The 128,397-nt window shown below is 38.4% G+C and overlaps 2 protein-coding genes across 4 annotated transcripts; both read left to right on the plus strand.

Annotated features, from left to right (window-relative positions):
- The first annotated feature begins 767 nt into the window (after positions 1 to 767).
- zgc:162879 (ras and EF-hand domain-containing protein) lies at positions 768 to 82,074 on the plus strand. 3 transcript variants are annotated; one of them, XM_034305494.2, is made up of 18 exons: positions 1,240 to 1,364; positions 4,602 to 4,665; positions 23,096 to 23,248; positions 56,158 to 56,248; positions 56,796 to 56,891; positions 68,711 to 68,788; positions 69,579 to 69,694; positions 73,142 to 73,210; positions 73,345 to 73,426; positions 75,895 to 75,965; positions 76,048 to 76,258; positions 76,337 to 76,438; positions 76,562 to 76,706; positions 76,876 to 76,957; positions 79,861 to 79,975; positions 80,075 to 80,188; positions 80,264 to 80,340; positions 80,522 to 82,074. In XM_034305494.2, exons 1-18 carry the CDS (start codon positions 1,316 to 1,318, stop codon positions 80,622 to 80,624), a joined length of 1,818 nt encoding a protein of 605 aa, XP_034161385.2. In that variant the 5' UTR covers positions 1,240 to 1,315; the 3' UTR covers positions 80,625 to 82,074. The 3 variants fall into 3 exon arrangements, with proteins under 3 accessions (XP_026769993.3, XP_026769992.3, XP_034161385.2); XM_026914191.3 differs by lacking the exon at positions 4,602 to 4,665 and having other exon boundaries at positions 774 to 1,364; XM_026914192.3 differs by lacking the exons at positions 4,602 to 4,665; positions 23,096 to 23,248 and having other exon boundaries at positions 768 to 1,364.
- A 38,754-nt stretch (positions 82,075 to 120,828) lies between these two features.
- Positions 120,829 to 125,358, plus strand: psmd8 (proteasome 26S subunit, non-ATPase 8). The gene is made up of 7 exons (XM_026913320.3): positions 120,829 to 120,992; positions 121,397 to 121,469; positions 121,555 to 121,657; positions 122,423 to 122,588; positions 124,184 to 124,284; positions 124,571 to 124,682; positions 124,933 to 125,358. The coding sequence occupies exons 1-7, from the start codon at positions 120,882 to 120,884 to the stop codon at positions 125,068 to 125,070; spliced, it is 804 nt and encodes a 267-aa protein (XP_026769121.1). The 5' UTR covers positions 120,829 to 120,881; the 3' UTR covers positions 125,071 to 125,358.
- Positions 125,359 to 128,397: the final 3,039 nt, after the last annotated feature.

Raw genomic sequence — 128,397 nt, forward strand, 5'->3', positions numbered from 1 at the left:
TAAATAAATATATAAAAATTAAATATATATGTCTATTAGCTATTATTTTGAAATGACCTCTTATGAAGAGGTCTACATGTATGTAAACTTTTGGCCTCAGCTGTGTACATAAATTAATTTGCTGTGAGGTACAATGCTGTTTTCAAGGCACAGAACATGAATTATTGAAATTTTTATGTAGCAGCCTTTTTACTTTGGTCACTGCCAGTATCAGTAATCCAAATTCAAGTATTGCCTAGTTCTGCAGTGTTATTCTATAAACTGAAAAGTGGAAGCAGCAACCGGAAACTTTGGTTTCGCCTACAAAAGTTCACCTATCACCTACATTTAATGACATAAGTAGTAAGCAACTGTTTAACCCCGCATTCTGTTCTTATTACACACTTACTTTAGGCTACAGAAACAGACATCAGCAAAGAGGTATGTCAGTGATAGCTCAAGATTAGCACAATTTTCTGCCTTGATAAGTGCACTTAAAACGACAGTTTTTTGATCCCTAAAAGGGGGACCCTTCAGGATTCTCACTGTGCATGGCATAGTCGTGATCACTTTAAAATTGGCTAAAACAGCCAAAATGATACTATACGGTAGGGAGAGGTACGAGAATTTTAGCATTAACAGCGTTTCTCGGCCGAAACAGTGCCCAAAGTGCATAATGGGTATTTTGTACCCTCTGGGTTGCATCACTGGGACGCAGAACTTGCAGAGCATTGTGGGATTTCAGGGGCCAGCTGAATGTTCTCTTTCATATTCCCTATATACTGTCCAGGGTGAAATTTCGATCAAAACACTTACATGTTATGTGGTCATTTAAAAGCAACATGCCTGCTGGAGGCGAAGCCTTTTTCCACGCCCTCATTCATCGTTAGCCAATCGCTTTTTAGAGCCCAATGATGCGTGGCCGTAATAATTGGTCAGTCCTTGTCGGAAAGGTTTAAATGTTTTATTCATCTTTGCATTGCTGTCATTGAAAAGAAAAGAAACGAGCATTGTTACCGCTCTTACTGAGGGGCTTTCGATATCCGGCATGTCAGATTTTTAAGAGTTAAATACATGGATACCTCAGATCTTCACAAGTTGTTTTCCGCCTGTGATGGAAACAAATCGGGAAGAATCGAGTACGAGGATTTCACTAAAGTTTGCCGAGAGCTCATTGTTCCGGGTGGTGAGATAAGGTCTTTGTTCAAAAAGTTTGACGTGGACGGAGACGGGTGTATTAATTACAACGATTTTTGTTCGCGCTTCCATGAAGCGTCCGGAAGTATGAATCTGGCCTCGTTGGACCACAGTGGAGAGAGGCGGGCGAGTGCTTGGGATGAGTTTGAAAATACTTTGGACGGAGATGTGGCCTGCTATTTGGGCAGGTACGTCTACCTGAATTTGGACTACATTAGCAAGGGTCCAAGAATACTGACCTACTCTAAAATCGCACAAATATTATCTGCCTTCTTAAAATGTTGGTCGTAGTGCGCCTCGAGTTTCAAACTTTTTATTTTGTTATCTTTATCAACAATGTCAATATATTCAAATCAGTTTATTTTGTTAGGACAGTACATTAAACACCCTTCAGTGCGCACTCTTTTACAAAAGCGACAGTGATTGAAGTACACCGGGATTAGGACTCGAATAATCACACGCTCTTAAAGGTAACACAGTTCGAGTCATTTCTGAAACCCAGCGCCTGGTCACTACATAACCAAACGGTTAATCTGACCACACAGTTTAGTTATGTGTAGGTCCTGACTTGCCGGGTTGCTAAAGTACTTCAAATTGGTTCATCATAACTCTGTCATAGATCGTTTCTGTTGTTCAGCCTTTTCAATATTATTTGACTCGCATAGGTGACTTGAATACATTGTAATTAGAACTTCATCATTAGGGGAAAAAAAAAATACTTTAAGCTTACTTTTACTTTTCTGGAATGTATTAGTCATTTGCCATTAATGCGTTTTAAAGAGCTTGGGCAACTATTAAAAGTTTGATACAAGGGCTGTGTTAAATAATCCAGTTAATTTGAACAACAAAACCAAAAACATTCATTTACATTTTTGTTTCTTAAAAATATATTTGAAAATATATTTAATGAATACTATTTAATTTGTATTATGTGACACTTGACTTAAATTCTACTTACTTTTTTTATGCATGTATATTTTACTACAATATACATTAAAATGCAATTTAAATAATTAAAACATATTTCAAGAAATATATTATTATCTAAAAAAATTAGATAAACCAATGAAAATGACAAAATACCTATATAGAAAATACCAAACTGCTAAGCAAAGAACAGCACAGTTTCTGTCCATAGAGTCTTGTTGTCTGGATGTATTCTCAGGCATGAAAATGTTTCGCCACTGACTTCTTCCACCATGTGTGACTCTCAGCTGTGGCATCATGAGACGTGACACTGGGGTCCACTGAGATACAGTCAGCAGCCTAGCCGGGCTTTCTTACCAAAAGGCTTTCTTAGGGGTCAATCCAAGCATGAAGAAGTTGCTTTATCACCTGCAGGAAAAATAGATTTATCAAGGTTCAAAAGGAGTACAAAAGGAAGTATAATGTTACATTCACACCATTTTCCTTTCTTGCTGACTTCATCTGTCAGGAAGCATTGTGCTTGAAATGACCTCAGTAGTGGCACACTTAGCAGAACCCAGACAAAGACAGAGCCATTGGTTAAAAGGCAAATGCAGAGAGGATTTGGTATATCCACCCACAAGACAGGTGTTACAGCAACAGCTGGGTTTTTTCATACAAGAAGTTCCACTAATGAGTCTATTGAAGACCAATGGCTCTGTTGTCTGGGTTGTGCTAAGTGTGCCACTACTGAGGTCATTTCAAGCACAATGCTTCCTGACAGATGAAGACTTTAAAAGACCGCTCATCAGAGCATTGTGGGGAGAATGGTAAAAGTCCTCCCACTGACATCGCAGCACAATGTACAGAGATTTGTGGAGAAAGTCAAAGTTCCAAATCATGCTCAAAGATAGGCCTGATAAGAGTGTTTCCTGAGGGTAATACAGAGAGTATGGTGAAGATACATGTAGTGCTCAATGAGCAGAGTAATAGCTCTTTAGCTGGGTCTGAGTTTGTTGATCTGTTCAGAGTAAAAGGGACAGAGCATCCACTCTTCAAACCTGTGCTGGGGTGGCAGAAACTTCAGGAAGAAGAGCCACTGGATTCCAGGCTGTATCTATGGATGGAAATCATGTCACTCCCAACACTTACTGAGTGTAATTACATGCCTGAAGACCGTTCTGAGATCCCTTCTCCTACCATTGCACACCAATTCCCACATCTAAAATCTATAGCTTATATAATACCAGAGACTGATCTAAATGCTCAATTCTGCTGCTCTTGGGGAGAGAGAGGTTCACCAAGTAAGGAAACAGCATAATGGCCTGAACAATGCAACAAACGCCCAAAAACTAGACTTTGGCTGGGTGATGGTTGCAAATATCTGCTTAGGGTCAGCACACAAACCTAGCGCTATTAATGAATTTCACACAAACATACTACTCAATGGATGTCCAAGTTTAAATGATCCATTTCCTAATCAGATACAGGTGAAAGAGAGGCTAGGCAGCAAGGATCATGCCATTTCTTCATAAGTTTGTCTGGTATTTACCTATATTCGGTGTCTACCACCCCAGTAAGCCAGGACAAATTAGAGTTTGTTTTGACTCTAGTGCCCAGTAAAACACCCTATCTTTGAATCAAGTGCTTCTCTTTCGACCTGACCTAAACAAATCCTTGCTGGATGTTTTGCTGCACTTCAGAAAAGAGGCAGTGGCATTTACTTCTGATATTGAGCAGATGTTCCATAGCTTTGTGGTAAGGGAGGATCACAGCAACTTTCTCCGCTTCTCTCCAAAGGTGTCACTGCGTATAGGATGAAAGTCCATGTATTTGGAAATAGTCCTTCAACCACATCTGTCGAGGTGCAACTTACTTGCAGCAGGGCCAGAATATAGCCTTTATTTTATTTATGCCTGCCTGGGTATCGCTGTATTATAGTACTATATTATTTGTGGCATAAGAATAAACACATACAGTAAGCGATTGGATAGAAATACACTTTATTTTTTAAGACTGACATGAAATGTGCTCTTTTGGCTCCAGCTGATTTTTGTGTGCGCTTTTGGCTTCAGCTGTTTTGCTGCATGTCTACAGCTCTCCATGCACAGAGTCTTCTTGTGCTGGTGCCTAAAACAATAAAGGGAAAAAGAAGATTAATTTTTTAGAGACCCTCTGATTACCAGCTAACACCAATAGGATGACCATCGCCAGTGGAGTACTCAGATTGTCTGAGGGGCATGGGCAAAAATATTAACAACGAGGGGGCTCACCAGCCAAGACGCATGTGTTGAAGGAGTTCACAGCCTCAGTTAAGATTAACATTGCTTTAGCAAGTGACTTAATTTTACAGTAACAAAATCAGATAGGGAATGATTAACTACTTAACCATTTATTAAACTATTTAACTATTTACAACACAATTCTTTTTCAAAGTCTTTTCAAATGCAGAAGGCAGTAGCAAATTCTTTGTTTGGCCATGTGTTTATAAATGTCAGTGACCTGATTATGGTCTATAGGGAAGTTCCTCTCAATGGAAAAAAGCAGTGGATCAGAGAGCCTGACTTCCCATCTGTTTCAGAGGTGAGTCTTTATTATTTTCAGTTTAGAAAATGAACACTACTGATGCAGTTGTCACTGTCAATGTGGCATATGTGTTGTGGGGCTTTGTCAGGGCAGGGAAAACTGTGTCCACTACATTGACTTTGAAGCACATCAGCATAGCTTGATCATTGCTGGTGGATGAAGAATAGGAAAGAATGGAGTGCTTGAATGGAACTTGAATGGAACTGTTTCTTCCTCAGTGTCATAAATTTGGAAACCTGTCTAACAGATCAAGCTGCTCTGTCATTTACCATGTCTGTCCAATTGCATGAGATGGTGAGGCAGTGAAGTCCAGATAGAATTGACCCAGTTGGACTGTCCTCTTTTCCCTTAATTTTTTGCTCTAGTTCTTGACAAAGCATGTCTAGAAAGTTAAAGAACACCTTTCCTCAATAGTGCTCCTCTAAGGTCTGGACTTCATGGTCCTCTGTAACAGAGTGGGAGCTGTACTTGTATCATTGAGGTACCTGTCTGCATCTGCTTGTCCAGGTATTTCATCTGGGACCTCAACACCAGCTAATCTGCTTTCACCTTAGCTTTTGTAAGAGGACCTTGAACTCCTCAATCTTTCTCAGTGCTTTTAGCATTTCCTAAAACCCTTCCACAATAGTTTAAAACAATGAGAGGTGGAGGTTCTTTTGCTGGAGTGTGGCAGAGGCAATGGCAGTCTTGGCTCTGATGATGATGGGTGTAGTATTCTCCATATAAGACAATAATATGAATTTAAAATCTATACTTTGTAAAAGCATCTGGGAATCATCTGCTGCAGGGTCTGGTGGATCTCTCTCGGCCATTTCCTGAAGCAGCTCTTATGGCATCATCTCTGAAAGCCCACCATGTGTTGGACAGTCTCTTCAGCTCAAGGACCTCCTGTGGAGGGTACATTGACAGTTGCATTTTCACAAATGCTGCATTGTGCTTTGGAGAGGAGGCTATGAAAATATACAGCCTCTCAACTAAATTAAAAATGAGTACTTGATTTGGCACTCTTCATTAATACCAAATTCAAACATGGCAATGCACATATAAAGCATTGTCATTGTGGCTCAGAATTTGAGACTTCAGACCCCGGTAGCTGCCACTCATATTTTTTCTCGTATGCAGCTTCATCATAGCCTTGGCCCCTGATGTTTTCCACTTTTAATCCATTCTCCTCAAGGCCATTACAACAGTCTCTAACTCTTTACCTTGTAAAAAGCACTCCTTAATTTCTATCTTATCGATGTAACAAACAACAAAGGATACTTGTTCTACATGAGAAACATCTCCATTCTCCTAGATGAGACTACAGAATATTTTGGACTCCTCCATCTCTTCACGAATGACTGAAATAAGTGGCACGTGCCTTAATTAAGTCATTTTGTGTTTTATTGGAAAACGGAGACCTCTGTGCTTTTCTTTCTGTTGGGACCTGATTTGGTTAATTTTATCAAGGTGCATTTTTATGGTAGTCATTTATAGCAAGAAGTGCAACAATTCAAGGAAGATTCCTTTGTTTAATGATGTGGTACTCTCATCATGACCCTTGAATGCAGCATCTTGCTTTGAAAGATATAATGTTGTATCAATTAGTTTGGTCATTATTTCTCTGTTTTTATGTCATTCTTCTTCTTTTTTGGCCTTGCTTGTCATGTCTGCTTTTGCTAAATTTGCCATGTTGCTCCATCTCACCCTGCCTATCATGTGTGCTTCTGTTTCTTTGTGTTCCTTAATTTTCTCTGTGCGCCTTTTCCAGTTCTTAACTCCAACTATTCAATAAACTGTATTTCTTTGATACTTGTCCTCCTTCAAAAACAGTCTGCAACTAAAACAAAATATTTGCCACAGAATACTCTAGCCAGGGGTGTCCTTTGTACCAGTCCCTGTGGAAAGAATGACCTTCTGTCTTGGGATACCTCAGAACTGGTTGATAAGGACCGATAGAGCAACTGAACTCCATACATCTGCGTGTTTCATATTGTGCTTTGGAACATGGGCAGGATATTTTAATGCTGACAAAAGTGCTGTCTTTTGGAGTTTCAATTTCACTTCCAAATCTATCCACTTCATACTGTTCCTTTTCGTCATCTATCTCCCTTCTATCTTCATCAGTATCACTCCCAAAAATCTTCACCTTCATCATCTCACTTACTGGGACCTTCACCTTCATCATTTCTCTCCCTGGTATCCTCTGGCACTCTGATATCCCCATCCTCTCTATCTTTATCTAAGATGGAACAAATAGTGAAAACTGTTTCACAAAAGAGTAAATTAGTTTGAACTGTGACTCTTGAACTGTGAAACTCATTAAGTGTATGTACAATGCATGTATATGGTAGTATTGTTCTTTATGGGTCATTCTGTGCCAAATCAGCTAGAGCATTCCAGGTCATCCTCTCATATTTTCTTATTTTTTTTAACAAGATGCATAATCTTTTGGTCAGATTCCTTCTAGTTTTTCTGATATATGGTTTTAATGATGGGGTGTCTCCAACAAGTTCTTAACATGGCAAAAACTGTTCTAATTTTTTAGAACTATATCTCTGCACACCTTGCATATAGCCCACATAAATCTGTTACCAATGCTGCATAAATACATTTGCCAAAGCTCAGTTTGAAGGCATATTTTGTCTTTTATAGAGAGCCAAATTTGGTAATTTTGTCCCTTTGGACATTTTGAAATATGTCCATATTTCAGAGGGTTCTAAAGACAAATAGCATGAAGATATCATCATCATATTGTCAATTTGATTTGTTTGGGGTAACAACTTACTGTAAATGCAAAAGTAATGTCTCTCAAACCAAATGACTTTGAGCTTTTGCTGACTGAAAACCAGACTCTGCAAAATATGCCAAAAAAGGGCCTATATTTAAAACAGGATTTCACCATGTGAGCAACTACGCAGACACCTGATTTTTTTTTTTTTTCTCCTGACACTGATTTGTGTATAGACAGTCTTCAGTTATTTTTTCTGGTGTAACTCAAATGGCTTCATGGTGAAATATCATGCTTTAATTTAGCTCATTACTTCTTTTGGTGATAACAATCACAATGGAAAAACGCAACATTTAACAAGTAATTCTTATTTACATGAAAACTGTACCAGAAAAATGTGGCAAGAAAAAATCTAGTTTTGTAGACAACCAGTTCATAAATAAACAATGCTTATTGCAAAGCATATTGCAAAAGTTCAGTAACCTTTTTGTAATCTTCGTCTGCCAGTCCACTGTAGTGGGTCATCTGTTGGGCTTCTACAGTACAGATGATGTAAGGGAATCCAGCACTGGTCTTCTCCTTTCTCTGATGGCTAGGAAAATTAATGATCTTTTCCTTGTTTCATTAAGTTAACAAATACATCCAAATTTCTTTGTACTATATTTCCAAAATACCACTGGGCATCATATATACAGGTGATGTATCTTCCAGATTGGTATACCTTTAATTCATCAGATTCACCCTGCTTATCCTTGTCTCGAAGTAGTTGTTGCAAGTCTGGCCAACAGATACTCTTCTTATTTCCATGGCCGTTTTGGAAAATGGTGTAAATGAATCACGAGAATGTGTATGCAATAGTAGTTTTTGTGCTTCTTGTGGCATTTAAAAGGGTCACAGTAGTACCACAGAAAATTTGTATACCAAGAGGTGTACACTTTCTTGTGTCATCAATTATATCATCAAGCTGTATCTCTGCTCTCCAGTTCAAGAGTTTTTGTTCTTTTTCTGTGAAATCACTAACTCGTAATAATCCACATTTGTCGTATAATAATCCACAAGTCAAGTTTGTGGAATACCTCGTTTAATTGTCTCCAGTGCTACACTGTGTCAAGCTACGACTTGAAGCAACATCCAGATCTATATAGAAGATAAATGAGCCACAGTAAGTTAAAGCATTCATTCCTTTCCCATGGGCAGACCAAATATGCCTTCAAACATAGTTGTGGCAAATGTTTAACACGGTATGGGTAACAGGTATCACACGTCTCAAAGCTGAGCAAGATGCATGAGTGCAAGTGAGTGCAGAGAGAGAGTTCTCTAAAACAGTGTTTCTCAACTAGTGGGTTGAGATCCAAAAATGGGGTGCAGGCCCTTTATTATTGGGTTATAGACTGCTGGGAAGGGCAAAAAAAAAAAAAAAAAACTTGCTAAATGCAAATGATAACCCACACCATTGCAGAGGATCTTATTTTACCTGCTTTGTTTTGTCGTCACGACCAAAGCGCTCCTAAACGAATCTGTCATAAATCAGTTGAGAAAAAAAAAATCCAGATCTCCAATGACACCATCTGGGGGAGAATACAAGATGTGTCTGAGGACATAAAGCAGCAGACAGTAACATGCATTAAGGCAGATGACTATTATGCACTCCAACTAGACGAATCCACAGATGTATCCGATTGTTCCATCCTGATTTTGAGACACGTATCAAAATGAAATCACACCCTTAGGTTTCCCATTGAGTTGCACAGGCTATTATTTCAGCTCTGTTCTTGTTAAATCTCATGTTTATGCATTTAACAGTTGTGCATTTTTCATATTGAATGTACAGTTTGTAATTCAGTATTTAGGTCAGTGTTTGTTAAGCTAGGTAAATTACAATTACTCAGGTTATGGTTATTCATTTATATAGTGGCTTGTTTTCATATTAATGTCATCTGAATAATTTTGCACTTGAATAAGCATATGCACTGCAGTAAATAAACTGATATTTCCCATTGTAAATACAGTAGGTACAACATTAACAGCTCAATGTAAGTTGATTTATTTCCTGCTATCTGAGGTAGTAAATGATTATTATCCAACTTTATTAGGGCTATGCAATGGATAGCATTGCTGTGACTTGCTGTCCCACGTAAAATTTGGGTCCTGAAGCAAAACCAGTTGAAAACCACTGCTCTAAAATGAGAATAGAATTTGCCATGTTCAGAGCTAGTCGAGGATGTCCCATCTTTAAAACCATATATCACAAAAAACAGAAAGAATTACAGCAAAAGATTTTGCTTATGTTCATAACTCGTGTGTAGGTACGAAATCTGAAATGGTGACCTGGGAAGATTTTCAGTTTTTGGGTGATTTGGCATGGAATGACCCTTACTTAAAATTTCATTTTTAAAATATAATCCTGACATATAACTCAGTAATCTGATTATCTGACATCAGTAATCTGATTACATCTTATTTGTAGCTGTATTGGAATACCATTACTTTTTCTGTTTACTGATTACGCATAACCATTACATGTGTTCTGTTAGTCCCCTAGCCTGCGTATGGCATGGCCATTGGAAGACTTTCTGCAACCATATCTTGATCTTTCCCTTCTCTTGGAACTCTGGGTCCATCTTTTTCCCTTTTGCTTGAACTCTGGATCCACCTTTTTAATGAGGAACTACCTGTTGCTGCATTTTGCAGATCCTATTTGAATGATTCTCAATTTTCTTTCCCTCCTTGGCATTCTGTAATCACAGGGTAGGCTAATGTCAATCCCCCTCTGAAGTTAATTGAAAGTGCAACAAATATTTGTGCAATTTCAGGTAGAATTACCTTTATCTAAAGAGATTAGTTACTTTAGGTAGGGATAAACATTTAAAGAACCACCCATAAAACTCACTATATGGCCCAACCATTGAATCTGATACAAAATGTGTCCAACTCTGTAAATATTATATGGAATTTAAAAAAATTCAGTGACATGGCCCAGGAAATTTGTGAGTAGACCCCAAGAATTACTGCATTGCATAACTGTTAACTAAAATAAAAACACAAAGCCATTGAAAAATGAATGAATCGATGAATCTTGAATGAATGAATCTGAATAAATAATTCTTATTTATAGCATTGCCACTGCAGGCAATGCTACTTGCAACTGCGAAAGCACAGACTAAAGTTTTGCACAAACTGGCCATATACTTTATCATATTCTAATCCACTTGTTGCAGGGAACCTTCTGTCAGGCCTAACCTGAAAGGTACAGTTAAATGAGTGGAAGGGTCTGGACCCAATTCAGGCCCTTGTCTATTGTGATTTTAGTCAATTTTTTTGTTTAGTTGTGTGACTGAGTCTTTCTCTCTGCTTTCCAGAGCCTGAGTTCAGCTTCTATAGCAGACTCCTGAAAGAGACAGAGATCATTTGTATTAGAAAGTGAAACAGTATTTTATAGTTTTATATATATTTATATAGTGTGTTGTGTTAATAATGGCATCTAGTAGATTGTTGATGAGATTTTGGTGGGTAATTGGTTTGCCAGCTGGTGTGAGGAAACCCCTATGCTTCCACAGTATACCCACGTCATGAGTGTATTTAAAGGCATAATTACTGTCATTGAAAATTGTAGCAGATTTATCACAAGCAAGGTAGATGACCTGGTTAAAGTGAACAGCTCAGCTGCCCGTGGGGAGGGGAAACCAGCAAGTCTGTATTCCTCAACCACAGAGTGCTAGGTGTCAATCGCATATGTAGTGGCAACCCGTCATCTATATGGAGGCTAGAGCCATCCACAAATAATATCATATCTGTATTAATGTCTGGCTGATTGCGTAAGTTAGGTCTAGGTTTTGTCCAGTGTCCAGAACTGTCAAACAGTCATGAGGAGCTCCATCCTCAGAATTAGGATTTGTAGCAATGTAGAAGGATTTGATGTTACACTGGTGTATCGTAACATTTGAGTGAAAAGAGAATGTTCTGGAATGTGAGCAGTCTGGCATTTGAAAAGTGCATAGTGTGTGCCAAAGTAATTATTTATGAACATTATGTACATAAACATGCAGTTCATGAATTGCACCTAGATCAGATGAACTGAGCATGGCCTCGGCTGTGGCGGGAAGGAATGCAAGGGAGGATGGCTGTACAAAACTGGCTCTAAATGCTTAGAGTAATAGGTTTCTGTCTCTCCCTGTGTAATTGTGTTAAAATGCCAGACGAAAAACCATTAGACTCTTGCATGTATAACCTGAATGGTTTGGAGTAGTCAGGATTAAAGAGGTAAGGAGGAGATGCAATTGCAGTGTTTAACTGGTGAAATGCTTTGTCTACTGCACGGCATCATGCATGTTGAGTTTTTCACCATGTGCCAGATCGGGAAATGGATAAGAGATTTCAGTGTAGTCAATTAACCATGCTCTATGATACCCCATAACACCAAGAAGACTGATGACCCGTTTCTTTTTTTTCAGGCCTGGGCATTAAAAATTGATGTGCTCTAGGTCCATATGGTGGCAAGCAGCCCAGATACTTTATTGAGTTTTGCACCAACTACACCTTATCTTTAGCACACTTATGCCCATTTTCTGCTCGAAAATGTAGCCAAGTCTGTGACAGCCTCACATACTTATTTAGAAGGGCTGGTCAGCATTAGATCATCTACATAACAAAGTATGCCTCTAAATGCCTCTAAGTTGCGCAACAGTTGAGTTGAGAATTTCAGGAGAGTCAATAAAACCGTGCAGCATCACCATCCAAGTGTACTGTTTCCAGTTGAAAGTGAAAGCAAACGAACACTGGCTGTCAGGCTCAACAGGAATTGAGAAAAAGGCATTTGCCAGGTCAGTTACAGAAAACCACTGAGAATTTTGTGGGATGTTAGACAGTATTGTTGGATTCTGTACAATTGGAGTGGCAGGGTTGATGGCTGCATTCTCCAACCTGAGATCTTGAAAAAGAGATCTTGATGGTATTTACTGTTCTTCTTAATCGCTAGGAGTGGCGAATTCACTGGTGAATATTGATATGGAATAATGGAACCTTTTTCTAGCAATGAATCAATAAGTCAGGTCCATAAGTATTTGGACAGTGACACAACTTTTGTAATTTTGTCTGTGTACACCACCAAAAATGGATTTGAAATGAAGCAATCAAGATGTGGTTGAAGTGTAGATTTTCACCTTTAATTCAAGGGGTTTAACAAAAATATTGCATTAACTGCTTAGGAATTACAGACATTATTTTTTTTTTTTTTTTTAACATAATCCCTGCATTTTCACAGGCTCAAAAGTAATTGGACAGTTGAATGAAGCAGTTTCTTGGCCAGATGTGGCCTGTTTCCTCATTATTTCATGACACGTTAAGGAGAAAAAAGGGCCGAAATTGAGTCCAAGTGTTGAATTTGCATCTGGTAGCTGTTCATGGGAACTCTCAATATGCAGTCCAAAGACATGTTGATGCAAGTGATGGAGGCCATCATTAGGCTGAGAAAATAAAACAGACCTTTCAGAGAGGTACATGGCAGAAACTTCAGGATTGGCCAGATCAACAATTTGGTACATTCTTAAAAAGAAGGAATGCAGTGGCGAGCTCAGCAACACCAAAAGGCCTGGAAGACCACAGAAGACAACTAAAGTGGATGATTGCAGAATTCTTTCCTTGGTGAAGAAAAACCACTTCACAACATCTAGGTAAGACAAGAGCACTCTGGAGGAGGTAGGTGTACCATTGTCAAAGTCTACAATCAAGAGACACCTTCATGAATGTAAATACAGAGGGTTTACCTCAGGATGCAAACCACTGGTAACACTCAAGAACAGAAAGGCCAGATGAGGCTTTGCTAGAAAACACCTAAAAAAGCCTGCCCAGCTCTGGAACAAGATTCTTTGGACAGAAACCAAGATTAACTTTTACCAGAATGATGGGAAGAGAAGAGTATGGAGAAGGAAAGGAAGGGCTCATGATCCAAAGCATAGCACATCATCAGTCGAACATGTATGGGCATGGGCATGTATGGCTGCCAGTGGAAATGGGTCACTGATGTTTATTAATGGTGTAACTGCTGATCGAAGTAGCAGGATGAATTCTGCAGTGTATAGTGCTATACTTTCTGCTCAGATTCAGTCAAATGCTGCAAAACTGATAGGATGACGCTTCAAAATACAGATGGATAATGACCTGAAATATACAGTCAACCCAAGAGCTTCTGGCCCAGTCAATCACCTAAACTCAACCCAATTGAGCATGCTTTTCACTTACTGAAGAGCAAGCAGCAACTGAAGGTGGCTGCAGTAGGGGCCTGGCAAAGCATCTCAAGGGAGGGAACTCGGCATTTGTGATGTCCACAGGTTCCAGACTTCGGGCAGTCATTGACTGCAAAGGATTTGCATCCAAGTATTAAAAATAATCCATATATTTATAATTGTTAGTTTGTACAATTACTTTTTTGTGCCTGTGAAAATGGAGGGACAATGTAAAAAAAATTCCTGTAATTCCTAGGGTTAGTGCAATATTTATGCAATATAAATAAATGGTTAATGCAATATTTTTATTAAACCCCTTGAATTAAAGCTGAAAATCTACACTTCAATCACTTCTTGGTTGCTTCATTTCAAATCCATTGTGGTGGTGTACAGAGGCAAAATTATCAAAATTGTGTCGCTGTCCAAATACTTATGGATCTGACTGTATTTCAAACCTATCCTTCACCAACAAATGGTCAGGGATTTTTTTTTTTTTTTTTTTTAGACAAACTCAGGAGATTGTCAGGACCAGAGGAAATGGCTTTCGACTCTAGTTGTGTGTTGTGACCAGAGCGTATGACGGGGTGCAGGATATCGAAAGCTTATGCACCCTTAGAGAAGTTGAATACATGGTAGAGCCCTGTTCTCTCCAATCTTTACATTTTACCACTTCCTGCATCCATTTACAGTGCCTTGCAAAAGTATTCACCCCCTTTGCCTTTTTTTTCCCTATTTTGTTGCATTACAACCTGGAAGTTAAAGGATTTTCATTTGGCTTTTATGTAGTGGGATCTACACAAAATACTCCAAGTTGATGAAGTGAAATGAAATAAAAAAACTCATTTCAAAAAAATTGTAAAAATAAAAAACTGAAAATTGGTGTGTGCATTTGCATTCACCCCTTTTGCTATGAAGCTCCTAAATAAGTTCTGGTGCTACCAGTTAACTCAAGAAGTCACATAATTAGTTAAATGAAGTCCACCTCTCTGCAGTCTAAGTGTCACTTCATCTCAGCTTACATATATACCTGCTCTGAGAAGCCCCAGAGTCTGCTACACCACTGAGCAAAAGGCAGCATCAAGCAAGCAGCACGATGAAGACCAAGGAGCTCTCCAAACAGGTCAGTCGAGGCATGGACTCCACAAGACCTCTGAAGGTGTGCTGTGGTATCTGGTACCAAAACCTTAGCAGCAGATCCTTTAAGTCCTGTAAGTTGCGAGGTGGAGCCTCCATGGATCGGACTTGTTTGTCCAGGACATCCCCCAGCTGCTCAATTGGATTGAGATCTGGGGAATTTGGAGGCCAAGCCCTTGAACTCTTCGTCATGTTCCTCAAACCATTCCTGAACAATGTTTTTCAGTTTGGCAGGACGCACTATCCTGCTGAAAGAGGCCAGTGTGATTAGGGAATAGGAAATGAAGGGGTGTGCTTGGTCTGCAACAATGTTTAGATTCAAGATTCAATTCAAAGATTCAAGATTCAAAGAACTTTATTAATCCCAGGGGGAAACTGCTTATGTAAGTGGCGTGTGTCAAAGTAACATTCACATCACACTGCCTCTGCCGGCTTTCCTTCTTCCCGTAGTGCATCCCGGTGCCGTCTCTTCCCCAGGTAAGCGATGCACGCACCTGGCCATTGTTGGAAACTTTTTCAGCAAAGACCAGGAGACTTGGATTCTCTTCAGCAGGATTCTTTATTGAGAACGCGCTGGTCGGTCGCTGCAGTCATCAAGTCTGACTAAGGCAGTGATGCATTGTAGATTATATACATTTGGGGGCAATGCCTAGAGATGGAGGCAAAGCACTATGGTGGCGACCCTAAACAAAGCATGCAAATGAAGTAGACAGTTCTGGCCACCCGCCCCATTTCACTAGTCTTAATCCAATCAGCATAACTATCCTACTCAGACAGTTCATTATCGTAGAAACAAAGAGAAAATCCACACCTATGGGGGTACATTCAGGTATTGAGGAACACGAACAATGGTCCCCAGTTCAAAGGATATGAAAGAAGCACCACGAATTATCAATTACAAAAAGGTGATAGTTACAGTATCCTGGTTCATTTGACTTATAAAGAAAGGAACAAGACTGGCAGAAACTATACTGGCAGAGAAAGAATAGCTCTTAAAATTTGTATTCCCACACCATCCTCATGATGTAAAGGAAAACATGATTCATCAGACCAGGCCACCTTCTTCCATTGCTCCATGGTCCAGTTCTGATGCTCATGTGCCCATTGTAGGCGCTTTCACTGGTGGACAGAGGTCAGCATGGGCACTCTGACTGGTCTGCAGCTATGTAGCTCCATACGCAGCAAGCTGTGATGCACTGTGTGTTCTGACACCTTTCTATCATAACCAGCATTAACTTTTTCAGCAATTTGTGCTGCAGTAGCTCTTCTGTGGGATCGGACCAGAAGGACTAGCCTTCGCTCCCCAAGTGCATGAGCCTTGGGCGCCCATGACCCTGTCTCCAGTTCACCGGTTGTCCTTCCTTGGATCACTTTTGGTGGGTACTAACCACTGCATATTGGGAAGACCCCACAAGACCTGTCATTTTGAAGATGCTCTGACCAGCTGATCAGTCATGTAGCCATCACAATCTGGACCGGTCAGTAGTTTTAATGTTATGGCTGATTGGTGTATGTAGATGATTGAGTAGTGAGTTTGTTTCATGTATATAGAAATCTATACCACTATAATGGTCTAGTGACCTTATTTTCTTCTGTCGAAATCAGGCTTCAGAAGACTTCCACAACTCAAAATTTTGGAGAAGTATAAATCAGGGTCGGGTTACAAAAAAATATCCAAAACTTTGAATATCCCACGAAGCACCATTAAATCCACCATAGCAAAGTGGAAGGAATATGGCACCACAGTAAACTTGCCAAGAGAGGACCACCCACCAAAACTCACAGAACGAGCAAGGAGGGCATTAATTCAAGAAGCATCCAAAAGACCAACAATAACCCTGAAGGAGCTGGAGAGCTTCACAGCAAAGACTGGAGTGTCTGTCCATAGAACCACTATTAGCCGTACACTCCACAGAGCTGGGCTTTATGGAAGAGTGGCCAGAAGAAAGCACTTGCTTAAAGAAAAAAACAAGAAAGAACGTCTTGAGTTTGCCAAAAGACACGTGGGAGACTCCCCAAACGTCTGGAAGAAAATAATGTGGTCAGGTGAGCCTAAAATTGAACTTTTTGGCCATAAAATAAAATGCTGTGTCTGGCACAAACCCAACACCTCTCATCACACATTTAAATGTGTTGGGATGGCCCAGTTAAAGCCCAGATCTCAATCCAATAGAGAATCTGTGGTCTGACTTAAAGACTGCTGTACACCAGTGGAACCCATCCAACTTAAAGGAGTTGGAGCAGTTTCGCCTGGAAGAATGAGCAAAAATCCCAGTGGCTAGATGTGCTAAGCTCATACAGACATACCCAAAGAGACTTGCAGCTGTAATTGCTGCAAAAGGTGGCTCTACAAAGTATTAACTTTTGAGGGGGGTGAATAGTTATGCACACCCAAGTTTTCTGTTTTTTGGTCTTATTTTTTGTTTGCTTCACAATAAAAAATATTTTGCATCTTGCATCTGCATTTTGCAGAAATTGTAAGTATGTTGTGTAAATCAAATGTAAATCATTTGAAAAATCAATCCATTTAAATTCCAGGTTGTAATGCAACAAAATAGGAAAAAGGCAAAGGGGGTGAATACTTTTGCAAGGCACTGTACCTATGTCTCCCCATTTGCCTGTTTTAACGATGGAGATATGGGGGATACTGTGTGGAACTTTAAATACTGCCTTCTGTGCCGGTGTCAAATGTACTGCAGCTGCTCGGAAAGTATCACCATAATAAATATCTATAATGATCAAAGTTTCTCTATGTAGGCCCCGGAACCACGTGGTCTCAAAAATATGGTCTGGGCCTGTTTGGGAGTAAAGGATGGCAGAATGCAGAAAATCCTGTTGCTGTTCCACCATGAGGTTTGATGTGTTGTAAGGTCTGAGATGCTTTTCTGCACACCACAGTTAGAAAGAGGGCTTATTTGAGTTACTATAGACTTCTTATCAACTCAGACCAGTCTGGTCTTTTTGATCTCACTCATCAAGATATTTTATCCTGCACTCTCACACAGGATCTCTTTTGTTTTTTTGTTTTTTTTCACCTTTCTATGTAAACTCTAGAGACTGCTGTGTGTGACAATCCCAGGAGATGAGCAGTTTCTGAACTACTCAAACAAGACCATCTGGTAACAACAACCATGCCATGGTTAAAGAGAAAGATTTCCCCCCTCTTCATGTTTGACATGAACATTAACTGAAACTCTCAACTTGTGTCTGCCTCATTTTATGCAATGTGCTTTTGCCACATTATTGGCTGATTGGATAACTGCATAAATGATCAGGTGTGCAGGTGTTCCTATTAAAGTGGACGGTGAGTGTAGAGTTTGATAAACAGATGAGTCAGTAATATCCTAGGAATCGTATTTGGGTGTAATGTTTAAATAAATCATGCCAATTGACTCATTGGACGCAGAAAATCCGTCTGTGGAACATGAGATTTTTAAGTCAAACGTCCCTAGGAAATCTTGGGCCAATAAGTTTACGGGACATTGTTTGGATACCAGAAAACAATGTTGTAGAGTTTTAGATCCTGGTTTGGTTGGTAGAGGTATGCTATAGAGCTCAGTGATGGGTAAGACTAAGGCCCTCCACTCTTAAAATTGTGTCATGACTCAGTCTGACATCTGGAAGCGCACCAGCTTTTAGGACTGAGTATGTGTTGCCTGTGTCAACCAAAAAGGGAATTGTGGTACATGTACCTATGATATGGTTCCATTTTAAACCAAACAGTCTGATGAAAATCTTCATCTCCTCTGCATTTGTTAACCTGGATATGTTGTCCATAGCCTTCATGTCACAGATGCATTTTTCCACATCAGATTTGGTGGGCATGTCTTTTGATCACAGCCTCCATTTCTGACATTTCCAGTGGGCCATTCACATGTACAGTGTCACAGTGAAACACTTTAGGGTTGTCCCCCTCACTTGTTGTCCAGCCATGGGATTTGGAAATTGTATCATGGGCAACTGAAATGTATCTGGGCTCATGGGATGGTTCTGTGGCTCTTAGAATGCATGATCATGTGGTGGCCAGACGGTAATGGCGGCAGAGCAGATTACTCTTGTTCCATTATTTCCTCAATTTTCTGTTCCAGGTCGGGCATCCTCATGAGAAAAATCTGCCCGTTGCCTGGTGTACTTTCGCTTTCACCTCTCCCATGGCATGGACCTCAGGGAGCATGGGATAAAGCAGTGAAGCAGTGGTGAGCTGGCTGGAGGGAGCAGGAGGGGTGCCCCTGTAGGGAAGCGGTGTGGACTGAGCAACCTAAGGACATATCAGAGTAGAAGAGACATCCTCAGTGAGAGAGGCTCCCTTTGTGAATAGAAAAAAAATTCACCTTTCAGCACGATAACAACCCAAAGCACAAATCCAAGTCAACAAAGGAACGGCATCAGAACATCAACGTTTTGGAATGGCGCAGTTGGAACCCAGTTTTTTCCTATTGAAAACCTGTGGAATGATGAAGAGGGGTGTGCACAGGAGACCCCTTACAATTTGAGAGACCTGGAGCATTTTTGCAAGGAAGACTGGAATAAAATTCTGTGTGTTATCAAGGCAGTTGCACCCAAGACCTGAGCAGGGAGGAAGTGGTGCCCAGAAGTGGTAAACAGCAAAGGCTTACCTCAGGTTTGCCAACATTTATCAAGCTGGGCCTCATTTATCAAGCTAGATATGAACAGATTTATTTGTAAATCATAAATAGGTGCATTTACCCAACAAATTTGGTATTCATGCAAATTTGAAAATGTAATTTCACAAAAAAATTCATTTGATCCTATTTGTGCCCCTGAGTGTGTAGAAATTTAAGCATAAGACTAACTAATATAAACCTTGATTTATCATATGTGTACCCAACCCTTTCAGCAGGCATGTTTGTATGTTTGAATTGTATAAATGCTAGCAGAAGACAGAAGTCTTAAGACAACAAGAGTTTTTGATAATTACCATCAATTTTTTTTACCAAAAATAAATAACAATAAAAAATATATAATAATAAATAAGAAAAATACATGTAGTAAAACCATATAATTTGTATTGATTATGTACAATACAGATACATTGAATATATGTTTGACGAAGTGGAACTTCTGAGATTGTGACACTGTCAGGGTGGTCCCCGAAGCAACTGACGTGGCCTGGGTTTCTGTTCTTTTAAAAAAAAAAAAAAAAACTCCAATCAAAAAGACATTGTCTAACTATGCAATTGTAACAGGGGTTCTACTGGAAGTAAAAAGGGACCAGGCCACTTAAATGAAATGAAAAATGTACACACAGATGCCACTTCCTTCTGACTGAGGTCTGCCTATTAGAAAGTTTATGACCCAGTCAGAGAGGGTGGGCATCAGTCTCAGAGTGAGGAGGTTTTGTATGAAGTTTGGACCAAATGACTGTATTGAATGCCGAGCTGTAATCAATAAATAGCATTCTCAATAGCTGTCCTTGCTATGTGAGAGCGCTGTGTGGATTGCAGTGTCGATGGCATCTTCTGTGGACCGGTTTTGGCAATAAGCAAACTGGAGATAGTGTTGTGTGTCTGGTATGTTCCTATGAGTATGGGTCATGACTAGCCTTTCAACACATTTCTTCACAAGTGGAGTCATTGCAACTGGTTGATAGACAGGTCCCTGTGCTCATCATTGGGAGGGGCACAGTGGTGGTTGTCTTGAGGCAGATGGGTACTTAAGTTTGTGCTAGAGATGGGTTGACTATGTCCGGAAAGACATCGGCCAGCTCTGATGAGCTGGTTCTGAGTATGCACAAAGGGATGTTGTCTGGGCCAGCTGCTTTCCGTGGGTTTGTTCTTCTCTGAATCTTGCTCACATTTGCCAATGAGATCGTGAATGGAGGGTTCTGTGTGCTCCCAGTTTTCATAACCCTCTTCTGTGGCTCAGTTTTGAGAGCCTCAAATTGGGCATAGGAATTCATTCTTCTAGTCATCTGTGTTGCCTGAGACAAGTGGATGGAGTGTGTTTGTAACTGAATAGCCGACTCTGGTGTGCTGCCTGATAGCCAGGTTTCCATGAAAATAGAGGAGTACAGCAGTCTCTGATTTTGTGCTATGATGTGATCCTGGTCTGGAACTCATTCAGCTTTTTTTTTTTTTCAGTAAACATTGGCTAGCAGTTTTTATTACACTGGAGCATCTTTTCTGTTGGCTGAGTTTGACTTGCCTGTCAGCATTTTTTTAATTGCTTGTAAGATCTTCTGCTGAGTCATGCTTTGTTTACTTCAGGTTCCTTCCTACTGCTGAACTTCACTTGACAGACTCGCCCTTTTGGCCCAGAAATAGTGGTTGCTCCAAGGTCTCAGTCTTGTGTCTTTCAAACACTTGAGCCAGTCTTGGTTGATCTTTCTTTAGACCAGCTGGAGATGCAGTTCTGGAGTGATTCTTGCTTGAGCTACTTCCATTTCCCATAGTCGAAATCCTGCCATGGTCTGTTACCGGAGTATAAATCCCTGAGTCATCTTGCACCCCCACTCTTGCTGATTCTGGGGGTATTTTCCTCCAATTTTAGCAGTTGCAGCTGCAGTTACAGTTTAAGTAATCCTGACAGTTGGGGATGCTGCAGCACTCTCAGCACTCCTACTTCTTGCATCCTTGTGACTATCCATAAGAAAATGAATAAATTAATAAATAAGTACAGTGTGGAGGAATGTGGAAGTGTTATTACACCGTTAACGCAGGGAGGATGAGTTGTACACTTTGACAGTGTTGGTTTCTTACCTATCAATTTGTATATGAAAAAGCCATATCAGCACATGCCTCTTTAGAACTGATGAAGCCCCTTGGATAAGTGGTAAAATGGCTTTAAGAATAACAAGTCACAATGTTTTGAATTCCCATGCATACAGCTTCAAATTGAACTGGTTGATGGGAAGCTTTTATAGATTTAGAAAGTTGATAGACTTCTGCATTTATAGCACAGCTATAGTACAGCATAGTACAAGGGCGCAACAGGAGCACTTTGGCAGTCATCAGATTTGAACTCAAAACCTTCTGGTTGCTAGCAAAGAATCTTAACCAGTAAGTCACAGTCTTCAATGGAATACTTGGGAGAGAAACAGATAGTCAGGAGCTCTAACCACTGAGGAACCTACCATTCATAGGTTAAATTTTAACTTGATTTTAATTCAGAAATCCTATGCTTTGCATGTACATTATCCATGCATTGCAACTTGTCTCCTTTTACTACCTTAATCAACTGTGTTCTTATTCTGTTTTCACTTTCCTCTTATTTATATGTCTATGGTTTTCTTATCCATAAATAAATTGATAAATTGGGAACTTGCTTCAGTTACATTGTGTTTATAAATGCATAAAGTTATCATCATTGATTTACTGTGACTGGGCTAGCCAGATGCATCTTACTGGGTAATCTCTCTGGTGTCAATAAGGTATGGAGAGACATTTAGTCCAAAATGTGTATGTTTTTCATCTAGGGATAAAAATACACAAGTAAAAAGTACAGGCAGTTCCAGAATTATTGTCAACCTTCTTAAAGATGTTGCCTGTGTATCCAAGCAAGGTTTCCATGGCCATTGGAGAGAAATCTCTATTTTTGTCTCATTGGACAAGAGACCATGGTTCCAGCAGCATCTAGCAGGCTTTTTAAATAGTTTGTTGGCATGGAGTCGGTGTGTAATTGTAGATGTGGAAAACTGGTAACCCCAAAGTGGTACCATCTTCTGCAAATCTCTTACTATTCTCTCTGGAGAAATGCCCCTCTAACCATCATCCTCACTGTGCATGAGGGGATAATACACTAGCATCCTCTTTCAAGCACATTCATTACAGCTTTTGTTGTTTGCCCTAAAAGCATATCTGCATATTTTTTAGGTGTGTAACTGTTTTTCATTGTTGGCACACTTTTGTTTTGTTTCATTTGCATAATCTCTAATGTCCCCTGTGATGATGAATGACTAAGGGAATTTGATGCCTATATTACTTCGTATTTATACCCTAGCAAAAGTAGTCCTAATGACTGCGTAAGATTCCTTAAACACTCGATTAAAATATACATAGGAACACGATTCACTACAATTTTGTTCATAAGAATTTCTAAGGGGCCAGTAACTGTCACATGTGGTTTGGTTAAATATTTTTGTTAAAACTTTTTATTTTTTATCTTCTTAGAATACTTAGTTTACTTCATTTAACTTCTAGATTTCTCTCAGTTTTCAGTGTAATTAACTAATTAATCACAAAGTCATAACTTTTTTTTTTAACCCCAGGGTGCCAGTAGTTCTCGGAGACTGTAAATATGGTAGTGCATATATACTGTGACAATGTTACAATTTCAGTTTTAGGCCTGGAAAGGTCTGCATTAAGTGACTGGTTTATTTTTATTTCTCTTGTCTTGCTAGCTTATGGGATCCCTTGAGTGAGTTGTACCAGCAGATTCATGCCACTTGTGACAAGCTTCTGCTGCAGCAGTATGAAGATCTGATCAAAGCTGTAGTGGTGGAGAGCAAAGAACATCGGTTGGAGACTGACCAATTAGAGTCCAGTCTGAGACGGTGAGAGAGGCAACTGGGCAAAAGTGGCCATGTGGTGCTTTTGTTGTGAAACTTCTAAGATTGACTAGGGCCTCTATGACCTTTATGACCTGTAATCCATTGGTAAATCTGTGAGGATTGTTAAAATTTTCTTTAAAAAGCTCAACCAGTGGTTGGAGCAGTGTAATTTGTCATTCTGTTCGACAAAAAAAGTGGGCTCACAAGAAATTTCCAAATAATTTCAGTAGCGTAATGCATATACACAGAACATCCATATTCTGGGACTGAACAAAAAATGAAGACAATGAAAAAGGTTTTAATATCACCTACCTATTAAAGAGTAGGGCCAGACTGCATTTTTGGTCCTTACTGGTATGCTATCATACAAGTTATGACATATGAGACAAGAAATATAAGCCTCTCATTCAGGGGATGTAAAAAGAAATCTACTTGAAGTTCTGCACTGCCAAAAAATGTTCAATGATGTTTAAAAGAGACTAAAACATTCTGCCATACAGTCAGCTCTTAATGTTCATTGTCATATGTATAGCAATTAATAAAGTAATGTTGCATCTATCAGGCTCACGAGTTTGGCTAGGCTTATAATTTTTTAACATGAGCCCTGTTTGTATGGGATTAGATTTTCTGGGTGATTTCTGTAGTAAAATATGATGATATGGGATGTTTCAAGCATGGTGATATGTTCACATGCACACATCTACATCAATGTCATAAGACTTGTCACTAGGTTCCATTTATTTTGAGACCTTTAAAAAAAAATCATATACTTGTGTGTGTGTGTGTGTGTGTGTGTGTGTGTGTGTGTGTGTGGTGTGTGTGTGTGTGTCTGGGACAATAGGATGGAGGTATGTTATTTCAGTCGTTTTACTTCATGGCCTTCAAACAAGAAGAGTGTGCACAGTTACACACACAGACACACACAGACAAACTGGCTTACCAAGCTTCAGAGAACAATTCAGATACAATTCATGTTATATAAAAAAGAACCAAAGACTGATAACGTATTAAGGATAGAGTTGATTAATAAACAAAATAACATGGTTCATTTATTTAATTATAGAAAAAGACAAACATATTAATGTTGAATATGCAAATGTAAATTATTCAAATTTATGTATTGGCTGTGTAGTGGCATCATACCAGATGCAAATATCAAAGTTTGTATAAGGGATCATTTATTTAATAATCAGCCTATAGGGTTGCACTTTCATTTACTTAAACTTTTTTTTTTTTTTTTTTTCTCCCCCTCTAATAAGCTCCCAGTAATGACGGTACATAAACAAATTTATATTTATGACCCAAACTAATCATTTTTGTAATTGTGAGGAACAGTGGTCTAGTTAATTCCCAACTAGACATATGATATACAAAACCAAAGAGATGTTTATGTAGATGGCAGGGAAATGATCAGACCATTGTTGGGCATAAAAAGGAGATATAAACCAAAATTGCCAGGCCAGACCGGTTTTTATCTAAGGAATGCATGCAGAATAGATGCGCGCGCGTGTGTGTGTATAGAATATATAAAATAGATATTCTTACTGTATACACACACACAGAAGGTTGCAAGGTTGTCCTTGCATGGGCCACTTTTAGTAGGTACTAATCACTGCATACTGGGAACACCCCACAAGACCTGCCATTTTGGAGATGCTCAGACTGTCATCTAGCCATCACAATTTGGCCCTTGTCAAAGGTGCTGAGATCTTTGTGCTTGCCCATTTTTCCTGCTTCCATCACATCAACTTCGAGAACTGGCTGTTCACTTGCTGCCTAGAATATCCCACCCCTTGACAAGTGCCATTGTAATGAGATAATCAATGTTATTCGCTTCATCTGTCACTGGTTTTAATGTTATGGCTGATTGGTGGGTGTGTGTGTGTAGAATATATAAAATAGATATTCTTACTGTAAAATTGAACTGAGACAATGAGTGGGATGAAGCTCAGTCATATCACATGTCAGCAAGGGAAGTTACATTACAGTAAGTAAGTAAACGGTAATTAAAAAATATCTGTATACTCACAAATTATTTATATATAATGATATAGCATACAGTCATGGGGAGAAAAATAAGTACACCCTCCATCAATTCTATGGTTTATTTATCAGGCCCTAAATAACAATTGGGTGGTCCTCATCAACTTCTATAAATAAACAAATAACCTCAGGTCACAAAAAAAAAAAAAAAAACATGAGAGATTTCAATATGTAGTAATTTTTTCCCAAAAAGTATACTAACATTCAGAAACCAGGTGGGGGAAAAAATAGCTACACCATGTAATTCAGTAACGTGTAGAACCACCTTTAACAGCAGTAACTTGAAGTAAATATTTTCTGTGGGAGTTGATTGGTCTCTCGCATCATTTTGGAGGAATTTTGACTTATTCTTTTTTTCAACATTGCTTCAGTTCATTTCTGTTTGAGGGCATTCATTTACACAAAGCTCTCTTCAGATCCCACCACAGCATCTCAGTGGGGTTGACATCTGGATTGTCCTGTTGCATGACCCAATTTTGATCTAGCTTAAGCTGCTGGACAGATGGCCTCACAGGTGTCTCAAGTATGTTCTGGTATAAAATGGACTTTTGTTGTCTCAATAACTGCAAGTTTCCTGTGTCTGCAAAACAAGCCCAAATTATCACCACTCCACCACCATGCTTGACAGTTGTCATACACTGATCAGCCATAGCATTAAACCACCTGCCTAATATTGTGTAGGTCCCCCTTGTGCCACCAAAACAGCTCTGGCCTGTCAAGGCATGGTCTCTACAAGACCTCTGATGGTGCACTTTGGTGTCTGGCACCAAGATGTTAGCAGCAAATCCTTTACGTCCTGTAGGTTGCAAGGTGGGGCCTCCATGGATTGGACTTGTTTGTCCAGCACATCCCACAGATGCTCGCTCAGATTGAGGTCTGGGGAATTTGGAGGCCAAGTCAACACCTTGAACTCTTGTTCCTCAAGTTCCTCAAACCATTTTTGCATGATTTCCCTGTTGGCAGCACAAGGGGGGGCCTACACAATATTAGGCATGTGGTTTTAATGGTATGGCTGATCAATGTACATCTTTTGATCTCAAACTCAAATGTCTTCTGTGTATACCAAAAACAAAAGAATTGGCCTTGTCATTCCACTACTTATGGAGGGTAGCGTATTTGATGAATAAAGTATGAGTTTTATCATAGAAATAGAAATGAGTTTTCAGGTTAAATATTTGTGAGGCCAATATTCAATTAAAGATCTGACACCATTATTTGATTCAGTTAAGTACAGACAGATCCATAAGTATTTGGACAGTGACACAATTTTGTAATAGAGCTTCAGCTTTAATTCAAGCGGTTTACCATAAATATTGCATTAAGCTCTTGGGTTGCTTTCAAAGTATATTTTGGGTCATTATCCATATGTACTGTGAAGCAATGTCCTATCAGTTTTGCAGCATTTGACTGAATCTGAACAGAAAGTGTATGTGTACACTAGTACATAGTGTGTATACTATACACTTAAGAATTCATCCTGCTACTTCTATCAGCAGTCACATCATTAAGCACCAGGGAACCAGTTCCCCTGGCAGACATACATGCCCATGCCATTACACTGCCTCCACATGTTTGACAGATGATGTGGTATGCTTTGCATCATGAGCCCTCCCTTTCCTTCTCCATACTCTTCTCTTCCCATCATTCTGGTACATTCTTAATCTTGCATCAGAACTGGTCAGGCTTTTTTTTTTTTTTTTAGAAGCAAAGTCTAATCTGGCCTTTCTGTTCTCGAGTGTTACTAGTGGTTTGCATCTTGAGGTAAACCATCTGTATTTACTTTCGTGAAGGAGTCTCTTGATTGTAGACTTTGACAATGATACACCTACCTCCTCCAGAGTGTTCTTGGCTAGATGTTGAAAAGGGGTTTTTCTTCAACAAGGAAAGAATTCTGCTATCATCCACTTTAGTTGATTTCCGTGGCCTTCCAGGCCTTTTGGTGTTTCTGAGCTCACTAATGCATTCCTTCTTTTTAAGAATGTACCAAATTGTTGATTTGGCCACTCCTGAAGTTTCTGCTCTCTCTCAGATGGGTCTGTTTTTTTGTCCCCGTCCCCGTTCCCGTCCCCCCAAGCCTGATGATGGCCTACTTCACTTGCATGGAGACCTCTTTGGACCGCATATTGAGAGTTCCCATGAACGGCTACCAAATACAAATTCAATGCTTGGAATCAACTCCAGATCTTTTATCTCCCTAATTTGTCATGAAATAACGAGGAAATGGGCCACACTTGGCCATGAAACGGCATCAGTCAATTGTCCAATTACTTTTGAGCCTATATGGAGGGACTCTCTTTTAAAAAAAAAAAAATAGCTGTAATTCCTAAACGTTTAATGCAATATTTCTGTTAAACCCCTTGAATTAAAGCTGAAAGACTACATTTCAATCACATCTTCATTGCTTATGGACCTGACTGTATCTGAATCCAATAATTACTTAGCTTAACAACCTTTTAGTTTAGGTGTTAAAAGCATAAAATCTCAGAGTTAAAGTTGCATTTAATCTAAAACAGCTTCATACTAAGCTTTCACTATAAAGTGACATTTCTGTGGAAGAGGCTTTTATATAGCTTATTTATTGAACAATTATTTCCTTAGCTCAGAGGTTTCTATTGGGATGCAAGCCTAGGTCTTTCGGATTTACATGTCAGTCTTTTTTTTTTTTTTTTTTTTCTTTTCTCACCCATTGCAAAATGTAAATCTATATACTATTATTTGATAAACATGTATGATACTGTTGATGTCATTTACATTGTTCACTGTGAAATATGGCTTAAATTGATACCAAACATGCCCTGAGGAATATTGTAAACATAGATTAAATGACCAGATTTAGTTCACATGGTATCTCGGACACGCATTCCTGGTCATTTTAATCTGACCAGTCCAGCATCATTTTACTGTCACAGTTTATAAAAATTTACTACAAATGTGAATTTTTTTTTTTTAGTGATTCCAGCCTTTTGAATGGTAGTGTGTATATACCATTTTTCTATGCATGGCTCAGAGTGTAAGTAACACTGTAGCCATTCCCAAAGCTGTTGAGTCTGACATGCCCAATTGTAAAACTTAAGGTTTGGAAAAGCTAAGCCACCTCTTTCCACTGGAAGATTTTTAATTTTTGACCTGGTTTTATTCATATAAACTCTTGAAATCAGATAAACTATTGAAATAGAATGCTGTTTCTGAATCTCCACTGCAGGGTATTCTGGCAAGGACATTCTTTTAATGAGACAAGTTGTCACCATCCATAAGAGAGGGAGATCATGCCATCATTCCAAGGAAAAACATTTAGAGATTTAATATGAGCTGAATTTCCCAGAGGCATTGCCTATCTTTTGGCGTAGTTTACTTTATAGCCAAAAATTGTACTGAATGAGTTTGTGATAGACAGGACAACAGGGACTGAAACCTTGCCTTTGTAAGAAATAGAAGGATCAGCATACAAAGCAATTTTGTGTATGTTTTTGTCTTAAGACACTCAATCTATGCTTCCTAATACTTTTTGCAAGAGGCTCTAATATAAGTGCGAATGGAAGAGGCAAGTGAAGACACCCCTGTCAGTTTCCACATTCAAGTGGGAATTTCTTCCTACTTACAGGCCTGTATGATCCACATTCATCTGAATGTTTGATTTTCTTTTTAAATAGAGACGTATGTTAAATTTCAAGTCATTTGAAGTTGTCCCTCTGCAATAAGACCACATAGTTTTTGTAACATTCAATCCATCTGGCCCTGGTGCCTTCCTGCTTCTTGAAGTATTTATTATTAAGCTTAATATCACAAGCTCAGGAGACCACCCTTAGTTAAAAAGTTTTCCCCCGTCTGGTAAAAAGTTTGGCACTCTGATTGGGGAGGGTCTAAGGAATATTCTGACGAAATTTGGGCCAAGTGTTGCCAACACTCTAGCACCACCATCAGGTCAAATTTGGGCCTAATTTGGAAGTACATTTATGGTCATAACGTTTGAACAATGTGTCCAAAATTTAAAAGCATCCCTGCATTCCCTGGCTCGAAATGAGTTCAATACACTCTATGACCTCAACACATTATCTTCAGAGTAAGCAAAAGCATTTTGAATGGTCCAAACAGTTTGCCCGTAATTGGCCAATGAATCTGATGGCGAAGCCGCAAAACAGGAAGTGAGGCTGTATCTTAGCAATGACTTCGTGCACTGACACAAAACTGGTAGGCATCTTCAGGACCATGACCTGAGGCTATGCAACAAATTTTGTGATAGTGCCACCTACTGGTCAAAAGTTACAATAACTTGCCAAAAATGCTTACATATAACTGCCATTTTTGCTTCTCCTCCTCCAAATTTTGTCCAATCTTCACCACACTTGGCTCACATCATCTTGACAATTGTATGAACAAATATTATCAAAGGAATTTTGATATTCAAACCCATTCTCCTGTAACGTGCTGGCAAATGCAAAAAAATAGGATGTGAAGGTGTATCTCAGCAATGCATCTATATATCATCATGAAACTTGGCAAATATCTTCAGGACCATGCCCTGAATGTACCCAAGAAGTTTTCTGACTGTGCCACCTTGTGGTCAGGAACTGTAACAACTTTCTTTTTTTTTCTTACATCATTTGAAGAATTTGTGTTCATTTTTCACAGTTCATCACTGTTCATCACAGTTCATTTTTCCTATAATTCCCTGGAGTATGCAGAAGTGAACACACTCCAACATCTGAAATTCAAGTGTACTTCTTGACACCTGTCTAAACAATGCTACAGCAATGCCACCTTGTTGCCCATTTGTTCATGTTAACCTTTCCTCCTACAGTCAGAGAATTCCACCACTGTCCATGGTCAACGCATACACATCATGAACGAAACTGCAAATCACATTCAGACATGCTACTGTTGTTGCCTAAGACCTAGAGAAGTGCACTAACCTTGAAAGCTGGAGTCACTGAGAAAATATTTGACTGGTGGGAATCCCTTTGCCTAAAGTTATGGCTCTACTTTCCTGTGATTGCTAAGGCAACAACCGTAGCATGTCTGTGAATGTGTGGCTCACTGCGTCTGGGTGGTTGGCCCCTGAAAATGCTGCTTGCAGCTATAATTATTTTTGTTTTGTTTTTTTAGGGGTCCAAGCACCGAAGGTGCTTTTGGTCCATATCTCATGAACCGTAAATCCTACAAAGAAAGTTTTTTTTTCTGATTCCTTGGGTTCTCCTAAACAAGAAAGCTTCAAGAGTCAAGTAGCTCCAACCACTTAGATTTTATTTGCTAATTTGCATAATATGCAAAAAGCCACTTGTGAACTAGTTTGCATTGTGTTGTTTGTGTATGCTTCTCTTACTATATTACCTCCCCAACAGAGATTTTACAGTGATGGTATTCTTAGTCTGTGACCTAGAGAAGTGCACTAACCTTGAATGCTGGAGTCACTGAGAGAATATTCGACTGGTGGGAATTCAAGAAGATACAGAGGGTCCTTGGCCCCATCAGTTCATCGTGGATGCCTGATCTACCCAACTTGATCTACCCAACAAACTGCTCATAGATAAACCACATCATACCCTAGCACCAAGAACCCAAAAGTGGAGAGAAGCTGAGAGCATTTGTTATACAGATCCACTGTGGACGACCTGCACATTAGGCTCTGGGGCATGCCTAACGTGCGATTTGTTGCACTTTACTCTGCAAATTTCAGGATCTTTTCAAGGCAAATCTTACATTTTTGAAGATCTTGATTTGGCACTAGCCTTCGCATGGTGATCAGGCCTTGAGGCAGACAACATTCCAGGCACTATCGAAGTGTAGTGGTACCTGCTTCTTTACAGAGAAGTCACAAAGTAGTATTACAACCAGAAAAAGATGAATGCGACCAATAGTGTACGTAGCCCTGGGAACTACATGCTATGCTGTCTGGCTGGTTATTGGATTGCTACACGATTTTTCTTTCTTTTCTGTGATGGTCATGTTTTACTCCCATTTAATTGACACATTTCTCTTTCTCTTCACATAAGGCACTGTAAGTATGAGCCTAATGGTGTTAATGGGTAGTGAAAGGGGTGTCAATCATTACCCTTATGTTTTGTCAGTGATTGTGGTCTGATAGTTGCTGCATACACTCCATTTGGGGGAGTACATTGGGGTGGGAGGTGTGGTGGAATTAGACCTTCAATGGAGTCTTCCTCAAATAGACATTACCCAGAATCCAGTGGCTCAAGTGAGATATTTATTATTAAGCTGAATATCACCAGCTTGGGAGACCACCCTTAGTTAAAAAGTATTCCCCTAAAGTGTGGCTCAGGTTACAAGAGTTTTTATAACCTCAGACTTACACATTCATTTGCATGGAGAACAAAGACCTCAGCTTCTCACTGGTAATAAAACATAGCCACATATGGAATGGAAAGCTACTGCTAGAGCAAGGAGTTCTTCAAAGACAAAAACAAGATATGATTAGCAAGAAATGGCCTTGTAACTCATATCTTCATGGCACCTGCCGTGTGTTTGAGGAACCTCTGTGCTTACTGCCTAAGAGTCAAGTACATTGTCAGTGTCAAGTCACATGAAGGAAAAACAAGTTTAAACATAGTCAGAATGCATTCATAACTCTCATAATTGTTCATAAAAGCAAGATTAAACTGCTGATTTCCTTGGATTTTCAAACACAGTAGTCTCTAGAAACGCCTGTGGAAACGCCTTGTTGATAAGAGAGGTCTGAGGAGAATGGCCAGATTGGTTAGAGCTGCCAGGAAGAATATAGTAGCTTTACAACCATGGTGAGCAGAAAAACAAAACATCAAACCTTGAGGTGGATGGGCTAGAACAACAGAAGACCACATTGGTGTCCACTCTTGTCAGCCAAGAACAGGAACATTCCAGCAGTAGATGAAGATTCGGATGTGAAATTAGATAGCCCTCTTGCCTCGAATGAAATTGACCTTGCAATTAAGTCCATGCAGAGTGGGAAATATCTAGATCTGAATTTTATAAAAAAAAAATTCTCTTCCAAATTATTCCCTTTGTTGGTATCAGTGTTCAATGACAGTTTAAATACTCTTGTTTTCCCACGGACACTCACCCAAGCATCAGTGTCTCTTGTCCTGACAATAAGTTAAAGATCTACTGAACTGTAAATCCTATCGGCCAATAAGTCTCCTCAATGTAGATGTAAAAATTTAGGTAACTGTCTAGCTATCTGGAAAATGTTCTACCATCCTTAATAGCCTGTGATCAGACTGGATTTATTAGAAATATCACTTTAATTTTAACTTCGTGCCATAATATAATTTACATAACTCTCTCTAGGTCAGTCTCAGAAGTAGTAATTTCACTCACTACAGAAAAAGCCTACAATAATGGAGAATGGGATTACTTATTTTCTATCTCCCCAGGCATCTGTCCAGACAAACAATACATATTCACCTTATTTTCCACTTGGACGAGGAAGTCGCCAAGGGTGTCTGTTCTCAGCCCAAATCTTTGCACGTGGAATAGAACCACTTGCCTTATCTATTTGAAATAATCAAGATATTAAAGGTATATGTAGGGCCCTATATGAACATATGTCTGTATGCAGATGACATTCTTTTATACATTTCTTTCCCCCTTAATTCCATACCCCACATCCTGAACACTAAATCAGTTTGGTAAGATCTCTGGATATAAATTGAATCTTGATAAGATAGTGATGAGTGAACTTCTCGTACTTGATAAACTCGATAATAAGCTTTTTTGAATGCCATTTAAAATCACTTACAATAAATTCACTTGCCTCAGAATCACAGTTACTTTGTCATACTCTGTCAACTCTTCCATGCAATTTTAGCTCACTCTTTCAGAACATTTGCCAAGATCTTAATAGGTGTCTCTCCATGCCACTGTAACTGACTGGGAGAATCAATTCCATAAAAATGAACATCCTCTTCCAGTGTATCACTCATTCTATTCCCCAGGCATTTTTTAACCAGATAGATAAAATTGTCATCTTTCATTTGTAACAAGAAGCCCCCATGAATTCATAAAGCCCTATTACAGAGACCAAAAATCCACAGAGTTATGACTGACCAATTTCCAATCGTACTACAGGGCTGCCAACATTAGAGCTCTGTTGTATTGGCTAAGGGTTACTTCAGTCACAGATATCCCATCCTGGATAGATATTGAATCTAAAAGCTGTGATCCCTCATCTGTCTGCTCTGCTTTGTTCTCCCTGACCACTAAACATACTATCCTACTGTCAGAACCCAGCTGTCAAAGGCAGCCTGAAAATTTGGTGGCAGTACAGAAAATATTTTAGCTTGACCTGTATGACTATATCAGCACCAATAATTTCCAACCATTTGTTCCCAGCTGTCCAAGGAGATTACTCTTTTCAAGGATGGGGAAATTTGGGCATTACAAGTTTAAAAACACTTTAGAAAGATGATGTCTTTGTGTTATTTGAACAAGTTAAATGTGATTTTCAGTTAAGATCATCTGTTTTTTCTAGGTACCATCAAATAAGGCACTTTTTGTATGAAGTCAGTTTACTCAATTTTCAGCCCTACTACCACACTCCTTAGATACTATTTTGGATATCAATCCTATGGACCTGGTGGTGATTTCAAATCTGTATTCCACAATATCTCAAATTAGTGCCCCAGTGTCTCTAAAATTAAAAGTAGGAGTATGATTGGGAGTATGATTTGAATATGAAAGTATCAGATGAGATGTGGGATGATGCACTCTTCTTCAATCAGTGCTAGAGTCTGCATAGTCTGCTTCAATATAAAGTGGAACACTGCACTGATTTATCAAAATCTAAGCTTGCCATTTTTTCCCCTGATATTTGTCCTATCTCTGACTGTTGTAATCAAGCACCTGCCACCTCTTTCATATGTTTTGGCTATGCCCTTCTATGTGCACATATCAGACCTCTTTTTTTTTTTTTTTTTTTTTTTTTTTTTTTTTTTTTAAAAGCTTTCTCTGATTCTACTGGTGTTCATTTAAAACCTACTCTACTCATTGGTTTGTATGGTGTCACCACAGAACATCTGTCATTGTCCAGAGGCAAAAAATAGCTTATGCCTCTCTCTCATAGCAAGGTGTTTAATTTTGCTTATTGGAAAAGCAGTCTTTTTCCCCTTTTTGGCCACTGGATATGAGACATTATGCCATATCTCACTCTAGAGAAAATCAAGTATGCAATACAAGGATCAGTTGAAAAGTTCTATTCCCACTGGAATCCCTTTCTGTCATATGTAGATAATCTTTCTTTTATTCCCATTTCATAATGCAGTCTAATAAAATACCAACAGAAAGTAGTGCAGACCCCATCCCTTTTTTGTTTCTATTTCCCCCCTAACCTTTGTGCTAACAATAAGTCTTTGTCTCTCTCTGTTTATATTCCTGTTGTAATATATGCAACTGTTACTAAACCTATGAAAAGGCAATAAAATATATGTCAAAATGTAAAATGTACTACAACAACTTTGATTGGCCAAACCATTTGGCCGTTACAGGGTAATTAAATTTTAGACACTTGCATGTATGTAATAAAGGAGCCATATCTTCTGAATGCAAAGTCAAATTTCTACAAACTTTACAATACATTGTCAGTAGGACACTCTCTGGCTACCCCTCAATTTTGTAACAATCACCCATAGGGGATGCTGTAACTAAAAAATGCATATACAGCATTTCCTCAACTGTGTCATACAGGAAGATGAAATATGCTCTGCTTTTTCATGGTCAAAATTGAAAACTCTCTTTGGATTGCAAAGTTGTTCCTTTAAATTTTAAAGTTATTGCTTTAAACAAAGATCTGTGGCAGAGTTACTAACTCTAACAGCTATCTAAATGCTGAAAAGAAGTCAATTCATGACGATGTTTTGTGGAGCCATGACAAAAAAATTAAACTTAAGTAATCTTAAGTTCTTGGATTGACTATTCTACAGAGGTCAAATAATCCTAGATCACCAGCTGTCCTTACTGACAAATTTTTGTCAGAAGAAAATCAACCTTGACATCCGTAATGCAATTGAAATAACCACCAAAACTCCCAGGGGTGTAGAGAATGAAGAAACTGCATAAAACAGCTTAGAGTAAAACTCAGGTTCAAAAATGTTAGGGGTATATACACTGCCTACAAGTGTATATAATAAGTATGCATTCCCCAAATAGAAAACCTGATATGAGAAAAATTGCCCTGCATTCTATTTAACCACCTCTTCCAAAGTGAATGCCAAGTTTGTGTATTAATATAGCTCTGTCTCTGCTTTTGGACTTAAAAGATGGGAAAAGGACATGGCTCACCAATCCTCTCCACAGTTTCATACACTATATTACCAAAAGTATTCGGTCACCCATCCAAATGATCAGAATCAGGTGTCCTAATCACTTGGCCTGGCCACAGGTGTATAAAATCAAGCACTTAGGCATGCAGACTGTTTTTACAAACATTTGTGAAAGAATGGGCCGCTCTCAGGAGCTCAGTGAATTCCAGCGTGGAACTGTCATAGGATGCCACCTGTGCAACAAATCCAGTCGTGAAATTTCCTCGCTCCTAAATATTCCACAGTCAACTGTCAGCTTTATCATAACAAAATGGAAGAGTTTGGGAACAACAGCAACTCAGCCACGAAGTGGTAGGCCACGTAAACTGAGGGAGAGGGGTCAGCGGATGCTGAAGCGCATAGTGCAAAGAGGTCGTCGACTTTCTTCACAGTCAATTGCTACAGAGCTCCAAACTTCATGTGACCTTCAGATTAGCCCAAGTACAGTACGCAGAGAGCTTCATGGATAGGGTTTCCATGGCGGAGCAGCTGCATCCAAGCCACACATCACCAAGTGCAATGCAAAGCGTCGGATGCAGTGGTGTAAAGCACGCCGCCACTGGACTCTAGAGCAGTGGAGACGCGTTCTCTGGAGTGATGAATCACGCTTTTCCATCTGGCAATCTGATGGACGAGTCTGGGTTTGGAGGTTGCCAGGAGAACGGTACATTTCGGACTGCATTGTGCCGAGTGTGAAATTTGGTGGAGGAGGAATTATGGTGTGGGGTTGTTTTTCAGGAGTTGGGCTTGGCCCCTTAGTTCCAGTGAAAGGAACTTTGAATGCTTCAGGATACCAAAACATTTTGGACAATTCCATGCTCCCAACCTTGTGGGAACAGTTTGGAGCGGGCCCCTTCCTCTTCCAACATGACTGTGCACCAGTGCACAAAGCAAGGTCCATAAAGACATGGATGACAGAGTCTGGTGTGGATGAACTTGACTGGCCTGCACAGAGTCCTGACCTGAACCCGATAGAACACCTTTGGGATGAATTAGAGCGGAGACTGAGAGCCAGGCCTTCTCGACCAACATCAGTGTGTGACCTCACCAATGCGCTTTTGGAAGAATGGTCAAAAATTCCTAGAAACACACTCCTCAACCTTGTGGACAGCCTTCCCAGAAGAGTTGAAGCTGTAATAGCTGCAAAAGGTGGACCGACATCATATTGAACCCTATGGGTTAGGAATGGGATGGCACTTAAGTTCATATGTGAGTCAAGGCAGGTGACCGAATACTTTTGGTAATATAGTGTACCAAGCAGACTTTCAGTCTTTCACTTACGCATCAGCATGAGATTTAAGAGCACATTTTAACACTATCCTACCTGAGACAGGGTCGCTGGATAGTGCATAGCAAGGGAATATTCCTCTTAAATAGCCGTTCACAGACCTTGTTGAAGCTGAGCCCTTTCTCCATGACAGCCACAGGGAAGTCATGTTGAATAAACACCATTTGACTCTCATATATTAGTTGTCATTTACCCTTCAATGCATTAAGAATTTTTCCATATGTTTGTGCGGCTTGATTAGGACAGGTTGTAGGATTTTAGCCTTCAGCACCCCAAACTCCTATGTGCCTGGTCTTAATGTAGCCCTTTTTTGTATCCAATCCTGCCACTTTCTGGAGTCAGGTTTTGAAAAACCTGACTGGTTGCCTACCTTCATCTCCTCACCCATAAACCACCCCAGAGTCATCTGACCAATAACATATGCAAGGTTCAAATCGGTTGAATACGGTTTTATTTATATAGCCCATTTAACAATAGACATAGCCACAAAGCATCTTTACAGAAATCTGGATGTACACTATATTGCCCGACCTTACTAATGCTCTTTTGGTTGAATGGACTCAAATTTCTACACCCACATTCCAAGATCTAGTGTAAAGCCTTCCCAGAAGTGTGGAGGCAGTTAGCAAAGGGGGGACCAGCTCAATATTAATGCCCATGGTTTTGGAATAGCATGTTCAAAAAGCACACATGGGTATGATGGTTAAATGTCCACATAAGTTTGGCCATACAGTGTAGCTTTAGATCCCTGATGAGCCAGCCAGAGACAATAGTGGCAAGGAAAAACCCCTGGAGTAAGAGGAACCAGACTTAAAACAGATCACATGTTCTTCTGGATTATAAATAATTCAAATATACATTCGTAGAAGAATAAAGGCAAAAGGTATTAAATTTGTGTTGCATGTGTTGACTGTATTGTGAATAGGGGTAAGCACAGGACAGTTGTTCTTATTGCAGCAGCAATCCTTTCAATGAGTCAAAGGATAATCCAGTTGAGATTACCTACTTGGTTGAGCGTTGTGCTGTTTTTGGGAAGTGCAAATCTTTAGGCTGTCCACGTGGGACCATCCACAGCAGCAGGCAGTGAGTCACAATTGCAGAAAGCTCCAAGCAGAAGTAGAGCATCAGCATTAATCTGGCAGATCCAGAAGGTAAGAGGAACCGCTGTAGAAGTTTGTCAGGATCTGGCACTGGCATCACACAGGCATCAGGAGTGTAAAGCACAAGATAGAGAGAATAGATTAAGTATTCTCTTATCCTACAGTGGTTTAAAAGGGTGTACGTTGTGATCAGAATGCAGGCAAGGTCTCTTAAGGTAGTTATTACCGCACAACCAAAAGGTAACATAGGCAAGAGGGCATACTGGGACATCAGCATCTGGCCACTCCATCAAAAAACCTCAGTGACAGAGGTGGAATAACAGCATGAAAACATCTCAGTTTGTCAAAACACTATGACTATGAACCCCTCAGATCACATTTACCTAAGAGAAAATCTGTTTGACAAAATGCCTGAAAAAAAAATTGATTTTTAACTTAGACTATACAGTTGAGACCATATCTGTTTTCTGGACTTTAATGGAAAGGCTATGTCATTACATTGTGGATAAAATATGGGTGGTATGGTCAAACCTTCTGGTACTAGTATGTACCCTGTTATTAACTAGTTTTTCTGCATCAATCAGGCATGAGTCTTGTACAGCTGTACAGATAGAGCTATGTTGAGTAGAGCTCCAATCCCAGCTGAAGAAAATCAACCCCATCGCGTGATGCAGCCACTACTATGCTTCACTGTTCTACCTTGGGTTTATCAGACTGTAACAATTTGCCACATGGTTTGGGGTGATTTTAGTTGGGCTTGGATTAGTTTTTTGTGAGAAGGGGCTTCCATCTAGTTACCCTGCCTAATAACCCAGACGCGAAGCATACGAGAGTGAACTTATCTGGCTCATGGGGATGAAAATGAGTGAGACTGTTGGATTGTGTACTGCTCTGTGGGTGTGCAAGTTAGTCATGGCAATGCCACTGTTAACAGCACTGCCAGGAGGTAACCAATGTTGCCAACATTTTTCAGAGGAAAGGTGCTAAAGGAAAGTTGCTAGAAGTCACCAGATGTTGTCATAGACTAATTTGCATATTCATTTATTCATCATTTGCATATCAAATTAGAAATTTGGGTGTATAAAGAAGGAAGATTTTCTGAAGACACTTAGAAAAGGAAGATAATAAAATAGAATAGAATAGGGCAGTGGTTCTAAACTTTTTACAGTAGCTTACCCCCCCTAAGACACTAAACATCCTTTTGCGTACCCCCTCTAGCTCCATAAACCTGTGGACCTGGACTCTCTCACACACACTGCAATTACACAAAATATATTGAAAGCATGCAGATTTTAACACATTTAGCTTTGTAAAACAGCCCCAAATATCAAACAAGTTATTTGCACTCAATTGATGTTATACATTTTTAATAAATCTCACCGATTAATGAGAAGGGTGTGCTTGATGCAACTTGCATAACTCTGCAATGTTGGGTTGTATCAGAGAGACTTTTAGTCTTGCGTCATTTTTCACACACAGTCTGTCTGTATTTATTTTTCATGCTTGTGAGTACTAAGAAGGCAGTCTCACAAAGGTATATTGTCGCAAAGGCAGTAATGTTTTTACAGCACGATTCGCCAGTGCAGGATGCTCTGCATGCAATGCTATCCAGAAATCTGTCAGTGACTTTTGATTGATGGCATTTTTCAAAGATCAACTTGCAGAGAATGTACAACAAACTCAACTGATTGCATATCTCAGGAAAGTATCTGCGCGATTGTGTGGCCAGCTCATTGAGGTGCTCCTTTATGTCACATTTCATACTGTCAGCAAGGTTAAGCTCCTGCAATGACACAGAGCTTCTGTGTATTTCTTGTTAACTCAGAGAGTCAAATTTTAATTAAGGCCTCAATTTTGTCCTGCACATGGAATATAGTTGTGGAAAGGCCTTGTAATCCAGGGATCAGCTCATTCTTTTTTTTATTTTTCTTTTCCTTTTTTTTTTGCCTGTGACCATTGAGACATTATTTTACTTCATTCATATTTGTAGATATGTTGTACTTCGTATTTAAGGGATAGTATGGGTGAGTGGTGGATATAGGAAGTAACAGACAGGACAGTAGATGCGACATGGACATGGTACTTATCAGGGTGGTGGGTGGAGGGGAGCTATGAGGGGATGTGCAAAGAGTAGTAGATGGAATGTTTGTAAAGTTAATTAATGTATAACACCTACTTTGGCTTCTATGAATGTTGCATGTACGTGTGTGTGGTTTAGTTGAGTGTGTTTGTTAGCATTATCCTTGAGATGTGTGGTATGGCTTTGTTTATGTGGTTTGTCTGTAGGGACTGTATTGTTAGCAATTTGAAGTGATTCCCTGGTGTGTGTAGGTGATGAGTGGTGTCCAAACAGAGTTTAATTTGCTAGTTTTACTTTTGATTGAGGCAGATTTTTTTCCCCATTGTTATGTAGTCGATTACTAGGTTCTTCCAATGTGTGATAATTTATTCTTTAATTTCCAGTTTGTTAGCATGGTTTTCTTAGAGATGGTTAGTGCTGTAAGAAGAACTGCTGTTTTCCTTTGTGATGTTGATCCCAGATGTATCTCTGAGTAAGCAGAGTGAAGGGGAGCATGATTTGGTGTGGTTTAGAAAACAAGATATTTCCTTAGTGAGTTGTTGCCAGAAGTGCTTAACTGGTGTGAAGTCCTATATACCGTGTATGTAATCGTCTGCTGATCATTCATAAAGGATGTTCTATCAATTTGACTATGAAATTTTCTTGTTCTTTCATTAATTTTGGTATTTGGATATTATTTAGAAAGTTATAGATGTCTTCTGTGTCCAGATCTTCAAGCGAAGAGTATAGGTCTGAAATGATCTAAGATCAACTCCAACTGTCAAAACTCACACAGACCTGTGTGCGCAAGGTGTGAAGCCCCTCTTCTCTCTGTCAGTGTACCTGTAACAAAGACTCTCACTTCATCTATCTCTCTATCAATGCCACACACTCTCTCCACCCATCTCTTTATCAATCTACCAGTAGCACACACGTTCTCGCTCTCTCCATATTTCTTTCTATTGATCTAGCTGTATCACTCTCTCATTCCTTCTGTCATTTTACTAATAACACACACTCTCCATCTATCTACTTGTCATTCTCTCACTCCATCTGACTTTTTACTTGTATCACTCTATTTGCCATCTATCTTTCTACCAGTAACTGTCTTTCTGTCTTTCTTTTTGCCACCCTTTCTTTCTTTCTGTCTTTTGACTTCTTTTAGGAATGTTCAATGTTCTATGTTCAAGCTTATGAAACAGTTTCAAACTTTCAGACTGGCTTTGTGAAGCCAACATCAAATTTTGTTGTGATGAACTTTACCTATCTAGTTCCTTAATCTTTTGTTCTAATTTACTTTTATTTTCAATGTTTTTCTTTTTCTTATATGATGCATAGGATATTATTTTTCCTCTGAGAATGGCTTTCCCTGTTTCCCATAGTAGTGTTGGTGGGGCTTCTGGAGAATCATTTATTTCTATGAAGGATGCCCCTTCTCTTTTTGATGAAGCTATCAAATTCCAGTTCTCTGAGTAGTAATATGTTAAAGTGCCATCTATAAACAGTCTTCTGAAGGTGATTCCTATTGCAGATTAAGAGATACAGGAGCATGATCACTGATTGTAATAGAGTGAATTTGTGTGATTGATATATATGGCATCATTGAGTTACTAGTTAGAAAGAAATCAATGCAAGAGTGTGTACAGAGAGCTGGTGAGTAATATGTGTATTCCTTGGTGTTCGGGTGTTGTAGTTGCCAACAAATGCGAAATCTAAAGTCAGACATGTATTGCCTTATTGTTTCTGTGGTCTGCCAATTCCATGTTTTATATCTAATGGTTTTATATAATTCTGGGTTGATGACTTTGTTAAAATCGCTGCCGATTATGATTGGGGAGTCCGGGAAATTTGCGAGACACGTAAAGAAGGTACAGAAGATCAAGGAGTTGTGTTTTTGGTCCATATATATTTACTGTAGTTATCGGGCTGTAGTTGATAGAGATGTTTATTATGATGTATCTGCCTTTGAGGTCAGTGATAATAGTGTTATGTGTGAATGTGACTTTTCTATTTATTAAAATTGCTACACCTCTGTTTGCTATTGTAGTGGGCAGAGAGAATGTGGCTGCATTGTGGGGTGTGTAGTTTGAGATGTGTTTCTTGGATTGAGCATGTCAGTGTTTAGTGTAGTAAGATGCTGTAGTACTTTATTATTATTATTATTATTATTATTATTTTTTTTTTATTTATTTATTTATTTATTTATTTATTTAGTCTGAGAACCGATGCCACTGATGTTCCAAGTCACAAATTTGATTGATGTCATGTTTTTGGGAGATCTTTTCTTGGGTTCAGCTCATTCAAATGAGGAAAAAAACATCATCAGATAAACCAGTCGTGTGAGCCACCCATCGTGCAAGCGCTGACCTATTCTAAAGGATGGTAGATTAAAAAAACTTTGTTTGTCCCACAGTTCAAAAAGTCGTGTCAGTACTTTTCCCCTGGATAACCATTGCACGTCCATATGGAGTAACAATGTAATGTGGTCACTGCCCATTTCATTCAACAAACAAGAATTCAGGGGCCAAAACTTTCTTCAGATGGTCAGGTATTAGCAAGCTCCTCTCTGGATGCTGCAATGTACCCAACTTGCACTAGGGGTGACTGCCTGCACACACGTTACCACTCTGCTATGCTTCCCTATTATGGCTTTTGCTCCATCTGTCCATATGCCCACATATTTTGTCCACAAATTTCCATGTGATGTAACAAACTGTCCAAGATTGTAAAAATTTCTTCCCCGGTTGTCCTGGCTTACAGTGGTTTGAAGTGTAGACTTTCAGCTTTGACTCAAGGAGTTTAACAAAAATATTGCGTTAACTGTTCAGGAATTACAGTCTTTTTTTTTTTTTTTTTTTTTTTTTTTTTTTCAAATATAGTCCCTCAATTTTCATAGGCTCAAAAGTAATTGGACAACTGACTATATTTGAAACTGATAATCAGTTTCATGTCCAGGTGTGGCCTGTTTCCTCATTATTTCATGACAAATTAAGGAGATAAAACATCTGGAATTGATTTCACATGTTGAATTTGCATTTGGTAGCTGTTCACAGGAACTCTCAATATGTCCAAAGAGGTGTCGGTGCAAGTGAAGGTGGCCATCATTAGGCTGAATAAACAAAACAGACCCATCAGAGAGAGAGTAGAAACTTTAGGAGTGGCCAAATCAACAATTTGGTACATTCTTAAAAAGAGGGAATGCACTGGTGAGCTCAGTGACACCAAAAGGCCTGGAAGGCCATGGAAGACAACTAAAGTGGATGATTACAGATTTCTTTCCTTGTTGAAGAAAAGCCATTCACAACATCTAGCCAAGTCAAGAGCACTCTGGAGGAGGTAGGCATATCATTGTCAAAGTCTACAATCAAGAGATTCATTCATGAATGTAAATAGAGGTGGTTTACCGCAAGACACAAACAACTAGTGACACTCAAGAAAAGAATGGCCAGATTAGACTTTGCTAGGAATCATCTAAAAAGCATGTCCAGTTCTGGAACAAGATTCTTTGGACAGATGAAACCAAGATTAACTTGTACCAGAATGATGGGAAGAGAAGAATATGGAGAAGGAAAGGAAAGGCTCATGATCCAAAGCATACCACATCATTTCTCTAACATGGCGGAGGAAGTGTTTTGGCATGGGCATGTATGGCTGCCAGTGGAACTGGGTAACTGATGTTTACAGCTGATAGAAGTAGCAGGATGAATTCTGAAGTGTATTGATCTATACTTACTGCTCAGATTCAGTCAAATGCTGCAAAAACATTGATAGTAATTCACTAAATTGTGCAAAAATAGTAACAGCACCATCTATAACTAATCGTTTAATCAGTGTTTTTTTTATATGCTGTTTTTTTAAATGCCCTTCATTTAAAAGAACCATTGTTTTTGAATGTTTTGCTGTTTCTTTTTACTATTTTGCACATCTACATTATCCAAAGTCCATTCTAATAAATAAAAAAAAAAGTTATAAATATATTGTGTAATTTTTCAATCGCGATATATAAGAACAAAAAAAAAATCATAATCGAGAATCGTTGATAAAGCTGAGAAAAAATTAAGATTTTTTTTTTTTTTTTTTTTTTTTGCAATATCGCCCAGCCATATATCCAAGTAGTAAAAAAATCCTTAGATTTATAATTGTCAGTTTGTCTAGTTATTTTTGAGCCTGTGAAAATGGTGGGACTTTGTTAAAAAAAAATAATAATAATGATTCCTAAAAGGTTAATGCAATATTTTTGTTAAACCCCTTGAATTAAAGCTGAAAGTCTACACTTCATTCACATCTTGATTGCTTCATTTCAAATCCATTGTGGTGGTGTACAGAGGCAAAATTAAGAAAATTGTCACTGTCCAAATACTTATGGACCTGACTGTATACTAGAAATTGAGCTAAACCTGCTACATCAGTGGATTCATATATTTGCACAGCCTAAAATTCACTGGCTTGTATATGAATCAGTAGTTGTTTTAGAATGTCTTTTGCCATGTCAGAGATGTGACATGAATAACTTTATTTATTTATTTATTTTTTTTTTTGGGCCATTTCCCCCAGCATTGCACCAGCAATATCAGCTGCAGCTAGAAAAATTAAGTCCTCTACAATAGTCTTACTCACTCTGTGGCTTACCATGTAGGATGCTTCTTATTAAGGTTTTCTGATGTGGTTATAAGGCCCTTACTATTCTGGAGTTGTCTTAAATGTCTTTATTTTTCAAACTAGCATGCTTTGTTTCAAGATGCCTGTGCAAAAAGGCCGGTTTCATGCAGTTATAAGAGAGTATTTTTGCACAAATTACACACTTTGGCTGAGGGGCGTCTTTACCAATGCATGTAAAGCCCAAAGTTAAATATTTTTTGTCATATCTGCATCTCTTTGATGGTCCTTCTGCTTGATGCTTTTCGGGTGAAGGTGAGGGCCGCTCTTAAACTTCTGCTTCATCCCTTTCAGTACCAGTGTTAGCTGGGCTAGTAGCACCGGTGAATATACCTACACTTGTTTCTGATGCTCTGTTGGAAGGACTGGTGGGGGGCTGCTGTCAGAGGACTGCGGATTGGCCATACTGCAGGTAGTAGACTTGCTGTCAGTGGTTGCCTCTCTGGTTTTAGGTTGAATGCTTTTTAGCCACTTATCCATTTTAAGCTGGCTTTTCACTTAGCATGCTATGTAGCCATGTGAGACAAATGCTGGCGATAAATGACAACATGCAGGAGTGGATGCATTTTTCTACTGCAAAAGCATGATTTGATTGGATGCCATTTAACGGACCTTTAGGACACTTTCAATTTAATGTTTATACACTAGAGGGTACAGAATTCCTTTTGCCTACGAGAAATACATGAGTGAGATAAAATTAAGTAAAAGTAATTATATTTGTTCACGTACCTCCATCGTCACCTCAAGAACCCCTGGGGGTATGTGTGCCCCAGTTTGGGAACCATGTGTATAGAATTTAGAATAGAATAGAAAATAATAAATTATAATTTATTTCATGTAGAAAGAAGAGAGATCATTGGTCATAACACCACAAACTAACCTTTTGGTTCCTGCTATCCATCATGCCAATTTTTACCCTCTCCAAGTTGCTGAGGGTGCTGAAACACCATTCCTGATCACTCACATTAACTTGGGTGCATACTTCTGAAATGTATTTAGGGTGCTCATAACAGCTTACAGATTCATGACATCATACAATTTCGTAACAATGATATCCCAGCCTTTGTATAAAAATTATATTGAGCCTTGCCCTATGAGCAAATGTGTTTCTGCACATAGGACTCCTTGGGGGAACAGGGCTTTGAGTTAGAACATATTACAAATAACTAATTGTACACTGCCACTGAACTTTTTTTTCCAGCATTTAGGCAACTAAAATGGAATAAACTGGGAATAACAATACTGCATTCTGTTGATTTTTTTTTAAAATAAAGTAGGCTTGAATACAGTGCATGCTTTCTGCAACATTCCAATTCTTAGTTAATAAGTCTAACAACTATATAATCTATAATGGTTCATAAAATATCAGACTTAATGGCTGAACATAATCTGTTTAGATGCTCAGTATTGTTAATGCTTGTTCAAACAGAGAAGTGGCAAAAAACATGTACAGCTGATGGTGTTGCATGTTTTTTGTCCAATTTCTGGAGTACTGATTTTTTTTAATTTATTTATTTATTTATTTATTTTGGGTCATTGTCAAAGCCTGAGCTATAGACAAATATCTGAGAGGTTGTTTGTCAGTGAACTATTATTTTCTCAAGGCTTCTCTTACAAAATATTTGCGCATCTCCTCTGTGATAAAACTGGCGTTCAGACTGCTATGAATGAATGCATGACAGGTTTTCAGCAACTTTTTTTGCCCATTTCTTAGTGCAATGTATGGATGTTTTTAGTGGTTGCTTCACCTTCTTTTACTGCATCTCAAACTGCATACCAGCATACAAATAGTGTCAATGCTGAAGGTTACCTTTTAGGCTGTTTGCTATACTATTTTGCCATATTATTTAGCTCGCTCCTGATGTGACTGGGTAGAAGACCAAAATTCTGTAGAAGTCTAAAATTGTGTCTAAAGTGGACAGTACAATGGTAACCTATAAGTTCAAGTTCAAGTGGAATTTATTGTCATTTCAGCCGTATACAAGTACATAGTGAAACGAAACAACGTTTCTCCAGGACCAAGGTGCTACATAAGACGACACAGAACAGTACAGAACTACAACGGACTACATAATTTATACATAAAGTGCAGAAGTGCAAACATGTGCAGACAGCACAAGACAGCACAAGACAGCACAAGAGAGCACAAGACAGTACAATGACTACTGGCACAGACAATGGACATAGTAAGTCCCAGTGCAGCGCCGACCAGTACACAGTTCTGTTTAAAGTGAACCTAGTGACAATAGTGCAAATAGTACAAGAGTGCAATAACAGTAGCTGAAATAGTGTAAACATAAGAGTAGCAGCCTAGGTTCAGTATAATATAATGAGTATTGTAGCAGCATAAACATATGCAAAAAACTTGCAAAAAAATTGCAGAGAGAATGGAGGATGCTCAGTTGTGTGTGTATATATGTATGTGTGTGTGTTCCTTCAGTCCAGTTTCTGAGTATTGAGGAGTCTGATGGCATGGGGGAAGAAACTATTGCACAGTCTGGTCGAGAGGGCCCGAATGCTTCGGTACCGTTTACTAGACGGCAGGAGGGTAAAGAGTGTGTGAGAGGGGTGTGTGGGGTTATCCACAATGCTGGTGGCTTTGTGGATGCAGCGTGAGGTGTAAATGTCCATGATGGAGGGAAGAGAGACCCCGATGATCTTCTCAGCTGTCCTCACTATCCGCTGCAGGGTCTTGCGATCCAAGGCGGTGCAATTCCCAAACCAGACAGTGATGCAGCTGCTCAGGATGCTCTCGATAGTCCCTCTGTAGAACATGGTGAGGATGGGAGGTGGGAGATGCGCTTTCCTCAGCCTTCGCAGAAAGTAAAGGCGCTGCTGGGCTTTCTTCATTATGGAACTGGTGTTGAGTGACCAGGTGAGGTTCTCCACCAGGTGAACACCAAGAAACTTGGTGCTCTTGACGATTTCCACGGAGGAGCCGCCGATGTTCAGCGGAGAGTGGTCACTCTGTGCTCTTCTGAAGTCGACAACCATCTCTTTAGTTTTGTCCACGTTCAGAGACACTTGTTGGCTCTGCACCAGTCCGTTAGCCGCTGCACCTCCACTGTGTATGCTGACTTGTCATTCTTGCTGATGAGACCCACCATGGTCGTGTCATCAGCGAACTTGATGTGATTTGAGCTGTGCATTGCTACACAGTCGTGAGTCAGCAGAGTGAACAGCAGTGGACTGAGCACACAGCCCTGGCGGGCCCCAGTGCTCAGTGTGGTGGTGTTGGAGATGCTGTTCCCGATCCGGACTGACTGAGGTCTCCCAGTCAGGAAGTCCAGGATCCAGTTACAGAGGAAGGTGTCCAGGCCCAGCAGGTTCAGCTTTCCAATCAGGTGCTGAGGAATGATTGTGTTGAATGCTGAACTGAAGTCTATGAGCAGCATTCGAACATATGTGACTTTATTGTCCAGGTGGTCTATAAGGTCTATATGCATGAGGTTTTAAGGACAATATCCCATACACAATCCAAATCAGGATTGAAATGGGCAAAGGTCATACACAAAGTAGTACTGCTAGTAGTACAGACAAGGGCAATTCCAAAGAGTAGTAACACAAGGAAATAGTCAAGAACACGGTAATAGCAATCAAAAGATATCGTTAAATCTTGGAATTTACACAAACAGATGTTGGCAGTTAAGAATCTGGACTGGATTTATATAGTCTGTAAACTCGCATGTTATTTTTAATTGTGGAAAAATTCATGTCCAGGGATATTTTAACAGTCGAGTAGTACATTATTTTTAATTTGCAATCTATATCTTGGGTGAAATTTGGCATCAAGATGTTCCCTTTCCACTTTATGAAAGAGCTCATTTAGGATGAGAAGAAAGAAAATATGGAAAACAAATTTTAGAGCAATTTTAGAGCATGCCTATTCACCATGTTAACTGTGCTGCTGTTAATGGAAATGTGTGGAAACATGCCATGTGTGGGCCAGCTTTTTTACTGGCTATGTAGCAGTTAAAGAGAATGCATTTGTTGATTTTAAAACATTTCTAAATTGTCAGTCCTAGCAAGGTCTAATATTGATTCTATATGTGCATGTTATCAGTTTAATCTGTTCAGTACTCAGCTGCGATGATGAAGAAACCTCTCCTTCTGGGGGAAGAGAGAATGATTGCATTAATCTGTGCTTTAGACCCAGATAGTGTATCCTTAACAATATAATATTTCTATACACTTTTTCTTTGTTAGAAAAATTAATTACTATATTCTACATAATTAATTTACACACACATTGTGTATTTAAGATTTAAAAAAATGATGAGCATTTGTGCTCAAGTTTTGTTTGCATATACATTTAGGAAACATGATATGGCATACCTAGCAAAGACTTTTTTGTAATCAATTATATATACACTCACTAGTCATGTTAATAGAAGACAACACCATATTCCACTCCTGTCACCTGGTCTTTTTCCAATCTTTAACTGTCTAATTTTGATTAGCCTATGCCCACTGTAGCCTCAGATTCTTGTTCTTGTCTGATACGAGTGGAACCCCACCACAGTTCCAAAGAATGGTTTGCTAGCCTTGCTGCCTGCTTGAACCACGCTGGCCAATCTTCTCTGACTTCTCTCAACAGCCTACAGAACTGCCGCTGACTGGAAGGTTTTCTGTTTTTTTTTGTTTTTTGTTTTTTTTCTTGCAACATTCTGCATAAACGCTAGACTGACATCCGTGAAAATCCCTGGAGATCAGCAGTTGAAATACTCAAACCACCCTGTCTGGCAGCAACAACCATACCATGGTTCAAGGTCACAAGATCACATTTTTCCCCCATTTTGGTGTTTGATGTGAACATTAACTGAAGTTCTTGACCTCTTGTTCCCTATCTCCCTCACTGTAAAACAAGTATTAAAATAAAAAGAAGAAAAAAAGAAATTTCTCAAGTCGTAATGATTAAACCAGTATTGTATTCAAAAAAAAAAAAATAAAAAAAAATACAAATTATATGCATGATTTTGTGTTGCGCTGCTGCAAAATGATTGACTGGTTGGATTGGATAATTGCATTGAATTGCACAGGTGTTTCTAACAAAGTGGCCAGTGAGTATATATATTTAGTTTTATGATCTTTTTAATTTTCTGTTGTTAAAATAAAATACATTCATACTGTAATTTATTTATTGCAACAATAATATATAAAGGATACCATAGTTTATACATTTAGTCAAGACTGTTCTCACGTTTTGTTTAATTAGGCCAGCAAATTAATTATCTAAGTTGAGTGTATTTATGGGATAAAGTCTGTATTTTATAGCACTGATATTTTATATTATGAGCCTATTTTGACAAATTAATTTGTGTAGTTATAGTTCATGTGATATAACTACACAAGTTGATGCAATGTAACCTCTAGGGATGGTTAGTGTATACAGATAAGATAAAGATAAATTGGTCAAGTCTGGCCTGTGTAAACCAGACATACAGTGGATGTAAAAATTCTACATACCCCTGTTAATATTGGAAGTTTTTTGATGTAAAAAATGACACCATGATACATCACGTCAGATATTTTTCTACCTTTATTGTGATATAGCAACCAACAAAATTGAGTAAAAAAACAAATAGAAATGTTTCAGGTAAAAAAGAAAAAGAAAAAAAAAAACGTGCAATAACCTGTTTGCATAAGTGTGCATACCATTTAACTAATACTTTGTTAAAGCAACTTTTGCTTGTAATACTCAGTCTTTCTTGTTAAGAATCTACCACCTTAGCACATCTTGTTTTGGCCATTTTATTCCACTCTTCCTTGCAAAAATGCTCCTATCAAGTTGTTCTCTCAAACAGATCTCTTGTGCACAGCCCTCTTCAAGTCATTCCACAGGTTTTCAATAGGATTTAAATATGGGCTCTGACAGGGCCATTCCAAAATGTTGATCATCATCTGACGCCATTCCTATGTTGAATTGGATTTGTGCTTTGGGCTGTTATCATGCTCAAAGGTGATTTTCTTTTCTTCAGCTGTGTAAGAGAGGCCTGCAAGTTTTGTACCAAAATATGTGGGTATTTGGAGGGAGCATGATTCCCTCCATCTTGATTAAAGCCCCAATCTCAGCTTGAGAGAAGCAGCCCCATAGCATGATACTGCCCCCACCATGGATTTGGGGTTCTTTGAGTAATAACTTGTCTTGTCTTGGCCCACTTGTATCTTTTAGAATCATGCACAAAAAGTTCTGCCTTGGTGTGATCATAACTCTCTTTGCCACATAGTTTGCGATGATTTAGGTGGGCTTGGAAATAAACCCATAGCCCAGACATGAAGAATATGAGAGATATGAGAGTTATCACATGCAGGAAGTGACCTGTACTTGCCCGATATTCCTGCAGCTCTTTTAGTGTTGCCATAGGTCTCTTGGCAGCCTCCCTGATAAGATTTTGTCTTGTCCTTTCATATAATTTGGAGGGACATCCTGTTCTTTGTAACGTCATTGTGGTGCCCCATTTTCTCCATTTGGTGTTGATGACCTTCACAGTGTTCTACTGTACATCTTATGCTTTGGAAATTCTTTTGTAACCCTCTCCTGATTGATACCTTTCCACAATGAGATCCCGTACATGCTTTGTAAGTTCTTTACGGACCATGGCTTCAGCAGTCAGATGAAACCAAGAGGATGTCAAGAAAAATAAATGGGGGAAACAGCTGAACAGGTGTATGATTATTACTTATGAACATAAGTTTGAATGTGATTGGTTAATTCTGAGCACAGTCACATGCTTCATTATTAAAAAATTGTGCCCACTTACGCAACCATGTTTTTTCTTTTTTTTTTTTTTTTTTTTTGAATGTTGCTTTTTTTTCCTCTTGAATTTTGTTGGATCCTATATTGCATTAAAGGTGGAAAAATGTATCTTGGTTTCGGCTAGGCCCCTTAGTTCCAGTGAAAGGAAACTGATAATGCTGCAGCATACAAAGACATCCTATACAGTTGTGTGCTTCCAACTTTGTGGCAACAATTTGGGGAGGAACCACATGTGGGTGTGATGGACATGTGTCCAAAAACCTTTGACCATATAGTGTATATTTGAACAGAATAAGCACTTTAAGGATTCTTTAGGTGGTTGTTACTGCTGCTGCCACTGCACTACAGGTAACATGAGAAATAGAAGTGTTTATAAGATGTTATACATGACCTTTCATATCGATGCTTCTGTGTTGCATTTCTTGGAAATTAGAGAGATAAACATCATTTTGCAGTATAAAGTGTTGTTGCAGTGCATTCACTTTCACATGCTTTAATGTTTACTCTGCGGTTTTGTCACACCCGACCCCTACCACAGCTTTGTATGCACAGATGGGTCCAAAATAAAAAACCAAGCATCTGCAGCAGCAGTAATCAACCACCAACACTATGGCATTCGTATTCCAGGCAAAAGTTCTATTTTTACAGCAGAAGCCCGTGCTCTACTTCTTGCTCGGGAACATATTGAAAATGCAAAGGAATGGAATATCATATTGTTCAAAATCATCCAATAATTATTGACATTTTAATTAAAACAAACCAGTTACAAATACACAATCACAGCATAGTTTTCTGCTGGATTCCGGGACATAGTGGCATCTTTGGCAGTGAACAAGCAGACATGGCTGCAAAAAAAGCCCTCACGGAAACAGAGAGTGCAAAACACCACCTTCCGACCTTAAGCCCAAAATAACACATTATTGAATGTTTGATTAATACAGAAACATTTTGCCATGAAATAGCCTTTGAAGCTGATATGGCAAACTTTAATACAATCAATCAATCACTGACTATCGTGCCCAACAAGTGATCTGATTGGTCTCTGATCTGATTTTCTCTTGACACATCATAGACAAGCTTTGATTAGATCTCTGTATGTATGTGTCCTGAGATATGGCCTGTACAGGCTGCAAGTTGAACTTTTATAAATGTTTTAAGAATAATGTGCAAAAATCTATCTAGCCAACTATTTTTTAACCATTTTAACAAATATTTTAAACTATAATATTTAACTAGCTAATGTTAGGTGACTGGTTCGTGCTTTAAATTATATTCTGTTTTTTTATGTCGCAATGAGGACAGTTACATTTCGGACACATTGGGGCAACACAAAGCATTTTTGTCATATTAATTTTCTATAGAGACAGATGATCGGGGGAGTGAGAGGGCAGCAAAGCAGGCAAAGAGAGTGGAAAAATCAGAGAAATTCTTAACTTCATGCAAATGGAATATTGATGAGCAGCTGTCAATCAGCTTGTTTTATATGGCATGGATCTTATCAGGAGTCGCACACATTCTCGGATGGCCAGCACTGGACTCAGTGCAAGATGGAGGAGATAGCAGCGTTGGAGCAACTTAAACCTAATTACAGCAGCACAATGACCATGCAGCCGTGAATACTGAAATAGTCCTCACTGCAGAACTAAATGTCCAGGGGGGTGGAGCTGGATCTGAGCCAACAGCTTCTATAAATTTAAGCCTAACCCATACAGTGCAACATGAAACAACATATTTATCCAACACGTTCCAACATTTATAACAACACATGAAACACACTTATCCAGCCTGAAATACTGGAAATACACTTATCCAGCCTGAAAGTTCTCTCCATCCCCTGGACCCAGATGGAAGGAGCTGGATCAGGTCTGACTCCACCCCATGGACTTTTTCTGCACTTTCTGGGAATATTCGCTGAATCAGTACTTGTGGCCGTGAGATTGATCTGCACAGATGAGAAGGGTACAGCATAAGCCATGCTGCAAAATGTTCTGCTGGTAGCTTGCTATATAGTTTTTCTGCCAGAGAGGTTAGAATTTCTAAATTTTACATCTGATAGCTTCAAGATGAAACAGTCAGGCACTCAAATTATGACACATCTGCTTTGTTAGGTGCCCTTGCACAATCACCTTAGATAAATGAAGGCTTAATTTTTTTGTAAGTTGGAGAAGGTGTTAATTCAGTCTGTAGTAATTTGTGGACTTTTGTGGTGTTTAGAAACTACCATGACAAGGTAACTTTGACTTATGAAAATGGTTGGTCTTTGCAGATTTTTTTCATATTTAATCATTTCCCTTGATGCAATAATTTTGTGACTTTTTGACTGATCTAGCTGCAGTTCAGCCTACTGTTCGATGAATGGTACATTTATCTCCTTGGCTGTTTTGAATAAATGGACCAAGACGTGATTTACTGTGTCTCTGTTCTACTTCTATCTTCTACTATGTCATGACTATCATCCAGAATATTGTGAAAATGGAACATTTGTAAAAGTGCTAAAATGTAAGGTTTAACAGGTCTTTTCAGTTCTGTATAATTGGCATGATTTCCATATCAAGATCTCATATGTTACAAAAAGATATTGGTTTGAAATTGTAATTTATAGATTTTACATTGAATAAGCAAAAATATCACATAATGTCAGTCTAGACAAATGCCATGGAGTTATTTGTTAGAATAACAGACCGACTGGCATTCTTATGATTTTTAATATCTTGGAATCTGCAAGTAGATTATTTTTATTTGTTGTCCTTTAACTGCACATGCCTCTTGAATTGTGGGCTGTCACACTGCACACAAACAATGGCAAGACATGCTATTTATGTCTCAACAATATCGCATACATTTTGTTTGCTAATAGGGAAAATGTCGGCACTGTGCCTTTTTTGTCTGCCAGTTTCTATGAGAGAAGATTCTGTGCCAGTGGTCACAGTGAAAAAACTTGTGGCATGCAGACAAAACTTTAATTTTGCTTGATTTCTTCAGGAAAAAAAAAATCAGCAGTGGATTGCTTTTTAGGAGTTGCTGAATGTGTGTCAAAAGTGAATACTGTTTACTGTTTACTGTTTGCTGCATTGTATTTAAATAACATCAGTGCATATGATAAGAGACAGACTGGCGTTCTTATGATTTTTCAACATCTTGGAATCTTTACGAAGAACTATCACCTTTATTAATCATTTTCAGAGAGTATGGGCTGGTTATGTATTTACTTACCCAGTCATACTGTGGTTATACAACCAACATATTTTACCACATTATTTATTTGCAATTTAAACAAATAGAAAGTCTTCATACCCACATTGTTTGATTAATAGGAAATGCAAATGATGGGGAGGAGAATGCTTTTATTCAGTCACACTACATTAGAATGCAAGCTCTTTATTATGAAATAAAGGTCAACTTTTACCCCTTTCCATTTAACACACTATGATGTACTTTTAAGGATATTTTAGGATTTTGTTTGCCATTTTTAATCTGGTTTAAACAAAGGTATTCTTGTAACTAATTTTCTAATCAAAGTCTATAATCATTGCAGGATGTGCATAGTTGTGTAGATGCTCTATGTTTTATCTGTTTATTAGCTATATTTATTGGCTATACATGGCTGTATTTTTCTTTTTAAAAGACAGCTTTAGAACATCTTGCAGTGTTCATAATTCACAAGTAGATGCCTAGTTCTTGCTCCTGTACAGGGCCCTCAATGAAAGTGACCAGATAGCGCTAGCACATTTACAAAACAGCTTTTGTCTCTAGCCATTCAGTTTATGAAACCTTAGATTCTCCAAATACTTTTGTCACTGTACCTTCACCTGTAACTGAATGTAAAATGTAAATGTTGACTGATTTAACTGGATTTTCACCACTCCAGCTGTTTAAATAACAGGGTTAAATCAGACTTTTGATAGTTGAAATTGACAGATAATCCAAATCAACATTTTGTGAAATTATATGCCATATTTCATTTAAAAAGATTTTATGTACACTCCTCCAAATTGGCAAATATTAAGCTTTTAATGGTCTTAACATCAAATCATTGGTCAGAAAATTAGCAAGAATTGAACAAATGCACACTGAGACCTCCTCTGCCACCAACTTTTGCTGCAGTGAACTGCTTGGGGAAAAGCTAGAAACTGGGAAATTGATTTATATAGTCTTCTTATATGCAAAGGTAAAATCATATATATATTTTTTTTAATTATTATTTGGTTATCTGCCAGACCTGCCAGACCTGATGTAGCCAATTTGTTGTTAAGACCATTAAAAGCTTAATATTTTGCCATTTTGGGCTTGGCCCTTTTTTTTTTTTTTTTTTTCCCTCCGGGAGTGTAGCTGCTTAATGACATTTATGCATAATAGAAAGATGTGTTTATAATGCTCACACCATAATATTGCTGATATCCAAGCTTGCTTTAAATAATCTTTTTGTGGACAAATATTCACACCTTCATTTCTTTTCCCTCCTTTCCTGCCATGTGTCCAGAGTTTGATTCTGCTAATAGCCATCTGGTGATTTTGATCCTGTTGTGAATGAAATACAGTAATAAAGTACTCAAAAAATAAATTGTATGTATACTGCAGCTGCATTAGAGGTTGCTCAGCACTCAATCTCTACTAGCTTCTTATTTGATGAACAAATATCCAAGTTAACTAAAAAAAAAAAATTATTTTATGCAGTGTGTGGTATATAACTGGCTGTGATGTGTACTCTTCATCATAACAGGGCAGAGGAGATGATGAGCACTCAATTGTCAGAGATGGAAGAGGATTTACAGCAGCAGCTAAGTTACAAAGAGTTGACGGTCCAAGAGGAGGTGATTAAAGTGGAGTTTCTTCAAGTTTGTTTAATTATTACTTTATTTACACACCCCACTGAGACTAAGATCTTACGTTGATCTTGTGCTGTAAAAAAAATCTTAAATAAAATGTAAATATACAAGATAAAATTAAATTAAAAAATGCAAACATCAAATAGCTATATTAAAAAACCCAATTCAACAATACTAATGTAGGTAACTATGTATGAACCCTGAGTAACCTAGGGGTGGTGAGAATCGCCTATATAGGTGATTCACTGCACTGGTGGTTAAGAGGGGTGTAATAGAATGCAATAGCATATAGACACAAATTACCATTAAGGCTATACTGTAATTTTTCCAATGCTACAATTGTTTCTCAACTTGGAAAGTTTGTTTTTCAACTTGAATCTTGAAAAGGTTCTTTTCCCCTGGACATTTCTGTACAGGCTGCATTTCTCTCTGATTTTCACTCATAGCAGCTCCTCTATGGAGTTTTGTAAAGGCCTTTATGCAACTTGTGTATATATGACAGAAGTGGTCTTCTTGAATTTCATGGATCCAGGAGCAAAAGAAAATGGAAGGGGCCATTGAGTTGCTCCAGCTAAAGCATGAGAATGAATTGCTGGACCTACAATCAGCAGTAGAGAAGCTTACACAGGTAAGATACAGATCTGCTTTATGGGGGGAAAATGGGCCTATTACATCTGTGTTTCTTATACTGTATAATTATGTACATTATATAAAAATTGTATTTATTTTTATTTGTTCTCCTTTAACTGAATAAAGGCAAAATGTGATTTGTGTGTCAACATTCACATGCATTTTGTTTGCTGATAGGGAATACATCAGCACTGTGCCTATTTTTCTGCCAGTTTTTATGAGAGAAGATTCTGTGCCAGTGATCACAATGAAAAAACTTGAAAACAAATAGAGAAATGGCATTGCCACACTGAAAAGCAAAATCTTCATTGCTCTTCTTGCTCTTGCTTAATCTCTTCAGTAAAAAAAAAAAAAAAACAAACAGCAGTGAATTGCTTTTTAAGACTTAAATGCTTAATGTGTGTCAGAAGTGAATGCCATTTACTCTGCTGCATTGTATTTAAATAACATCAGTGTAGTATATGAACCATGCCAAACAGAAATGCTATCACTGAACACTCATAGCCCTGAGTAGTACTCCAGCATGGTTGTGAGAAGGGCCTGAGTGCATCTTGGAGATTGAGCTTTACTTTCCATGAGATATTACCATCACCATATAAAGAAATACCCATTATAGTTTCTTATTGGCTCAGTGTTGACTTCCAGTTGGCATGCCAATGGAGTAGACGCATGGACAACAGCCTCCCAGTAATTTTACAAATAAAAGTATATAAATCCCCAGAAACTACCACCAACTTGCATCTGTATTATTTTCATATTGTTAACTATTACATTAACATCACAAAATGTCATCCAAAGAAGGGAAAAGCTCCATGAAACTCCAAGTAGCATTATGATAATTGGAATTACTGCCTTCTTCGAATGACGTACAAGAACGCTCTCAGCCGAGTTCAAATCTTCATATAATGTTGTTGATTCAAAGCTAAAATTTATTCAATCTAATGAAAGATTCTAAAGCTTATCAAAATATGCTTTACCTACATTTACGATGGCCTTATAAAAACTCACAATGGCTGTTAGACAATTGTAATTGATATTTAACTCCATTAGCTAAATATAACCTAACTACACTCACCATCCACTTCATTAGGAACACCCGTTGCACATTCATGCAGTTATCTAATCAGCCAATCACGTGGCAGCAGCGCAATGCATAAAATCATGCAGATACAGGTCAAGAGCTTCAGGGAGCGTTCACATCAAACAACAAATTGAAGAATAAGTAGGATCTCTGTGACTTTGATATATACCATAACCAATAATATTAAATTCTAGTTTTATGCCAGAAAAGCAATAGACAATAGACAGAATTCCTCTCTGGGTGTCTAACAAAATAGGTCAGCAACAGGGGAGTTAGCTTCTAGCTTCCATTCCAGATGCTGAAAGAGCAAAGGAAGTAAATGGTCGTGACCTAGACATGGAGGACTTACCTGTCAAAAGAACCCTGGGCATCTAGTAGTGGGTTGAAGATACCAGTTCCCTGTAAACATCAATGACTCCCCTGTTGCTGACCTTTTTTGTCAGATTGAAGCCTCCAGCATCACAGAGTGATTTCACTTATTTACAAAGTGAAATGGAATAGCCTTCTGTGTCTGCAACTTTCAACAAGTCATTGAAGTAAAAGTTGTTCTTGCCTCTGTTGATGGCTTCACTTGAGAATCACCCGTTGGTAGGAGCTCAGCTTTAAGAGATTTTCCCTGGTACGACACAGAGTAGTGAAATACCACTTGCGCCCAAGGCTCACTGATGCGTGTGGGGAGTGAAGGCTAGTCCGTTTGGTCTGATCCCACAGAAGAGCAATTGTAGCACAAATTGCTGAAAAGTTAAAGCTGGCTATGATAGAAAGGTGTCAGAACACACAGTGCATTGCAGCTTGCTGCATATGGGGCTGTGTAGCCACAGACCTGTCAGAGTGCCCATGGTGACCTCTGTCCACTGCCAAAAGTGCCTACAATGGACAGGTGAGCATCAGAACTGGAACACGGAGCAATGGAAGAAGGTGGCCTGGTCCGATAAATCACATTTTCTTTTACATCACATCATGCGTGTGAATCGTTTACCTGGGGAAGAGATGGCACCAGCATGCACTATGGGAAGAACGCAAGCTGGCGGAGGCAGTGTGATGCTCTGGGCAATGTTCTGCTGGGAAACTTCGGGTCCTGGCATTCATGTGGATGCTATTTTGACACATACCACCTACCTAAACATTGTTGCAAACAAATGGCAATGATGGCAACGGTATTCCCTAATGAAAGTGACCTCTTTCAGCAGGATAATGTGCCCTGCCACACTGTAAAAATTGTTCAGGAATGGTTCGAGGAACGTCACAAGGAGTTCAGGTGTTGACTTGGCCTCCAAATTCCCCAGATCTCAATCCAATCGAACATCTGTGGGGTGTGCTGGCCATCAAGTCCGATCCATGGAGGCCCCTCCTCGCAACTTGCAGGACTTAAAGGATCTGCTGTTAACGTCTTTGTGCCAGATACCACAGCACACCTTCAGGGATCTAGTGGAGTCCATGCCTCGACGGGTCAGGGCTGTTTTGGCAGCAAAAGGGGGACCAACACAATATTAGGCAGGTGGTCATAATGTTATGGCTGATCGGTGTGTGTGTGTGTGTGTATATGTATATATATATATTTGCATAAATTATGACTGACCTTGCTCAGTTGTACATGTATCCTCACCATGAAGACCATTCACCACCCAACCTAGCAATGTCCTTATAGTAAGAGATCGAATACCCTGGCTATTTGTGACTTCCATCAACTGCAGTGCATTTATTCCAATGGGCAGTTCGATGTCAGCATCGACATTGTATCTTCCAGATATTTGCATACCCAATCATTAATTTTGTATGTCTTCCTCTTTAGGATTGTGATCCTTATGGAAATACATTCCTTGTTGAGTATAGACATCTGTTATCTCCAAATATGTATTTCCAAACTACAAACTTCTAAAACATTCAACAGGCTTACTGTGCACCACGGTGCAAGATAGGATGCAACATTGCTTGTCTTTTGTATTAAGCTGCCTTCAGCCTTTCTGTGGGGAAAGAAGTAGAACTTCCAGGATCAAGAAATGCATAAGTTTGAATGATGCAGTTTGAGATGCTCAGTTAACTTATACTGGTATAACTGCTATAAAATTGGGTCCTGTATCATTCTGGCATGTCTTTCCATGCTGTGAGCAAGATAAATAACTGCAGCTTGTTCTTTTGTTTGTTGCAGAATGTCATGTGCAGTGAATTTCCATTTTTCTTTTACATTGTAAGGAAGATTGGATGTTAATATTTGTAGATTTGAGGGAAGGTAAACAGTTGCAGCAACATCACAGAAAAAATACATAGCTCTGTAGGGAAAATGGGTCTGTTTACACAAGAAGCACTAGATATTCAAGGTACATACCAGCAATATAGATGCTTCACTGTAAAATTAATGAATCAGTCTCATTAAATAATCAGTATCATAGAATGTCCCCTTTTAGAGGACATTGCAAATAAGTGAAAATTATTAAAACCTCAGTTTTAGCTGAGCAATAATAATGATCAATGACTTGGTGTCTGAAGGCATATTTCTAAATAGTTTGGGTTCCTGCAGTATCAAAGTAATAACCACAACACAGCAATCACGTATGTGTGTATGTGTCTGAGAGAGAGGGAGAGAGCATTTGGGTGTGTGGACGTGCCCTCTGCTCTAAAGCTCGGATGGCTGTGGTTGCCTTCATGCTGAGCTTATGAAAACGAACAACAATGTGAGATACATGGCCATGCCTCTAAGTATGTGCAAGAAGGAGAACAATAGGGAGAGAAATATGGTGGGGATGTCAACGACTCCACATGTGGTGAATGGCCAGCGATAGAAGCTATAAAAACATTTCTAATGACAAAATAAGTTCCAAACACAGTAATGTTAATAGGAATAACATTACTGAGATCCAAACTCTTTTTTGCTTGACATAATGGAGATCACTGACAGAATGATTGTGTTAGTAAGCACAGTGTGAGATCGCATACAAAGATTAGAGAGAGTGTGTGACAGAGGACTCTGTTACTGGCCGGGACAGCACCCCCGCCCTCTTCTAGTTTACTACACATCATCTCCTCACACACCTACAGTTGTTTTAGCCATTCCCTAGGGTGTACACTTGGGTCTGTGCTATCACCCTATTTCACACATGCTTACATTCTCAATATATATTACTCCTCCCTACTGATCGCCATTCCCCAATAAACACCCACACACCAGATGAAGTTAAAATATAAAATTTTTTATTACTTATCTGCATATTTGTTCATCTTTGTTTGTGTGGTATATTGTCCATCATGTTGCGTTTTCCGTGTCCAGTCTGCCGAGGGTATGGTAAGCACAAGGTGCTAAACGCAGGTGACAGTTCGCTAGTCCTTAAATCAGAGATTTTCCTGCACCACGCCTGCATGACGCCTCAGGTGACTGGACTGTCATAAGTGTTTGTGGCTAGGGGTGAAAAGGGAAATCTTTCTTTGCTAAATTTATGAGAATCAACATATTTATGGAGAGATAATTTACACAGTTTATAAATAAATAAATGTTTATATATATATATGTATATATATATATATATATATATATATATATATATATATATATATATATATATATATATATATATATATAGTGTGTATGTATATATATATATATATATATATAAAACATGATGTATACTTACCTTTTTCCTTTTTGTAGAGGATTGATGTGATGATACTTACCTGATACCTACCTTTTTTAATGGGACATTCCAAGTGGTCAGAGCCTCAGCTTTATTATAGCATGGCTCCCACCTACAGTCATGGTTGGTTGGAGAGTTGAGTTGGGAGTAGAGTTGAGTTATGTTAAGTGTAGTGCTATTGGTAGTTTTCTTTTGTGATCCTTTGAGTTAAAGGAAGGTTAGCCAAGTGCTGTGTGTATATACATTTGTAAATATTCATTCTTCATTTTTTTCACTAAATTTTGTAAATATTTTGTGCACTTCTGGGATTATTTGTACATCATGGACACTGTAAATAAACAACCTTGCGCTGATGTGCTATTGTGGCTGAGCCATCATTCTTGTGCCAAGAGCCCTCAACACACCTCATCACAAGTGGTGTCAGAAGTGGGATAGCTAGCCACAAAACAGTGCCCATTGGAAAAAGGACCAGGAAGGGTCTACAGTCCCAGAAAAAGACTGTACAGGGGAACGTGGCTTAGGACACTCCCCAAAGCTAGCTCACCTCAGCACATGCCGGTCACGACCACCTCAGAGATGGTGACTCTGATGCAAGACTTCCTAGCGGCACAGCAAAGGAGGGAGGAGAGCCTCCTCTATGAACTCCGAGGTCTCCAAGAGTCGGAACGGTGTTGAAGGCATATATCTCTATGGATGAGGACAGAGCCATCATCTGTGATGACCTGAGGGAAGTGCTGTTGGAGAAGTTCAACATCTGCAGAGACCTACTGTCAACACTTCAGGCAGACATCGACACCCCTGGAAGAAACACCCACTGAGACCTACCACTGTCTAAAGGGGCTCTACCCTCGTTGGGTTAGACCAGAACAACACACTAAGGAAGAGCTAAGAGAGCTCATCATCCTAGAGCAGCTGCTTCATGTTCTGCCTTACGATGTCTGGACCTGGGTAAGAGAACACGAACCAACGGATGGACTGTCTGCTGCCAGACTCGTGTCACAGTACCTAAATGCACGTCAAGAAGGACTGCCACGTCAACAGTTGTCAGGTGTCAGAGGTACCAAGGTTGCTGATCAGGGCAATGAAGGTAACACCTCTACCTTCACTAAAGGACTTGTGTGTTTTTACTGCCAGCAGCCAGGCCATAAAACCTCTAATTGTCCTGTTCATAAACCAAAATTGTCTAGTCTTTGTTATGTACCAAGGAAGGGTGACAACAGTAAAGACAATTTATGTGAGCTTTCTGTGAAGTGATTGCTAATGGTCAAGATTTAAAGGCACTCATAGACACAGGAAGGTCAATGTCTATCATTAAGCGGTGTCATGTCCCTGAAACCCTGATTAACTATGCAAACACCACTGCTATCCAATGTGTTCACAGTGACAAAAAAAAATTTATTTTACTGCTGAGGTTACAGTCAACATCAATGTCAATGAACAGTTATACCTGATGAGTGTTGGGGTGCTGGAAAGACTGCCAGCTGATATGATTTTGGGGTGGGATGTTCCTGTGTTAAATGATCTATTGGGAAAATCTATATGTCATGCCACTATAACTGCGGTGTCCTGCCCAGTGCTAACAGGGGCCAAAGCCAAGGTTGGTTTGAAGCCTCTGCCAGGCTGCTCTGGATCAATATACCAAGAAAATCATGATTTTATTATTTAAAATTATTTACAAAATTTTTGAGAATCAACATGCCTATGGAGGGATAATGCAAATATCTACACTATAATCATATTAAATATTGTGTGTATATATAGAGTCAGGTCCGGAAGTATTTGGACAATGACGGAGTTTTTGTGATTTTGCCTTTATACACCACCACAATGGATTTGAAACAAAACAATCAAGATGTGATCGAAGTGTAGACTTTCTGCTTTATTTTAAGAGGTTCCACAAAAATATGGCATTTACCATTTAGGAATTACAGCCATTTTCAACAAAATACCTCCATTTTCAGGGGCTCAAAGATATTTGTACAACTGACTGACAAGTTAATTGACCAGGTGCAATCCATTCCCTCATTACTTCAAGACAAATGAAGCAGATAAAAGGTCTGGAGTTGATATCAGGTATTGAGTTGGCATTTGGCAGCTGTTCGATTGGAGCTACCAATATGAAGTCCAAGGAGCTCTCAATGCAAGTGAAGGAGGCCATCATTAGGCTGAAAATACAACATAAATCTATAAGAGAGATAGCAAAAACCTTAGGTGTGGCCAAATTACCAGTTGGATACATTCTTAAAAAGAAAGAAAGCACTTGTGAGCTCAACAACATCGAAATGCCTGGAAGACCACGGAAGACAACTAAAGTGGATGATCACAGAATCCTCTCCTTGGTGAAGAAAAACCCCTTCACAACATCAACAAAAGTCAAGAATACTCTGGAGAAGGTAGGCGTATCATTGTCAAAATGTACAATCAAGAGACGCCTTCATGAATGTAAATACAGAGGGTTTACAGCAAGGTGCAAACCACTGGTAACGTTCAAGAACAGGAAAGCCAGATTACAGAGAGAGAGAGAGAGAGAGGAGAGAAGGGAGATTTTGTGTTTAAAAGAATACTGATTTTAGCGAACAGAGTGCAGCTTCAAATTACTCAACACAGTAAACGCTATATTTTCCTGGCCAGATGTAAAGTCTTAACTTGGCGTTGTTCAGTTTATAGCGAGTACAAAAGGAATGTGGCTTGAGCTTTTGAAGCACGTTTCGCTCTGACTGAGCACCGATGAAGCTATTAGAAGAGTAGTCCTCATGCTGTTTGCAAATTAGTGGTGAGTATCAATGCAGCGCTTTTGAATTTGACTTCATGGATACCTGCAACTTAAATATTTGTTCTGTCCCTGGGAGCATTATGCAATAGTGTTTTAGACTTTTAACTTTGTGCTAACTATTTTTCTGCAAGATGGTTTTTGTGGGTTATATTGTGGGTACATTTTTTACATAGTACCTCAATTTTCACAGGCTCAAAAGAAATTGGACAATTGACTAATAAGCAGTTTCATGGCCAGGTGTGGCATGTCTTCTTATTATTTCATGACAGATTGAGTAGATAAAAGGTCTGGAGTTGATTCCAAGTGTTGAATTTGCATTTGGTAGCTGTTCATTCGACTCTCAATATGCGGTCCAAAGAGGTGTCAAGGCAAGAGAAGAACAAAAAACAAAACAGATCTATCAGAGAGATAGCATAAATTTAGGAGTGGCCAAATCAACAATTTGTTACAATCTTATAAAGAAGGAATTGACTGGGGAGCTACAACCAAGAGTCACCTTCATGAATGTAAATACAGATGGTTTACCTCAAGATGCAAACCACTGATAACACTCAAGAACAAAAAGGCCAGATTAGACTTTTCTACAAAAAAAAGCCTGATCAGTTTTGATGCTAGATTAACTTGTACCAGAATGATGGGAAGAGAAGAGTATGGAGAAAGAGAAGAACGGCTCATGATCCAACGCATACCACAGTATCTGTCAAACATGTGGAGGCAGTGTTATGGCATGGGCATGTATGGCTGCCTATGGAACTGTATCTGTCAAACATGTGGAGGCAGTGTTATGGCATGGGCATGTATGGCTGCCAATGGAACTGGGTCACTGGTGTTTATTGATGTGACTGCTAATAGAAGTAGCAGGATGAGGTCTGAAGTGTATACTTTCTGCTCAGATATAGTCAAATGCTGCGAAACTTATAGGATGGTGCTTCACGGTACAGATGGATAATGACCCAAAAAGTACTGTGAAAGCAACCTAACAGCTACTTAAGTTAATGAAATTAAATGTTCTTAAATGTCCGATGACCTCAGCCCAATTTAGCATGCTTTTCACTTATTGAAGACAAAACTGAAGGCAGAAAGACCCACAAACAGGCAGCAATTGAAGGCGGCTGCAGTAAAGGCCTGGCAAAGCTTCTCAAGGGTGGAAACTCAGTATTTGTTGATATCCATGGGTCATTGACTCCAGGTCATTGACTGCAAAGGATTTGCATCCAAGTATTAAAAATAATTCTAATATTTATGATTGTTAGTTTGTCCAATTACTTTTGAACCTGTGAAAATGGAGGGACTATGTAAAAAATGGCTGTAATTCCATATTTTGTTTAAACCCCTTGAATTAAAGCTGAAAGTCTACATCTTAACTCACATCTTGATTGCTTCATTTTAAATCCATTGTGGTGGTATACAGAGGCAAAATTATGAAAATTGTGTCACTGTCCAAATACTTCAGATTCACACTGTCTAGGAGGAGTACAACGATGGAGTCTTGTTGGTCCTACATTTCCATGCAGGATATCAAGTTCTATGCTGGTGTTTCTGTAGAACAGCAAGAATATTCTGCTAATAGCATCCAGAATGCTAATGTTTTGAGGTCTATGTTGGATGACAGATTTATTTATTTTATCTTCACCATTATCTACTGAGTCCTCTTGAAGATAAATAAGCTTGCCAGTGATGGGCTTTAGGGGGTCTATAACCTTTGCATCAAGCCCTTGTTTTTTTGTGATTATTATTTTTGTTAATATTATCTTGATTTTGCCTTTTTCAGGCTTCAGACATAGAGTTGAGAGAGAGAGTGAGCATTGGTCAAGTAGTCTTTCCAGGCATGCCTGTGCCGTTTCAAAATGAGAATTGTCAGTACCTCAAAGCTCTAGATTACATGAGCCATGTTATAATCATTATAAAAAGCTTCTTTACTTTTCAAACGATACCAGTACTACTCCTTACGTTTCAAAGGATCTTTTTTAGTCCTCAGGACAGAGACTATGTTTATTAAATCGTTTAAATTTTAAACTTTGTGGGATCAATTCAGACATTGTAGAAAAGAACAGATTTGTTGTACACATTTAGATGGTAAGAAATGTTTTTATCTTTTTTCTTTCTAATTGTTAAAATTTTGTCCTCACAGCACCACTGTACTGTTGCTGTATGATTTCACATCTGCTAAATACAAAACTAAATAAGCTGGTTAATAAGTTAGTCTTTCTAGCTAGTATCATAGATAAATGTAAAGCAGGCATTAACATTTGGAAAATTCAAAAGCATATAATTTCTGCTCAGCAGCTTATATTTATTGTAATTAGCCATGATTAGCCATTGTGAAATGTGAGGCATTGAAATTAGTGTATTGAAACAATAGGGGCAGTAATTTTAACGCAGCATTTTATATGAAAGCTAGGGATAGAAGGCCTGAAAAAACTCCACCGTTATGTTATTTAACTTGTTTTTTTTTTTTTTTTTTTTTTCACTTTGGGAAAGTTAGTAGTTGCTTAGTAGTTGCTCTAGAAATCCCTCTAGTCAGTAATAGAAAGACATTCCTGTCTCTAGGGTTGTTCCTTCATGGTATGTCAGGAATTTGAGCTAATTTTTGGGCCTGTTTGTGCATTTGGGCAATACAGCACAATGGAAGGTAGCAGTACATTTGCACATGTACACACCAGCAGCACACAGCCTATAGCAACACACTATGGTAAACAGCTGTATTATTAAATAGAGCTAACTATAACAAAGCAAAGCCTTTCTCTCTCCACTCTCGATCATAATTGAGACTAGTTGTTAATTATTAATAGCTACTAATTAGTTATGATTAATAACATTATTATTATTATTATTATTATTATTATTATTATAGTTTGTTTTCTCCTGAAGCTAACCGTGAATTAGCTTAGCTACGAATGATACCAATGTTAAAACAGTTTACAGGTGCAGGCACTAACTCTGTAACTGCTGTTGGCAATTTGGCACCAGCTGTTGGCTGTATGGACATTTCCTGTGTAAAAACAGAGGCTTTCCGCTTTTAAAATAGCATAGTTTGGTATCACTCTATCACAAAAGCGAAGTATTATGCCTCACACTGGGGACCAAAATATGTAGGGGAAATTGGTCTGTTTTCCTTGTATTTCTAGTGTTTCCTGTGTACATTCCAGCAGTACAGGTGCTTCACTGTAAAATAAATGAATCAGTCTCAAAAAATAATTAAATTAGAAGAGTATGAGAAGAGTATTAAAAGAGACTTATTAAATAGAATATCCCCTTTTTGGTTAAGAATTCTAATTGGAAATTCAAATTACAAACTTGCAAATAAGTCAAAATGATTAAGAAAAAAATCTCAATTTAAGCTGAGAGCATAAATAATCAGTGACTTGGTTTCTGAAGGTTTAGTTTTGAATATTTTGGCTTCTTTTACTTTTGCAATATCAAAGTAAAAACCGCAACACAACAGTAGAATGTTCAATAAAATAGAATATTATGTTTGTGTGTGTGTGTGTGTGTGTGTGTGTGTGTGTGTGCGCGTGTGAGAGAGTGTGATCTTTTGGATCAAAATCTTTGTTCTTTCCTTTTTGACCAAAAACATCACCGGTAAATATAGTAAAGCAATGGTAATATACTTGTCAAATGTTAGCTGAATGTAAGTTGAACATATATGTATACTGATAGATTTTATTTCACATTATGTTAAAATATTCTCCAGTCTCGCACATGAATCTGGCCTCGAATCTGCATCTCTCAGTGTGGAGCATCATAATAAAGGCATCAGTGAGGGATGTATACTTCACATAGAAATATGTCTTTGTGTTTAAAATATCTTTCTTAATTTAGAGCCAAATACTGTGTGCGATACCATTGCGACAACAGTGAAGTAAGTAGGATAACGTCTCTCAGCATATTAATAACCAAATATTCTGTCCATTTAACAGAAAATTATATAGGGAGTTCCTTGATATGGTTGGTGATGCCCATTGGATAATAAAGCTCAAACTCCAAGATGTAGTCCTGTCCATTACACAACCACACCTGGAGTACAGCTTAGGGCTGTGATTGGACAGTTACTGAATTTTAGTGTTCATGGCTCCTACACACTAATGTTAGTGAAATAAAATACTGTGGTGTCAATCATATTCAGTTTTCACACAACTTCAGTGTGTGAATAATTCTTAAAAGCAATATCCTGTGGATTCATTGAAGAGTTCCGGCAACATAAGAAACGCAAACATAAGGTGAGGATAATCATTGAAGTGTTTTGCTTTTCAGTGTGGCACATCATAAAGCAGTACAGTTTGTTTATAGCTTTCCAAGCTCCATGATTTCTTTTGAGCTTTTGCATTTTAATTCAGTATCAAGAAGAGACAGAGTTGACCAGCCCCAGAGAAGATGTCATCAAATTAAGAAGGAAAATCCAAGAGGTTACTCAGGTATGGGAGTGGGTGATGTTTTGCCAACTATCCATACATTCAGCACACTGGATAAGCTTTATAAATTGTGCATACTAAGAATGTAGTATTGTAATAAAAGCAAAATATTCATTGTCATAAAAATAATTTATTTTTATGCTTAGTAGTATTCTCTTTTTTTTTTTTTTTTAATTTTTCAATTTTTTTTTTTTAAGCCGGCCAAACTCATTCTTTTGAACTGCTCCTCATGCTGCATAACACAGACTATCTACACTCTTCTGCATACATGAGATCACAGACACCCATGATTGGCTAGTGTTACTGTGATTTTCAGGGGAGAGAATGTGTACCCTCCCACCCAGAGAGCACAGCCAGTTTTGCTCCCTTGACTCTAAGACAAAGATGGCTGTGGCACTGTCAGGAGATCATGATCGAGTTTGAATCTTGACGATGCCACAGCCATCCATGCCATAGGGCAAAAGTTTTCTGTTGCGCCTCCTGTATTTTATTCTTAATAAAAAAAATTTGATTTACATTTTTTTTTGATGATGCAGACATATAATGTGAGTTTCTGTCTTTGGTTTTCTGAATAATCATTATAAAATAATTTAGAGTGTTACTCAGGAGAATAGTACTATTAAAAATAGTATGCTTTTCTGAATAAAAATTGTGAAATTTATCAAGATTATATAAAGGTATATCAACTTATTTGTTTCACAGAGGTATGTTTGGAAAAATGGAAATATTGCCTCTAAAACACACACTCACACTCTCCCCTTCTTCTGCATTCTCACTCTCATCCTTACTCTAGGAGAATGAGGAGTTCAGGAAATCTCTCTTGAAGGCTCAAATGACCATTTCTGTCCTGCAGGTAGAGTTGGACAAACTTAAAAATGCATACGTTGATGAGAAGCTTCAGCATGAAAGGTGAGAACTTTCTAAAAGACCAGTTAAGCCCGATGCATTCTTTGTCAAACTGTGGTTTAGAACCAAAAACAGACTTATTTCCATTTGGATTGAAATTAAGCCTTTTATTTTATCTAATTATATAGAAAGTTGTTTACATAACAAGTAAGTAGTTCTAAAAATTTTCATTTTTAAAGGAGCATGCAAAAGATCCACAATAGAATCTACAGTACTCTAGATACCTAACATCTACTGAACAAAAACAAATTGAGTCTCATCTTTTGATGACTTGGATATGGAAAGTCTTGGAAGTGTACTTCAAAAATGTTAAGAAGTCTTGTAAGAACACTTAAAGGCTAAGCATGATGGTACAATAATAAAAAAATTAACAAAGCAAAATGAGTAGTACTTCAGGAGCTGGCAACACTTGATTAGAAAATCCTGGCTTGCTTATTTTATGATCGGGGGTCGTATTCATACAAAAAATACCCATCACTAAGACTTCTTCTAGTGGGCACTAAAAGTTCCTAGCCAAGAGTTTCTTTTTTCATTCTTGAAAATTCTGAGAGAAGGGATCAGAAGAATTCTTACAACAGTGTTTCAGGAATAGTCTTAAAGTAAATAAAACTTAATATTTGGTTGCATTTTAATTGCTTGCAATAACTGCATCAAGCTGGAGTTCCACTGACATCACCAAACTCTTACATTCTTTTATAAGCCTGGAAAAGTGATGCTTTTCCAAGCTTGTACCACAGCTTCTTTCAGTTGTTGTTTGTTTTAGGGGGGGGGGGGGGGGGGGACTCAATTTAGTTTCCTCTTTCCTTCCTAGTTTCCTTTGATTTTTCACAGCTGCTGTTGTTTTCCTTAGCTTACCTGTTTGATGTCTGGTTGTTAGTACACCAGTGGTTTCTTTTTCAGGACATTTCAAATTGTTGAAATGTATTGGGTCGTGGCTCTGATTGATTTTCCCTCTTTTCTCCGTTTCAAAATGGCTTGCTTTTCTCCCACAGACAGCTCTCTCTCTGCATGTTGGTTTTCCTTTTTTAACAACAAATGCAGTCTTCACAGGAGAATCCAAGGGCTCAAACCAAGAGTATACATTCAGATATATTAATTGTTAATTTAATGCTTAACATGATATTTTTGTTAAATACCCTTGAATTAAAGCTGAAAGTCTACGGACCTGACTATATGAGTACTTTTTTTTTGGTAGTCACCAATACCGATACCGGATACATCTGAGCTGCATTTCTGTATGAGCTACTGGCAGAAGAAAGCACAGCAGCACAGCTCAATTTTAATTCTGCATTCAATTAACAGTCCTCCAGAATTCAGTTATCAGTGCTGAGTAGGTGAATTTACATTTCCCTTGATTCATGTTAAATGGGCACTCTGGCACAAGAGTAGCATCTAATATGTTGTTCATCATACAAAGCAGTACTCCTGTGTGCTGTCTTGCACCACACTGTTTGTGCATAATTTGCTATTTTGGTCCATTTCTGTACATAGCTCAGTTTCTTCACTTCCCAGAAATCGTAGTGCAAATACCAAAGTAAAATGAGGATTCCCTCTGTCACCCCCTTCCACCCAATCTTCCCTCCCTGCCCTCTTAAACAGCATGTACTTTGTTCATCTGAGAGAATTTCAGTGAAAATTTGCAAGTCAAACCACTCTGAAAATGCCTTCAGAATGCAGTGTCTCCAGGTGTGGGGAATAACTTTTAAAGAAAAGTTTTTCTTTAAATGATGTAAACCTCTGTGAGAAATGGTTAGTGGCTATTGACAAGCATGTCACTACACTTGAGAAAAGAATTGGGCTTTTTTTTTTTTTTTAAATGTGTACAAACCCCTGTTCAAATTGCAATTTTTTTGCAAAGTTTTTGTGGTGTAAAAAAATTAAATCAAGATAAATCATGTCAGATCTTTTTCCACCTTAAATATGATATGGCAACCAACAAAATTCAAGTGAAAAACAAAGAAACACTTTATGGAAAAAAGAAAAAACTTGCAATAACCTGGTTGCCCAAGTGTGCACACCATTTAACTAGTACTTTGTTAAAGCACCTTTTGCTTGTAATTTAGCACTCAGTCCTTTTGGATAAGAGTCTCTCAACTTAGCACATCTGATTTGGCCATTGTATTCCACTCTTCTTTGCAAAAATGGTCCCGATATTTCAAATTGCGAGGGGATAGGATTTAGATTTGGGCTTTAACTGGGCTATTAACTGGGATTTGTGCTTTGGGTCATTATCGTGCTGGAAGGTGAAATTTTTCTCCATCTTCAGCTGTCAAGCTTTATATGCTCTTTGGGGACCATGGCTTTAGCCATGGGATGAAACCAAGATGATGTCAAGAAAATCTTACAGAAACAGCTGATCTTTATTTGGAGGTTAATCAGTATCACTTCATTGATGACAGGTGTATAATATTTACTAAGAACCTGAACTTGAATGTGATTAATTCTGAGCACAGTCACATGCCCCATTATAAAAGGGTGTGCACACTTGCACAACGAGGTTATTGTTGTTTCTTTCCTTCTTTTTCTTTGTTTTCATTTTTCACTTGAATGTTGATGGGTGCTAATCACATTAAAGGTGGAAACAGATTTGACATGATTTATCTTGGTTTAATATTTTTTTCACATCGAAAAAACCTGCAATTTTAACAGGTGTAGACATTTTATATTCACAAGTTGTGTTATGTTGCTAGCTAATTTATATATCTGGGTGTTTTTTCATGTGGCTGGTTTGCATGTTACGCTATTTGTTCTAATAAATATCTATCTATATTTATCTAGAGAATGTTTTTCTGACCTGTCCTGTGGTCTTGTTGTTGCTTTCTAATAGAACAGGCAGGGTCCAGTCAGCTGGTTGTAAATGTGTACCTTACAATCTGTGTCACTGGATTAATCCATGTTGTTGAATGTAGCTAGTTGCTAACTAAACAGCCAGAGCAGATACTAAATAGCAGCCATGAAAAGTACATACGTATATTCATACATATGCTACTAGGTTTGTTTTTTATAATGTCAGCGAGTTTTAAAGTGCATTAGCTAGGGTTGCAGAGTGCAGGAGAAGAGTGCTTCTGTATAGCTGTAAAAATACATTTGTCTTCATTATGTCGAAATCCCTCACTGTCATTGAACAATAGTGGAAATATTCACTCTCCTTAACTCACATAATACCACTGTCATAGTAAATGAGCACAGTATCGAGTTTATTGATGCACATTAATTTGGACTAGCATGTCCATTTTTAAGATTTTTTCCTGAATCATCCAGTTATGAGCTAATTTTAGATTTTGTGAATACAGTCCAAGTACTTCATGGACACATTTTTTTTATTAGCTATTGCATGCTAAGTGAATCCTCTATCTTGGGTGGTAATTAGTTAATAGAGCTGACAAGCCAGTGTAGCAGTATATTTGTTGGATGTGGTCTGTTGTAAATATCTCCATTTTTCTCTTACAGTGAAAGTAATGAACTGAAAAAGATGGTGATCCAGTACCAGTCTTACACCGAACATTTTGAAATGCTCCAGTGAGAAATATATCATGTTATTGTTCTACACTTTGCAGCTAAATAAGGCTGCAAAAATCATATGGATCTGTTTTTAAATATTGTGTATCATGTTGTTTATAAACTCATTACCTATTATGTGCCTCCTCCATTAGGGAAATGAATAAGAAGTTGTATGACAGCAATGATGATTTACAGTCTGCTCTTGCTAAAGACACTGTTTGTTCCAAAAGGCAGGTAGGTGTAAACATGGAACTTTTCTTGTTTGGTTTCTTAAGTTGTAGAAATGTATACTTTGCCATGCATATGAGCCAAAACGGTTGAGAGATGGATCCTGTTTATATACACTATTTTGCCAGAAGTATGTGGACACTAAAAATATGAGAATAGAAAAGGCTAGACGGAGGGGTGAATTCTTACAAGCTGGAATTCAAACAATCTGTCTAGGGGGCTGATGACATCCTGGAGCTGAGAGGGTGCACAGTAGCCTAGCTCCTGCATCTCAAAAAAGCTCAATGAAATCACCATTTCATGCCGACACTGAATTACAAGATGGCGGCCCATGCGAATGTTGATACTCGCTACAGCTAATACACAAGGTCACGGAGTGCGTCAGCAAAGTCTTGGACGAGAAACTGTCTAGGTTTAGAAATGCTTTGGAAGCTATTACACAATGCGTCGAAGACAACACCAAACGTTTAAGTGACGCAGAGCGCCAAGTTTCAGACATGGAAGACAACGTGACATCGACGGAAAAGAAGTTGAAAGAAACTGAAAAGATAACACGGGTGCTGTCTGAAAAGGTGGATGACTTAGAGAACAGGTCAAGGCAGGACAATATAAGAACTTTAGGGCTGAAAGAAGGGATTGAAGGCCTACAGCCCACTGCCTTTTTCGAGTCCTGGCTACCAAAACTGTTGAAGATCGACATGGTAAAAGGCCGCTTTAAAACTGACCCCGTGCACAGAAACCTTGGACCTCAGAAGGGTGACAGACTGAGAGCAGTGCTCATCAAACTCCATAATTGCATTGACAAACGATGTATTATGTCGACTCTGAAGGGCAAGTGCCACTTGATAGTGGAAGGTCAGAGAGTTTCCATTCAGCAGGACTTTTCTTCAGTGGTCAAAGAAAACCACTGGCACTTTAACAAATCCTGGGAGGATCTGATTCAACATGACATTCATTTCACTATGCGTTTTACTACTGCAGTTCTCTTTGTCACACATGAGGGTGAGAAACATTCATTTCACTGCCCATGGGATGCTCAAGCTTTTCTGAATGATTTGGTTTGAACCTATGACACTGGAGCTTCATGTGTGGTACTGAAATTAGAGTATGTTGCTGTCCTAATCATATTGCTGTTCTCCCAGTGGAACAATTCCTGTTCTAGGTGCCTTTGCTGAATATGAATAATTACAACAAGTACATTAGTACTGCAGTGGGAAATCTTGTGAAGACTCTGTACAAGGGTCAAACTGTATTCCTAATTAATAAATCGTCTTGTTTTTGTGTTATCCCAGAAGTTTCAGATACAGGGGTGGGTTGTTAAGTTGAATAGTTTCCTATTGATCATCTTTTTGGGATTCACTGTTACACCTCATAGTGTCATTGGCCCTGGTTGTTTGTTTGCCAGTTGGTAGCCTGTTTCTTTTTTCTTTTTATGGTCTTGAAATCTCTGAATTTTTTTTTTTTTTGGTGAAAATACATATGATGCTTTCACTGTGCCTATCATGCCCTCTCTGGAGCTAAGCCCCAGCTGTTTGTCTCTCTGCAGCTTACTCGTATCACTTTTAATAGGGGGATATGAGTGATATTAAAATTGTCTCAGTAAATGTTAAGGGGGTCAACCATTTAATTAAGAGACAAAAAAATTACTTCTCATCTTAAAAGGGAACAGACTCAGATTGTGTTACTACGGGAAACCTGCTTGACCGATGTAGAATATATGAGCTTAGATGGGGATGGGTTGGTCAGGTCTTGACCTTCTTCTTTTAACACTCACAGTAGGGGGCAGCAGTCTTAATACACAAGAAGCTAAATTTCAGGCCTTAACATATGATAAAAGATGCAGGAGGACATTACGTTCTCATTTTAGGCCAGCTTTTCAGAGAAAAAAAGCTTATCGGAAGTGTCTATGCCCCTAACACATTTGAACCTACTTTCTATTCTAAATTAATCACGGCTTCGTTATGTACTAATGAAGCTGTGGGGTTCTAATACTAATATTTATGATTGTTAGTTTGTCCAGTTACTTTTGAGCCTGTGAAAATGGAGGGACTAATTAAAAGAAAAATGCTGTAATTCCTAAACGATTAATGCAATATTTTGGTAAAACCCCTTTAATTAAAGTTGAAAGTCTACACTTCAATCACATCTTGATTGCTTTATTTCAAATCCATTGTGGTGGTGTACAGAGGCAAAATGACAAAAATTGTGACACTGTCCAAATACTTATGGACCTGACTGTATGTAATAGTGCTCTTTGCTAGAGTAGATAAAAGTGCATTATAATCTTGATGTGACAAAGGCACGCACAAGTTTCTCACTGTCTGCAGGGGACAGAATGTCCTGGACCTTTGAGATATTGCGAAGGTGAAAGTAGGCTGTTTTGCATGTAGCACTAATATGATTCTTGAAATTGAGCTCATGACAACTAAATGAAATGAAATGAATGAATGAAATGAATCCTAAATCTTTTACAGCTTTCCTCAAAAAACAAAAGGCCACCCAGAAAACTGAAGCCACTACGACAGAGTACAATAAATCAGAGCAGGTATTTTTACTGCTATATTCACAATTCCAGAACCATCTTTTCATAAGAGTACCTAAACTAACATGGCATTCTCTTAATCAAGCTTTGCTAATGAGGAGGACAGCATGATTGTAGTTCCTTCCAAAGAGAAATTCTCACTTGTGGAGCATTGGGCAGATAAGTATCTAGACAGCGGCGTTTCCTTACAGACAGACACAGACAGGCTGCTAGGCTCCAATTATGATAGTGATGAGAGCCACGATTCTGAAGAGACTACACACCACAGCTGTTCATATGTTCCGTCTGAAATGGAGGTAACCATGTGTTTCAGGTATTCATGAGCAGGTGATCTGTTAAATTTTGAGTGATAGAATGTCCTCATTCCATTTCAGATGTCAGATTTGAAATCTGAGATGAATTTGTCAGTGAATCCAAGCAGAGTCGGCTTGTTAACCTCATCTCTGAGACGTCGGCTGTCAGCTTTTCCTGCAAAGGTATTTCGAGCACACTTGGGCTTTGGAGTGGAGTTACAGAACCATAGGTTTTAGGATAGAATTGCGGTCTTCCCTTAAAAATACACCCTTTTCCCCATTAAAGTTAAGTTCTCTGATTTGCAGCAAGCTGAAGTTGAAGTGATTGATTCTGATGGTTCTGTTCCAATGTACCGCTTGGTGCTGGCAGGGGACGCAGGGTCTGGAAAATCCAGCTTTTTACTGCGTCTCAGTCTAAATGAGTTCAGAGGAGAGATGCAGACCACACTGGGTAAGAGACAAGCCACAAGCCAGCTCTCTCAAAGTACACAAGCCAGCTTTCTCAAAGTATGCTAATAACCTTTCAATAATCAACATTTGTAATACAGTTGTTTGCACATGTGTTTGTCAAATATACTATGTAGATTAAATAAGAAAGAGGGTAATAATTGTTGATGTAGGAGTCGATTTTCAAATGAAGAAGATGCTTGTGGATGGAGAAAAGACAAACCTTCAGATATGGGACACTGCTGGGCAGGAAAGGTAATGTAATATGTAGGTAATTTTTTGTAGGATCACAAAGCAGCAGCATTTGTTTGAAATGTAAGTGAATGTTCTAAGTACTTAAGAAAACATATACAGAAGTAGAAATAATTTTGGACAAAGTCTATCACTGTTTAAGCCAGTACACATTTGTACACACTGTACGTCTTTTTGTTTAAGGATAGGGACAATACACATTTGTCAGTATCATTATTACTTTTTCATATACTCTTTGATATGTGCTAGAGTTAGCCAAGTTCATCTGGATTCCCTTTTGTAGTGGATCCTAGTCAACCTCTTTGCGAATTTATATACAAATTACATTCTAAGTGCAGGTGGGGCAAGACCATATAAGCTTTTGTTTAATACGTCAAAGGAAATTTACCCAGATTTTTCCAGCTAAAATCTATACTTGGCTAAAAATATATATCAGAGGTGGTGTTGATTCGAATTTATATTTTAGATTATTATGCTTCAGGTATGCAAAATTTTTGATGATAAATACCCTGTCAAGCACACTGATACTGTACTAAGGCAAGTTCAAATGTTAGTGTACAGTTACAGTCCCCTAAAAATGCTGCTTTAGGCATTAGTAATAAAGCACCCTCGTGCCTAAGAAGTTCTTACTTCCTTAAGTACAGTGGATATAAAAAATCTACACCTTCCTGTTAAAACTACAGGTTTTTGTGATGTAAAAAAAAAAAAATGAAACATGAGTCATGTCAGATTTTTACACCTTTAATGTGATATAGCAACCAACAAAATTCAAATGAATTTTGATTCAGCTATATATATATATATATATATATATATATATATATATATATAGCTGCAAGCAGCAATTATGGGGCCAAGCACAACAGAAGAAAAGTAAGGGGCTAAGCAAGCATTAGAACATGGTCATAATTTTTACATATAATAATAATATAATTACATAATTACATATCAAGTTTCAGTGGAATAGGCAGTAGTGTTACCAAGATATTGCATAAAACACTATGCGGCACTTATGTCAACTTTGACGATGTGTTATATGGAAATGATTTGAGATATCAAAAAGTTTTTTTTTCAACACAAAAGCCTGATGACTGAGTCGAATTTGGACTGAAGATGATGGACTTAAGATGATCTGAGTCAAATTTGGTAAAAGTCGGACAAACGGTCTGAAAAGCAAAAATATGCTTTTTTCATATCTCGTGAGCACTAGGTGGTGCTATTCTGAAACTGTGCAGGTACCCTCAAGTCTTGACGGCTATGATATATACTAAGTTTGCTCTGAATGTGCTAAAGCTTTTTACGGAGATATAGCCTCACATCTATTTTGGCATGCTCATCGTTGAATTTGTTAATTCGATAAGTTTTTGTCGGCATAGTCTGAAGATCTGATTCGATTTTTGGGAAAATCAGACTACCAGTCTAGGAGGGGTTTGAAAAAGTAGGTTTTCAAAGCATATCATAATGGTGGACAGCAAGTTTGGCCGACCATGACATAATTGGTATCATTGTTCTCGGCATGACCCAAGGAATCTATCAAGACCTGATCTATCTGTCTCATGACAACAGAAAAAGTAATCAAAAGCTATTGGCATTTTTAGAAATTTTGTTATAATTTTTGACCACAAGGTGACGCTGTCATGAAATTTTTTAAGTACCTTCAGGGCATTGTTCTGATGACACATACTGATTTTCAGCATACCTAAGGTAATTATAGGAAAACAGAACTGTGAATTTAGCTCAAACTCTTCAAATGATATTTAAAAAAAAAAATAAAATGTTGTTACAGTTCTTGACCACAAGGTGGCACAGTCATGAAATGTCTTGGGTACATTCAGGACATGGTCCTGAATTTACTTACCAAGTTTCATGATGATATGTAGATGCATTGCTGAGATCCTGTTTTTTTGCATTTGCCAGCGCATTACATGAGAATGGTTTGGATATCAATATTCTTTGATAATTTTTGTTCAGACAGGTCTCAAGTTGATGTGAGCCAAATTTGGTGAAGATTGGACAAAATTTGGAGGAGGAGTAGCGAAAAAAAAGTTTTTGACAATATCCAAGACAGCGGAAAATATAATTAGGTGGAAATTGCCGTCATAGGGTGTGTTGAACTCGTCTTGACCCAGGGAATCCTGGCTTTTAAATTTTGGACACACAGTTCAAAAGTTATGACCATAAACGAACTTCCAAATTAGGCCAAAATTTGACCCGATGGTGGCTCTAGAGCATTGGCAGCACTTGGCCCAAATTTTTTCAGAATATTCCTTAGACCCTCCCCAATCAGTGTGCCAAATTTCACAACTTTTTACCAGACAGTTCTATGGGCTGCCATAGACATCCTAGCCAGAAGAAGAAGAAGAAGAAGAAAAGGCAGAATAACAATAGGATGCCTATGCACTTTGGGTGCTTGGCCCCCTAATAAGAAGAAAAGGTAGAATAAAAATAGGGTGCCTATGGCTCTTTGGTGCTTGGCCCTCTAATAATAATAATAAGAAGAAGAAGAAGAAGAAGAAGAAGAAGAACACTAACAATTAGAATAGGTGCCTATGCACCTTTGGTGCTTGGTCACTAATAATAAGAACACTAATGATTACAGTAGATAATCCTAATTATACGAACACTAACAATTATAATAGGTGCCTACACACCTGTGGTGCTGGCCTCTATTGGCCCCTATTGTGAGTTTTTTCTTGTACTTTTTTCCCTAAAATGTTTGTTTGTTTTTCACTTGAATTTTGTTGGTTGTCATATTGTATTAAAGGTGGTAAAAAAAAAAAAAAATTACATGAATTATCTTGGTTTCATTTTATTATATCACAAAAACCTGCAATTTTAACAGGGGTTGTAGACTTTTTATTACCACTTTTTATATCCATTTTTACTCCCTTTTCCCCCTTGAGCAGGTTCCGCAGTATTGCCAGATCGTACTTCCGCAAAGCACATGGTGTGCTGCTTCTCTATGACGTTACTTCAGAGAACAGTTTCTTGAATGTTCGAGAGTGGATTGAGCAGATTCAGGTAATCCCTCTGACTTTGAAACTGGTGATGGCTTTATTTCATTTACCTGTTAATTCCTTGTTTTATCGATCCAATAACATATTTTGATGAATATGTCAGGAATCCACAGATGGCAGCGTCCCCTTGTGTTTAATTGGGAATAAAGTGGACCTGAGAGTGGTGAGGGGAGTGGAGAGCTGTGTGAGTCCTGCCCATGGCGAGAAGCTTGCTAGGGTGAGATTTCTTTTTGCTTTACTGAAAAAAAGTTCTTATCACATCTATTTTAATGATCAGTGTGTGTGATCCCAGACTTACAATGCCTTGTTCTGTGAGACGAGTGCCAAAGAGGGTACCAATGTAGTGGAGGCAGTTCTGCATTTAGCAAGGTATGTTGAGGTATAATAATGTCTGTTTAAAGCTGCTTCATGCAAACAATATTGTATTTACTAATAATGAATGAAAGGAATTTGTATGTAGTTAGCAATAAAAAAAAAGTTTAAAATAATTGTTAAAAAAAAAAAAAAACTTCAAAAATTGTCAGTTTTGTGATTTCCATGTTTTCCCCAGAGAGATAAAGAAACATACCAAACTGAGAAAGCAGACAGAGTCCCAAGTTAAGTTGACTCTAAACAGTGGAAAAAAGGCACTGAGTAACTGCTGTGGAGTTTAACTGTGACTGCTCATCACACAGCAAAAACACATGAAGGACAGAGCTTAATATGCACGTAATTCACACATTATTGTCAGATCCACTGTCTCACAATGTTCATGTCTTGGAGAAAATATCAGAAGTGACATTTAAGTGTTTTGAGTTTTTTTATATATATATATATATATAACACACACACTCACCCGTCCACTTTAATAGGAACGCCTATACACCTGCTCGTTCATGCAGTTATCCAATCATGTGGCAGCAGCACAATGCATATAATCATGCAGATACAGGTCAAGAGCTTCAGTTAATGTGCAAGATGCTCAGAATGGGGAAAAGTGCAATCTCTGTGACTTTAACCATGGCATAGTTGTTGGTGCCAGAGGGGCTGGTTTTTCAGAAACTGCTGATCCCCTGGGAATTTCACACACAAAAGTCTCTAAAGTTTACACAGAATGGTGCGAAAAACAAAAAATAATCCTGTTTGCGTAGGGTCTGCAGGCTGAAACACATTGTTGATGAGATAGATCAGAGGAGAATGTCCAGACTGGTCTGAGCTGACAGGAAGTTTATGGTAACTCAAATAAGCACTCTTTACAACTGTGGTGAGCAGAAAAGCATCTCAGAATGCACAACACATCAATCCTTGAGGTAGATGGGCTACAACAGCAGAAGACGACATCAGATTCCACTCCTGTCAGCCGAGAACAAGAATCTGAGGATACCATGAGCACAGACTCACCGAAACTGGACAATCTGATGTTTTGTCCATGTTGAGATGCTTTTCTGCTCACGGTGGTTGTAAAGAATGATTATATGAGTTACTATACCCTTGCTGGCCATTACTATAACCAGTCTGGCGTTTTCCTCTGATGTCTCTTATCAACAAGATGTTTCCACACACAGAACTGTTGCTCTCTCTGTGTTTTATTGTTTTTCACACCATTCTGTTTGAGTTCTAGACACTGTTGTGTGTGGAAATCCCAGGAGATCAGCAGTTTCTGAAATACTCAAACCAGCCCATCTGGCACCAACAACCGTGCCACGGTTGAAGTCTCAGGGATCATATTTTTTCCCCAATTCTGGTGTTTAATGTGAACATTAACTGAAGCTCTTGACCTGTATCTGCATGTTTTTATGCATTGTGCTACTACAATATGATTGGCTGACTGGATAACTGCATAAATGAGAAGGTGTGCAGGTGTTCCTTATAAATTGGAAAGAGTGTGTGACTGATATATATTTTTTTTAGTTTAGTTTTAAAACTAAGTTTAAGCAATTTGGTCTAATGCACACTGTCCTTTCTCACTCATTATGTGTATACTTGCTGTAGAAATATTTAGATTCCAAATTCTCTTTAAGATGTTAAGTGTTTATTGGAAATTTGTTCCCTTTTATATACCAAATGTAAATTTTGTGTAATTGTTTTTGATTACTATGTTAAATAAAATTTATTTTATTCATATTTATTGCGTGTTATTTATTCATAATGGCGATCTCTGATAACACTACACAACACATTACTGGCTGAAATTGGTCAGAATGCTTTAGTGTGACATTCATTAAATGTACTAAAATAACTATGCTGTGTCTTGTACACATGCACAAGTGTTTTTTCCACACACAGCAAATGTTTTTGAATAATGAAATGCATATACTATCATGAATTTGTCTTAAGGATGATTTTAGCACTTGGGTGTCTTAAAACACACGCTAGGGCAAAAAAAGGGCTAAGGTGTTGCAGATCTTTGAAAGACCCAATTCATGTTAAAACACCTAACATAGCTTTTGACAGCCAGTCAATCATCTTTAACTAGGGTCATGGTGCATCTGGAGCCAATCTCTGAAACACTGGGTATGGGTTACTACAGTAAAGACCAGTTGTAGGTCATTTACTACTTTAACAGTGCTGTCTCAGAACTGTGATAAGGTCTAAATCTTGACTAAAAAATTTACTGTGTGATTCCTATACAAGTTTGAGCTTCGCCACTGAGCTACAACCATTTCTAGGATGTTTATATACATACACTATATTACCAAAAGTATTCGGTCACCTGCCTTGACTCACATATGAACTTAAGTGCCATCCCATTCCTAACCCATAGGGTTCAATATGATGTCGGTCCACCTTTTGCAGCTATTACAGCTTCAACTCTTCTGGGAAGGCTGTCCACAAGGTTGAGGAGTGTGTTTCTAGGAATTTTTGACCATTCTTCCAAAAGTGCATTGGTGAGGTCACACACTGATGTTGGTCGAGAAGGCCTGGCTCTCAGTCTCCGCTCTAATTCATCCCAAAGGTGTTCTATCGGGTTCAGGTCAGGACTCTGTGCAGGCCAGTCAAGTTCATCCACACCAGACTCTGTCATCCATGTCTTTATGGACCTTGCTTTGTGCACTGGTGCACAGTCATGTTGGAAGAGGAAGGGGCCCGCTCCAAACTGTTCCCACAAGGTTGGGAGCATGGAATTGTCCAAAATGTTTTGGTATCCTGAAGCATTCAAAGTTCCTTTCACTGGAACTAAGGGGCCAAGCCCAACTCCTGAAAAACAACCCCACACCATAATTCCTCCTCCACCAAATTTCACACTCGGCACAATGCAGTCCGAAATGTACCGTTCTCCTGGCAACCTCCAAACCCAGACTCGTCCATCAGATTGCCAGATGGAAAAGCGTGATTCATCACTCCAGAGAACGCGTCTCCACTGCTCTAGAGTCCAGTGGCGGCGTGCTTTACACCACTGCATCCGACGCTTTGCATTGCACTTGGTGATGTGTGGCTTGGATGCAGCTGCTCCGCCATGGAAACCCTATCCATGAAGCTCTCTGCGTACTGTACTTGGGCTAATCTGAAGGTCACATGAAGTTTGGAGCTCTGTAGCAATTGACTGTGAAGAAAGTCGACGACCTCTTTGCACTATGTGCTTCAGCATCCGCTGACCCCTCTCCGTCAGTTTACGTGGCCTACCACTTCGTGGCTGAGTTGCTGTTGTTCCCATTTTGTTATGATAAAGCTGACAGTTGACTGTAGAATATTTAGGAGCGAGGAAATTTCACGACTGGATTTGTTGCACAGGTGGCATCCCATGACAGTTCCACGCTGGAATTCACTGAGCTCCTGAGAGCGGCCCATTCTTTCACAAATGTTTGTAAAAACAGTCTGCATGCCTAAGTGCTTGATTTTATACACCTGTGGCCGGGCCAAGTGATTAGGACACCTGATTCTGATCATTTGGATGGGTGACCGAATACTTTTGGTAATATAGTGTATATATTATATATGTGTGTGTGTGTGTGTGTGTGTGTATATATATATATATATATATATATATATATATATATATATATATATATATATATATATATATATATAAACCTTACATCCGTTGGGAAGAGTGTAATATGCTAATTGAGCCTCACCAGACAGGAAAAGTGCCATCACATGGGCCACTCCTTGCATGGCCAACCCTCTCTAACTGCAGTGCTTTAATGTGTGCAGAAAGGCTTCCACATAGCCATATCCAGTAAGTTTAGCCTGGGGGTGATGGGTGTCCTGGCAGGGCTTAGGCAGGGGAGTAGCCAACATTGCCATGGTTTAGGAGCTCTGCATTGACCAGCCATAGGCCCAGGGCTAGCTTTTGTGTGACTTCCTGAAAGAAATAGAGGGAATATCCTGAAATAGAATAAGAGGGAATATATATATATATATTAAAAAAAAGGAAAAATCTCATCTCAAAATCACAACTCAAGACAACAGGTTATTCATTTGGGTGTTTTGGTAATGCCGATTTAATCTAGTCTGTGTTCAAATTAATTTGTTTTAATAAAAGAAACCTCAACAAAAATAGCTAATTAAATAACAATACAATTACCTCAGGAACGGGACCCAAAAAAAAAATACAAAAATTTAAAGGAATAGGGGGTAGACATATTAGCCAGCAAAATGGAAGCTATAGCACATCAGAGGAGTTGTGCATTGAAGCAAATTTCTCACTGTTAGAAGAGGCTTTACAGCAGCAAGTAAAAATTATTTGTGCTCAAGTGTGGGGCAAGTACATTAATGTAGAAAACCTCTTCATTTCCTTCATGAAACGATAACCCTATATATGGAGAGGATGATGCCATTATTTATTATGACTTTTGTGAGGCCTTGTGGGTAAAGTCAAACAAATGACAAGGTGTAATGTCTATTTCACTCTGGTAAATAAATGTAGTGCTTCTGGGTCACCATACTCTTTCCTGCAACCATGTATGCTGCCATTGGGAAGATGTCAGACAGCTCACTTGGCCCAATGACTTTAACATTTCTTGTGTTTTCAAGCTCATAGCTTCTAAGATGTTCAAAATACCATGCATTTAAACATTTCACAATGAAGCCAACTTTCCCAAATTTACAACAGCTATCTGAATCAACGCCACAAAATCTGGCAGACCACCTGTTGAACCATGTGCCAAGACCATTCCAGTGGGGTAACTGGTGCCACTGTAACACACTGTGTTTGCCATCTGGACAAATGATTCACCAGGGAATTTTGTTTCCAGTGCTTTCTTAATGTCTTCCCTCAGCACAGTCAAATCCACCATTGACAGTTTTGTTACCTGTAGAGATGGTTGGACAGTTAGATGGTATGCAACCATTAACTGATGCTTCGCTGCAAGAGACAACAATGTTTCAGAAGCTGTGGGTATGCCTAACCACACGCTTAAAAAAAACTGTGTTTAGCTTCCAAATGTGTAGTCCTCAAAGATACAAGTGGGCCAAAAGCCTTTATCAGCTGTGGGTAGTGCTCTAGAAAATGATGCTTCAGAATTAGTGTTTCCTGAGGGAAAGCCTCCAGGAATCTGTGCCGTCTTGCTGTCAAGGAAACAAATATTTGAGTCTGTATGAACAGAAAATGGACAAGTTCAACTATATCCTTAAGGTTCAGAAGGACCAGCCATGTTGGTTCACTATCTGGTATTCTTTCTCCAACTGTCAGGAGAAAGAGGCGAAGCAAAGCCCAATTTTCATGGGCATTTTCGCCAACAGTTTTTCTTGCAGCAAAAGTCAGTGGAACTGCTTGTGGTGCATCAGTTTTATCTGCCCATCTGTATGGGAACTCTTTAATTTACTTTGTTCACTGAGTGTGAAATATTTCCCTTTGATTAAGACATTTAGGCACAGTGTTAACTCTAAAGGTACAATACCTTCGAAGAGATCATTTAGCAAAACAGGTGGGTAGCCAGATAAAATATCAAAATGTTTTAGTTTTTCAGGCAGTGGGCACTGCCTCTTTCCTCCATAACAGTAGTCACGTTTACATGGACACTTTTTGTTTCAGTCGGAATGAAATCAATCAGAATGATTAATCCGATCGCAGTGTTTACAAGAACGCTGAATAAAGTAATCGGGTTGATATGCGCGTTTACATGACAGAATCGGATTTGATCTTCTGACATGTGCACAGTGCATGAATATACGTTTCCCGCCGTTCCAACATGCAGATACTAGCAGCCACTCTCTTGCCATTGCTTCTTTTTTCGTTTTAAAAAGCAGACTTAACATTTGCCTATTTCAGCTGCTAATTAGAAGATGACGAGCGCGTGATGTGTTGTGCAGTACTGCGTGTATTTATCAAGCAATTAAAATGCTCCTTCCCGAGACCAGAACAAGGCATCTGTGGATGAGGGTCCGAAGCAAGGACTGGTGGGACAACGTCGTCTTGCACCACTTCACAGATGAGGAGCGTCATACGTCATTTCGTGATTTGTACGTCATTGCACATGTGCAGAACTATCTGGTTTCATTTTCAATCCGATGAAGTGTTTACATGTCCTCTCCATCGGATTAGAAAAGGTTTAAACCACCCCTTACGACCCGAATGAAATTTTAATTGGTTTTGGCCAATTCATTCCGATTGACGTGTTTACATGTGACTTTTTAAATCTGATTGTGCTTTTAGTCCAGTTACGATCTGATTATTAGTGTCCATGTAAACGCAGCTAGTGAGACTCACTTTTATCTCCCTGTGCTGTCTGAACATGCATATATTGTATTGTCCTTGGACAAAATGCTCCTGTTCTAACTTTACTTACTTAGAACTGCAACTTTCTGCAAGACAGAACCTGCAGACGTGTATTTGAGAAGCTCATCACAAATCCTCCTATACCGTGGGCACCAAGGTTATCTGCAACAACACAGTACACAGTACCTTTGACTCATATGTCTAATGAAGGAATGTAAAGTCCTTCCTCTTCTAGGCTGGCGAGATCTTTTATCAGTGGCTCTAACAGTGCACTATAGCCAAACTGTTTTATATCATCAGCCTTGCAGAGAATGGCTAGGTAGATTGATATAATAGATAAATATAAATATATATATATATTTATCTCAAAGCCCTTCTGGCATCTTTTTAATAGTAGCACACCTAGTATGGATATGTTTTTTTATATATTGGTTACATAAACACATTCTTGTCTTCATAATACTTGGTTACATGAGTCTCAAAATAATAGTGGATTAAGTTGTTTCTTTGATTAACACATGTAGGTACTTTCTCATGCCTTACACATTAATTATACATGATTAGATATACTTTGGTTAACATACTCCATAACCTTCAGTTACCGAAGGAGATGGATAACAACAAAGTCACTGTTGGTGAAATCTTCAAGGAAGATTTCTATAAATTATTTTTATAATTTATATATATAAATATAAATAAGTGGGAAAATGTACCTTCAGCCTGTCATTATTGCAAAATAAACCCTGAATATTTATATATAAATTATTATAAATTTATATATACATTTATATTTATATTTATTTTGTGATAGTGATTACATAATGTACGGTGTATACTATGTAATATTTGAGCATGAGTCTGTCCCACAACTGTAAAATAAGTTTATTCCATCTTTGTGTCAGACTTTACTTGTTGCCGGCATTGGAAGTGTAACAATGTCTTGTTGCACCCTAGTCCATATAGGATAAACCAGTGATAGCCAACCCTGCTCCAGGAGTGCTACCATACTGCAGAATTCAGTTCCAACCCTGCTTTATCAAACACCCTTTCAAGTAACCCTGAAAACCTTGATTAGCTGGTTCAGTTTTTTTTCCTTGTTTGCAATTGTAAGCAATTTATAGGGTGTTTGCTTTTAGTAATTTATCTATAATGAAGAGGTCTCCAATCCATGTTCCTGTAGATCCACAGACCTGCAGGTTTGAGCTCCAAGCTCCTGTAAGTTTCTAGCAGTCCTGAATACTTTGATTAGCTGGTTCAGGTATGTTTAATTAGGTTTGGAGACTTGGAGATAAATAATCCAGGACTACAGGCCTCGTTGGAGATCTCTGTCATATTGGGTTAACAAATTAACTCTATTCTACACACTATGTGCAGTAGCTATATGAAGCAGTTGAATAATGTCTTTTTCCATTAACCTTTCAATTTAAAGGTCTGTTTTCATTGCCGACTGTGTGAATGGACAGTTGAAGCCCAGCAGAACCGTAGTTGTCCGGTTTATGGAGTTTGAAGCAACAGTCCCTGGCATTACATTTCAGGTACCCTTAACAGTGAAGAGCCATTGATTCTCACAGATGCACAGGGCAATGAAATCGTGGAGTCAGAAGGTATTTCAGGATTATTTTAAGGCAGAATGGGTTGGGGTTATTTAACAATGTTGTGTATGTATATACACAGTTTACATGTTTGTCCAAATGTCATGTAAAGGTTCAATATATTGGAAGCAAAATGCTCAGAAAATACTTGCTGTTTTTTAGGAGGAATTTCAAAGTTTTCAACAAGGGAGCAAACGAAAGCAGTTCAGGTACAGTACAATCTTTTTTTTTTTTTTTTAAACAAAATTCTGAAATGTCTAAGTACTCAACACAGATAGGGAGACTACAGTTAACCAACAATGATTTTAAAGGAATCTTTAACCCCAAAATGTCAGAATGTCAGATGTTGTTCTAGTATGACTCTGTGAAACAAGGAGATCTTGGACAAACAAAGGATGTTGGTGGCTGACAGTCTCAGCCACCTTCACTTTAATTGTATGAAAGAATACATTTAAAGGAATAGTTCACCCAAAAATGGAAATTCTTTCATCATTTACTCATTCTTATGTCATTCCAATCTTATATAACTTCTGTTCAACTTTAGAACATACGTGAAGATATTTGAAAAATGTTATCAGTTGTCTTTTTCCATATAATGAAATCAATGATTTTTCAAACTCCAAAAAGGACATAAAGGGATCGTAAAATTTCTCCATGTGGCTTGAATCTTATATCTGAAGTGTTCTGAAGCGATACAATCACTTTACATGATGATCAGATCTAAATTTGGGTCGTTATTCAGACTCATATCAAAACACTGATTAGTGGACGCACATACAGCATCCGAAATGATGGCATGAACCTCTGCTAGCATCAAACCTCATTGGTTCTCACAGATATCATGACGTCAAACATGCGCAGACCAGTGAGGTTTGATGTTACAGTAGTTTTAAAGTTTTTGTAAAAGAAAAAAGTGAACGACTTAAATTTCTAGCTGATCATCATATAAAGTGATCGTATTGTTTCAGAAGACTTGGGATGTATGACTCGCTGCCTTTATGTTCTTTTTGGAGCTTGAAAAAACAAGTCACCATTGCCTTTCATTATATGGATAAAAACAGCAGAATGTTCATATTTGAACTTATTTGAACATATTTGAACATATATATGTTCATATTTGAACATTCTTCATATATCTTGATTTATGTTCCGAAGATGAACAAAAGTCATATGTGTTTGGAATGGCATAAGGGTAAGTACATGATGAGAGAATTTTTATTTTTGGGTGAATCTTTCCTTTAAAGTGGTTTGTTAATGCTGTTAACACAGGTTTTTATTTATTTATTTATTTATTTATTTATATTTTTTTAAACCACAAATTTCAGTTAAACAGTAAAAGGTGCACACAATAATTCTGTTTTGGCTAATATGGCAGTGATTTTGGATTTGTATGTACACTTAAGTTGTGTTTGCAGTCTTGTGTAAAGGCAATAGTTTCCAGTTACTGATGCCGTTCTAGAAATGAGCTGTTCACAATAGTTTATGACTTAATCCATGAGTGAAATGTACAAGAAATAAAACATAAAAGCTTGTATACTTCACTGGTCATGTGGTATCCTGATGTCAGCCTTCATGAGGTGAAATGATCAGCTTTGATTGGGCTACTTTTGTCACTGTAGTCATAATTTTAAAGATTAAATACTTGGGATTTAACTTTTTCTAATGAGGAAAAAATACTGTGTGCAACTTTTAAACTAGACAAAATGCAGAATTTCTTAGTACAGGGAACATCAGTCACTTTATTGAACACATCTCAGGACCATTCCAGCAGCCAATGTATACAGCCTGTTGCAGGAGCCTTGTGGGATGCAAAGTATGTGTGCTGCAATGGCAGGAAACTTCTACACAGTGTCTGAAATCTAGACAAGAGTATACCAACGTTTATGAAGTCACTGGCCTGACTGGCCTTTCCTGCTCTGTGAAACATTATCTCTGTTGACTAAACTCTTTAAGAACGAATGTTAAATTATGCTTTTCTGCTTTTTGTTTTAGATATTGTCCAGGTTAAGTGTATTGTTCTGGTTGTGTTGATAAGTTCTAACAAAGCTGGTTTGAAAGCTGAGAAGTCTCTGTTCACAGCAAAGTTATAACATGTAGAAATATCTGGGTACAGTTCTGCAAAATGGTCTTCCATACAAGCCCTTTGTCTCATGGAAGAGAAGGGATGTTTTCCAAATGTTGAATGTCTGGTTAGTGAAGAGCCTAATTCTGTGTCTCAAAGGTTCGCTGCCTCCTTGGCATCAGGCACCAGATCCTCAGGGATTTTCTTTAGACATTCACCCTCTGCCAACACATTGGGAATACCTTTCCCTAGAGAAGCAGTAAGTTCAAGTCAGATTGGCTGGTATTAAACAACTCTTGCTTTTGCTTTTATAAAGATTATTTCAGCATACCTGGAATCCTGTGTTCATTCCAAGTGTACTTTTCGTCATTCAACGTTCATTTCCAAAAAAGATTAAAAATAAAGAACAACAAGAGATTGTTTAATCATATATTAATAATCAAAAACAAAACAGAGGAAAACCCTTCAATTTTCCCGTTTCTTCTTTGCTGCACGAAAAAAAAGAAAATCGCAAGAAAACAAAATAGAAAAATATCTAAATTTTTCATTGCATTATGCATATTACACGAAAAGATGGTACCGGATGTTGACTCCCACGTACACGTAGCTCTATTACATAGAAAATGTGCACCATTTAGCAGATATACGCGCTAAAATAGCTTAGCTGGAGATCAACTGACAGTTGCCTTGGAACCTTACTCTAATCTAATTTTACACATGGCAAAAATAGGTCTGTCGTCTTCTTTAATATCACTGTACATGGGCCAAAAATATGGGGAAACAGTGGGGTTTTCCACAACAAATATAAGATTTTTTGGCTGAACGAGGCTTGAGTCCTCTCTCCGACTCACATTTGGAACTTGAGGTTACAAAAGCTATCACTGCGATCGGTTTTACTAATTTAATCTAGTTTTTCCACCTTTCTACGTGCACATTTCACATAACTCACTGGTATACTGTTTAAATATGCCGGTTGTGCGGTAACAGGGAAACACCCGGGTGTTCCTCTGTTGTCGTGGCAACAGACAGCAGACGTAACTGCTCATTCACACCAAGTTACCGTAATTATGAATTTCCCTACGAAATTGTCGAATTCGTAATTATAAGTTGAAAACTTGGATTGCACTGAAAGCTACAACAGTAATTCGTAGTATTTCTCTACATCTACATATTTCTTTCTTAATATGATATTTTATTAAAGCTAGTGTTGCCTGTCTTCAACACCAAAATGAGCTTATGAGCATTTCCATTGAATAATCGACGCAAACAGCTCATAGTACAGTTGAGTAGAATCTCGGAGTTGAATTCTAGTAGTTTCAGTAATTACAGTAATTACATTACGTGTATGACGTGAAGGTAGCGTGACTAAAGCAAGAGATGCATAATCAGAAACGTTGTTGTGGAAACGTTTAAAATATTTAGGAGCTACAAGAAAGGCCCAGGTATATTTTATTTTAATATTTGTAATATTTTCTAGACTGGGCCAACATATGGTGGAAAAATGATGAATGGATTTTTGTCGAGTAAAGGAGTGCATGCTGCAGAAAGGCAGATAGGATTAATGTTCAGGACTATGCATCAACATTACCATGAAGCAAGACGCCAAGTTGGGCGTATGACATCAAAGTACCACGAGAACGATTGGAGAATTACGCAGTACTGATCGCAGAACTATGCTCTCGCGGTACTTTGGTGTATACGCCGATCGGTCTGCGCAGCGCCGCGTGAAGTCTAAACATAGCTAATGTCTAAAGATGGGAACAAGTTATCTTGTTTCTTTCTACGACACAAACCGGCACAATTCGAGCACAGACGAACGCCACCTGTTTGGGGTGATTTAAACGACATGGGGTGGAGAGTGACGTCACTGCTCCCAAAATTCTTCTTGTTATATCTCGGGAAGGAAAATAATTACAGGGTTTGTTTTAATGGCACAAACCGGCACAAATCGAGCACGAACGAACGGCACCAATCTGAAACGATTTGGACGACATGGGGTGGAAAGTGACGTCACACAGCCAAAAAAAAAAGAATGTTTAATATATTGAACGCCAAACCAGCACAAACGAATGGTATAGTTTTGATGACAATTTATTTATATGGGGTGCCAACTTCACAGAGCTCTGTGGAGTGTGTTTGTATTTGGAAGTGAGGTCAGTTACAGTTAAAACATTACTGAATGTTAATTAATGTTCTTTTTTCAAATAAATAAATAAATAAAACTTTAAAAAAACAAAGCCTTTAAAATCTATTTGTTGTAGTTGATAAGAATAATAGACTGTATCATAGTGCATTTGGTTTACATATATAACTCCTGTAACCAAAAAGTTATTGAATTTTATTTATTTATTTATTTATTTTGCAAAATAAAAACATTTTAAACATAAAAAATAGTTATTGATTTTTTCTTTTTTTTTTTCAAAAAAAAAAAGCATTTCAAACGTAAAAAAATCTAAAGAACTGAGTTTTTAAAATCTATTTACTGTAGTTGATAGCAATAATAAGCTGTATCATAGTGTATTTGGTCTTACATGTGTAACTCTTACAAGAAAAAATATTGCATTTTAATTTTTTTTTTTACAAAAATAAAATAATTGAAAATAAAAAAAAATCTAAAAAACGGAGTTTTTTAAAATATATTTGATGTATTTTATAGCGATAATAGACTATATCACAGTGCATTTGGTTTTACATGTGTAACTCATACAAGCAAAAAGATATTGAGTTTTAATTATTTTTCTTTTTTAAAAGAAACATAAAATAAAAAAAAATAAAAACTGAATTTTTAAAATCTATTTGCTGTAGTTGATAGCAAAAATAGACTGTATCGTAGTGCATTTGGTTTAACATGTGTAAATTCTCAAATAACTAAATAAATGAATATATAGGCTATATCCACATATCCCTGCATAAATAAATATATAAATAATTCAATGTGAAGAGATAAACAAATAGTTAAAATAAATAAAATAAATGGTTGGGGAAATGCTAATGCTAATGCTAAATATTAAAGGAAATGCTAAACTGAAAGTTGACTTTTTTTCCCCTTAATCGTTCAGAATGTAGTTCCGTATTTATTTTTCCTTAGCGCAACATGCTAATGAGAGGATGTCAATCAAACATCAGTAGGCGGAACTTATGCCACCATTGGCTGGTCGTTGTAAAAGTGCTGCGCTTGCGCATAATACTTCCATGTGAGGTTGACATACAGTCAGTTCCATAAACAGTGACACAATTTTTGTAATTTTGCCTCTGTACACCACCACAATGGATTTGAAATTAAGCAATCAAGATGTGATTGAAGTGTAAACTATCAGCTTTAATCCAAAGAGTTTAACAAGAATATCGCGTTAACCGTTTAGGAATTACAGCCATTTTTTTTTTACATAGTTCAATTCAATTCAATTCAATTCATTTTTATTTGTATAGCGCTTTTTTACAAAGGTCATTGTCTCAAAGCAGCTTTACACAAACAAAAGTAAAGTGAAGTGTGTGTGTGACGTCTCTGATGAGCAAGCAGGGCGACGGTGGCAAGAAAAAACTCCCTGAGATGGTGATAGGAAGAAACCTTGAGAGGAACCAGGCTCAACAGAGAACCCATCCTCATATGGGTTTACACTGTAGTGTGCGTGTGTGTGAGCACAATGTGTGTTGGTGTAGTCCATGGAAAACAGCTGAAGCGTTTTCGTGGCAGTATGAAGCATTGCCGGTGGACAGGTCCAGAGTGAAGGGGGGGGAGGTCTGGATTACCAGCAGCTCAGGAGTGATGCTCATCTGGTGCAGAGTGTAGGGGGGTCTGGATCACCAGCAGCTCAGGAGTGTAGCTCGGCAGAAAGAGAAGGAAAGTGGTTAGGTAAAGTCCCTCTATTTTCACAGGCTCAATAGTAATTGGACAATTGACTAATAAGCAGCTTAACAGCCAGATGTGGCCTGTTTCCTCGTTATTTCATAACAGATTAAGGTGATAAAGGGTTTGGAGTTGATTCCAAGCTTTGAATTTGTATTTGGTAGCTGTTCATGGGAACTCTCAATATGCAGTCCATAGAGGTGTCGATCGAGGTGTCGAAGTGAAGGAGAAACTAATAAATAAATAAATACACAAACAAATAAATAAATAGATCCACATATTCCTACATAAATAAATACATAAATGATTAAATGTGTGAGGACATAAACAAATAATTAAATAAATACATAAATAAATAAATAAATAAATAAATAGACGCACCCATCAGTGCAAAATAATACAATATAAACCATAAATAAATGGCTGGGGAAATGCAGCAATGCTGAAGGAAATGCAAAATTGAAAGTTGGGTTTTAATTCTATATTTCTCTTTTTCTTTAATTGTTCTTTTATTTCTGTATTTAAGTCCCTATTTATTTTTCATTCCCTCAACATGCTATTGAGAGGGTGTCAACAGCCATTCAGGCATCACAGTTGAACTATCGAGTATACCCCAGAAAACACTTGCAATTACTCTCACCTTTTTTTTTTTTTAACCTCTCATGAGTTTGCGTCCCTGGAATATTCATATTTAATTAATATTACTGACATAGGACTACTCCTTCATCATATCTATCTTTGTCAAAGAGGCATTTCAGTTGCATCCACAATAGTCAGCAGTAACTAGAATGTGGCGTTTGCCTTTGCTTGCGTAGACTGCTGGTCCACATGTGAGATTTGTCTGACTTGACAGCTTCCTTTTTTCTTTAAATTTCCACTGCAACATACTCTTGTCTACTATCAGGTGAGGCGTTTGGCATTTCAGATGAGCCTACTGACTGTTTCCTACAGGTTTCCCAAACACTCCCACCATCTGCCATTGCACTAGATCCACAGCGTTAGATCCACATACACTGCGGAAAGGAATTTTCTTTTGATGACATAAAAATGTATAGTGAATTGTGCATGAGGTACTTTTGAATTTACTATATCTGTATTATTAAAACCTGTAAATGACATGGATTAGATTGGAAACGCTAAACCATACTGTTGACTTTCTCAGTGTACATTGTAATTATTATATGGAGCATTTTAGGGGTCCAAGCATGCCGTGCCAGAAACCCTATTGTTTTTGCTAAATTCTTTTTTAATAGAGGTATTATTCTGAACTAAAACTGATCATGCAGACAAGCGAAAATGTTTTTCACTTGATCTAAACAAAATTAATGCAAAACGAAAACTATAAAGTTCCAAAGTCAATAATTTAACAAAACAAAACAAAACAAAACAAAAAAAAAACTTACCAGTAAATTGTTACTGGTCTAGTTACTCTGAACGATTCATTCATGCATTCGTTTTTTTAAAGAAATATTTTTGACCTCATAATCATTAATGAAAATTTCGTGACTTGGACTTCCTGAGATACACTGACTTTACTCTGCTGACGTATGCAAGGCCGCGCTGCGTGTTATGCCAGTTTTCAGTTCGATCTCAGTAGTCATCTCCTCTCTCTAAAGTAGGTGCTGGCAGTGTTTCTGGAGGAGAATAATCCTCCACAGCTCACTGCAAACTCGCATTCAGATCTAACTCCATTCCAGTATGCAACGTCTGCTTTTCACAATCCAATCAACAATTTATGGAAAAAATCAAGTTCTGCCCTACACGTTTTCACATATACGCCGATAAGCTGTTGCACTCGGAAATGCGTCACAGTACGGCTGTTACTCGCAACTTCTGATTCATGGCGACTTTAAGGCTAGGGTTATGTATGAGGGACTTCATTCTCAGAACTTGTATCATGTTTGGTGGGGTTTGACCACTTGGTGGCATTATAATAATGAAAAAAGCATAAAAATGGCTTTAGCTATGGGACTTTTGGTATGAACAACTTGAAATTTTGTGTGCATTGTCTTTGATCAAGGCAATACCGCTGGACCAAAATACAAGATTTTCACAAAACTTGGTAGACATATATTATATGGCCAAATGCCTTGCTGTATGCCTGATTTTATGCAACTGTTAGTATTGGTTATAGCCAAATACCTGACCTGTTAATTAAAAGCTGGTGCCCGCATACTTTTGACCACAAATCTTATGTCAGCCCTAAATTGGAGGTATCATTCCAAGTTTGATCCCATTTGTACAAAAGGAGCCATTATAACAGTGACAAACATGAGAATGCCTGAAAAACATAGAATAAATTTATTTAATGTGCATGAGTTGTTGCTATGAAATAGTGGTCAAAAGAACTGATACTGTTTTATAATATCAATGTAAAGTTCCTGAGCTTGTAGACTAAATGAGCTACTGGTGCTTGGACCCTGATAATTGTTGCTTGCAGTTATGTTTAGCCATTATGAAGGCTGTGTGTCTATGCAGTGAGGGCTCGTTATTTTCAATTGTTAAAGAATAATATTAATATTTGTAATGTTATGCATACATTAGGATCTTTTTTTTACCTGTCCATTACTTTTTTCTGTGTGCGCTTCTGTGGAAGTTCATATACTAGATCTTATAGATGAGGAAGCTTCAGAGAGTTCCACCAGTGCATCTCAGGCTTCAGGGAGCTTCATCAGTGTGGACTCCACTATTGAGGCTTAAGCGAGGGCTTTTAGATTTTCAAGACTTTTCCTGTCGTGGTGTTGGGACTATTTAATTTTATTGTTTGATTTAGTAAATTGATAGAAGTGGTTCTAATGCAATTTAGCATTTTTCAGTATGGAAAATGGAACCAGCTCCATTGGAAGCTGTGAAGTGTTTCAGAGAACATACCCTACAGATGTATGAAACAAGAAAACCCCTTAGACGTCACATGGGTGTCAGAGATACTGAAAAGGATTGATTGAAAAGGATTGATTGAAAAGGTCACATCAGTCCTTTTACAAAATTCCTAACAGGGAATGGGCTTGTCCTCTCGAGTGCTCACTTGAAGGTAAAGTGTTCAGTGTATTTTTTCCTGATTAAATGCAATCTGAGGTTGGAGTGTTTTTTTTTCTTTGATTTTGAGTGTTACCTGTCTGATAACAAAGTTTTTTCTATTTCTTTTGTTTTATAGGTGATCCTGTAGTAGATGAAGAAGTGAAAAGACATTTCTTCTATACTATAATGTCAAAACTTCAGCATGGATTTCAACTGAATCTCGATAAGTTCTATAACAGCTTTTGACACTTTTTTGATCATTTTAAACATTTTTATTGAATTTTCATTGACTTAAGTCTAGGGGTGGGAATCTTTAGGCACCCCACAATTCGATCCGATTCCGATTCTGGGAGTCACGATTTGATTCCAACAAGATTCTTGACCTACATTTATTTTCTTATTAATGAATTAGTTTAACTACTTAAAATAAGTAATATATTCATTTTTTTATTTAATTACTTATTTAATTATGAGTACTTTTTAAAATAATTACAAATTAATAAGTTTAAACAATTGTAGAAAACATACAAGTAAATAGTCAGTAATAAAGAAGAACAAAGAAACACATTACAAGTAACAAAGAGCGCTTATCAGTATCTAACTGTGCTTTAAGTATCGAAAAGTTTTCAGACAAGAGCAGAGTGCTTTTTCTCAGCATTATTGCTGTTTGATTATTATTAATGAGATCATAGACAGTGGCATAGGCTGCATTCATGCTAATGCACAGATCTATTTTGAGACATCAGATGTCCTGTCTGTTTAAGCCTTTAAGACATAACTGACTGTTTACATTAATTTCGATTGTTTTGTAATTCACTTTAACCTTTCTGAACTTTATGGAAATTTAGATACTTGTTCTTGGATTTTTTTTGTGTGTGTGTGTGTGTGTGTGTGTGGACTTGGCAGCAAGCAGAATACAGCTGTCTCTAGCGCAGTGTTACGTTCTGGGGTATGTCCGCGTGTTTTTGTGTTTTGTTCTCTCCCCTTTCTCTCTCTCTCTCTCTCTCTCTCTCTCTCTCTCTCTCTCTCTCTCTCTCTCTCTCTCTCTCTCTGCAGCACTGCCCCATTGGATAACGTTCCTGTCCGTCTCGATTATCCCCGCTGATGTCATCGGCCGTGACTACCAATCCACCTCTGACCCCGCCTATTTAAAACCCGCAGCCATTCATTCATGCGGAAGGAGTTATTCTGGTTGTTAAAACCTAAAACCTTGTTCTACCTCTGTGTTCTAGTTACGCTGCCTTACTGTGTTTTTGTTCTTGTATGTCATTTGGTCCATGTTTCCCCCGCTTTGTTCTAGTCACTTGTTTTGTGTAGTTAAACTTAGTGTTCGTTACGCTGGTGTGTGACACTGTTAGTGTTGGGGAAAAGTGAACAGGTAAGTACGTCACGTGACATACACTGTACAGCACGTAGGAATTCCGTTTTTTTTTTTTTTTTTTTTTTTTGTATTAGACACATTAGGTTAGGAGCGAGCACCACCCTCTGTACTTTTGGTTTGCACAGATAGAGTAGGTAGTTAGAGCGTCCTGGAAGCTGAAGATTTATTTTGCTATCTTTTGTAAGAGTTAGGTTAGAGGGTTTGAAAATAGTTAGACTTGTTTTGTTTTGTTCATTTCTTTGCTTTGGTGCTGCTCGCGTCCCTTTTCCCCCTTTGTGTCTTCTTACTTGTTACTGTAAATAATTTGTAAATACTATCACTATCACTTGGCACCACACACACTTCCACTTGTATATAGATAAATGAATCACTTGGTTGATTTGCACTACTTGTTGATGGTCCCTGACTACACACACACACAACTGATTTTTTTTAATAAAAAAAAGTGTTATTCCCCACATACCCCTAGACTAATTGGGGTTGTAACATTTATTTGGGGGCTCGTCCGGGATAATAAAAACCCAACATATTGTCATAAGCAAACATATTGTCGCCACTGGCTTGCTCATTAGGGATAAATTCACAGTGATAAATTCAAATATTTACAATATATTATTGTGAATCTTTTATTTCTGTAAAGCTGCTTTGTGACAATGTCCATTGTTAAAAGCGCTATACAAATAAAATTGAATTGAATTGAATTGAATTGAATTGCTTTAGTGCCTCAGTTTAGGGAAACGGAGGTGGACTCTTATTTCAGTGCATTTGAGCGCATTGCACTTTCCCTCCGTTGGCCGAAAGATGTTTGGTCTCTGTTGTTACAGTGTCGACTGATGGGTAAAGCTCAGGAGGTCTGTTCTACACTCTCCGTAGACGATAGCTTAAAATACGATTGTGTAAAAGCTGCTATTCTTCGCGCTTACGAGCTGGTGCCTGAGGAGTACAAAGATTTACAAAGCATAGAAAAAATGTCTAATCAAACTTTTGGGGAGTTTGCTAGAGAAAAAGTCATCCTTTTTGATAAGCGGTGTGTTGCTAGCAAGGTTAATGATTTCAATTCACTACGTGAATTAATCCTGGAGGAATTTAAAAATTGCTTGCCAGAACGTGTGGTGGTTTACCTGAACGAACAGAAGGAAATGTCTCTCTCTCAAGCCGCAGTATTGGCGGACGAGTTAGTGCTAACGCACAAAAATGTTTTCTCTTCAGCACGTATTGAAAAGAACTCAGCTGCCCAGTCTCTATAATTGCTGACTGTGTTGCGCTAAAACGCAAACAGCAACAACAGCCTAAAAGTGTTGGGTTTGTTAGTACTCTTGTTGATCCTGTTAGAACATTACATGTATGTGATATGCCTGAGCCTAGTTATAGCTAGGCTGAAGGGGTTAATTTCGTCAACTGGCAACCCTAAGGATCAGAAAGAAATTCAAATGCTTCGAGATACGGGTGCTGCACAGTCGTTTATTGTTGCTAATGTGCTGCCTCTGTCCGATGAGACATTCTGTGGCTCCAGTGTGCTGGTGCAGGGATTGGAAATGTGCGTAATAAATGTACCATTGCACCATGTGCATACTGAGTGTGAGCTGGTTACCGGTTTCGTAAGCGTTGGAGTATGTCAGTCACTTCCCGTTAATGGCGTTACTTTTATCCTGGGGAACGACCTGGCAGGGGGTAAAGTAATGCCTGTGTTAGAGGTTTTGGATAAACCTGAGATGTTTTGTGAGGCTGATGAACTGTCTGAAACCTACCCTAATGCTTTCCCGGCGTGCATGGTTACGCGCGCGCAGTCACGCAAAACAGAGGATGTAGTCACCTTGGCTGATTCATTTATTGCCCTGGTTCTGACGCATGATGCGCCTCCAGAAACTGTTTGCCCTGAAAAGCAGGGTAGTAAAAAGTCAGTGTGTGCGGATTCAGTTGTGGAAACACTGAAATGGCCGGTGACACGAGAACAAATTATCGCTTCATAGAAAGAGGATCAAACTCTTACTAAGTGCTTTGCTGCTGCTGATAACTTTAAAGAGACGAATGTTGCTTATGTTGTTGATAACGGTTTACTGATGCGTAAATGGTTCCCTAATACTGCTACGGACAAAGAGTGGGATGATGTGTGTCGGATTGTTGTTCCTACTCCTTACCGCCAACATGTCTTAAGGTTAGCTCACGATCACGAGTTGTCTGGTCATTTAGGCATCACTAAAACATACAATAGAATACTTAGACATTTCTTTTGGCCTGGGTTAAAGAAAGATGAAGCTCACTTTTGTCGTTCCTGTCAGTATGTGGGACAGCCAAATCAGGTGATTCCACCTGCTCCCCTTTCTCCCATTCCCGTTACTGGGGAGCCCTTTGAGCACATTATCGTGGACTGTGTGGGCCCACTGCCTAAAACAAAGTCGGGAAACCAATTTCTTCTCACAATGATGTGTGTGGCCACCCGATTTCCTGAGGCAGTTCCCCTGCGTAAGATTACTGCACCTGTCATCGTTAGAGCACTAAAAATTCTTTCTACTTTTGACTTACCAAAAATTGAACAGACTGATCAGGGTACAAATTTTCTATCCAAAATCTTTACACAAGTTTTGAAAACCCTTGATATTACTCACCGAGTTGCCAGCACGTATCACCCCGAAAGCCAGGGCGCGTTGGAAAGGTTTCACCAGACACTTAAATCTATGCTCCGGAAATACTGGTGTGACACAAATAAAGATTGGGACGAGGGACTTCCCTTAGTTTTATTTGCTGCCCGAGAGACAATACAGGAAAGTCTCGGTTTTAGTCCCGCGGAGCTCGTATTTGGTCACACGGTTAGAGGGCCGTTAAAGGTTCTAAAAGAGAACATGATGACAAACGAGACAGATCGTAAAACTAACATCTTGGATTATGTGTGCAAGTTCCGTGCAAGAACGACTACATACCACCTGTTCTCTCGCTGCTGCACAGAAAGGTATGAAGCGCCTTTTTGACGAGAAAGCAGTTTCTCGCTCATTTAAATCTGGAGACAAAGTCCTGGTTTTATTACCTGTCCCTGGTTCAGCTCTGTCAGCACGTTTTGCTGGGCCCTATGAGGTGAAAATCAGTGAGACCAATTATGCTATACATACTCCTGACAGGAAGCACCAGTCTCGTGTATGCCATATTAACATGGTAAAAGCTTATCATGATAGAAATGCGCAGGTCTCGGCTACAGAAAAGGTCCAAGAGCCTGTTGTTTCTTTGATGGTGGTGGTCTGTACTGCAGAACCCTCCGGGGTTGTGGATGGGGCAGATGAGGATGGTATTGTGCTGCACAACGCTCCTCAGCAGTGTGCCCGTTTGCATAACTCTGAAATACTGAGAGATTTGCCGTCACATCTCAGTCATTTAACAGAAAATAATGAAATTGTATAGTTAATCCGTGACTTTCCATCACTCTTTGCTGACATCCCTACACAAACTACAGTCTTACAGCATGATATTAATGTTGGTAATGCAACTCCCATTAAACAACCTTACCGAATTAATATGAAAAAAAGGTCTGTGATGAAAAAAGAAGTGGATTACTTACTGGAAAATGGTCTTGCTAAACCTAGTTGCAGTGCCTGGAGTTCACCATGCTTGTTAGTACCCAAACCTGATGGAACATTTAGGTTCTGTACTGATTACCGTAAAGTAAATGATGTAACAGTACCTGACTGTTATCCGTTGCCTCGCATGGAGGACTGTATAGATAATTTAGGTTCTGCTCGCTTTGAGAGCAAACTAGATTTGTTAAAGGATACTGGCAAGTTCCTCTTACCCCACGTGCATCTGACATCTCCGCATTTGTAACTCCTGATAGCTTCCTACAATATAATATTATGGCTTTTGGACTGCGGAATGCACCTGCAACTTTTCAGAGGCTTGTTAATTTGGTGTTGGCAGGGGTTCCTAATTGTGATGCGTACCTGGACGATTTGGTGATTTACTCGTCAGAGTGGTCAGAGCATATATCCATCTTGAAAACTGTTTTTGAACGCCTTGCAGAAGCTTTCCTAACCCTTAATCTAGCCAAGTGTGAGATTGGACAAGCTACTGTTACATATCTCGGCAAGGAGGTTGGGCATGGTCAAGTGTGCCCTATCAAGGCGAAAGTTACAGCTATTGCCCAGTTCCCCGTTCCGACCACGCGGCGTGAGCTGCGCAGGTTCCTGGGCATGGCTGGGTATTACCGCAGTTTCTGCAAAAAATGTCTCCACCGTTGTTCATCCCCTTACCAGTCTGCTTAGTCCAACAAAATCCTTCACCTGGTCAAAGGAATGTCAATACGCCTTTGAAACTGTTAAGTGTTTGTTATGTAATGCACCTGTCCTTGCTGCACCTAATTTTGCATCACCTTTTAAGCTGGAAGTTGATGCCAGTGCTGTTGGTGCAGGCGCTGTTCTCCTCCAAGAGGATGAGCGGGGCATTGATCATCCTGTCTGCTTTTTCTAACAAATACATATATATTTTGATAGACTTTTGTGGCCTGGTTTTCATTCAGTGTGCAGACAGCCTCTTCCTTGGATTTTGAACATTTTCTTGCTTCAAGCACCTGAGAACATATTTATCTCATTTGAGTGCAGCTATCCCTGATCCTTACGGATCAGAGATATAGGCCATTAGAGATATAGGTCGAAAGTCGCAATTAGGTTCTTTCATTTTTTTGATACAGCAACTAACTCTAAATTTTTCAGTGCAAATATTAAATTTTGTATGTGTCATAAAAATACCTGGCTGCAGTTGTTGAACCTGCAATAACTTCAGGAATATCGTCCTCACTGTTGTTACTGTATTTACATATCTCGGCGGGGAAACATGCTCGTGTGTTTTCTGAAAAATTAAATGATTTTAAGTGACTTTTACAGTTGCATGGTTGTTGGTGCCAGATGGTTTGAGTATTTCAGAAACTGCTGATCTCCTGGGATTTTCACACACAACAGTCTCTAGAGTTTACAGAATGGTGTGGAAAAACAAAAAACATTGAGTGAGCAACAGTTCTATGGGTGGAAACACCTTGTTGGTAAGAGAGGTCAGAGGAAAATGGGCAGAGTGGTTTGAGCTGCCAGGAAGGATATAGTCATATAATGACTCTTTACAACCGTAGTGAGCAGAAAAGCATCTCTGCATGCACAAAACATCTAACCTTGAGGTGGATTGGCTACAACAACGGAAGACGACATCAGGTTCCACTCCTATCAGCCAAAAACAGAATCTGGGCCTCTCATGGGCACAGACTCACCCAAACTGGACAATTGAAGAAAAATCACCTGGACTTTTGTCCAGTCTTCAACTGTCCAGTTTCAGTGAGTCTGTGCCCATGAGAGCCTCAGATTACTTTTTTTTTTATCCAATTCAATTCAACTTTATTTGTATAGTGCTTTTAACAATGGACATTGTCACAAACAGCTTTACAGAAATATATAAATTCAAGATATAAATTTTAAATTAATGAATTTATCCCTAATGAGCAAGCCAGAGGTTACAGTGGCAAGAAAAAGCTCCTTGAGACTACATGAGGAAGAATCCTTGAGAGGAACCAGACTCAAAAGGGAAACCATCCTCATCTGGGTGACACCAGACGCGATTATGAACAATTCCCTTCTAAATTGTATACTATATGGTCAAAAAGTGCAATTGTGTAACTACAAAAATTGGAAAACACTAATTGGAAGGCTGTTCCATATCTGTGGGGCTTTGTAAGAGAAAGCTCTGCCCCTGCTGTAGCCTTCACTATTCGAGGTACCAACAAGTAGCCTGAACCTTTTGATCGAAGTAGGCATGACAGATCATAAAAGACCAAATGTTCACTCAGGTATTGCGGCACGAGACCATTCAATGCTTTATAGTTCAATAGAAATATTTTATAATAAATGCAAAATTTTATTGGGAGTCAGTGCAGGGTGGATAAGACAGGGGTGATGTGGTCATATCTTCTGGTTCTAGTAAGAACTCTTGCTGCTGCATTCTGGACTAACTAGAGCTTGTTTATGCACCTACTGGAACATCCAAACAGTAAAGCATAACAATCATCCAATCTAGAAGTAACAGAAGCATGAATTATTTTTTCTGCATCATATAGTGACATTATATTACTTATTTTAGCAATATTTCTGAGGTGAAAAAGGCTACCCTAGTAATATTATCTACATGAGCTTCAAACGAAAGACTGGAGGCAATAATCACACCAAGGTCTGTTACTGCTGCACATGATGAAACAGAAATGCCATCCAGAGATACTATGTAATCAGAAAGCTTACTTCTAGCTGCATGTGTTCCTAGTATAAATAGTTCTGTCTTGTCAGAATTAAGTAGATGGAATTTAATAAGCATCCAGCGTTTAATGTCTTTTACACATTCTTCAACTTTATTAAGTTAGTGTCTCTCATCTGGCTTTGCTGAAACATTCAATTGTGTGTCATCAGCATAACAGTGGGAGCTAATACCATGTTTACAAATTGTTTTACCCAGAGATAGCACATATAAAGAAAAAAGCAGTGGGCCTAAAACAGAACCAGAATGCCAAACTTTACTTTAGTATACATAGAGAAGTCACCATTTACATCTACAAACTGATAACGATCAGTCAAATAAGACCTGAGCCAGGAGAGGGTTGTTCCCTTAATGCCAACAACATTTTCTAGTCTATCAAGGAGAATAGTGTGATCGATAGTATCAAAAGCTGCACTAAGGTCAAGCAACACAAGCAAGTAGACAACCCTGATCACAGGCCAGCAGTAGCTCATTTACCACTTTAACCAGTGCTGTCTTCTGTTATGATGAGCCCTAAATCCTAACTGATACATTTCACAAATGTTATTCCTATGTAGGTATGAGCATAACTGCTGTGCTACAACCTTTTCTAGAATCTTTGAGATAAAGGGGAGGTTTGATATTGGCCTATAGTTGGACAACTGACAGGGGGCAAGGTCAGGTTTTTAATCAGTGGTTGGATAACTTCTAGTTTAAAAGATTTAGGTACATTCAATTCAATTCAATTTTATTTGTATAGCGCTTTTAACAATGGACATTGACACAAAGCAGCTTTACAGAAATAAATGGATTCACAAAAATATACTGTAAATATTTGAATTTGTCACTGTGAATTTATCCCTAATCAGCAAGCAGGTGGCGACGGTGGCAAGGAAAAACTCCCTGAGACGATATGAGGAAGAAACCTTGAGAGGAACCAGGCTCAAAAGGGAACCCATCCTCAAATGGGCAGCAGGGTGCCATTCCTGCAGCATTGTTTAGACAGGTGTCAAGATGATGTGAGCCAAATTTGGTGAAGATTGGATAAAATTTGGAGGAGTAGCAAAAATGGCAGTTAGATGTAAGCATTTTTTGGATTTTATTGTTACTTTAGATCAGTAGGTAGCGCTGGCACAAAATTTATTGTGTAGCCTCAGGTCATGGTCCTGAAGATGCCTACCAAATTTTGTGTCAGTGCACAAAGTCGTTGCGGATATACAGCCTCAATTCCTGTTTGGCGGCTTCACTGTCAGATTCACTGGCCCATTATGGGCAAACCCTTTGGACTATTCAAAATTCTTTTGATAATTTTTGAAGATGATGTTTGCCAAATTTGGTGATGATTCGATGAAATTTGTAGGAGGAGTAGCAAAAAAACAAAATGCAAGATGGTGGAAAATCTAGTTAGGCGGAAATTGATGTTGTAGGGTGCATTGAATTCGTCTTGACCCAGGGAATCAAGGGATGCCTGGATTTTGAATACACATTTCAAAAGTTATGACCATAAATGTACTTCCAAATTTGACCCAATGGTGGCGATAGAACATTGGCAATACTTGGCCCACAGTTGTTCAGAATGTATCTTAGACCCTCCCCAATCAGTGTGCCAAATTTCACTACTTTTTACCAAACAGTTCAATGGGCTCCCATAGACGACCTAGCCAGAAGAAGAAGAAGAAGAAGAAAACATAAAATAGCAATAGGGAGAATTTTGTTTCTAGCCCTTATGGTTCAAAAGTTATTGGCAGAAATAAGAGTGAAACTTTGTCCTGTTGGTGGCACTAAATGGTTTGAGATAGTGACTCCAAATTTGCTCAGATAACATTTCAGAGTGTCTCCTATCTGTGTGCCAAATTTCATAACTTTCCTATGTATGGTTCTATGGGCTGCTGTAGACTCAATGCTGAAGAAAAAACAGTAATAATAATAACACTAACAAAACCAATAGGTGCCTACGCACCTTCGGTGCTTGGCACCAAATAATAATAATAATAATTATTACCAAATAATAATAATAATAATAATAATAATTATTATTATTATTATTATTATTATTATTATTATTATGTGTATGATATGTATACATATGATAATGTGTAGCTATAAAAGTTACATTTACTTGCAATTTTTACTTTAAATGAAGGTCCCGATTTGCTTCCCAATCTCTGGGATGGGAGAATGGTGGGAAACCAAGTAGCAGTTATAAACAGGTCTGTGTAAAAAAATCAAATATGCTATTGGTGCAGGGTCAGAAGAGGCCTCAAGAGACAGACAGACAGACAGACAGAGAAGCATGATTTGTCACTCCAGAGAACACGCTCCACTGCTCTAGAGTCCAGTGGCGGCGTGCTTTACACCACTGCATCCGACGCTTTGCATTGCACTTGGTGATGTAAGGCTTGGATGCAGCTGCTCGGCCATGGAAACCCATTCCATGAAGCTCTCTACACACTGTTCTTGAGCTAATCTGAAGGCCAAACGAAGTTTGGAGATCTGTAGCTATTGACTCTGCAGAAAGTTGGCGACTTCTGCGCACTGTGCGCCTCAGCATGCGCTGACACCACTCTGTGATTTTACGTGGCCTACCACTTCGTGGCTGAGTTGTTGTTGTTCCCAATTGCTTCCACTTTGTTATAATAGTTGTGGAATATTTAGTAGTGAGGAAATTTCACAAATGGACTTATTGCACAGGTGGCAACCTATCACAGTACCACGCTTGAATTCACTGAGCTCCTGAGAGTGACCCATTCTTTCACAAATGTTTGTAGAAGCAGTCTGCATGCCTAGGTGCTTGATTTTATACACCTGTGACCATGGAAGTGATTGGAACACCTGAATTCAATTATTTGGAGGGGTGTCCCAATACTTTTGGCAATATAGTGTATATAGGAGGAAACAGGCCATGCTTATCAGTCAATTGTCCAATTACTTTTGAGCCTGTGAAAATGGAGGTACTATGTAAAAAAATGGCTGTAATTGCTAAACAGTTAATGCAAAATTTTTATTAAACCTCTTGAATTAAAGCTAAAAATCTACACTTCAATCACATCTTGGTTGCTTAATTTCAAATCCATTGTGGTAGTGTACAGAGGCAAAATTATGAAAATTGTGTCACTATCCAAATACTAATGGACTTGACTGTGTAAAATTTTATATATAAATAATAAAAAAGATATAAATTTTTTATATATATATATATATATATATATATATATATAATGTATGTATATATAGACACACACACACACAAATCAGCCATAACATTAAAACTGACAGGTGAAGTGATCTCGTTGGAAGCAGGAAAAATGGGCATGCATAAGGATCTGAGCGACTTTGACAAGGGCCAAATTGTGATGGCGAGACGACTAGGTCTGAGCATCTCCAATATGTTCCCAATATGCAGTGGTTAGTACCTACCAAAAGTGGTCCAAGGAAGGAGACAACCGGTAACAGGGTCATGGGTGCCCAAGACTCATTGATGCGCATGGGGAGCGAAGGCTAGCCCGTCTGGTCCGATCCCACAGAAGAGCTACTTTAGCACAAATTGCTAAAAAAGTTAATGCTGGCTATGACACAAAGGTGTCAGAACACACAGTGCATTGCAGCTTGCTGCGTATGAGGCTGCATAGCCACAGACCGAGAGCGCCCGTGCTGACCCCTGTTCACCGCCGAAAGTGCCTACAATGGGCATGTGAGCATCAGAACTGGACCATAGAACAATGAAAGAAGGTGGCCCAGTCTGATGAATCATGTTTTCTTTTAAATTGGCTCTTTCTTTTAAATTGGATGGCCTGGTGCATGTGTAACACTCCTTCTCTGACAGGACCCAAATCACCAGGCAGACACGAGGAACTGCTCTGGGATAGCAGTCCATCTGTCATCCCTTTCACCACATCGGGACTATCAACAGTGCTGACAGGATAAGACACTTCGCTGGTTAGGTCAGGATCAGCTTGATCAAAACTATCATCAGGCAACTGAGAGACCCATTCCATAGTTCTATCGGTACAGTTTTTGACACACGAACTGAAATGAGTTGTCTCTGTGTTCTCTGTGACATTCACAGACATCAGTTTCATCTATCGTAGGCATAGATTCAGGTGGATTAGGGAGTCATCAACATCTGTCTTATCAGTGTCAATGTAAAAACTTGCAGTGACATTCTCATTCAAACAGTCATCACCAGAAACTCCACCAAAGTGGTCCCATCCTGGGTGAAGCATGAGTTAGTATCATGCACAGAGGTGTTCTCAAAAATCGATGAGCGACTTTCATCTTCGGCGTCACTTGAAAAAGATGATATGGAATCAGAACAGAAAGTATCTGTCACAGGAAGAAAGATGGCCAATAGTAACAAATTACGGGGAACTACTTTTTCATGACCAGTGACAGTGTTACAAATTCTGAATGTGTTCATGCTAGGAATTCTGTCAACCACAGTGTACACAGTTGATTCCCAATGATCAGCAACTTCTTTCTTCTCCCTCTCAGCACAGTTTGCCAAAAGTACTCAGACACCTCAATATTGGGACCTCTGACCTTTCTGTTGTACAGTACAGCATGTGAGTGTTGCGAGAGGTGACTTTTTTAGCTATGTTCATAGCTTCAGAAAGATCCTTTAACAGAGAAGATATATACTTATTGTAATTTGACAATGTTGAGTCACTCAAAAACTTCGAAACATGTCTACAGGCAGACAGGGAACCATCCCAAACATGAGATAAAATGATACAAATCCTGTTGTCTCATGCACTGTACAATTGTACATGAAAGTTAGAGTCTGTAACCGTCTTGGCCAATCGTGCTTCTCACCAGGAGGCAAAGCACAAATCATACTGCCAAGCATCTTGTTGAAACATTTGACATTACCATTCCCCATAGGGTGGTACAGGGTTGTATGCAATTTCCTTACAGCTGAAACTCTGAGAAGTTGACTAATAAGGTTGCATTCAAAACTAGCATCATGATCATAGTGAATTCTCTCACGAAATTCATAAATGCAAAATACTTATACCACAAAAATCTAGCTGCTTCTCTGGCTGACTGGTTTTCACATGGGAAAGCCTGTGACAGTCTAGTAAAATAGTCAGTTACAATGAGAACATCAACATCAAAATCATTAGATTTATTCTGTGAATTTTCTGCTGACCAGAAGTCAATGCATACAATGTGTAGAGGTCTGCTGGACTGTATATTCACTAGGGGGGCTCTACCGTCAGGTTCAGCAGTCTTGCTGAGAACACAGCATTGGCATTGGCGTACATATGCACTCACATCTCTGTCCAGATGTAACCAGAAAAATCTTTGCTTCACCAGGATAGGATTCTGAACTGGCCCTGATGACCTATGTGGCCATGCGTGCCTTTCATCACTTCAGCTCTGAGAGAGTTGAGAACCACAAATTGGAACCACCTTGTCAACAATTGTAAGCTTTTCCCAATGCTTTGACCCATACAAGTCGATGGAGATGCAGGCGGGATCACTTGGATTTTTTTTCTGATAGCAAGAGCAACGAGTTGCTCTGCCATTTATGGTCATAGAGAAAAGAGGAAGATATCATTCGAAACTGTAAAGTGTCTACTTTTATTTGTGTCCACTCACAATAAAAACAATTTCATCATTCTCATAAACCTACCAGGACTATTACATAAACCCTGTGGAAGGTGGGTATATTCATAGAACCCCATCAGTGTTGTGAAAGCAGAGTATTTCCTGTCATCATCATCATGCAAAGGCATGTTACAGAACCCCCAGGTGAGAGCCATAGTGCTGAACAAACAATTACCACCTAGTGCAGCCAAACAATTGGCTTGGTGGGGAACGGGATACGCATCTTTGGACGTTCTCCTATTCAACCACCGAAAATCAGTACAAATACATAGGTCCCCATTCTTTTTCCAAACCAGCACTAGTGGGGATGCAAATTTGTTGGTTGATTATAAATTATATCCAAATTATATCTCTCTCCTCCATCTCATTAAGCACTTTGCGAAGTACCTGATACTGACTCTGAGGCACTCTCCGGTATGGCAAACAAAAAGGTTTAGTATCTGTAGAATGTAGAATTAGTAGAATGGGTGGACTGGACATCAGCTCATGTGAGGTGTCTGAATGTTGTAAGAGACAGCAACTCAACCTTGATTTGCGGTATGAGGACATTTTCAGGGTCTAAAATACATCCACCTGGATTTTATGCACGAATCCCTGAACCTTACCACAATCAAGATGATGGCGGGAGAAAATGTCCTCATACCGCAAACCAAGGTTGAGTTGCTGTCTCCTACAACATTCAGACACCTCACATGAGCTGATGTCCAGTCCACCCAGACCAACATGTAGCAGCTTCTCACTTAAGTCATTGTCCCCTCCACCCTGGCTTGATGTGGAGTCAGCCACCAGAGAACAGCTCAGCAGAGGAACATCATTACTGACAGGTACAACATCTTCCATATCCTCAAGTGCCACCCATGCAAACACATCAGTGATCTTTGCATTGCACCTCAACAAAATTGGCTGATGAGACACGTTAATGAGCTTTAGTGAAACCCACCTCTCACCCCACAAAGTCATGACAAGTCTAGCCACCAGTACATGTCTTAAGAGCTGATCTAGAAGTGGTAGGTTCAGTTATCACAGTACTGCCTGTAGAATGACACAAGACCTATCCAACTTTCCCCAGGTATTCACAGCTGGGGTCCAGATACACTGCCGTATTACATCTGACTGTACCAATCCTGTCTGGCATGTCCCAACCCTTCCAACAATCCACACCTGCCAACATGGAAAGGAATTATTCAGATTCCAAATCAGCATTCATACATGGGTAAGACAATGCTTTCCAATATGCGGTACAATGTTTAGACTCATGGATCACATGCTTAATCACATTGGTCCCTATTATGAGTTGGCCTCAAATAACCAGGGTAGGCACAATGATCTTACAGCTTCACTCGACCACCGCCACAGCCCACAAGCATTACATCTACATAAACTATCACTACATAAAACTGGACTCATTCTCTTTTACCAACCATTTTCTTTTACCAGCATTGAGGAGTTTGGCTTCCACCTTCTCACTTATTGTGCAAGCCATTGACCCGCTATCGAGCATGCCGCCAAGAGTTACCTTGTTCCCCATTATATTGTGTTAGTCTTCTGCACAATGACATCTTCAGTGAATCACAAAATTCTTTGGCCTAAACACAGCTTCAGCATTTACACTACCACTGTGGGAGTTGTCGCCTAGACCCGCATTCCCTCCCACCGTATATACGGGTCTATTAGTTTCCCTCGGCCTGGCTGCGCTGAGCGGACACCCTGAGGAAAAACAAGAGAAGCATATCCTCTCTCTAAGGCAGTGTTGTATTGGAATGTGTGCCACATTTTCTCACTCCATCGCCTTGTCTGAAATCAACACTATGCTGAGTCTGAACATTGCCATATTGCTGTACCTTCTCTAGCACTTGTTCCAGCATACCTGTCATTTGGATAAAGATCTCCTCTTCCAGCTTCCGCACACTTTGTGCCATAGAGGCAACTGGGTCAGTACAGTGTGCACCATACAGCTGATTTTGTGCAGAGACAGTCTGCACATTAGAATGACAATGTTCAAGTGGCTGTGACAAGTCATTGCACTGAATAACAGCAGCAAGGGTCCTGAGATGATGAGGACTACAGTCTCAATGATGCTCTTTTTTTCTCTCTGGTGATCATCCAGCCTTTGCTGAATGTCTCTGGCATTCCACTCATCAATTGGTTTCCATTTAAAGAGGTATGACAACTCAGGGTCAGGGCAATATTTCATAAACATACGCACCACTTCCACCACAAAAAAAAACAGCAATTTTGGTGAAAGGCACAACATTTAAACTTTTCTTATATTTCCACCAGTGCGTCACTTATCTGGGGAAGAAATGGCACCAGGATTCATTATGGGAGGAAGGCAAGCTGCTGGAGGCAGTTAAATGCTCTGGGGAATGTTCTGCTGGGAAACCTTGGGTCCTGGCATTCATGTGGATGTTACTTTGACCCAGACCACCTAGCTAAACATTTTCCAAATTCCCCAGATCTCAATCCAGTCACGCATCTGTGGGATGTGCTGTACAAACAAGTGAACAAAAAAGGGAACTGTGTTAATGCCCATGGTTTTGGAATTGCCACATATGGGTGTGATGGTCAGGTGTCCACATACTTTTGGCCATATATTGTATGCATCACCAGTTGTTATGAAAGCAATGAAGTGAGGAAGCCTAAGGAGAAGGAGCTCATCTACACTCCTGAAACTTTAAAACCCCATGGAATGAATGTTATGTTTTGACTACAGCTATTACATTATCAAGCATTTAGAATAACCACTGATTTCACTACAGCCTCAGAAACACACTGCTTGTACAGCTGATGAAGGACTTTTGTCCTAAACATTCTGTTTTACTGGAAACTTTGTGTATTATGCTGAACTTTTTTTTTTTTAACTTTCTGGATTCTTCTTCAGAGACATATATGAAAAGATATCCCAAATTACAAGACATGGAGGAAAAGTGAAGCGATATAATTGAATTAATGAATGAATGAATGAATGAATGAATTAAAATATGGATGGATGGATGTTTGAAACCCCCATAACTATGGTTAAATTATGCATTAATGGATTTTTTGTACATTGAATGGTTTTTATGAAGTATCTTAATAGGCACAGGACGGTAAACTGGGAACTATAACTGGGAAGTAAAACTAAGAAAGGTAGACTGGTAAATATAAAACATTACTTAGGCATACTTCTTTGCTGTTATTGAAATAAATAAATTATAAAATGTTACTTACCTCATGCTGTTTTCTGAGATTTTTACTTAATATGTTCATGCTGAATTTTAGAAAAGATTTCTTATGAATTTGGACAGTATTGATTTTCTAAATATTGTTATTGTTGTAAGAAAATAAATTTATTATTATCATGCATTAAAATTCAATCTTCGCCTAACAAAAATAATTCATTCTCATTCACATTATGATTTGGGCAATTATGCTTACATATTATTCACACAAATTTTAAAAATATGGCAATAGAGATTATAATAACTATGCACCAGTTGCAGAGCCAGTGTGATTAAAAATAAACTCATTAGAATGATTCAGTGACTGTGAACAGTGTTGTGCCCAGCTTTTTAATCCTTGAAAATTTGTTCTGTTCCTTGCACAGTAAATGGGCACAACCTCATTATCTTAATAGTTTCTCTATAGTTCCAAATACAATGTAGTGTTGTAGGTATTGGTCAAAACACGTATCACATGACAATGGTGACGCAAGTCGAGTTAGATATAATTCTGTAAGTCTGAATAAATTGTACAGAAGCACTACCAATTGCCCCCACAATATGTATATCCAAAATAAGATTTAGTAGTCAACTCATGAGGCCTTAGGAGAACACCAGAGAGGGAAAAACTAACACAGAATGATGAGAAAATAGAAATGGAAGAGCAGAAATTTGCATTTCCTGACCAGTAGTGCAAGGAGAAATAGCAAGCTAGAGTGGAAGTGCAACTGCGAATTATAAGAGAAGCCCTTATGTAATGGTTGTTTCCTGTGTTGTTTCATATTTTTGTTAGTAAACACTCATAAAATGTTGATTTTAAGATAAAACGCAAAGGAAGATCCAGAAATAGAGTGACTAACTTGATAGCAGTATCTAACAAATAAAATGTGAACTAAAATAAGTGTGCACCTTTAGAGAAAGTATGAAAATTTCTTATTAATTTTTGGTTAAAATAGGCAACTATATGTTTTTTTTAGTGAATACAAGGTTACATTTTACACTCTCTTTGTTTATAGGGCAAGATAAATGGTACTGATATTGAAAGTATCTCATGTTGTATCTCTAAGAGCAACTTGATTTGCAAGAATTGCTTTTAATATAAATTTTCCTCATGGGTTCACTATTTACTTGCTATTTTTCATCAGACAGTGTCACATACTCACTTGCAGTTTATCAAGTAAGCAGGCAGAACAATATTTTTTTTTACCTTAATATCAATATCAATTTATATGAATGGGCTTCAAAATCATTGTATTTTTTTAGCACAGTGTATTAACTCTTTAAGTTTCAAAAGGAGTGAACGTAAAAAAAATGATGCTTGAACTGGTAAATAACCTACTTGTAATATATGTTTTGTTATATGTTCAGACTGACACAGTGCTGTCACTAATGTCACCAAGGAAGCAACCTTCATGAAGGGAAAAAAACAGTAATGATTTTATAATCCTAAACTGTATAAGCCTGTACCCTCATACAGTGTGCAATAATGTATATCTGTCACCCTTACATAATGTGCAATAGTTTTCAGCTATTTTCCACTTGCTTTGTGATCATTTTCATCAAGTATAAACCAATTGGAAGCTAGGACTGTTAAATATTACATCTCTTACATCTAAAGTGCTCACTGTTAATGAAACTATTACTGATCAGGAGTTTAATGTACTGTGTTTAACAGAAACTTGGATTAAACCAAATGAGTATGTAGCATTAAATGAAGCTAGTCCTCCCGGATACAGTTTTATATTTATCAGCCCCATCTAATTAGCAGAGGAGGAGGTGTCGCAGTTATTTATAATGATAATCTAGGTGTCGCACAAAAACCTAGTCATAAATCCAACATGTTTGAAGTTCTTTATACTAACATAACTTATGTAGCCACAAAAACTAAGTCTACCCAGTCGATTACGGTAATTATTATTTACAGACACCTAGGGCCATATTCTGAATTCCGTTGTGAATATGCAGATTTCATCTCAAACCTGGTTGTTTCTTTAGACAAAGCATTAATTGTTGGAGCCTTTAATATTCATTTAGATAATCCAGAAGACCCTCTGACAACAGTGGTTGTGTCCATTCTAGATTCAGTAGGGGTTAATCAAAACGTAACAGGACCCACTTATAATGGTGGTCACACTCTTGATCTAATACTAACATTCGGATTAAATATAGAAAATATAGTCACATTTCCACAGTCTGAAGCTATCTCAGATTACCTCATCTTGTTTAAAATGTGTTTTAGTCGTAATATATGCACCTTACCACACTACCGCGTCAAACATATATTCATGTCAGCTACTGCACAGAGTTTTATCAGTAATCTCCCACAGTTATCAACTATGATTGGATCACCGTCTGACCCCACAGAACTTGATCAGGCAACTGAATGCTTAGAGTCAACATTCTGCTATACACTAGATAATGTAGCTCCACTTAAAAAAATAATTAGAGAGAAAAAACTAGCACCCTGGTATAATGATCACACATGCACCTTAAAACAGACCACTGGAAAAATTAGAATGTAAATGGGGTCAAGCTAAATTGGTTGTATGTCAAACAGCATGGAAGGAGAGGCTTCTGAGCTATAGAAACACTCTTAGTGCTGCTAGATCAACATATCTCTCCATCATAAGAGAAGATAACAAAAATAATCCTAGATTCTTGTTTAATACTATAGCAAGATTAACTAGGAATAAGACCACCACAGAAATATGCACACCATCAATATGTAGCAGCGATGACTTCATGAATTTTTTTAATGACAAAATTCAAAATATCAGGAAAATATTCAGACTATAAATTTAAAACCAGACAATTTGATCTCTGTATCTCTGTAGATGATAATATAACCATAACAGATCAGCGATTAGAATGTTTTACTCCCCTTTGAGAGACTGAACTAATTTCACAAATTTCCTCATCAATATCATCAACAATACTAGATCCCTTACCTATATGTTTCTTTAAACAGATAATTCCAGAAACAATCAAAGCTCTTTTAAAAATAATCAATTCTTCTTTATCACTGGCTATGTACCTAAATCTTTTAAATTAGCAGTTATCAAACCCCTGATTAAAAAAACCTGACCTCAACCCCTCTCAGGTGTACAACTATAGGCCAATATCAACCCCCCCCCTTTATCTCCAAGATTCTAAAAAGGTTGTAGAACAGCCGTTATGCTCATACCTACATAGGAATAACATTTGTGAGGATCCTCAGTTAGGATTTAGGCCTCATCATAGGACAGAGACAGCACTGGTTAAAGTGGTAAATGACTTACTACTGGCCTCTGATCAGGGTTGTGTCTCCTTGCTTATGTTGCTTGACCTTAGTGCAGCTTTTCATACCTTTTGTCATACTATTCTCCTTGATAGACTACAGAATGTTGTTGGCATTAAGGGAACAACCCTCTCCTGGCTCAGGTCTTATTTGACTGATCGTTATCAGTTTGTAGATGTAAATGGTGACTTCTTTATGTATACTAAGTTTGGTGTTCTGCAAGGTTCTGTTTTAGGCCCACTGCTTTTTCTTTATATATCCTACCTCTGGGTAAAATCATTTGTAAACATGGTATCACGACAATAGGTATTAATGTACTATTAAATACAACGAGTAAACATATAGCTAGTATATATACTAGTATACTGAATTTAGACAATTATCTATGATAATACCACTGGCATTATATTAACATTTATAAGCCACATTAAATTAAATACAACTAAATGAACTATTTTGTACTGCTACATGTGTATTTAGTGCTTAGCATAGTTTCTTTACATACATCTAATTTGCTTATAAATACATATTTGGACACAAATAACAAAGATACTATGGAGCTAAGTGTTTACATCACAGTGTCTAATGGACTAAATGAGATCGTTATTGCTTTTAATGGCTGCCGTTTACATCCGGCATTTTCCACATTTACTCCAATAGCATTAGCATTGCTACAAACTTAGCATTAAAATGTCGAGTACGTAACAGCAACACCTGATTCACACATTGTTCTTTTACCATATTTAAATAATATTTACTTGATAACCTTATCCAGTCGCATATTTAGTAAAAATTATAACATAATATAATTCACTGTAGATTCCATGCTGGGCCCGCAGCTAATGGCGGCCATGTTTGTTGTTGGCATTTGCACTCCCATAGTGCCTTGCGAGGTAGCTTTAGCATTTAGCTTGCAACAAATCCCAGAAAGAGATTGTTGTTGTTTGTTTTGTTTTGTTTTGTTTTTAAGTTGTCTTCTTTTTTTTTTAAGTTGCTCCTCTTTTTTTGGATGTGTTTTTTTAAGTTGACTTCTTTTTGTAAGTTGACCTTTTTTTTTAAAGTTGAGTTTTTTTAAGTTGACTTCTTTTTTTAGGTTCCTTGCCCTTCTGGGCCACGGTAATAATTACTGATAAAACAAAGGACCTACAAAAGAAAGATCAAGTGTCCCTGGTTATCAGGTATTATTACCTGAGCGCTTTCTTGACTTTAGAAGGGATGACAGCTTAGATACTGCTGGCCTTACCAGCTTGATAATAAAGTGCCATGAAAGACATGGACTAGAATATCGTACCGAACTGGCTGGTCATGGCTATGATGGTGCTGCTGTTATGAGTGGCAAGCACTCAGGCATGTGTACAAGGATCCAAGTGTGTATTTCCCCTTACCTTTTCCTTCTTGCTATGCAGAAGGATGCTATGCAGATTCCAATGGCAATACATATTATTAATTTGTTCTCCAAAGCTTCTGACCTGCACTTAAATATTCATAACTGCGCACAGCTTTTAGCCATTAAAGACTGCAGTGATTCTTTTGCTCATAATATCCCTGTGAAAGAAAAGATTGTTTATTTAGGTGTTTTTACAGTAAAGAACCAAAAGGAAACATATACTATTAGTTTCCAACCCCTCATTCATAAAACCCAGAAGATATTTAACCAGTGGCTACAAAGAGATATCTCTGAGTGGTAGGGTACTGCTCACAAAGGCAGAAGGCCTATCGAGGCTTATTTATGCTGCTCAATCTTTCATCTCAACATAAAGTTAGGTAAAGCTATTGAACAGGTACTCTGTAGTTTGTTTTTTTTTAAATTTTTTATGGAAGCACTGGATTCATTATATGAGAAAATCTGTTATCATGAATACATATGAAAAGGGTGGTCTCAATTTTTTTGGACTTTAGTACTTTAAATTATACCTTTAAGATTAATTGGATGAAAGTTTAGAAAGAACCCAATGTCTTTATGGAACTTTATACCCAATTACATGTTTTTTCTGTTTGGTGGCCTTGATTTCCTCCTGATGTGTAATTTTAAAATGGGTAAATTAGCAGCAACATTATCTGCTTTTCACAGGCAGGTTCTTCTGACTTGATCTCTGATATACAAGCACAATTTTTCACTTCACATGTATTTCATTTGGAATAATTGTAATATTCTATATAAGAATAAATTAGTATTTTTGGACTTGCTTTGATAAAAAAATATTCTGTTAGTCAGTCAGTTAATTAATTCTCAAGGGATGTTGTTCTCACATAAGGAATTTCTAGACCATTTTCAGTCTCCCATTTCCCTAACAGAATTTTCCATAGTCTGTTCTGTTCCTTCAGGTGTTGTTGCTTTACTGAAAAATGCTCATTTCTTGTTAACAGTCTCACTTAATCTGGTTGACACTCCTGCTGGCAGACTGTGTTTTGCTTCACCCTGCAAAAGTAATAATAGATTAGTCCGCTCTTTATTCTAACAGGGCATTGTTACTGTACCCTCTGTGACTGCTTATTGGAATAATGCAGTAGGTAGCTTTTGCTGGAAGAATGTGTGGATGCTTCCACATACTTTTTTTTCCTTAACAAACAAAGTAAAAGAGATTTCTTTCAAAATAATTCACAAATATTACTCCGCAGTTAAAAAAAAAAAAAGTTTAAAAATGAAATATGCTCCAGTTGTTCTTTTTTGCGGTGACTGTCGAAACAGTTGTACATCTTTTTTGGTTTTGTTCACTTTCCCAAAAGCTTCAGCAAGATATTTCAGGATTTATTGGAGTGAAATTTATAATGAGTGTGCGTTGTGCTGGAAGGATGAGGTACTGGGCTTTGCTGACTATGATCATACTAAAAAAGGACAATTTTATGTTATAAATCTGATTCAGTTGCCAAGTTCCACATTCACAGATCCAGATATTAAAACTCTAGACCTCTCTTTTTTGTGTTTTTATAAAATAATTTGAGTATTAATTGCTTAAACTGTCTAAGAACAAAAAAGTTTTAAAAACATCTGTTCCAGTTTTTAGTGACTTTAGTGACTTTAGTTTAGATCCCTAAACTTGTCAATATTTCAAATTTATTCTGTATTTAATCTCCCCTTTTTCTTTTTTTTTCTTTTTGTTGTCTTTCTCATTGTTATATATTACTATCTGTATATTATTTTGTGCATTAATTCAAAGGAAAAAAAAAACTCACAAAATGTGCTGCAATGTCGTAAAATTGCACACATGCGCAGTACAGATCGGGCAGCGTCGTAAAGCATAATCAAATGTGTGCGCGTTGCGAATCGGGTAGGGGACGCGGATTTGGATACTCACACGCAGGATACGGCCTCGCGGACTTCGCTGTGTTTGCGGTGCCTTGTAAATGGTAATTTACAAGTTGTAATACGTCATTTCCCACCTCGGCATGTTCGATGCTTTGTCAGAGCACATAAAGGTCATAAAAAGCTATTGGATGCGCAGTTTTACAGTTACATGCCTAAGTGGTAACTGGTACTGTTCTATAGTGAACTTTAAACATTCATGCAACATTCTGGACTGAAATTGCAGCACAGCAGCAGCAGCGGACAATTAAAAGAGTAGCTTAGCAACAAGCTAACTGGCAAACGTTAGTGATAACTAATGGTTATTTTCTGAGAACAGGGATTAGTATGGTTAGTGGTATTGATTTAACCAAATATCGTGTCTGTATATTAACTGATCTGAAGCCACCATTGCAATGAAGTAATTTAAAAGTAGAGAAGGGGCCATGTTGATATGACGTCACTCTGTGAACAGGGAAGCATCCGGTAGGTGGGAAGACTCCAAATCGACGAGTTGAAATTTCAAGTTGAAAGGTCGTTTTCGGTGGCTTTTACCGGCAGTAGACGGGGAATTACAAGCTGCAACTTCGCCTGGAACGCAGTAGGTGAGTAAATCGTGAGAGGTGCTTACTTAGAGATACGACGCCATCTATAGGTGGAAAAAAAACCTTGCTCCCATAACAACAATATTTCACGACAGTTGCAAGCCGTATCAGCGCGCGCCCCGTGCCGTACATTTTGCAGAATCACTATGGCGTCTGTGTTGAAAGAGACCGTCGGCTTGTATGAAACCTTGAAAGCTGAATGGAATAAGAAAAATCCCAATTTAAACAAATGCGGGGAGCTACTGAGCAAGCTCAAGGTATAGATTTTGACTCTGTGTTGAACGGTTGGCAGAAGTAAGTAAAGTGAAAATGGAGATATAAACAGTGACTGAAGCCGCGGATGTGTTAGCATGCTAGCTGTTACGATTTAGCCTGCTAATGTCGCTTAATTAAATAACTAACGCTGTTTGTCACTGCGAATTGTTAGATTTATTATTCAGCCCTAACGATTGATTATTCTCATGTGATTTTATTTATTTATTTATTTTATTTTATTTTTTTGCCGTATTTGGGAATTAATTATATTAATTGTATTATCACGTTGCTTTGCGTGTAGCTCAAAGAACTATCATTTCTTAAAAATACAAGCAACAAAATTGCAGAGGAAATCACGTTTATCTTGACCATGTTTATCTTGACCATTTTAATTGTTTCATTGTAGATTTCGCTTCTGGAATTGAATTTTTTACCAACCACCGGGCCCAAACTCGCCAAACAGCAGCTGATTTTAGCCCGTGAGTAACGCTGTGCAGGAAGGACGACGCTGAATTTCACCGGTGTTCTGCATCACTGTGGCTGATGTCGTGTTTTGTTTTACAGGCGATGTGCTGGAAATTGGAGCCTTATGGAGTATCCTGAAGAAAGACATCCCCTCCTTTGAACGATACATGGCTCAGCTGAAGTGTTATTATTTTGATTACAAGTAATTCATCATACACAGATTTGGAATTTATTATATGGAGTAATAACTTCTACATTATTTAATACAGCTGATTTAACTAATTGCTGGGAAATAAGCATGACTATTTAAATATTAGGCTAAACGAACTTACTTTAATATTTGTTTACCTAATCAGGTATTAGAATTGTAGTATTTCTGACAGAGTTTATAATGTAGAACTATAGAAAACACAAGCAGTCATTACCGTGACTTCTAACTGGTGCAATATAAACTTTTTCTACAGCTGCAATGTGTGATCACCTCACAACTCCCCTAATGACTGAACATCTGGATATGCTTACTGTATACTCTTAAACTGTGTAGTGTAGGTTTAGATTAATAAGACGTGTTGCCTTAGGTGACATTATGAAAAGGGCAGTTGTATATTAAGATTATTGCTCTTAGATAGTTTTGTATTTGGACTCTTTTGCCATTTATATGAGCTATAGAAATCTTTCCTAATTTTTGCTGCCACAGAATTGAAGAATGATTCCACATGCCAGTTTGTTTTAGAGGTTATAATAATGGCTGCATACAAAAAGACAACGGCAGCACCTTCAGTTTTTTTGCATTATTATTGCATAAAAAGTACTTTGGTAATTTGGTGTTAGTGTAATCGTTCTCAGTTTTGCTTGTTTGTATGTTTCTGTTTGATCATGAGCACAAAATATCTGACAACACTGTTTTTTAATTAATAATAAAAGTTTTTAATGCATCCTCTTCTGTTTGCCTTTCCACATCATACAGGGATGAGCTGCCAGAGTCAGCTTACATCCACCAACTGCTGGGTCTAAATCTGCTCTTCCTGCTCTCACAGAACAGAGTGTCAGAGTTTCACACAGAGCTGGAGAGGCTGAGTGCTAAAGACATCCAGACCAATGTCTACATCAGGCACCCTGTTTCATTAGAGCAGGTAAATGAAGCATCAATTTTAAGATGACTTGCAGCTCACATCCTTACAGGTGCTCAAAGCTGAGTCTACATGTACAAGATAATCTGATAACTAAATAAATCAGAGTTTGGCAGTAATTCTACTGATGTTTATTTGCACCTAATCTGAAAATGGGTAAACCCCTGGTCTCTATGAGGCAGTCTACAGCTGGATTTCTTTCTAAATATTTGGCACCTCTATACCACCTCTAGACGCACATAATGTCTTCATGTATTTTTGCTCGTTTAGATGATGAATATACATGGTTTCAGGATCATGTTTAAAGAAAAAAAAAAAAAAAAAGCTTAGTTGCCATGAATCAGGTGAACTGTACATTTGTCAGTAGTATTTAATGCACTCTGGGCAGCTTGCCTCTAAGGTATCTACTCAAAGAAGGTCATTTATCAATTTCTTTTGCATATATTTTCACCCACTAATAGCCGTGCATATGCAGGAACCCCTAGTGGTAGAAAAGTGTAATCTCAGATGCACTTTTATGGGGAGCTCTCATCTCATTCCATCTTTTATAGGGGGTTCTCATCTCATCCCATTTATTGGGCATCATATCAGCACAATTGACAGAATAATTACTGCCTGTGCTCACTATAAAGTTGCAGACAGGTGACACAGATTAATCACTACATTGCATCACGAAGAGTGATGAGTAGATCTTTAGTTGATTTCGTTAGCCCAGTGCAGTTTTACTTGATCTCTTTTATAGTATGGCACCCCTTTCTCCCTGAGAGCACAGCCAATTTTCCTCTTTATCGGGCCTCGAACTAGTGATATCCAGATGATAGGGAGAACGCCTTTCTGTTGCACTGCTTAGGAGCTGTTCTAGGGTTTTTAAGCCAAAAGTACATTTCAGTGAGTAATTCCAAACAGGTCTTGCAAGTTTCCAACCATCTATGAGCTGAATAATGACATGTCTTGCATGCTTTTATATGGCTTATACTGCAGTGTATTTCCAAAAACAACAATAATAGGAAATTTTCACATTTCTTAGACAAATCACTTGTAAACGTACATGCCAAATAATTTTTGTTTTATTCTATTTCGCGTGACAGTATCTCTGCTTAGTTGTCAGTGAATTTGAATTTTTTTAGACCTTTCGATATGCTCCATGTTGTCAGCAACAAGCAGTGCCTCAAGCAGGCTGCTGGGCTTTTTTAAAGGGGAGTTGTTTACCATGTATGGTGTTTCCTTGTGTAAATAATAATGGATGTGCATGAGCAGAGCAATTTACAATGTTTATCAATGTCCATTGCATACAGCTGTGCAGACGCATGTGTGATAAATGTCAATTGCCTTGTGCATATTGGCAGTCTTCTTTGTGCAACTTTAGACCTTGTTCTAGGCAAGCTTTGAAAAATGAGACCCCTGGTTATTGGATTAAAATGAAAGTGTGCTTATGAGGGCCAATAATGCCTTTAATCTGATAATGTTGTAGTTTACTGTATAAATGACCACTTGATGTGGTACTGGCAAAATGCCAGCTTTTACTCATTTGCTAAGAGTTGTGCATTTGCCAAAAAAAAAATCTTTTTTTTTAATTTTATTTTTTATTTATGCTGTAGTACCTGATGGAGGGCAGCTACAACAAAGTTTTTCTTGCAAAAGGGAATATTCCTGCTGAGAGCTATACATTCTTCATAGACATTCTTCTTGACACTATCCGGTATGTATTGCTGACATGCATCCATTGAAATTTATAATGACTAAGGTCTGTTTGAGCTGGATTAGGCATGTTACAGCAGAGACTTGGAGAATTTGGAGTCTCCTGGTCTGGGATTAAAATAAATTAAAAGTTATATGATATTGCTATTAAATGATATTGCTATACAGGAATATGTACTGTTGTATGTTTCCAAATATACATGTTAAACAGTTGTAGTTAATCTAATTAAAGGCCTTAACACATTCACTAAATAATTATGACAAATCTTCAACTTTTACTTTTTAAGTGACGAGATTGCAGGTTGCATAGAGAAGGCATATGAGCAGATTCAGTTCAGTGAGGCGACAAGGGTGCTTTTCTTCTCCTCGCCAAAAAAGATGACAGAATATGCCAAGAAAGTAAGTATTTGCTGTAGTGTATGCTGTAGTTTTTTTTGGACCAAACCTATAAGTGTGGACAGAGAAGATTATTGATTATTAAATTGCAATGCTATAATGTTCGAACCAATACAAGCTGTCAACCTTGAAATTGGTTTCAACTAATGTTTAAACTAAAATTTATTTGAACCTGTGTTTTCAATGTATTTTCTATGTTACTGCTCTTAATAGTATAGGGGACCCGTCCAATGACTCTTGTTTTCTTCTATAGAGAGGCTGGACACAGAGCCCTGATGGTTACTACTCTTTCAGCCCTCAGCAACAGCGGACAGAGGAAGTAACTATTCCTTCAACAGAACTGGCCCAACAAGTCATTGAATATGCAAGACAGCTTGAAATGATTGTGTAACTCGGTTACATATGAACCCCGTAACTGCTACCAACACACACACTTACTTTAGATGGATACGTTATAATTCAATGTGGTTTGAACATTCACAATTTAAACACCAAGAGTGTGTTGTGTGGAAAAGATGGGTTCCCCAGGACTGGTGCTATTAAGTACACACATGCACACATATTTTATCATTTATTACTCACTTGTGCCTGGGATGAGCTGATGTAAGGGAATCAGACAGTTCTGTGTGCTCATTGTGGAGTGAAAAACATGTCTTCAATAAAGTTTTTGTGACACTTTCGCGCAGTTTTATCACTGAGGATGGAAGCAATGGAACGCCTTCTACGAGTTGACGTTTGTTTTTCAGGTCTGGGCGTTTGTTTCCCTATAATATAAACACAGATATCAAGGCAACTATGAAGGGAACATGGTTCTGACTAATGTGTGCAAGTTAAATTTTATCAGAAGCCAAAAACTCGTTGACCTGTTCGTTATTGCCCTCTGAGTGTTTGCAGAATTACTGCACATTTAGATGCCCATGCTTTGTATCCTAGCAACTGAAAGAGGGTTGCTGTGAAACTTTGCAGGTGCTTTTTAATTGGTCATTTCTTGTACCCATTAATCGGCTGAGCTATATTTGATCAAAAGAATACAGCTGTTTTTTCTATAATGGGCACAAAGTGTTGTGATAATTCTGAAGAATAAAATAAAATTATAGGTTTTTTTTTTCCCTGAAATCCACTAATCACTGCCTTTAAGAACTATGAATGCACTTGACACACAAGCAACACATTTATTTAGAGGTAAACACTCTGGTGTAATGTACTATCACTTGATGCAAAATAGAGACAGTGAACTTCAAGATTCAATGAACACTCTGTTGGGTACAATTTAGTGAAACTGCAGGAACCATAGTTTGAAAAGAACAAAAAAAAAAAGACGATTCAAGTAAATTTTATTTTTATAGCGCTTTTAACAGTGGACATTGTCACAAAGAATCTTTACAGAAATATATCAATTCAGGATATAAATTTTAAATTTATAACTTTATCCCTAATGAGCAAGCCAGAGGCATCAGTGGCTAGGAAAAACTTCCTGAAACAATATGAGAAAGAAACCTTGAGGGGAATGCGACTCAGAAGGGTACTCATCCTCATCTGGGTGACACCGGATAGTGCAGCTATAAATAATTCCCTTCTATAACTGTGTAACACATGGTCAAAGAGTGCAATTGTGTAACCAGAGAATTCATTATAATTTTCACATGAAGTCTATTTTGTTGAAGTTATCAAAGACATTTTACTATATTTACTTTGCACACTTGGGTTTGGGCAGTTTCTCCCATTCTTCCTGGCAGATCCTCTCAAGCTGTATCAGTTTGGATGGGGAATGTCTGTGAACTGTCATCTTCAGGTCTTTCCATAGATACAACATCTGGTTCACTCAAGGGCATTCAGAGACTTGTCTTGGCTGTATGCTTCAGGTTGTCATGCTGAAAGGTCATGTACACCACTGTGCCCATAGCATTATGGTATGGATGGTATTAGCCAGCTGATGAGCCATACCTGGTTTTCACCAGGTGTACAGTTGAGGCCAAAAGTTTACACGCACCAAGGCTAAAGATAATCAATCTCAGTTTTTCACAACTTCACACATTTCATGTTACCATACATTTCTTTTGGCAAGTCAATTAGGGCAACTAGTTTGTTCATGTCAGAGCTATTTTTAAAATAATCTATTAGAGACAGATTTATTTAATCTTTAATTCATTATATCAGAATTCCAGAAGTTTACATACACCAAGTTGACTGTTTCTTTAAACAGTATGGAAGATTCCAGAAATTTATTGTAGTCTAAAAATAGTGACTTTTAGGTGCTTCTGCTTGGCCAATTTTCAGAATTATGAGTTAATTGGGAGTGCACCTGTGGCTGTATTTAGAGCCAGTGAATTTTCTTCATGTTGTTAAACAGCTATGCAAACTGTTGCACTCGACTACTTAATACAATTCTTCTGACATTGTCAGGCAGTGAAGGACTGCATCTGTGAGGCCAGACCCTGCATAGGCTTGCTGGGTCAGTGGAAAATTTACCTCCTTTAGTACCATTGCCTTAGCAGTCATAGTTTTTTCGGTCTTAGCAGTGGTTTTCTTCTTAACCTTCCGTTAAGGGCATAGAACTTTATAGGTGTTCAGAGGATTTGCAGAGGTGTCTTGCACAGCTTTAGCTGGTGTGTCTACATGTTCAATATATTTAACAGTTTTTGAGATCTGACTACCATGAAATGCATTGACCTGTACAGCAGTATCAACTGCAGAAGCCACATAGATCTTCCTGACATTGATGGTTAACACTCACTCATTTTAAGTAAACACTTCATCCCAGTCAGTGTAAGAGTGGATATGGAGCCTTCATCCTCGCTGCCTTGGAAATGGCTGAAGATAAGTGAGCATAGGTGCTACAAGCTGGTCTGGTGGTGTGACTTGTACTACTTACTGTACGTGTGGTTGTAATTTTTTTTTTTTTTTGGTATTTCCTTTTGATGTGATATTGCAGCTGTTGGTGAAGTGGGAGGTTTAGCAGTGGTGCCTGTATTGTTTGTGCTTCATCTTTAACTGTTTGTTAAAGGCTGATGTCCTGAAATTTCCTACCTAATGTGTGCCATTATGTGTACTGAGAGAGGTGACTTTGCAGTGTTGGTTTTGTCTCCTGCTGACTCCAAAGCTGGAGCTGCTAATGATGTTTCTGGAGCTTTGTATGATGCATGTTTAGGGGTGGAGAGACCTTTGCTATTTACCTTTGGATCTGCTCCTTTTTTCAGTGGTCCTCAGCAGCAGTGGTTTTGCTCACTTTCTGTTTAATGCTATAGTGCTCATCTTGGCTTTTTTTTTTTTTTTAACAGTTTACAGTTTGCCTTTTGCTTATGGTGTACTGGGCTGACCTTCGAAGGGGTACATTTGACAGCTTCTGCAGGAGGAATAACATTCAAAGCTTTACTCATGACTGAATGCATTTGCAGATATTCGTGTTTCTTGACATAAACAGATACCAGTTATTAAAATTAATATTTTGGATATGTTACAAACAATCACTTATGGAAGAAACCTAAGGAAGATCTAATTTTATAACATTTGATATATATGCAGCTGCTGTTGTTGGCTGCTCTCGTTAGCAGTCACCACACCGGATCATTGGGCCGCATGTTTGATTTGGCGCAGGTTTTACACCGGATGCCCTTCCTGATGCAACCCTCTCATTTTATCCAGGCTTGGGACCGGCACTGAGCGTACACTCCTAGTGCCTGGGTTGATTCACTGCCCGGGAATCAAATCCAGGCCGTAG

This window comes from Pangasianodon hypophthalmus, chromosome 6 (genome assembly GCF_027358585.1).
Source record: "Pangasianodon hypophthalmus isolate fPanHyp1 chromosome 6, fPanHyp1.pri, whole genome shotgun sequence".
Lineage (NCBI taxonomy): Eukaryota > Metazoa > Chordata > Actinopteri > Siluriformes > Pangasiidae > Pangasianodon > Pangasianodon hypophthalmus.

Bases quoted from the DNA above. Each gene is read 5' to 3' on its own strand.
- psmd8 (XM_026913320.3), top strand. From the start codon at position 120,882: ATGGCGTCTGTGTTGAAAGAGACCGTCGGCTTGTATGAAACCTTGAAA. The intron at 124,285-124,570 runs GTATGTATTGCT...TTACTTTTTAAG, and splicing joins ATTCTTCTTGACACTATCCG to TGACGAGATTGCAGGTTGCA. The intron at 124,683-124,932 runs GTAAGTATTTGC...TTTCTTCTATAG, and splicing joins TGACAGAATATGCCAAGAAA to AGAGGCTGGACACAGAGCCC.
- zgc:162879 (XM_026914191.3), top strand. From the start codon at position 1,054: ATGGATACCTCAGATCTTCACAAGTTGTTTTCCGCCTGTGATGGAAAC. The intron at 56,892-68,710 runs GTAAGATACAGA...ATTTTAATTCAG, and splicing joins CAGTAGAGAAGCTTACACAG to TATCAAGAAGAGACAGAGTT. The intron at 80,189-80,263 runs GTGAGATTTCTT...GTGTGATCCCAG, and splicing joins ATGGCGAGAAGCTTGCTAGG to ACTTACAATGCCTTGTTCTG.